The sequence below is a fragment of the Emydura macquarii genome, unplaced genomic scaffold (genome assembly GCF_026122565.2).
Source record: "Emydura macquarii macquarii isolate MOO-44397 ecotype Brisbane River unplaced genomic scaffold, CSIRO-AGI_Emac_v2 contig_2362, whole genome shotgun sequence".
Classification (NCBI taxonomy): Eukaryota; Metazoa; Chordata; order Testudines; family Chelidae; genus Emydura; species Emydura macquarii.
This window is the reverse complement of record NW_027132499.1, coordinates 2,297,253-2,441,431: the sequence shown is the minus strand read 5'-3', so window position 1 is coordinate 2,441,431 and position 144,179 is coordinate 2,297,253.

The following is a 144,179-nucleotide window of genomic DNA, read 5'->3' as shown; positions in this document are numbered from 1 at the left end:
TGTTGGCATCACAACTCTTTGGTAACATCTGGCTTTGTATGTAAATGGACAACCGTTGTGTTAGTTTACAATGCTTAATTTACATCCTTACAGGGAGATATATGCTTCTTACTTTGGAGGAAAACCTGTTTTTTACCTCTGTCTTCCTATGAGACTTTAAAACAATTTTTTTCGGTATCTATAAATAACTCATTACATAACATCTGTAAATACATTTCATAATGATATTAATGACCAGCGTGAACCCAGCTTTCATTTGGGAACTCACATGATCTTCTTTGTTGAACCAGACTGTACATACCAGAAGTAGGATATTCTTGCCAGTCAGAATTAAAGGATTCTTGGGTCACAGCATGACCCAAGACTTTTGGTTGGGCTTTTTGTTATACTTGCATGTCCACAAGTGAAATTGATTTAATTTGGCGAGAGTAATAACGGAGTAGCTTCAACCAAATGTCCAGAGAAATCTAGCAGTTCCAGTATTACTGAAAAATCAGGGCAAGCTTACAATGTTGTGGGAGCAACTATCTACTTAAAGAATGCATTGATATTACAAATCTAAAGACAAGTACTCTACATCCACATTGAATCCTAAGCAGTAGACTGTTTGCTCCCTTCGGGATGCTTTTAAAAAAAAAAAAAAAAAAAAGCAATGATATGAAAAGGTAAGTGCCAGGAGATTTATACCATGCATTTGAATCTCCAGGTAAAAGGAGATACATAGCATGCCAAGACTCTATAAGCATCTGTAACAGACCATGCAGGATCAGAATGAAAGCCCGTCAGAGAAGCAGACAGATAAGATTTTGTGAACTATGGAGATTGGCAACACTCAGTAGGACCTCATCCATATTGTCACTCATATTGCCCGTTTAATGTAACTATCATGCCTTCTAAGTAGAGCTGGGCAAATTTTTTTAGATAAAGCATTTTTACATCAAAAATACCCTTTCCTCTAAACCAGAATGTTTTGGGAAATGTATGTGTTTTGATGAATGTTTCATCAGAAAGGTTTATCAGGTCCAGGGTGGAGAAGGGTGTGGTGGGAAAGGAAGGGGAAGAGGAATACCAGCGTTCAGGATAGACAATGCCTGATGGTTAGGGCTCTTGCATTGGATGTGGAAGACCCATATTCAAGTAGCTGCTCTGAATCACTCGACTTGAATGACTGAGATATAGATTCACTCTCTCTCTCTCTCTGGCCTAGGAAATATTTAGTTATTTACACCAAATGGAACACTCCAAGAGAGTGAGTGTAGAGAGATCTCAGTGGTTAGGGAACAAACCTAGGACATGAAAGACACAGGTTCTAGTTCTGCTCTGAATCAAGCAGAGCAGAAACTTAAATTTGGATCTGCCACGTACCAGGAGAGCAACCAAACCAGTGAGTAGCTATTGGTTATTCTAGAGTGGATGTTTATAACCAACCCAGGTTTCCCAGACTCACATCTCAGATAACTATTGCTACCACCAAGCTTCATACTTGGAAACATTATCTTGTGTCACCCCTCTGTCTGCTTCCAATCTGACCAGTGGCTTACATAGTTTTCAGCCAGGTCACAGATTTAGATACCATTCCAGGATTGTGATCCCTGATCAGAACTACTTCCGGGAACCTCCCTTGGCTGTAGGAAGCCTTCAGAGCTCAGTTTTGCCACCCTTGTTTCTGCGCTGCCTTCAGAGCTCGGCTCCCAGTCAGCAGCCTAAGAGCTTCCTGCAGTCAAGGGGAGTTCCTGGAGGTGGGTCTGATCTGGCCTCAGGAGTGGCCCCTGCAGGGGAAGAGGAAGTCCTGTCCTTCCCCAGAACAGCTGGGACTAGCAGCTGGATCCTGGCACATGGTATCCCTACATATGGGTATATACTTTGATCATGTGACCTTCTATTATTGCCATCAGAATACCCATCTTTTCCTCTTCTAACACCCCCTTAGTGGCACGGATTTTTTCAGACAACTGGAAGAATGCTTCCATGTCCTTCATCTCAGTATGTTTAGAGTAATGCTTGGGTTCTCAGCATAAAATCTTCCTTCTACTTCCAGCCTCTGTGATAATTTTGTATAACTTTGATAACTCAAAATGATAACTTTGCCTTTTCAGGCTCATTATGCATCCCTTTCACGTCATACACTCTTTCTCCTCCTTATATTTCATTCTTGCTCGCTCCATCTTTCTCTCTCCTTCTCTTCTGCATCCATTTTGAGCTGGTGATCAGCAAACAGCAATTGCTTTCTCTCCAAATCCTTGGTCTGCCTCTTCTCTTCTAATTCCTCGTTCTGGAGTCTGCTCTGCTGGGCCCTCTTCACCCTGATGTGAGACTTCTGCATTATCCCCCTTTCCTATCTGTGTAACATTCCCTCCTAGAGGAGTCTTATTATGATACTTTTACCTCAAGGTTATTCAGTGTTATTTCCCTCTCTTATTCACAAATAGCAACCAAACATTTCATGTGGGTTTTTTCAGGGTGTGTGTGTGGTTTTTTGCATGTAACAATGTATTCTTTTTGTTTTTTGGCAGATGTATCCCATTCAACCATCAAATTGGCATGCTCCCAGGTTCCCAACTCATAGACTTTAAGGTCAGAAGGAACCAGCATGGTCATCCAGTCTGACCTCCAGCACATTGCAGGCAACAGAACTTCACTGATTCACTTCTGTAGTAGGCCCGTTATCTCTGGCTGAATTAATGAAGACCTCAAAACTTGATTTAAAGACTTCAAATTACAGACAATTTACCATTTACTCTAGTTCATCCCAGTAAAGGACCTGTACCACACAGTGGAAGGCAAAACAAACAAACAAAAACCCATGGTCTCTGCCAACCTCACCTGGGGAAAATTCCTTCCTGAACCCAAATATGATGATCAGTTATACCCTGAACATGTGGGTTAGATCCACCAGTCAGACACCTTGAAAAGAATTCTCTGTAGTAAATCAAAACCCTTCCCATCTAGTATCCCATCTCTGGCTCTTGCCATTCCATGGCAGCTCCTAGCAACCAAAATGGCCTCAGATGTTACATCAATGTCCCAGGTCCAAACATAGGTTTTACTTCCTATACAACCCCATACATAAAATAACATTAACTGAAGATAGTACACATTCTCCATAATGTGTCTCTCATTTTTTTTCACAAAAAATCTCATTTTCATTCCAATGCAGAATGAAAACAAATTTCAAAATCTCAAATTTTTTTGCAAAATTGAATTCAATTTTTGTTTTTCGGTCTGCCCTACTTATGAATTCTACTGGGTATTAATATGGTATGGCTAATGTAGCTGCCTTAGAAAAGCCTTAATTCATTTAGTACATCATAGTATAGTCCATGAAATATGTTAAAAATAGTTTCCCATAATTTGAAACACAAAAAGTACAGAACTATTTACTTTATATTAATATAGCAAGATCCTTTCCACACCCTGCCCATCATCATCACAACTGGCAGGAATCTGATTTGAAATTGGTTTAACTTTAGTCTTGTTTTTATGGCAATAGTCTGAGCATATCCCCAGAATTTTAATACATCTGCGTAAAATGACTCTCAAGATTGTGGAAATCATACAAACTACCTATAAGAACCTATTGTGTCTTATCAGGCACAACAAACTCAGTGTTTGCAGGCTGAGCAATGAAAAGATCTTTCTTTTGTTGTCTTTTGTATATAATTGTAAAAAAAAAACACCAAGGGAACACCAGGTTGGACTTCATAATGTGATTCTTTCCCCAGTGGTTTTATATGATGTTTTGGAAAGAAAAGACAAACAAAATATGGAAGGTCCAGAATTAAGATGATCATTTATCCCAAACTTTAGCAACTGTGTCTGTCTTCAACCCCATGCAGCATGGAGGGGCACAAAATCACAGAAAACACACTGAAAAGTAGCAGCAACCAAAAAATAGATTAAAGGGGAAATATTCTGCCCTGCTTTCCACTGGCAGCCCTTCCAGATGCGTGATATACAACAGGCGAGCCAAATAAAAGAAATCAGACAAAGCTGCGTAAACTTCTAATGAATCAATTCAAGATACTTTCCCAATGTATATTGACTAGTGTTTTGATAAATTGAACTTTATCAAACCTTATGTATTGTAGAAGTTGGAAGATGTATACCTCTTGTAGGTATGGGGAAAAGGGGCATCCTCTCCCTTAGCTGAGGGGGAAGGGGACAGTGGACCTGGGCCACAGGTAATTGTGGGGACAAAAAATGAAAAAACAAAACAGGAATTAGAGTGCAGTCAAAGGTAAATAATGAGTGATGCAGAGGGGGGACAACAAGCAGAGAACCCCAGACAGCACCCACTGCTCCTCAAAGGAATCTAGGGAGTCAAAGGATGATGCCCAGAGGAATGCTGCCCAAAAGTGTGACTGTATAATGGAACATGAATAGGCCCAGTCACAGAGAACCCCTTCGACCAGCTTCTTCCTCCTAGTATGGTGGATTGCCATTTTGGCCAGCACCAGGAGGCAGTTGATGAGGCAGTCCTGAGACTGGATTGTGCCAGGATCAGGAGGAGCAGCAAGAACCTCAGAAAGAGGCTCTAGAGGAGCTGGAAGAGGGGCTGCAGCCTGACACACTCTATGTAGATGTGTGCCAGGGTCTCCCTCTCACCACAAAATGGGAAGGTGTTGGATGGAGTCTGTGAACTGTGCCAGGTACATGCCCATGCTCATGGTTCTGTGAAGGAGTCACCAACTAATAACCTTGGCAGGCCATGAGACCAGAGTGGAGTACAGACTGTCCCATTGGGGTTCTTTGCCCTCCTCAGGTGGCAGCAAGTCCTACCACTTGGAGTCTGGGTGGGACACAAGGGCAAAGAAGTAGATGGTATGAAGCATGTGTGTACAGATGTTTCCTGAGAGTGCTTCAGAAGTGGACTGGCTGGATGGTGCTCAGGTGAAAGGCTGCAAGTTGGGGGCAGCTAGAGAGGCTCATGGGGTAGGGGCGCAATGACAAGGTCCAGAGAGCTAGGGGTGAGAGTTGGGCAGGGAGCACCCTCCCTCAGGACCGAGTCAAGGAAAGCAAGAGAAACAGGAGGCAAGGTGCCCTCACCTCCTGTAGAATATGATGGGGGACATGCGGTGTGGACAATCTATTGATCTGGCTAAGTGCTACAGGGTCCACCCAATCCCTCTGATCGTAGTCCAGGAGGTTTCTGACTTTGGTCATACCAGCCAGAACCACCCTCTGGTACACCAAGAGGGACTCCACCCCCAGCACATATAGATGAAAGTTGTGTAGCAGGGGCTCCATGAAGAGGTCCTCCCCCTCTGTGGCCTCTATGGATGTGGTTGCTTTCAGGTCCTGAGGAGGTCTGGGGGAAGGACTGGCAGTTCAGAGAGGTCTCTGGGAAGAACTTTTGGGTGGAGATAAAAGAGCTGCCAGTCATAACAGAGCCCTCAGAAGTGGCAGAGGAAGGAGTGTGCCAGCACACTCCATGTCAGAGTGCTTGCAGTGGAAGGTGTGTAGTGAATGAAGCAGGCGACTGAAGGATGAGAAAGGACTGCTTCATGAACAATCAAGTTGAATGCTGCTCTAGAGAACTGGATTCTATCTGTGCCTCTGATGCTGGGTTCCTGTGGTGCTGGGCAAGTCCTTTAACCAAATTTTTCACAGGTGGTCACTATTTGGGTCTTCCTCATTTTCTGAATGCCAGTCTTGAAACCCTGGGATCTGCTTTGCAGAAGTGCTGAGCACCCACAGCTTCAGCTGAAGTAAATGAGATCTTTGGTTTGAACACAAAGTGCTCTGTGAGGCTAAGTACTCTAAAAATCAGGTTCTAGGTGTCTCAAATTGGACACCCAAAATTAATAGATACTTTTGACCTTAATATTTCCATGCCTCATTTTCTCCTTCTGTAAAATGGGGATGATAATATCCTGCTCACCACACAGAGGAGGTGTGAAAATGAATTTGTTATTATTAGTGAAACAATCAGCTATTATATTGATGAGAAGCATAGAAAAGTCCATGAGGATATAAATAAAACTATTTTCAGAGTAAGGTTTGAAGAGTGTGCTCTATATAAGGACTTGAGGCACATATTGAACAATGAGGAGGAAAGAAAACATTGACTAGCTGCTCACTAAGTGAGCACCATCCAGCCTGTGCACTGAATGAGGCAGGAGTCCCATGGAAAAAAATAGCATGTGATCATGTATCACAATACATACATGTAAGGGGATCGAATTAAGGTTGCACAGGCTACCTTAATACTAGCCTTTCCTAACTTTGGAGTGCTCAACTTTGCAACCTTAATATTGTTCCTTTAACATAGACTTTTTTTTGTGAGTAATTATATTTATATCACAGTCATGTCCACAGGCTCCAGCCAGAATTAGGGCCCCATCATTCTAGTTGCTGTTCAAACTCATTTTAAATATGATCCTTGCCCCCAAAAGTTTATAGTGACACATGAAATGGTCAGGTGAGAGGGATACAACAAATGCATACAATTTTTCTTTTCCCCAGGATGTGTGTAGTTTTGGAGCTAGGTTTTCTGTGAATACCCAGCAACCAACCAACTTTCATTTTAGACACTAATTTTGCCTTTACCATGTGTCTTTGGCCTCACAGTTCAGAGGAATGATATGGCCAAACAACTGCATTAAATTACAGCATTTTCTTTCCCTCCGTACATGAATATGCATATGAGGAATGATAATTTGGTGGGCATAGTGATTTTGAATAACATGCCAAGAATTTCAAACAGTTATAGTAAATAGGAAAGTTAACTATTAACCCTAATAAAACCCATTACAATAAGAATCAGTAAAATATTATACTCTTCTGTTCTTGGCAGAAGGGGGATTTATTTATCTATATTTTAATTTGTTTCCATTTAATTTCTCTTTTTTTCTTTCCCAACTGAAATATTTATTTTCTCTTGTTTAATACTCATTTTACATTGCTTTCCCTTTCATTTCAGTTTATGCATCTAATTAACATTTCACATCTCATAATTTCTTTATTGGATTTGAGTAATTTAGTCCTATTAGCACTTCAAAAATCGGAGTGAGAATTCTGAGCAGATTGCTTAATTGCATAAGTAGTTAATTTACTATTACAGAGAAACTCATACATAATAAGGGGCTTTAACCTTTTAAAATTTCATATAAAGATTATAGTATAAAAGTATTAAAAATCTTTTTATACTAATTGTTCTTTGCATTCTTATGCGATGAATTAGAAGGAGTTAAAATAATTTGTTTTTGTACTTACTTTTCTTCAAAGGCTTGTGTATGACGAATACAGCACGGTTCCCCTAAGGCTGTATCTCTTTATCTAATACACTCTGAAATCATAGCTATCTATCACAGTTTTAGCTTGACAAAGAGAGATCCTTTAGAAGGATGTTCATAGTCAATTGAGAAGTGTGGCAGTATCTGTTTTATACCTCCTGGGAAGAGCCTTGTCAAATGTCTAACCTAAATCTGTATAACAAATTACAGATTGTGTTTTCTCTTCTTGGTTAGACTTTCTTCTTTTGTAGCTGACTGATTTTAATTTTACAAGGAGATTGTGATAAGAGCCTTGGCATCCAAATGTGAGCTCTCTATGCATCAGTCTTTCAATAGAGTAATGCATGAGCACAGCTACAAAAGTAAAAAGACTGGGGACTAACGTCATAAAAGGCCTTAGGCCCCAATCCCATAAATGAATCCACAAAGCCACCTGTGTGGAGTCTTGTAGCTTATGGGATCATGACCTTTGTCGTTTCATAGATTCTAGGATGTTGTAAATTGGCTTAGCTTCACTAAGGTCCAAATTTTAAATGTGTTTAGCCATTGCTCTGCTTAGCATTCCAAGATCTAATTGATTTATACAGATTCTTTAGATTGTCAAAGCGACTTAGGCCCAGACCCTTAAAGGTACTTAGGTGTTGCTCAGTTTAGTATTGCAGCACAGTACTTACCCATAGGAGACCTGACCCATAGTGGAACCTTCAACACTGAGCTAGGCATCCAGGCTCCCATACCATAGATGGGGAGAGTTAGGCACCTAAGAAAGGGATCTTCAGAAGCCAGCAACCTGAGTGGGGACTTGTCTAAGCTAGACAGGAGTGAAATGGCGGGGAGAATGGCGGGTGAGGAGAAGGGTTAAGGTGCTTAGGTGGCTGACCTGGAGTGCCTAGCTGATTGACAGGAGACAGGCACATCCCTGACTTGGATTCCTCAGCCACAAACCATCTCCTGAAGTTAGGCAACTAAATCATGTCAAATGCTTAGGCAGTCCATACTCTAGCAGATGAAGCTACTCTAGCAGATGAAGCCATGTATCTCTCTCTGATTTCTGCTTATGCTCAATACCTCTCTCACTCTGTTTCCTGTGCTCACGGTTGTCTTTTGTGTAAGTGCTGCACTGGGCTAAAAGTTATAAGGTGGGCATTACTACCCACCCCTACTTATTGGTGTTGACCATAAATGGCCAACCTGCCACAGGGTCTAACAGGTGTCAGGTCCTTGGCATGCTCAGGATTGGTCCCCCACTGGTGAGATAAGTATTCCTCTACATTGGCATAGGTGCCTAGGACCTACTTTTACGCTTCACTGTGATCCATAAAACTCACACTGAAACCTATAGATGCTTAAACTCATTCATGTCTAAATTTTCAGGGTAAAAGTTCACTCAATGTTTATGTTTGTGCCTTCGGGCATGAGCACTTCTGCTCTAGGTGTCTGGATTCCTATCTTCCACCTAAGTCCCAGATAGATCTATGAGCTGGAGGAAAATAAGCATTCATTTGCTTATCTTTCCTGTGAGGCCCAATCCAGTAGGCATAGTCAGAGGCTCCATTCTGGCCTGACAGAGGAGGTGGTGCCCCACTTAAAACTTGGAGCCCAGTGGTTAAAGCCCAGATTCAACTCCTCTTCTGACTATGTGGAAGAAAGCACCTTCTCATCTGAGTGAGGAGTGAGCAGGTACTGAACTCATTTGCTCATGAAGCACCTTAGATGCCTAAACCACCTGACTCCAGGAGAGGGGTTCCTGGTTGTGTATGGTTAGCAGAGATAGGCACCTCCCTGAAACTTGGACTTAGACACATATCTCTGTGAATAGCACACACCCCTCTCATCAGCATTACCTATTGGCCAGCTTAGGTAGTTCCCCATCTAATGTGCTGGCTTTTGTAGATCACAGTCTAAGGTGCTTGTCTTGCTAACCTAGTGAGGAGGTCTTTAAACTAAGTTCAGTAGGGCAGGTGACATAAGCTCACAAGTAAGCATAAAGAGATGACATTGATAGAGAGCTAGATGTCACAGAGGAAGGGGGGCATGGAAAATTACAATATGGTCATAGAAGCAACAAGGGGAAATCTGCTCAAAATCTTAGTTGTCAATACACAAATGCAAGGAATACGGGGAATAAACAGGAAGAACTAGAAATATTAGTACCAAAGCTGAATTATGACTTATTTGGCATCACAAATCTGATTTGGTGGGATAAGTCTCATGACTGGAATATTGATAGAGAAGGGTATAATTTGCTCAGACAGGATAAAAAGGGAGGAGGTATTGCATTACACATCAAGAATATATACACTTGCTCCAATGTCCAGAAGGAGGTGAGAGGTAAACCAGTTGAAAGTCTGTGGATAAAGTAAAAGGGATAAAAATAGGGATGATATCTTGGTAGTGGGATCTACTATAGACCACCAAATCAGGAAGATGAAGTGGATAAGGCATTTCTAGAATAACTGAAATATCCAGTACATAAGAACTGTTAGTAATGGGGGACTTTGGCCATATTACTTTTCCAACAGATGCATGGCTAGTTAAACACAAAATTTCCAATAAGTTCTTGTAATGTATTGGAGACAACTTCTTGTTTCAGACAATGGAGGAAGTAACCAGAGAGATGGCCAATCAGATTGGATTCTGATCAAAAGGGAAGAACTGGGAGCAAATCTGAAGGTGGAAAGCAATTTGGGTGAGAGTGAACATGAAAGCATAGGAGTTCAGGAGAGCTGTGAGTTTCCCAATGAGATAACATTCAAGTCACAACTGCAAACTCTCCCAATATGAAGGAAAAATAGGAAGAATAGTAAAAGACAAATATGGATCCATCAGGAGCTCTTTAATGACTTGAAAATCAAAAAGGAATCCTACAAAAAGTGGAAACATTGACTAATTGCTAAGAAGACATACAAAAGAATAGCATAGGCATGAAGGGACAAAATCAGAAAGGCTAAGACACAACATGATTTGCAAGTAGCAAAGGGCATAAAAGATTTGGTTCTTGAAATACATTAGGAGCAAGAGAAAGATGAAGGAAAGTGTTGGTCTTGTGCTTAGTGGGGAAGAAGAGTTAATAAATGATTACATCAAGAAGGCTGAAGTGTTTCATGCGTATTTTGCTTCAGTCTTCACTAAAAAGGTTAATGGCAACCAGATACTCATTAAAATTAATATTAACAACAAGGGGGAAGGAACACAAGCCAAAATTAACAACAAGGGGAAAGGACAAGTGAAATACTATTTAGATAAATTATAGGCTGTGATATGGTGCAGGCAGGAGGCAGTAGAAGAGTGGTGGATGAGAGGTATGTGAGTCCCAGAATGCTCTGGGCCTTATTCCCTGCTGACTAACTCAGAGCCACTGGGGGCAATAAGGAGCAGCTGAGGCTGATTAAGGTTCAGCCAGGTGCTCCATAAAAGGGCTCCGCCCCAAACACAAGGGGCATAAGCTGGAGGAAGTAGGAGTGCTGTGCTGTGCTGTGCTGTGCTGTGCTGTGGAGCAGAGCAGAGCAGAGCTCAGCTCAGCTCAGCTCAGCTCAGCTCAGCTCAGCTCGTCGAACAGTGAGGAGGAAGGTACCGGCTCAAGAGGCCAGAAAGACTGAAGGAGGGGGAGAATTAGCCCAGGGGAAGAGTGTGCCATCTGGAAAGCAGTACCAGCAGCACATAGCTGCTTCTCATAGGGCCCCTGGGCTGGGACCCAGAGAAGCGGGTGGGCCCGGGTCCCTGTCCCTAACACCCCCCCCGGGAAGACGGGTGACGGGCAACTTCCTGGCCCACTACAAGCAGGAAGGTGCGAGACCCACTGGAGGCAAGCCGGCCATCAGCCACAAGGCATTCAACTCAGCTGGGCCTGATGAAAATCATCCTAGGGCACTTCAGGGACTAGCTGAAGCATTCTCAGAATAGTTAACAATTATCATTGAGAATTCATGAAGGATGGGTGAGATCACAGAGGACGGGAGAAGGGCAAATATAATACCTATCTTTAAAAATAGGAGCAAAGAGGACCCAGGGAATTATAGACCAGTCAGCCTAACTTTGGTATCTGAAAAGATATTGGAACAAATTATTAAACAATTTAATTGTTACCTCCTAGAGGATAATAGAGTTACAAGGAGTAGCCAGCATGGATTTGTCAAGAACAAAAAATGACAAACCAACCTAATTTCCTTCTTTGATAGGGTTACTGGCCTATTGAATAGGAAAGAAGCATTAGACATGATATATCTTGCTTTTAGTAAGGCTTCTGACAGAGTCCCACATGACATTCTCATAAACAAATCAGAGAAATGTGATCCAGATGAATGTACTATAAAGTGGGTGTACAATTTAGGAAAGCTATGCATAAATTGGAGAGATTAAAGACTGCATTCAAAGTTCAGTTATTAATGGTTCCCTGTTGAAGTGGGATGGTGTATCTAGTGGGATCCCATAGGAGTCTGTCCTGGATTGGATAGTATTCAATATTTTCAGAAATGTATTGGATAATAGAGTGGAAAGTAAGCACGCTTATAAAATTTGCAAATGACACCAAACTGGGATGGATTACAAATACTTTGGAGGACAGGATTAGAGTTAAAAATGACCTTGACAAATTAGAGAATTGGTCTGAATTCAACAAGATGAAATTCAATAATGACAAGTGCAAAATACTTCCCTCAGTAATGAAAAATAAAATGCACAGTTACAAAATGGGGAATAACTGGCTAGCTGATAGTACTGCTGAAAAGGATCTGTCAGTTACAATGCCTCTCAAATTGGACATGTCAACAACATGATGCAGGTGAAGAAAAAAAAAGCTAATAGCATTCTGGGCTATATTTTCAGGAGTGTTAGATGTAGATCACAGGGAAGGTGACTGTCCCACTCTACTTGGCACTGGTGAGGCCCCAGCTGGAGTACAACTGTGTACAATTCTGGGCACCACACTTTAGGGAAGATATGCATAAATTGGGGACATTCTAGAGGAGAGCAACAAAAATGATAAAAGATTTAAAAACACTGACCTCTGTGGAAAAGTTTAAAGAACTAGGCACGTTTTGAGAAAAGAAGACTGAGGTGGAACTTTATAACAATTTTCAAACATGTTTAGTGCTGTTATAGAGAGGACTGTGGTCAGTTTTCCATGTCCACTGGAGATCGGAGATGAAGTAATGGGCTTACTCTGCAGCAAGGGAGATTTAGGTTAGATATTAAGAAAACCTTTCTAACTATAAGAACAGTTAAACTCTGGAATAGGCTTCCAAGGAAGGTTGTGGAATCCCTATCACTGGATGTTTTTAAGAACATGTTGGACAAACACTGGTCATAGATGGTCTAGGTTTACTTGGTCCTATTTCCACAAAGAGGGCTGGACCTGATGATTTCCTAAGTTCCCTTCCATCCCAACATTTCTGATATTCTATGATTATCTCTCTCTATTCAGTGTATAGGTAGCTTACATGCCTAACTCAGGCTTTGTGGATCACAGTGTTGTTCCTGTGATTTTTCTAGGCATCTAAAAATTATGTGTTATAACACTCAGGGCTAGTCTACACTGATGGAGCTGTGCCGCTGTAGCGCACCTAGTGAAGACACTTTATGCTGATGGGAGAGAGCTCTCCCGTCGTCATAATAAAACCACCTCCACCAGAGGCGGTAGCGATATTGGCAGGAGAAGTTGTCCTCCTGACATAGTGCTGTCTCCACCGGTGCTTAAAATGTTACTCATGGGGATGGCTTATTCATACCCTTGACTGACATAAATTATAATGACATATGTGGTAGTGTGTACAAGCTACTAGGGTCACACCACCCAACTCTCTTTGTGAACCTAGCCATAAGTACCTTTGAGAATCTGGGCCTCAGGAACCTAAATTCCATTGCCATTCAATGAGTCTTTCTCCCTGGTCCTGCCCCATTGAAGTCAATGGGTACAAGATCAATCCTTTATTCCTCATGCATTTACAAAATGCATGAGTCACACAGCAAGTATCCAGGGAAGTTAGAATGTCAGATAAAATTGATGTCCACAATGCTTTGTGGATAAATTCCTAGGAAGAGCCATAAAGGTATCCAAATTAGGCCTTGCCCTCTACTGAAACTAAAATAATCACTTAATGTTTCTAGATGTATCAGTTCCAGAAGGAAACTCAAAATTGATGCTAAACTCTAATTTCCCAGGAGGCAGTAATTTTAAATGTCTGCATATCCAGTCCAGAGGCTCTTTTTAAATAATCTCTAACACTTCTTAGCTATTTTTTTAAAAAAGTCAAGCGATCCCTTATACAGTACTTCTGTAAAATATTAAGTAACTATTGAGGATGATTGATTCACAAATAGAGAATATTTTAGGCATTTTGAGATAAATAAAACATAGAAAACAAATCAGAACTAACATTAATGTACTTTAGATGTACAATAGTCCTATGAAATATGCATACTTATACTGACGGTTGCCTGGAAAAAAAAATTAAACAGTGAAAATGGCATTGGAATTTCATCACATTTACTCATATATTTCAAAAATACATCCCTCCCTCCCTCCCTGGCGGAATGTGGACAGGTGAGGGGAACTTTGAAAATAAGAAAAGCTTAATTAAAAATGAACTACAACATACAGTGTAGGGCAATAGCTTTGCAGATCATATAATTTACGTTTTTTTTCCAATATAAAGGAATTGCAGTAAAGAAAACAGGAGATCAGGGTTATACATCTACTGAATGTTTTAGCAAAAATATGGTCTGCTTGCACAAGCTTTATTTTCCATGTTTCCCATATTTTAGAGAACCAACAGGGGAGGAAGACTTCTCTATAATGAGTATCTCTGTTCCTGTGGAGCTCTTTGCCTGACTCTGTTGGATAAAAAAAAGTAACAGTAACAGAGGAGCATTATTTTCAATGTTTAGAATTAATCCAGCTCAAAGCTGGATTTGTGGGTTTGCAGAATCTTTTGACAGACCACCAGAGCACAGTGAACAATGTATATAATGGAACTCTCTGAAATTATTTCTGGTCCAGATATATTCTCTTGTCTTTTCAAACTCACAAACTACAAAATAGAAGGCATGATGCCTGCTGGCAAGTTAGCAAGTCCTTTGCCAAAAGTCACAGATGCCAAATAACCAGGAAGTTACATGGACATCTTGCTTTTGCATGTAGAATTACCTGGTTTTGAGACTATTTATCCCTGCCAACTCTGTAAAATTGTCAGATCACATGCTGCTATAACTGAATATGCCCTTAACCCTTTTAAACAGGTCAAATACAAAGAACTAAATCACAAATAAATAAAATGGTCCAATGACAATTCTGCCCCATTTCTCTTTTTTCAGTCTTTTGAAGCCTGGCATTTTAGATTCCCTTTCCAAGATATTACTATTTGTACAGTGACACTTCACAAGTAAACTAGAAATGATGGGCCCATGCCATGAGGAACTTAAAGAAAATCTAAGTACTATATCTTCACGTCTGCATCCACATGTAGAGGAGACTAGGATTTAGTGAAAACCTGGCACAGAAGACCTGCAAACAAACAGAGTATCACCTGTGAACCATCCGTTCTCTCCTTCCCTCAATCCCACATAATCCTTCTGGGGGTTGCAGAGGTTTGCCATGGTTAGGGCTAGTGAGACAACTGCAGATTAAAATGTTTTATTAGGAAATGTTTAAGCACAAAACAATAAAGCGATAGTCAAGGTTCAGAAAGCACAGCAATACAGCATCCGGGGATGACACGCAGTGGGGGGGAATGGCGGGTGATCGAGGATGAGCTGTGGCCTGTGGGAGGGGCTGGAGGTGTGGGGCTTGAGGGTTGCAAGAGGGTATGGGGGGGGGGGGGAGCGTCTCTGGGAGGCATTGCCAGGGAAGGCGAGTGAGTCCATGAGTGGGGAGGGAGGTCTGGGGGGTACAGTGGCGTACGGAGGGATAGGGGGGTGGGGGGACGCTATCTATGGTGGAGGGGATCCCTGGCGGGTTGAGGAGGGAGCTATATCACATCCTTCTCTTTTATAAGTAAATGAATGCTATCAGTGTTAACCAACCTGTTTTTTTCTCTTGATAATTTGGAACCCTAAGGGGAGGGCTATGTGTGAAACCAACTTTTAAGATGCCCTTTATAGCAGGATTCCTGAAGGAGTCATGCTGACAAAGAGCCAGACAGGGCCAAAAAAGGGACCAATGCTAAAACACGGGACTTGTAGTACTGCTGATCCAACCTCTTCCCTCTGTGATGCATGGGTTACGGAAACCAACTTTAACCCTGCAAATAGAAGAATTCCAGTGAACCTCTGAAAGTCCAGTGCAGGAAACATGTCATAGTGCTTTTCATCGATTTACGCTCCCTTTGCCCAGATGTAAATAATGACACAAAGTGCAAGACAGTGAAGAACAGAATAGAATGGAATATTTTACTGATGTGGGTTACGGTTGGCAGCGAAATATCACGAGGTATGGTTATATATCTTGTTAGCTCCTCATTTTGAGGTGGTTGTTCCTATTCTTTTTAATTATAGAAATATTTTAGTGTCTCCCTAAAGAAGGTTGAAGCCAGATTCATATTCTAAAGCTTATTTTCTCTGCTTACTTCTCCATTCTTTATGTTCTATCTATCTATAAAAATAAAACATAATATATGTTTTCAAATTTTAGGTTAATTTCATGGACCTCTAGATTTTTTTTTAAAAATTTTGAATAAAGATTAAATGCTTAACAGTAGTTACTTTTAATAAACTTATTGCAGTACTTACTGTTTCTTTCTGTGCTTCTGTCCAGTGGTGTACCGTGGGTCTCTGGCACCCGGGGGCCAATGCTTCCATTTGCACCCCCTCCATCCCAGGCCATGGCAGCGGCGGTGCAGCTTCCTGGGCAAGGAGCTAGGGATGCTGACCAGGGCAGGCGGCAGCCTGCACAGAGCTTTTGCTTCCTCTTCTGCTGCTGTTTCCTCTTTCCACCCTCTCTTCTTTCAGGGGCTCCCCCACTCCAACTTCCTGCTTGGAGCTGCTGCTTCGCTTTCCGCCTAGCTCTGGCAGCCTCCACTCTTCTTCCTCTTCCCTCCTGGCTTTTTTCTTCCCTTTTCTTTCTTACTCCTCTCTTTGCCCCCGTCCCTTGTTTCCTCCATTTCTTCCTCTTCCCCTTCTCTTCCCTCTTCTCCTGTCTCTCTTTCACTGATTGGTGCTGCTTTCAAAGGAGATTTCCCTGTCAGGTTTAATCCCCCTTTCTGCCATGCCCCCTTCTCCCCTGGTCAGCCAGTTTGCAGCCCAAGGCCCATGGTTTCCCATCCAGAGCAGCAGCAGCAGTCCTGCTGCAAGAAGCAGAGACACTTGGAAGCTGCTTCTTGATTTACTTTTGTCCCCCCTCCCCCTTTAAGGAAAGTACTGAGTCCTTTCCCCACCCCCTCTCTCTCTTCTCCAAGACTGCAGGTCCCCACCCCCCCACCCCCATAGTGTCCTTTCAGGAGACTGACTGTGTGTGGGGGGAGGGAAGGCTGACCCATCCGTGCCTAGGATAGACCATCTGAAAATGCCAAGGTCAGGGCAGGCTGCAAAAGGAGAGCAGATTCTCCCAGCACTGGTAGATGACACTGAAGTCAAGGCTTCCCAAACAGCCCCAAACAATGCTTCTGATTCACCACACTGGTTATCAAGGAGCTAAAACAAAATATAGACAGCCCCATTTACTGCATTTCAGTCTCTGGCTCCCAATTAGCCACTAGGTCCAGTAAAGAGATAAGTTTTATTTAAAACTCTATGCTCTTTACAAAAAAGGTTCTCTTGGACCCCAAAGGTCCAGCCACCAGATCAATGTAAGTTTGGATCTTACCCAAAATACCACACTTCCAGCCAATCCTTTAGTAACTAACACTAATGGTTTATTATAAAAGGAAAGAAACAAAGTATAAGAAGTGTTAAATGATTAAAGCAATCATATACATACAAATGATTTGAAAGTCCATATATATCTCAGGTTTTCAGTAAAACTGTGGAATTTGCAGGCTTATATAGTCCCTCTGGTGTACATCCAGTACCTGGATGGGTCTCAGTCCTTTGTTTTACAGCTTCAGTTGTAGATGAGTTGATCTAGAGGTAGGCTGAAGACTGAAAACAAAATGGATGTGGTGCAGCTGCCTTCTATGTCCCTTGGCCTTTGCCATGCTGCTTGTGGAAATTTACAGGAATGAGATGGAGTCCAGGGTCACATGAGTAAGTCCTGGTTACTCAGCAGGTGTATCACATTGTACCTGTGAGTTTCCTTAATGGGCCATTAAGCCATTTATTGCTGCAGCCATCCTGTCTGGGTGTTACCCAGACACACAGCACAAGTTGAAATACGGATACATCAAACATATCCATAACTTCCAATACACGCACATAAACAACATCATCATCCTTAGCAAAAAACCTTTCTAATGGTACCTGACATGGCCTAGCTTCTATGAATTATTGTAATTATGACATATTAATGTTAAATATTATAAATGCTCCCCCTAATCCAGCCAGCATCACAGGAGGATTAGTCCAGGCCAGGCAGCTGGGTGCAGCAGCGATGCCTACCACTCCCTATGAGCCTGCCCTATGGGTGCCCCAGGATGGTGGGCAAAGTGGGGCTGCCTCGCCCCCACAGAGGGGGGAGGAGCAGGATGCTGCTGCTGGTAGGGCAGCACAAACTCTGAAGGGCCCGGCCGGCACCTCCTCCCAGGCTGGTGCCCGGGGGCCTGCCTTCCCCACTCCTCAGTACACCACTGCCTAATGAAATCACATTACCACAAACTATTTAAAACATAAATAGGTTTTCATATGGACTGGTGCACCAGATTGTTTGGAAGGGCAGAAATAGCAAAATGTTTAAGAATCCACCATTACAGCTAGATATCAGTGTCTGTGGTTGAAGCAGGCGGATGAAAAACAGTATGGCAACATATAATAATTTGGTCATTAAAGGTGATGTATTCACAGTGGTCTCTGCATTTCCATGTCTATTTTTTACTAGCACTGGAAGAGTCTCACAGCCTGAGGGGTGCTCAGGTGGTATATAGAAATCATAGTAGTTCCTGAGTTATCCTCCCACCCTTTGACAGAAGAGAGGGCATTATCAGGGAAAAGAGATCATGTCCAGGGCATTCTTGCAACCAGATGATTTCTAATTTATGTCAGGGACCAGAATAGTTCTTGGTGGCTTCAGGAACACAAAGATAAAAAAGTTGTTTAAAACTACCTTTGCAACTCCCGCACTAGACTTGCATTAAGGGCTCCTCAGTCAAGTGGAAGAATCTGGCCCTTTATATTGAAGTTCATTTTAATTTAGGAAAGTTCTGCCTGACAGCAGGTTTGATGAGAGAACCCTTTTTAAGATAATTCAGTATCGGACTTCAGCACAGGAAAAAAAAGAATAAGCACAAAATGGACCACATTTTCTCCATGCTACCACTCAGACAAAACCAAGTCTATGATAATTTGGCTGCTCTGCCTCCCAGTTGAACCTCTCTATGTAATGTTTCTCAGATGCTTTAAGACAATTCGTTTAACTGATTTAGCATCTCCAGACAAATCACTGAAAATGATGAAAATAATGGAATTCTATAATTACTGCAGGTCCAGCTAGTTTTCTTTGTTTGCCTTACACTCATAAACCACAAAATGCTGGAAAGTTAAGAAATCTTTGAGACAAAGATGCTAAATAATGAAAAAGATACTGACAATCTTTTTTATATGCAAGACAGTTCCTTTAGTCTTTTTGTCTCCTTTTCTTAGATACAGAATATGTATCTTTCTATGGTAATGTTTCCTGCATTTTAGCATCGTACTGATTATTATTCTCCAGGTGGATTGTACATTAGTGTCATTTTTTACTCACTCCCCTGGAAATCTAATGTTGTGGTTCCATTTCTCTTCTTGCTTTTTCTTGGCAGATTACTGAGACACATAAATCTGATAAATCAGTAGCATTGCTATGTTTTTCTAAGTCTGGAGTCTTTATTTGCCTGGAGATAGTTTGGAACTGTTCTGTTTCAGACATTACAACTACAAGCCTCAATACCATAGGTTCAGTAGTAGAACTCTCAACCGACTGTGGAGTGGCATTTTGAAATGTAAAGGCTGCATGGCACTGGGCTTGTGTCTTGTAGTAGATGATCTTAAAACAGCAATAAATGAGATAGTGGGGTTGTGAGTAAATTGCAATATCCCATTTATGTGGAGTTATATTGTTTTTACTTAGTGCTTAGCTAGCTAGTATTTCTCCTACAGTAGAAGCTAGACAGGATGGAACAACATTGAGCGATCCCAGATTCCCTTTAAAAAAAAATGAATTATTGGCCTAGATGCAAGCACACTTGAGCCCTCTACAATAATGTACGCAAAATAAATAAACTAAGCAAAAGCAAAACTGATCAAATTGAATGTTTTTTCTCATTGCTGCTGGAGAAGATTCCATGGAATCTAGTAGAAGAAGTAACGTATCTAGAAGAAAAAACCAGAAGTGTATTATTGGATCTGGTCCTCCTTCAGCCAAATTTCTTTCACATCAGTAGGCTCCACAGATACATGCTGGTTTTAGAAGACCTGGGACTTGAGAGTGATTCCATAGCTCAGTGGTTAGGGCACCTACCTAGGTGGTAAAAGTCACAGACTCTAGTCGTACTATGCTTTCATTATTTAGCCAAACTGGAACAGCTTCAACAAGAAAGACTGAGGACTACCCCCAGCAGAGTATTCCCGTACCATAATAGTTAAAGCTGGTAAGGTAGGAGGCCCCAGTTAAAATCTTTTCTTCCCCATCTACCTGAGCAGGGTACTGAACTTAGTAGTCTACCTGCTAGACAAGTGCTCTAACCACCGGGCTTAAAAGCATCCATCCTCCTCTGCCTCTGGCCTAACTTCCTTTGTGGATGTAGGCCAGCCCTAACTTCCCTAAGAACAAGTCAAAATTGACTTAAGATTTCATTAGTATATATCTGGTCTACAGAATATGGGTGTTAGCATAAAATGTAAGTAAAACCACAGACAAAATAGATATGAGGAATCTGAACCGTGTAACTCAATATTCCTCTGAATGGATGTCTAATTTTTTTAAAAATAAGGACAGTTTAGGGCCCTTATATAAATCACTGCAGAAAGCTCATTATTTAAGAGCTGCTTCACTGTGAGAAGGTAAAATGTGCATTCAATCAGAGTTCTCCCTACAAATTATACTAGTGGTTTTAAAGGTGATATCTAAGCCATATTAGGTACTATTGAAAACACTAAAGTTGAATTGATGGTATGACATGGTGTAACAAAACCATGCCGATAAACAATCAAGTAAAAGTTTCAAATAAAATGAAGTCTAGAAAATATTGTATAGAAACATGAAATGAAAAAGAATTAATGTATTTCTTACAAGGTACCTTCTTTTTATACACCTTCTTAGAAAAAATCAGCTACAGCTTATGCAGAATATGTTTGTATTAGTTACTTTGGCACGAAAGTATTAGATTGCTTCTTCAGCACATGCTGTAGTCAGTGGGCTAACCTCTGCTGTCATTTCAATGGTGAGAAGAATCTCACTATTTTGTTACTCTTCTCATGGGAAGCTGGGGTAAATGGCTTTTTGTGCTTGGGCTGGTGAACCATCATGACAATTTCAGAAGGCCACATAAACTGAATTAAAACCACTATACACAATCCAAGGGCCCAATTCTGCTCTTTTTTTTTTTTTTTTTTTTGTGGATGTAAGTTTAGAAGAGTCCAATGAGAATGAGGAGGACAGAACTAGAATTTGAAAATCAGTCTGGGAAATCAAAGAAGAGTGGGATACTATCAGGTTTTTTTGTTTAAAACAAAGAGGTTGGAAGATTCTGGGACAGTATCTCATCTCAGTGGACTTATCTACACTAGGAAAAATCTGCTTTCTTAACTCAATTTAGTTCATCTGAGCTAGCTGAATTTGATTGAAAACCCACTTACTAGTAAGGTAGACACAGTCTGACACCTCAATTTAAACAGGATATGTGGTGTCTTAGGATGGCTCTAACTTGATTTACTAAAATAGTTAGATGAAGCTGACTTGACTGAAACAACCCCCACACCTCTCTTTCTCCCCACCTCTCTAAGCTAGACAGGGCCACTCAAGGTGGCATAAAAATAAATATAAACCAGAAGCTGATGGGAGCTTCTGAGTGCTCAGCATTTTTAAAAAATCAGGCCACTGGTGTAAGTACCTAAATAGGGAATTAGAAGCCTAGCTCTGGGCAACTATGCTTTAAAAATCTTGGCTTTGCTGTCCTGCAAATACATCTTACCAAAAAAAAAAAAAAAAAAATACATTGAGTTGGCCCATTGTGGTAGATTATTTTATGTATTTAAAAAAGCAACACCTCAAGTTACTCTGTTAAAGACAAAAGAAACAAACAGAAACAAAAAACCTAGAAAGCAAGCAATAGATAAAACTTGAAACCAAATGTTGAAACATTTTTTAAATATATTTTCCTTATTATAATGGGGTACTGGCCCTTTTAGGTAGTCTGAGAGGTCAGTTACCTCATTTCAGAGCAGCAGTCACCAGGAGAGAGGAAGATGGGCTCAGGGTATAGTCAGTGTCTGAGAGGGGAAAGATCTGAGACCATTCCAGTTCATTGTTCCTTTAAGGATCTGGGACCAGGAGCCTTGTAGAGCATTCAGGGCGAGATTCCTGCATTTCTCAACCAGCGCAGCCAAGTGTTTGTGACTATTAAAGCCACCTAGAAAGGATTGGGGGCGTGTTCAGATGACTTCAATGGAAGCTTCAAAGCCAATTGGGGGGAGCTGCTGAAGCCAGTGGGTGTGGGAAGGAAATCAAGCAGCACGCATCACCTGGAAGAGGCTTTGCAACTCCTAGACCTGAATGGTGAGTTATGAGCCTGAAGGCTGGGACTGAAACCCACAATCCTAGGATGGAGGACTGTAAGACCCTAAACATGAGCAGTGATTAACAGGATGGGCTTGAAAGCAGAACATGCAGGCCCTAGGAAAGAGACCTGTGAAAACCTCTCAACTGAAGGGGTGGGAGAGTCTGTATGCCAGGGAGGATTAGGAACACAGATTCTGAAAAGGTGAGCTGTGTAACCTCCTGAAACTAGAAATGAAATTACGAAATATGAAAACAGACACCCACCCCAAGAGAAGGGAAATACTGTTTTAAAGACACTAGGAATGTGTGAATTATTTTTTGGACTTGGAGGAAAGCTGAGGAAGGGTGCTGATAGGATAACCTGAGGCTAGGAAGGGGCACTCTGGTGTGGCACTTGTCAACACTTAATATCCCAATGCAAAAAAGCTTTGCAAGTATTGCTAGAAGGCTAGTGAAAGGGGTGAATCTGTGTGTCTTTAAAACATATATGTATATTAACATAAGACCTAGAGAGCTACAACAAAGAAGCAGAAAAAGCAGACTGCTGTAAGGACCACCGTGCTGAAACAATTACTGTGCCCAAAGAAAGGGCTAATCACATGTGAAATTTAATCTATAAAGCCTGCAAGTATTAAAAAGGAACAAAAGAATACAATCAGAAAGCCAGTAAACAAAACAAATTATGCAATGGAGAGCAAGAATAAGAGCCTTAGAAAACTAAAAGTCTAAGCTCAGTATTAGAACAAAAAATGTACTGTACGGTCTCTTTTGTTGTTTGTTTGAGGTTATTTGGAAAAAAGGGAGGAAATCAAAACACTCAGTTTAACTGGTCCCCATCTGTGCTACAAGAAGCATAGCAAGAAAAAAAATAAACCACATAAAACTGAAACTCTTCCAGGTAGCTTGTGGAGACTCACTTTCTCGGGTAGCTTATGAAAAGCCTATGGTCAAAACAAAACCTTACTTTTTTTTTTTTTTTTTAAATATCTAGAGACAGATATGGTTCAATTTTGATTTGTTATGGAAATTTTGGATTATTTTCCATGCAAGTATTAGCAATAGAGGCTAAACTTGCCTGAAACTAGTCTAATGTTTGTATCTATCTCAATAGTACATCTTTTCTCTCCATGGAGAAGCATATTTCCCCCCACCCTCCCTAGTCATAGCTCTTCTATCCTCTTTCAGTATTTCCATTCTTTTGGGCTTGTGCCCCAAACCATGTTCCAGCTGACTTTGTGATAACCAAACAACCACTTATTCACATCTAAATTACTGGAGAGAGGTGCATGCTATAATCATTACATGCCACATATATTAAAAGATGTGTAACTAATTGAGGAATAAAGTCCGAAATATTTAGATTCATTTTCAGGACAGAATTTAAACATGTACTTAAATCCAATTGAAGCTGATCTTTACTGCAGGATGTAAGCTCCCTTCCTGAATAGGAATGCTTTCCTGAATTGGGGCCTTCTCTTGTGAAAAAGAAATTAAAACAAAACCCTCCTGCTTCATATGCTTGAATACAGTTTGTGCTTTCATCCATATTTGGGTCCCTATTCTTCGTCCTGACAGCGCATTTGCAAGATGGGAGAAGTTTACCCTGTGCGGAAGACCAGCACAAGGGCTATGCACCACTTTAATGCAACTTCTGCTCTATTTTGTGAACTTAAGTAATGAATGGACCTTGTGCTGACCCCTCTGTACAATGGATGAGTTTGACACAATATGGGTACCTCCCACTGATTTCAGGGAAAGTCACTTTCGGCAAGTCTACATGTGCATTGAGGAGCGAGCCTTCCAGACTCATGTTACACTTGTGCCCACACACTAAAGATACCTGTATAGACATGGCTTCAGAGCCTAAGCTCCAGCCCAAGCCTCAATATCAAAGCCAAGTCTACACAGATACCTTTAGAGTTCTAGCGCAAGTCTTTGGACCTACGCTGGGAGGCTCACTACTACATGCAGTGGAGACATGACTCCCATATCTTAAGAGAGATCAACAGAATTCCTGGATGACAGGAAGCTGCTTTGATATACAGGCAGTTACAATTTAGGGAGCAATTGGCCTAAGACTACTGAATCATGAGAGCATAATATATTGCTCACATTATGTTGTGCAGCTACTAAGGAAAATGAGAGAGCACCAAAAAAAGCAGGCTGATTGTTATAAACATATCTGCCACTGAGTCATGTCTCTTAATTTACTCACTATTTACATTTTAGTAATAAAATAGAACAGAAGTTGTCATCAATATTTAAGAACTTATCAAATGGACCAATCATTCATTATTAGTTTAAATAGGGCCATTTCCTAGACAAACTACAGCAGTACAATTTGTGGTGCTGTTTAATTAACCTCTCAGCCCTGATGAACTGAAAGGGTGAATTAGTGCTTCAAGAGGAACAACACATAATAAGCCCCTTTAAAACAACTTGAGTAGCACTAATGACATCCTGGTTTCAGTTATGCTAATGAATCTCTGACGGGACTGTACAGTTAGGAATCACAAAGAAATCCTGTAACAGTGCTGGTTATGTAATGTCCACTTGGAAATTCCTCAGAACCCCTTTAGACCACCATGATGCATCATCTTGTTTGAACAGTGGTGTACAGTTTGGCTCAAAGAAAGTAAGGGAACTTGGTCTGTTAACTGGAAAAAACCAACAAAATCACAATTAAAGTTTAGGGACTGTCTGACACTTTCTCAATCAATAGTCTTTCTCTAAACTATGCAGCATAAACAAAATACAAGATTATGTAGAATAATGTGTATGGTGTATTAAATTTGGAACAAAATCACTTATTTCTAAGGAATTACTCTTGGTATACACTGGGGTAATTGAGAACTGAGGGCCTGATTCTCCTTTCATTCTCAGCAGTGTAAGGTGAGAATCAGAGCCAGAATTTGACTCAGAATAGTTACTTCCTATTTTCTAAGGTAAATCAGCAACTATGGTGGGTTCCTTACTCAGACAAACTCAGTTATTAATAGGTGCCATGACTTGTTAAGATTTTTTTAAATTATTTTAGCAAGAATGACTCCCAATTTTTTTGTTTTTATTGCCTGACTGAAGTAGACAGCAAGTATAAAAGAGAGTTCTAGCAGTGGGGCAGATACAACGGTTGATCAAATAAAGAAACATTTGAAACACCCTTGTCTTTCTGTGCTTTATTATAGAGTTTCTGTTAAGAACCTTCCCCTTCTCTTTGGTTTACTATTACAGAGTATAAAAAAACAATACACAAATCATGGCAGGTTGTGGCTCATAGACAGGATACACAACCTTTTAAAAGTTTTAATCAAAAACAAGAAATTAGAAGGTTATATTCTGTCTGTATCAACATATGCCAGCAATAAAATCAGTCCACACACAGGAAAGAGGAAGAGAATTGTTTAAAAGGGCTTGTCTACATGGAGAATTAGGGTGCAGCAAACTCGGGTGTTAATCTACAGTGAGCTAACGTCCCACTCACTAATTTACCAGGCAGAGCAAGCTGCTAAACATTAAAATTTCTATAGTCAAAGTGCATTACCCTGCTTAGCTTCACACTGAGGCCTTGTGTACATAGTGCATTAGTCTGCACTAAAGGGGTGTGAATTTTAATATGCACTAGTATGTCGTGCATTAACTGGTCCATGGAGACCCTACTGGTACACACTAGAAGTTTCCTAGTGCATGTTAATATAGTAATGTTTGGAAAGGGGACAACATCAGTGCATGCTAGGGGCCTTCTAGTGCACATGAATAGGGTCTACATGGGCCAGTTAGCCCCATAGCATGCTAGTGCACACTAGAATTCACACCCCTCTGGTGCAGAATAATGCATCATGGAAACAAGCCCTAAGAGAGCTAAAATAGTTAAGTAGCTCTCAGTGATCTGCTGGCTGTTTAATGAAATTCTATTCTGTGCTTTTTAGTGCTTCTTTCCTTTCCTTCCCAGCATGTCACTTTTGATGGAGGATGAAAACTAATTACATCTCCACAGAATACATATTTCAGTCTGTACAATTAAGCCACTTGTTAAAATTATGCACTTTAATTACCGAAATATTTAGTTATGCCTAGGAAACTTTGGGTGAGGTCTTGGCCTCATTGAAGTCAATGGCAAAACTTCCAGGGAGTAAAAGGCGCCCAGATTTAATCCTTTTATTCTCGTGCTTTTCCAGATTCTACTGAAAAATGTTCCCACGCAGGAGGCTACTGCTTAGAGGTTCTGAAATTGCTAATGTCTTTCTGCTGCTAGTTGAAGCGGTTTTCTTAGCAAGAGTTTTTAAACAACCTACAATCTAAAAGGGTAGACAGATATAATATATTTAATAAAATAATTCCTGTTACTAGAGCAGGTTGGCAAAAAACATGGTTGACAAACTTGTTTATTAATATGCAAGCAAGTTATCCTTGATACAATCAAAGGGTATGTCTACACTGCAATCAGGAGGTGCAAGTGCAGCATGGGTAGATGTACACAAGCTAGCTTTGATTAGGCTAGCTTGCTAAAATAGCATGTCGCTTTGGTGACACAGATGGGCTTGCTGCCTGAGTACAAACCTGACTAGAACCTGGGGTACGTACTCAGTGGGTGGGGCCCGTGTCGCTGTCATTGCCCATGCTACTGTGGCTTTGCTTTTAATTTCAGTGAACTTTCTTAATCAAAGTAGCTCAGGTTTGCCTACCTTTGCTTCAATCCCACCTCCACAGACAACGGAGAATTTAAAAAGCAGGATAATAAAACATTGACATGAAGCAATTAAAACTTCAGATAAATGCAATGCACAAGTCCACTGCTCTTTCCCTGCCCCTATCCTCACTTTCATATGTAGCCCTTAACTTGTCATCATTCAGTAGTCAGGGAAATCAAGAGCATAGAAAGATTTTTTTTTTTCAACTTTCTAGCCTTTCTTTTTTGACTGGCATTGTAGATCATCAATTGCCCTTGGTGTAAGGAGCTATCAGGATTGCACATCTCTTAACAAAAACATCTTTTAGATGGAAATCCTCCATGGATCAATTATGGTAGCTCAGATAAATGGAAGGATTCTGCTTTGGATTTTTTTAAATAGCTTTTATCGCTAGTGTGTTGTTTTTTGGGTTTTTTTTTAAGAAAATACACAAGTTATTTTGTAAGGTACAGTCATAAAACAGTAAAAGTTTTGTGTATAAACTCAGAGGTATAATATTTAGTAAATGTTAGAAAAACAAAAGGATCCATTCTGATACTGTAACATTATTCCTAATGAAGTCAATGGAGTTAGGTGCTATTCAATGTAATGTTCTCAGAAACTGTTGCTAATCTATTTCTCTGTGTGTGTCTATAAAAGCACTGATTAAATTACTTGAACTGTACAAGACACAAATATCGAGAAAGGATAACTAAAAGCTATCCTACTCAAAGTTTCATACTTTATAGATACAGGAAGACATTTTTATAGCCTTGGATGTTTCTGCTTGAGTGACTTGGTGTATCTAAGTAGTCCCGTAATATTTATATACTTTTAATCATCTGCTATAGTTTAAAGGTATAATAGTATGGGAACTTTCTGAATGATAAAATATTCAATAATTGTAAAATTAAAAATCAGTCTTCTTAACAGTGTAATTTCATGAAAATCCTGGCCAGATCTTATGGCAATTATGCTCAATTTGTTTGATTTTTAAACTAAAAAAAATATTTTTCTGCTTTCCATGATTTTTATATTTTTAATTAATCCAAGTTGATTCTCAATATTGTCATTAAACTCATTTAATTTACCTCTGGAATTAAATGTTTGTAGTCGGATGGAGAAATACTGGCCCAATTGAAGTCAATGGGAGTTCTTCCATTGTAGAGCAAGGTTTGTCATCCTGAATGTTTTGAAGGGTGTTTCATCTGTGTGTGTGTGTGTTTTGGTTTTTTTTTGTATCTTAGAGACTATATGGGAATAGAGCTATGCTCATGCAAACAGGCCTTCATCTAACCAATCTGTATGCAGATTTACAGTATGTACTGTACAGTATTTACTATATTGCAGATCTGTATGCCAATTTACAGTAGCTGAGGATTTGAATATCATTCTCTGTGCTTTTTGTATGTTCAAACACTTTTATTCTTCTCTACCTATCTTTTCTGTGTGCAGAAAGTTAAATTAATTAATCTGTTGCTTCCTTTGGGAATTACTGCATGTTATTGTATGGAAATTTCAAGAGCCTTTAGCAGATGTTGAATCATACCATCATTCTTGAGCTAATTATGTCTGGTTCAGATCATAGCCATGTGGGGACCTTCCATCTTGTTCTCTTGCTGTATTGGCTAAATTGGTAGCCTTGGCAAGGGAATCTTCAACAGGCCAGTTAAACTAGCTTTCCTGGCCCCTTTGCTGTGATAAGAGTAACACAAATCAGGTGGAGGATACCAACAAATCTAGTGCCTTCTTTACAAAAACAACTGAGATGTGCTGATCTTCATTTGATCAACCACTCATTTCCATAATGGCAATTATTGTCTGTCTTCTGTTTCTGCTGGTTTCATGTTGATATGTTATGTATTTGTTGTCAGAGCTCAGCATGTAGTATGTGAGCATTGCTGGCTTTCCTCCTCCATCCACTTTCTTTTCCATTAGTTTATAAGTTTGAAAACTCTGTTTTTTGTTTGTATTTAGCACTGTAGCAAGGCATTGTGGCCTTCCTCGGAGCCTGGGCCCGAGGAAGGGTTGCGACGCCTCTGCTGTGCAGAACAGGGCCCTACAGGCCAAACTGCCTGGCAACGGAGAGGCAGAGCCAAGTCAGGAAGAGGAACTATAAAAGGCCAGCCTAGCAGCTCAGTAGGGGAGAAGCTGCCACTGGAGGCAGATGTGTCTTCCTGGAGACCCAGACCCACCAGCTGTTTGGAGCAACCGCCCCACTAAGCGGAGCATCCAAAATCTGCCCGGATTGCCAGGCCCTCGCGATTGAATGGGGATGCCGAGACTACTGGGTGGGAAAAACACCCTTAAGCCAGCCCTGATCTGGAGAAGCTGCCTGATGTCAAGGACCCCCTGGAGCGATCTGAACCCTGTGGACCGGAGGAACCCTTGTGATCTGGAGAGCTGCCCTCCGCTGATGACACAGAGGAGTTCCTGGAACTGCTGCCAGTTGATGGGGAGGGACTTGTGGGTCTGCCGCTTGCCGTGTACCCCAGCGACCCAGAGGGAGACTAATGCCTGCAGGTACCCAGGGACAGTGTGGGAGGAAGTGGCCCAGAGACAGCCGACTAGTAAGTGGCTGAGTCGGGCTAAACCCCATCAGCGTGTTGAGGCTGAAGCCCCACTGAATCAGTTGGAAACTGCCTTGCCGCTGACAGGGCCCTGGGCTGGGACGCAGTGGAGTCAGGTGGGCCTGCGTCCCCCTCCCTTCTTCCCTAGCCACTCCAGGAGTGCCTTAACACCCTCTGAATGTGGGAGATGGAGGATCCTGAGCTCTACCTGCCCCCCTGCCTGCAAGGCTGGGAGCTCCAGACTGCTTTACCAGTCCCGCCTGTGGGAAGGCTGGGGGCTATAGACTGCTCACTTGCCCCACTCTGCCTGAAGGCTGGGGGCACCAGATTGCTCACTAGCCCACCTGTGGGAAGGCCGGGACTACAGACCCCGCATCAGCCCTGCCCTACGGGAGGGCTGGAGGGCTACAGACTGGGAAGGAAGCCTGCCCTGCTGGGGACTGGAGCTAAAGACTTGTAAATGGGCACTGTTTATTCCCCCAAAGGAAGGCACTGTGGCCTTCCTTGGAGCCTGGGTCTGAGGAAGGGTTGTGATGCCCTAGCCTGACCATGCCACTGGCTTACAAGCGCTTTTTTTGTGCTTTTGTTTTGTTGATCCCTTAATTCATCTGTGCCTTCATTCTGCTGCTTTAGTTCACCAATAATTTAGCTTGTGCTGCTTGCCATGCAATGTATAAATAGTGTATTCCCATAACTTTTTTATTACACTAACCTTTCTGTGTGCTATGGTTTCTCACCTCCTTGTCCATATATTAGCTTTTTTTCTGTCCACATCTTTTATGTCTTCACTCTGGTCCTTTTGTTAGCAATTAAGTACACATAATAACGTTCCAGTCCTTTATTTTGTTCTCGTTTCCAGAGGTGAGTTTAATTTACTTTAAATCAGACTCAGGATTTAAAGTTCATCCCCTGCCCTATTTCCATTAATTCCATTACACATAATAACAATAAATAAATAAAATAACTATCCCCCAGTCTTGGTCAATACATCTATTTTTAATATCCTAATCCTTTTAGTTAACTCTGGTTGGTTTAAACTGTTATTACATATTTAACTGCATTACATATTTTTAAATGGAAACACAAAGATAACTGATTTATCAATGGTCATATTTTAATTCAGTGGTAGCACCATAAATAGAACTCAAGAGTCTTGATTCTCATCCAGCAACTTTCTTCAAGTGTCTTTTTAGTAACTAAGGCTCCCATCTTGCACTCAGTTCTCCTTCTCTCCCCGTGCAGATCCCCAGTGATTTTACTACCCTGGCATATGAGTTTATTTGAAATAAATTCCAAAGTGAAAAATCAAAGTAATTAAAAGTGAAATTATATAACACATGACTCACTAGACACTGTGCAGAAGCCTTCCAAGCCAAGATAAAGCTTGTGATTACATACTATAGATTTTTACAGGATTCAAAGCATTGTATTTTATCAGGGCTTGTATGGTTCTGTTTGAATCATGTCTTTTCCTCCCAACATAGGTCTGTCTCTGGAAGTAACACACTCTTTCTAGCCCTTTGATCTTTGTTTATATAGTTCTTGGGATTTGGGACACAATTTGCAAAGCTAGATGACTAAATTTAGGCATTTGAATGCATATTCAGAAACCTGAAAAAAAACCAGGCCATTTTTATTTAAATGTGATGTACATAGGAGATGCTGAATGCTCAGCATTTGAGAAAATCCACTAGACAAAACTTGTTTAGATGCCCACATATGGACTTAAAAGCCGAACTTGACATCTATTTCTGAAAATCTTGGTCATAGAGATTTGACACTCAGTGTTTAATAGCCATGACTGTTTGCTTGGAAATCAATTCACAAACCATGGTTGTACATTTTATGCTGTGTCAACAAGCAGTGCAACATGATCCACTTTCTCCTCTCTATTGATTTCCTTTAAGGATAAACACAAATCCAAGCTTACTACTTAAAATTAATAAGACAATATAAAATGGTTTCATTAGATACCTACCTTATACTTTCTAAGTGTACTTTCCTTTCATTCCATCCATCAGTAAATTGGTAGTCTCTGCCACTCATATTACAATATGTCTGATACAGAGGTGAAATAAATCTTAACTAGTGGGAAAGAAGGGTGAGCAGTTTAGCTGTCTTGGACAAGCTAAATTAAATAGCTCTCCCTCAAAGTTCAAAATGACCTTCTCTTTGGGGTGGGTTGTGTGTGCATTCATCTGTGGACTTGGATTAACAGGCCGGAGATCAAATCTAATCTTGGACTACATTAAGAGTATTTGTGTGTGTCTCAAAAGTATTACCCATTTATAAGATCTGGCTTAGTTTGTAAAGACCATGCACCCAGATGCACTCTGTATTACCCATCTCCGTTTGGTAGGGATAGAGGCTAGAATAAATGGCATGCCAGGCAAGGAGCATCTTCCCCTTCTCCCTCCCCATTTCTTGAACTTTTTAATACCTTATTTTGTATTGTTTGTAACCCATTTAGTGACTTTGATGCATGATTTGCATGCATGATTTATCCCTGTCATCTAAGCTGATAAATTTGCATGCTAGAATCTGTAAATCTGTATTTATTCATGCCATCTATAAGCAAATAAAAAAATGTATTTCCTCTAAGCTTATAGAAACTTTTTAATTTTAAGAATAACTGAAATGTACTGACATCAAGAAATTGAACTGTGCACCAACATTGGGTGGACCAGTATTAAATATTGTTACAGTAAGTGATGGCATTGTAAACCTCATTCACTTGGTACATTACTTACATTGTCAATGCAGATCTTCTAGCTAGTGACAATTAGTGGCTTCACAGTCAGATTTGTAATATTGTCCATGAAGATCTTCCACCTGATAGCTGATGCTGAAAACAGGACATGTGTCCTTTGCAGTACTCCGAAGAGAGATACTGAATCTAAGGAAGATGCTGCTGCATCTGACATAACCAGTCTGAGAGAATGACAGCTACAAGGCATGAAGAAAGCTCTTGAATTCAGACCAAGGATCCTTACCTGGATGCCACTGTTTCTTCCCTTCATGTTCACACCATTTTCATAGCCTTGGCCGTGGCAGTCCTGAAGCTTTATTTTAGTCTCATTCAGAACATTCATAAACGGTCTGTTAGGCCTTTTCCATTAGAGTTGTCCATAAACTGGAAACAGATGAAGTCTTCTTTTACTTGGACACAGCCATCCTTGTCAACAAATCTTGCCGTAAATGACATTGTTTCACTGGGATTAATGTTGGGAGTACAGTCTATTATTATGGCATAGTACTTCACTTTGCTGAGCTTTATCAGTATGTTGTCAAGAATCTTCCTTGCCATAAAATCAATCACTTTGTTTTGAATTGTTTTGCTGCAGTAATGGTCCATAGCTCCTTTATGAACTACTTGACGTAGGTGCTCATGCACGACAGTGTCATATTTCCCGAAGCTCTACCAAACTGAGGAAATTACTATTATGTTCAGTGAAATACTTATCTGATGAGCTCCAGAAACTCAAATTATTCATTGCATGGAAGAGGGTAAATGACATCAGATGCTCAAACACGATCCTCCAATGCTGGGTTTCTACATTATTAATGTGCTGATTTTTCTGCCTCTATCCATTTATTCAGCTTGAACCTGGACTCAACCACCATCCATTTGAAGTAGACCATAAAATGACCATGTGACTTTTCATGTTATGCTAGTAATTGTAAAATATTTTGCAACAAAAACAGAACACCTTTGTCAGTGGATTTTGAGTAAACTTGCTAACACCAATTCAGTTTCTCACTATTCTCAAGCACTCTTTCACTGTGTGACTTTGAGATGTCGCTTTTGCTCATTTACTAGAAATATCATATCCTTAATTTTGCCCAGCCCATTCTGCTGATATTGATCATGTAATTTTGAGTTTAGGAATGCCAGCCATAAAGCAGGATCTGAAGTATCCATTTGTGGTGTGCAATTTTTCCACTGTTTCTGTCATCTTGTGAGGCAGTCGTCTTTATCGTTTCTCTCCTTCTTTATCATCTCTCTCCTTTATGCCACCATGAAAACTTCATCACTTTCCTAATCACTTTCCTCATCACTTCTTTTCCCTGCTCTTCTGAGTGACTTCCCAGATTCCCATCCTTTCTGGCTTTTCCCAGGAGCTGTCCTACAATAATGTCTGTGTCCCTTCATCAGAAATTTCACAGAGTAGAAATTAATACCATAGAAGCAGCATTAAGTTCTAGGAGATGGGGGGACAGCTGAAATACAATTAGACTGCCAGGGGATCATTGACACATGCATATAAGAATCACAATAGAAGATCAGACCAGTGGTCCATCAGGACCAATATCCTGTCTCTCACAGTGGTCAGCATCATGGTCCCGGGCAGGCTGCCCCTTCTGTGACCCTTTTCCAGTCCCTCAAGTGTACCCCTTTCAAGAAGCAACTTATGCCTTCTCTTTTCTTCAGGGTGGGATCCCACTCTCCAACCACTCTGACCAGATCTCCAGATTATATCTCCCTGGATACCAGCAGTGTTACCTAGCAGATACAACTGGGCTCAGCCCCTGCCAAAGTTCTTGTTTGGAGGCCTGTGGTCAGTTAGAGTATGCAGTGACATAGAAGCATTTTCTCCAAAACAAACTATGATTTATTTACCAAAATGGTGCACAGAACTTAGAGAGGTAGACTTAAAAATGAAAGACCTATATACATGTTTACCTACCCTTGGCATTCCCCTCAAGCACCTAGGAAGATGTGACTTATCCTTGGTGTCCCCCATTCTCCCTGGGTATGATGTTACTACTTACTTGCTGAAAACCCTAAATCTCAAGTGTGACCTCGTCTGTGCTTTAGCAGTATGTAGAATATATATAGTTATGTGCCTCAGTGAAAGGCTCCAGTGCCTCCCTGCTGCCAGAGTCTTTCACTACATGATCTGTGTCATTGTTTTACCCTTCCTGGGTTCCTTAACATCTCCCCATTTACAACCTTCTTTGATTTGACATTCAGGAAGGTGAGAATACCAAATTGAACAGGGAAACAGGGTCATGAATAATACAGGTATTTTCCTGATTTGTCACAGTCAGCACTGGATGCATCTGAGAAAATACGACAAACCCATACTATGGAATAATCTGTCCATAAGGGCAATTTCTTCCTAACCTCCTTCAGTTAAAAGTTACTTCATGCCCTGAAGCATGAGTCTCTTCTGTGTTTTTTAAAAAAAAAAAAAAAAAAAAAGACATAGGTTCCTTTTATTAGTTAAAATATGATGCCTTTCAAATGTATTGAATGCCCTCTTGTTTTCATATTTGAGATAGGACAAATAGGACCACCTGATTTATTCATTATTTTGTATACCTCTATTATAATCCCCTCATTAATTTCCTCTACAAATGTAGAAGTCCCATTCTTTTCAGTCTCTTTTGATGTGCAAGCTTTTCCAAGTATATAATCATTTTTGTCACAGAATATTCTTTTCCTGTGCAGGAAGCCCATATTTATAAATTGAGACTTGGATGAATACAGATTTCACTGTGTGATCCTTTCCACTGAGAAATTTTACCTCATTAGATTATACGGAATCGTTAAAGTATAATATTATCCTGTCCTCCCCCCAGTTCCACCTCTGTGACTACATCCGTCCTTCCTGTGTCATTTGCCAGTACTGTGGTATCTAATTTGTCATTCCACCGTGTTTCAAAAATGTCTTTTGTGTCATGGTCTCTTTCATTGCTAGTTCATCTAGATATCAATTGCACAACTCTTACTCCCATTGAACAGTACCATATTACCCATACAGTCTCACCGATTTCTGCTCACTAGGAGTAAGGGTGGCACATTTGGACCCTTGGCCTTTTTAAAGCTTCTCACACTGGTATATAGATATTTATAACTTCTATTTTTGGCTGTCTGCCTAACCCCACTGACCTCCCTAATGTGACACCCTGTTACCTTTCCAGACTTTACCTTTGGGATGTCAACCTGCCCCTCCTCCAATTCACTGATTTCTCTCACATTCTTCATGGATCAGAAAATACCTGTGTTACTAACCCTAACACATATCTTTGTCTGATCTCAGTGCTCCTCTGCATCTGTTAACAGTTTCTATTTAACTAATTCCACCAAATCCTGTTAATGTTTTGGGCTAGTAGAGGGGTTCCACGTTATCTAAGGGTGTGTGTGTGTGTGGTGTGATGTGATGTTTTTTAAATCCCTCCTGTTAAGGCTATCTCATTCACACATATTCACTATGATAGAGCACACAGTGTTCATGTTGAAGGGTTTCCATGGAATTTGAGGGAGAGAAAGCATTCTCCTTTGACTCCACTTGCCCAAGGAATCTAATTAATCTATAAAGTGGATTCCCGGTACGAGTATCTAGTTCACTGAACTGCGGACATACAACCTTTGGAGTGGATTGAAAATTCACTTGACTGGTGTCATGTATTACAATAAGAAGCCCACCTTGAACAGCTACTATAATCTTTTCTGTCTGAAATACTTCCCCCGCTTTTAAAATGAAATGAGTTCTTTTCATCTCCATTTTCACCTGACCTTTTACTTTAGGAAGTAGAAACAAAACCTGAAATCACACACAACCACCTCCCAAATACAGTATAATATGCATGAAGGATCCTGAATTCTCATTCTGTGAAATGAAGGCAGTGTTGTTTATCCAGCACGCTATGTGTAGAACAGGTTTGTTTTAGGGTATTTATGTAATAAAATTCCAGAAGTGTCATGCTGTGTGTAACTCTGAAGCCTAAAATGTCTGGAGTCCGTGTAAAGAGATGGAAAAAGCTACAAACATGGTTGAGGATTCTTTTTGTTCAGAATGTCACCTAGATGAATCACCACTGGTCTCTGGTAGTGTTGCAGTCCAATTTTTGAGTTCTCAGCCATTTTTATTTTACGAATTACACCTGTGCAGTGTACAGCTACAATAAAGTATATATCTATGTCATGCCAAGAGTTCTTGACCATTGTGGCTGGCTGGTTCTTGCTTACATGCTCAGGGTCTATATGTAGATTTGGGAAGGAATTTTCCACCCGATCAGGTTGACTTTTTTTTTTTTTTTCCCCTTCCTCTGCTGCGTGTGGATGTGGGTCACTTTTCCCTGGGTATATTTCACTTAATCATTTCCCAGCCATTGCAGGGGCTTCAGTCACTGGTGCACCTCAGTCCATCCTATTATGTGCCACAGGGAAAGAACAGTCTTGTCTCCTGTGAGCTATAATACTTTGGTCTAATTCCGGTGGTTGGGCTTAGTGTGTAGGTGCTGCATGGTGTTGGTGTCCTGTGATGTGTTCTAGGTCAGACTAGATGAGCTGGTGGTCCCTTTTGGCCTTAACTCTATGACTCTATGTAACATCAGAGGTAATTCAACCAATGGCCACCCTTACTCTACAGCTAATTTTCATGTAACAATTTCATTGGATGTGTGAGGGGTCCTGCGCAGTTGGTGGATTACGTGGACCAACCGCTGTCCCTATGCACACAACTGCCACCCACGGAAATCAACACACAACTCCCAGCACACACTAAACACTTAACTAACTAACACTAAACACACACTGCCCCTCACTGAAGCCTGGAATCTCTGAGTCCATGTGAAACAGCTACAAGCATGATTAAGAGCTCTTGTTAGTGAAGACTATCACCAAGCTCTGTCATCACTGGGACACACTGTCTGTTGCCATCCAGCTTTTACATTCTCAGGCATTTTTGCTTTTTAACACCCACACACAATTTGAGAATTACACCCACGAGACAGCATGGGCTTTCAATGAGTTGTTGACTGGTACATTTTATCTTTCATTAATAGGATTTTTCTTTATCTTGATACTTAATATTACCCTTTGCTTTTTGCCACACTGACAAGATGAGAGCAACCAGATTATTAGCAGTTATAGTTGACGCAGTTAAGTTAATTAACCCACTATATTCATGAGGTGACTTGATCATTGCTCTTTTTTTAAATATCCATGTAACTTAAAGCTGTGTAAGAAACATGCAGTAGTGTAAATAACTATAAATGTCATACAGTCACTTTTAAAAATAAATTAGAAACACATACATACTTAAGGTGAAATGCTGGCCCCATTGATGTCAGTGGCAATACTGCCATTGACTGCAGTGGAGCCAGGATATCACCCCAAATATTTGATGAAAGAGAAAGCGATATAGACATTAATAAAGGCTGACCTTCATGTAAAGCTGCAAAGCAGGATAAAAGAGATTAAGGAAACAACCATTATTTGATTTAGCCCCTTGGGGCTTAAGAATGTGAATCTCTAAGGGTGCTGTGCTCTGAAGCTTGGAACTGAATTTTCTAAAGAGAACAGGTGCTGTAGATGTGGGCCTCAGTCTTGAAAGGTGCACAAATTCATATATTCCAAGGCCAGAGAGACAATTGTGATAATCTAGTCTGACCTCCTCTATAACACAGGCCATAGAACATCTCCAAAACAATTCCTAGAGCAGAACTGGAAAAATATCCAGCTTTGATTTTAAAATCAATAGAGAATCCACCATGACCCTTGGTAAATTGTTTCAGTGGTTAATTACCTATAATGTTAAACATTTATCTCTTATTTCTAGTCTGAATTTGTCTAGCTTCAACTTCCAGCTATTGAATTGTATTTATATTATCTCCTAGACTGAAGAGCCCATTATGAAATATGTTTCTCCTGTACATACTTACAGACCGTGATTAAGTCACCTTTTAACCTTCTCTCTGGTAAGCTAAATTGAGCTCCTTCAGTCTATCATTATAAGGCAGGTTTTCTAATCTTCTAATTGTTTTTGTGGCTTTTCTCTGAACCCTATCAATTTATCAGCGTCCTTCTTGAATTGTCAGCTCCAGAGCTGGATAAAATATTCCAGCAGTGGTTGCACCAATCCCTAATACGGAGGTAAAATAACTTTTCTGTTCCTTCTCAGAGTTCTGTTTATGCATCCAAGGGTCGCATTAGCCCTTTTAGCCACAGTGTCAAATTGGGAGCTCATGGTCATCATCCCAAGCTTTTTTTCCAGAGTCACTACTTCCAGGGTAGGGCCCCTGTCATGTAAGTATGGCCTACATTCTTTGTTCCCAGATGTACACGTTTACATTTAGCCATATTAAAATGCATATTGTTTGCTTGTGCCCAGCTAAATTCCCAGTGGATGTGCTGAGTTCCTTTATCTCTTCCTGACAATGGGAGTGAAAGGAATCCAGCACCTACCCAGACACAGCACTGGAGATTAGTGGTGTACATGTCTGGTGACTGCAACTCTTGTATTGCTTGTAAAAGGCTTTCAACAGTATATTTTATGTGAACTAATTGACTTGTAGTGGATAGAAACCTAGGATCATCTTATTACCTACCACATACTTTCAAAAATAGCATCTTTTTTGTGTGTTGATTTTGTGGTCTGTTCACCCCCCTTCCCCCCATTCTTCCACTTGTAATAGTGTCTGTCAGGGAAATACTGGACTTGAGTAGTGAGAAGGGGAGTTCATCCATAACTCTGGCCCAGGTTGTTACAGCAGACTCAGTGCAATTCAGAAGTTAACAATAAATAGTTTTGCTTGATTGATTAACTACTTGAAATAAAAAAAAAATCTCTCTCAAACAGCACTTTTCTTTTTATTGGGTTCAATCAGACTATGACAGAGCGTGAGCATTGCAACTGTTCGGTGGATTTCTTAGCTGAACTTTTCTACATCCATTAATTAGAAACAATGTCTCGTGTGTCCCTGCTCTAATACAATAAATAAATTAATTAAAACATGGAAGAAACAATATTCAGTTGACCTAAGTGAGTGGTTGGCCTCTAGGTCGGACTGAGCTTTGCTGTCTGCATTATTTGCTTTTGTATTCCATTGTTTGTTTGCCTTCTGCAGTGTCTCCACCATCATAATCTGTTTTTATTGTAGCAATTCTTTCTCCCGATTCGACATCCTGCTCTCCTAACTTAATTTGTCTTAAAATCATTCCACTTGACACCTGTCATTTTTTTGAAGAACTCTTATTTCTGCTGCCTCCAGCCTTCTGATGTCTTTCACTTAATGCAGCTGATTCCAGACCTTACCATAATACTGTCGGTACACTGCTATGATAAAAAAGTCCATAATTTCATAAATTTATTTTGAGCACTTTGTCTAAGGCACATCTCCTTTTAACCTCATTCTTGATGGAACCATCAGCACTGATCAAACATCCTAGGTACACGTAATAGTCTACTTGTTCTGTGACTTGATTTATTGTCCCTTTTCCAAGATGCACCAACTTCATCTTGGTCTTTTTCTGTAGGTCCAAATTAACTACACCAATTTTCCAACATTGCCAACACTATTGTAACTAATTCAAATGTCTGCAACTTTTATGTATCCTGAAATCCAGCAATAATTTGAAATGTATCTTAATTATAATTGTCTTTTTATTTTTTTTTTTTAACTATTTTATCAGATGTTTGTCTAACAGCAACATATATTGATTTTTAACTTCAGTTACTTTGCCTTCATAAAAATGTAGGTTTGGGCCCTTATTAAAATAAATCAACTGAAAATTAAATGGTACTAGTAGTTTTAACATTCTAGTAGCAAAATTGTTGCCAGTTCAATTTATTTCAATCACAACAATATATTAAGAGAAGAGAACTGTAGGGAGTACAGATAGAGATGACTAAAATACAAGACAGAAAAAGTAATATTACCCAGATTTTTGTTTCAATTCTATAACACATAGCAAGTGCTTATATTTAACATCAGACTGAGCTACAGTAAGAATCTTTTGGCAGCTGAGTTGTCATTTTTGTCAATGAGCTCTAATAATACAGGAGAAATAAGACAAACAAAATCAATTCATTAGAACAACTGAGCATCACCAGCACCATGGAGTTATAGGAGTGTGAGCGCAATCCATGCTTCCAGATCCAAATACGCTGAACTTTGTCACAAGGAGCTGAACTTGGATCTGAATTTAGCAAATAACTCCTGTGTCCTTCTAATGGACTGACCTGAAACCTCGGTTCTGAATGCTGAAGGCAATTTCAAGATGGAATATTTGAAATGTGGATCCAAGTCTGAATTTCAGGCACTTAAGCCTGTGTCTGAAATGTACACTTCTGAATTTTTTTCATGGTAACCAAGCCCTGTACCCATTTACAGTGCCAAGTGTCACATTCTGTGTTATACACAATTAGATACTTTCAGGAATCAATTAACATTGACCAGCTATTAAGCAAAAATAGAAGGCAAGTGGTATATATATATATATATATATATATATATATATATTTTTTTTTTTTTTTTAAAGAGGCCTTTCTGATGTTCCTAAATCTTTTTAAAGGACAGCCCCTACTAACTTTATTTTTTTTTTTTTATGTTTTCCCCAAGATTCTTTAACAATTCTCCATGCTAAAAATGTAAAACTAATTCAATCAGGCTTGCATTTCTGTAATCAAGCAATTTTTTGGTGAAAGCATACAAGTTTCACAGCAAATGGAAAAGTTTGCTAAGACAAAAGCTTCTTGTAATTACTTTTTCATGTGATTAATTCCAAAGCAGCACAGCCATGTTCTTTGATGAAATAGAGGCACGCCGGGAAGCCACAGCAAAAAATAGAACTGTTGTTCATCTTGCACATTGGATCAAAGGAATGGGTGAGTGGAAGGTTCAGCCTGTAAACATTCTCAACTCCAGGTGTCAATCAGCATTCATGAGGTGACGAGCATTGCCAGTGTCAAGGCTAACAAAAATCAGAAGATCTGAAGCCCAGTAGCTCTTAGAGTAAATAGTGAAATAGAGTTCCTTGATGCAGAAATGAATAATGAAGTGCTGCCAAGATGACAGTCACATGCTTTCTTTTCTTTTTTTTTTAAATAAGAACGTCTAGTCTGTGGAGTTGGTATTTTGTTCTTTTTCTCTATGGAAAACTACAGCTGGTAGGAAGTTTTAAATTTTTACATTGTAAAGTTCTGCAAGGGAAGAGTCAAGCAGATGATGCTCTTTAGAAATAGGACACCATGGGCTAAATCCACAAAGGGATTTAGGTGCTGGCTAAGTCGGAAGTTTAGGTAACCAAAAGCTCTGCCCAGCTGTTGCCTAAGACTGTAGGCACCTAAATTCCTCGAGTGCCTAAATTTCCATCAATAAAATCTCCTAGGTGCCCCTACTGAGCATGCATGCAGCTGTTTTATTCCTGATGCCCAGCACCTGACTCATGCCTAACCCCTAGTGGGATGCTTAAACTAGGTGTGCCTCGACTTATCTATCTGTGCAGCCCAATCCACTAAGTATACTTGGAGGCCCTCTGAGAGTGCCCAACAAAACACAGCCAACAAGGTTCAATTCCCCTATCTAGCTGAAAGGACCAAAGACTTAAACCCAGGTCTTCTACTTCCCGTTTTGTTCCCTGACCAATAGACTATAGAGTATCCTGAGGTAAGTCTCTCAATCGTGTTGAAGCTGTTCCACATTGTATTAAAGTACTTTAATATTAATTTGGGTAGGGAATTAAACCTGAAGCTCCCACATCCCAGGTGAGTGCCATAACCACTAGGCTATTAGCAGGTGGGGGATAAGAGGAACACCTGCATCTTGTCACAGACCAGGATTTAGATGATCATGCAGCAGAGGTCAGGAGTCAGGAACCAGAAAGCAGAGCTGTAGACAGAATTAGGCATCAAACCAAGGCAGAGTTGGAGTCGATATCCAGGGGTGGGATGTCTATAAGCAGGGATCTAGAACAAGGCAAGATCCAATGTAGCAGCCAGCCAAAGGTTCATCTAGTTGCTGGGACAATTTCCTGGGCCTCCTTCTGACATAAATAGTGAGTTTGAGGCAATCAGAGAAGCGTGATGTTTCCTCCAATTGGGAACTTTGTAGGTAGTACCTAGGGTGAGCTATTGTCCACCAACCCACATACCAGCAAGCTGCCAGGTGCTGGCTATGACATGAACAATACTGAAGGACCCACAGAGCTGGATTCAAGACCTGTGATCCCTCACACATATCCTCCTTTTATTTATTTATTTTTTACAAGAAAGGGCTGACCTGCTTAGGTGCCTAACGATCTACCTTGGTGGTGTGTAGGACCCACCCCTCTCTTTAGCATTGCCTGTTGGCTAGCTTAGGCAGCTACCCATGCATTTGGTGTGTTTTGTGGATACTACGTATAATATAGGGAGCCTGGTCTCCTTTCTTGGGGCGGTGGATTCCACTAAGTAAAAGGGTACCTAAAGGTAGGCTTAGTTTTGTGTGCCTAAGTCCCCTTTGTGGATTTAGCCCTATGTTGTAAGTGATAGCAAGTGTTTCAAAGGTCTCAAAAACAATGAAAAGCATTGCAAGCAAAGCTGAAAGGTGTGTTACACTCTAGTATTTACACAATAAAATCAATACAGATAATAGTTAATTCTGGCTTCTTGAAATTGGCAAGTCAATGTGGTGTTGGATTTCTATTAATATCTAAGAAGCACTCTTGAAATAGGACTTCAAAACAGCTATTGATAGACACTTAATTATGTAAGCCAATCACACACCTTACCTAAATAAAATGATCTGAAGGAAAAACACTTGCTTAGGTTTAAGGGGAATTTAGGAAACAGAGCAAGTTGTCATGCAATTATTTAGGATCTAATGAGAGAGGTCAGATTCAATAAAACCATGTTTGGCTTCAATGTGGTATGAACAGCATGGGCAAATGTAGCCATGTGACTTATCAGAGAGTGGCTGCACAAGTCTGAACAATTGGCACAGCAAGAATTTATACAGTTTAAAAAAAGGTTTACTTGGTGAAGAAATATTCTAAGCAGAGAATAGTCTGGTGGCACCAAAATATAGGGTTAAATCCTCTGCATAAAAGTGATGGAGTAGTACAAAGAAACCTAAAAGTCCTGGTTCTGGCTGGCATGGAATCTCCCAAGAAGAGATACTAAGAGAGACAGCCATAAAGCTGCCCCTAGACATTTCAAGTCTCAGCACTGGGGGCATTCTGGGACAAGACTGAGGGCAGGACAGGTATATCAGAGTCAGGACCACAGTGTGCAATGATACAGCTTATAGGGGAACCTAAGGATGTTGCTTTAACTTACACAGGGCCCTAGGTCTGTGTAAATTATGCTGGGGGGTCTGGAGCAGTCCACAATCAGGAGGGCCCTAAAAGACTTAAAGCAACCAGAGCCCTCCATTCCTATGAAATGTGAGTTTTGTACTGCATCTTGTAATGGCACAGCATCAAATCTCACACACAAATCTTAAATCTATTTCCACCAAAACAATGAGCTAGTTTCTACCAGCCTTAATCATGGTGAGCAGTACCTTACTCTGATTTCACTGGGAGTACTTGTGGAATAAGCTTCTACCGCTGTTTGTAAAGGTTGGAGAATATGGCCCTTGACTACTGTGTTTTAAATTACAGTGAAATATATTGCCAGTGCCACCTGCAGGCAGTGCCAGTGAAACTCCCAATATCATTTATCGTTTAAAGACCTCTAACCACACCTCTATAAAACTTGTAAGCTGCAGAAAAAAAGTAACTCATATTAACCAACACTGTTTCTCAGTTGCCTTCACTCTTTGTTTCTCCCATATGTGGCCCAGTGCTCTTCCACCTGGGAAAGTCTCCTTCCCAAAGCTGCAAGCTTCACCTAGTATACCTCCCTTGGAACATCTAGCTCACCCATGGTTTCCTCAGATCCACAGACATTAGTAAGGTCCCACACCATGTGTGTAAATTAGTACTTGTCTGTAACCTTTTTATTTCCCTTGACCATCCATCCTCAGAGTTTGTGACTCAGTGTCAAAGACACCCATGACTCTCTTGCTAGGAGATGACGGCACCAGAACCACCCCATGCACACGCTCTTAGTCACTAGCAACAGTTCAATTTCTGTCTGTGCCTGCTGGCCTCAGATGCAATACAGAGGGGAAAACTTGCTACTTTTAAAATTATTACTCTTTTTTTTTTTCTTGAAATTTATTCTTTTTGAAAAATTTTAGCCACTGTATATGTAGCACAAACAAAAAACTAAATTTTTATGATTTTTTTTTTTTTTGAGGAAAGTTTCACAAATGTTGGCAAAATGTTGAAAATTTTTAACAAGTGCTGTTGCTGACACCTACTTCCAAACCTCAAAGATGTTGTCAGGGCAATGTGAAAGCTGCAAGCAGCTTTGAGCTTGTATATTTAATACATATCGGTCAATTTAAAAAAAAAATCAATTTTAATTAACTTAATCTTTTTTAAATGAAAAATGTCTTTACTCAAAATGAAAATGTTCTTGGAAGCTTTTAATTTTGATTTGAAATTTTGTTTCCTTTGTCAGAAAAAAAAAATTGAATTTTTGGTTGTGTTCTGTTTTTGGTTTTCCAAAATAGATATTTTAAAATTGATTTTACTGAAAACGGTATTTTCGGTTTCCACTTTGGGACTTTTTTTCCCCTCAGGGCCTATAATTTCACCAAATTTGGGTAGCTTCTCACAGGGATGGCAAAAAGAACCTTCCTTAAACAGGGACAACACCTCTGCCAATTGCAAGTCCCTGCTCCACAGCCTGGAAGTGCAAGAGCTTCTCAAAGTAAAGGTTGTCAGATTGTCAGATTACCATGGGCAAAACAATGTATTTTCCCCTTGCTTCATTCTCAGAAACAGGTGAACTGTTTTGGCTGAAAATTTTACAAAAACTTTCTGTCTGAGGCAGACCTAGGGTGTGGGATTCACAAAGGCATTAAACCCTATTTGACTTCAGTACTATTTGAGAACCAGAATGTGGGCAGGCATGTGCCTGCCCACAGCTAAAAACCCCTACCCCAGCCTAAGGGCAGGAGCTGCTGGACTTGGACTCAACTAATTACGGGGGACAATGAGTGAAAAAACAGGGACGGGTGTGGAGATCAAGGGGCTAAATGGAGGGAACCTAGAAGGACACCGAGCAGAGAACCCCGGATGGCGCCCACTGTTCCTCAAAGGTAACCAAGGAGTCAGTGACCGTGGTCCAGAGGAACTCTGCTTATCCATGATTGGATGGAGAGACAGAAGGAAGCGCCAGAGTCACAGAGCACCTCCTCAGCCAACCTCCTTTCCCTGGTGTTGTAGATGGCTTCCTTGGCCAAGGCAAGGAGGAGGTTGACGAGGAGGTCCCACGACTTTGTGGATGGGGTGCGCATAGATGAGGAGGTGCGGGGAGAAGTGCAGCCAGAACCTCAGGAGGAGGGGGCTGTAACCTGGCACATTCCAGTTATATGTGCGCCAGGGTGTCCCTCACACCGCAAAAGGCACAGACTTCGGGACAGGGGATGAACCACGCCAAGTACAGGCCCATGCTCATGGCTCTGTGAAGAAGCCACCAGCCAATATCCCTGGAGGGCTGTGGAACCAAGGAGGAATACAGGCAGGCCCACGGGGGTCTCTTTCCCTCTACAGGTGGCAAGAAGTCCTGCCACTTGGTGTCAGCGTGGGACACGAGGGTGAGAAAATGAAGAGTGTGGAGCACAAGCGTGTGGAGGTGTGCCCATGGAGCAGTTCGGAAGTGCACCGGGTACAAATCCTGCAGCTGGTTCAGGATGTTGGGAGGAGGCAGTCAGGGGAGCTCGCGGGGCAGGGGTCTGATGAAGAGGGCTCGGGATGAGGGGCAGGCAGGGACCACCCTCCCTCAGGACCCGCTCGAGGTAGGCTTGAGCAGTGGGGGGGCAAGGCTTCCCTCACCTCCTAGAGTACGCGGCGGGGGGTTCGAAGGGTGGAGAGCCCCATGTGTCAACCCAGCGCTGGGGGATCCACCCAGTCCCCCTGGTTCTTTGACTTCACTGGGAGTTAGGCACGTAAATCCTTTTGTGATTCCCACTCTGGGCTTGTAAAATTTCATCTCAGTTAAAGTGCAACAAAATTTTATGCAACAGAATATATGGTCTTATGGTTTGAAGTGTCAGACAACCTATAATAGGTATTATTATTTAACTCTTACGTGGCATTTTTCATCTGTAAGTCTCAAAGTCCTTTGCAATGGTCTGTATCTTCATTCCTAATTTACAGATAGGGAAACAGAGACAAAGGGATGGGAAATGACTTGTTCCAGTTCACCCAACAAACCATTAACAGATTCAGCAATTGAGGTATCCTGAGCCCCAGTCCAGTGTTCTATGCACTAGGCTCATCTGCTCATCCAAATTTGAGAAGCAGGGGATGCTACAGCCCTTCCCTTCTTGCGCGCGTGTGTGTACACACAACATCCATGGCATTCAGCTATACAGGAGTTGCCTGAGTTTCTAGTGAATGTGCCTGCCAGTTATTGCTCTTATTAATTAAACTGTATGGCTCTCTTATGGTAAATGGTTTGTCCACAGCAAGCACATTTATCCCTAATGTTCTATAGTCTTATTGAAACTATTGCTGAAGTACCTTTATGAGCCTTTTTACTTAATTTTGTATACTCTGTAACATGATAATTCTATGCAATAAAATAAAGAATTTTGAACCTTTCTTGCCTACTAAGTGCTCCATTTCGATATATAGTCACAAAGCTTTGTACAGTTCTAGTCTCCTGCACTTACACCATGCACATGAAGGGTCAGATTGATCCTGGCCCTGGGATGGGAGCAAGGAGTATTACTCTCCTAGTGCACCTTGCATAAGGGTTGCAGATATATACGTACAAGAGAAAAGAGAGAGTGCTTCCTTCATATGCTTAATGCTCCAAAAAGGGTGGGAGGATTGCACAGTAGTGCCCCCTCTCTGCGTTTATAATGGCCCACAGGTCAGGGCATGAATGCTTATAAAGGCAGGCTGCATCATCTCATACTCCGCACCCTTGAGCTTGAGATGAGGCACTATCTATTCCTGAGCCCCTCCTGGGAGAGTACAGCGCTGCCCCAGCGCACAGTTACACCTTAATCCTATGAGTGTATTATCTGTATATCATATACAGTATATGCTATTTATTTGGCTTCGTCCTGTAAACACAGTTTAGGAAGGGCTTTTTCTTCCTTTTATTGTTTTTAATTTAATATAGGTCAGTTTGCCTTTCCTTTCTCTTGCCGTTTCCACACACGTGTCTCTTTGTGTTGGATAGAAGAGATGCTCTGTGAATACTGTGATCCTGTCTGCATGCTACTCCAAAGCAATGCAAGGTACATTTTGTATTCCTATCCCTGTTCCGCACTGCCACAATAGGGCTCTGAGTGGAGGCACACAGGTGGCGTATGGTACACTACAGAACTAACTTGAATGAAGACAACAAACTAGTGGCAGAATGTTCTATGAGGACCCCTTGACTCTTCAATCCACTTTTCAACGCAGTCTGAAATAGCCCCAAACTCACTGTATTTAATGAAGATAATGAGAGTTTGAGGTACTGAATGCTTCTCCAAAAGTGCTGAGCATCAGGCCCTAAACTCGTAAATAGATGATGTCTCAACACCACTACCACAGGCTCAGAGTAAAACAGCTAAGTTATGTCTTTGCAACGGCCATCTGTGCTAGCTGTAGTCTCCTTTCGTTTTCCCGGTAGAGCAGATGCTCACTACATGTGAGCAGGCGTAGATTTTGGATTAGAGCCCAGTGAGCAAATGGGATGGCCTACCATGGCGTCAAGTGGAATGGCAGCTGTAGTGGGCTGTAAAATGCAGATTGAACTTTGCTTCTGTTTCCCCTCAACATGCACACTCTCCCACCCCTCCAGGAAAAGAACTGCCCATTGTTGCTTAGCTTCCTTCCTTCCAAGCCAGGGAGACTTTGGCTTTCTCTCAAGTAAAGTAAAGGGAGGATAGTGAGGAAGCTGTTGCATGTGGAGCCTGTAGGCAGGCAGGCAGGCTGGGAGGGAGGGATATGGGCCTGGAGCAGAACAAGGGGTAAAATTGGGCTGGCAGAAGGGAACAACTCAAAATGAACATAGGAAGAGGAGCTTAGCTGAGCTTTCAACCAATGGCTGGAGTGCTCCAGGAGCACTCCCAGCTCTTTCTTTATATTACGGCAGAAGGACGAGTCAGTAAAATACCAGCTATGCCACCTCTTAAATGTGTCACTGTAAGTGAGATAACATTGCTTCTCAAGAGAGGCTTCCAGCACTTAAGATGCAAGTATGACAGGTCCCTGTTCTTTTCTCTGCTTCCTTTCCCTGATCAGTGTCACAAAGTCGGTTGTGGAGAACCCTGCGGGAGTATGTCGGAGAAGGTGAAATATATGATAAAGAAGAGCTGCTTCTTAGGGAGTCCCTTATGAAAAAGTCCTAAGGACCTTAATAAAGAATTATATGATTTCTGTAGAATATGTAGAATTCTGTAGCTTTCTCTTTCTGTGCACACGTGGGTGTATATTTACATATATAATAGAGAGCTATTAATGAATTGAATAAGTTAAACATTCTATAAATAAGATAGACATCTCAATCATATTCTATAGGTTTTGTAGTGATTCTTATTCAATTTCTATAGAGCCACATTGGTTTCAAACCTATTAAACCGAATAGAACTTTTTCCACAGAGTCATTTCTAGGTCTTGGGATCCTTAATGTACCAGATTTTGCTATTCAATGGGGACAGTGTCCTGTATTTTCTATTCTTCAGTTTTCTCTTCTTTCTCTCTAATATTCTAATATTGTATAGGCATTTATTCCATGCTACTGAATAGTTATTTTTGAGTGGGTGTTTAGAGCGTGTTCCAAGTGGTGGTATTCCATCTGTAGATCCTTTTTTCTATACAAACAGCAGATTGCATTGCTGCTGTTCTTTGGGGGTGAAAAAAATCCTACACTAATGGCATTGTTTGTCTTCACAAATTCTTCAACATTGTGTTCTTCTGCCTGTTTCCACCCACAACCAGGTCCATCGATATCTAACTTATCCAAGATTCATCATTAGTGATTTATACTTTCTAAAGTAGGTAGAATTTCTACTGATTTTTTTAAAAAAGAAAAAGTTTTACTAACAGATACCGGTTTTCCTTGCAAGAACTTTAAAGTATGACTCTGACAGATGTTATTCATTAATATTCCAACAGACTCTGGCTAAGTATGTACATTTCTTTTTTTAATTGAGTAAATGATTAGAATAATTATAATTAAAGTGTGTGAAGTATTCCAAAATAACTTGAATAATCAACTAATTGTAGTTTTCAGTGGTCCATGAAATATATGAATAATTCAATCTTCACAGCACATCTAAACTCAGATTTAGAAAAGATATCTGCTTTCCAAATGCATGTGATCAACTCATCTGAAACAGAAGTACAGTCTACTTTAGATGAGTGGGGATCATGTTATGTGGCTTGAATCCTTATTTCACTGCAAGATAGTAAGACATATCATATGATGCAAATGCTGAAATATAATGGGGAGTGTCATTTTTCTGTCTCATTTCAGATATTGAAGCAGATAACCAAACTGTTATTCTGGTGGGGAATTTGAAAATCTCCTGTGTAGAAAATGATGAATGCTTGCATATTTCTCTTCAACCTACAAAACATAGAGTCTCTGTGTTGAGTGTCAGAGTATTTCCAGTCTGTTGTTTCTGTCATTAAGTACAGTAAGTCCTCACTTCAGCAAAGCATTTAGGCCCTAGACCCCAGGGTTAGACACCTAAATTGCACTGTGATCCACAGAACACTTGCTGAACCTGGTAGGTGCCTAAACTCACTCAGTGCCTATGTTTTCAGGATAAAAGTTCCCTAAACACCTGTATTTCTATCTCTGAGAATGCTCACTGATGCCTCCCTCTAGATATCTGGATACTTATGTTCCACCTAAGTCCCAGAGTGATTCACATACTAAGGGAAGATAAGTGTTCAGCCTCCTAAATCAGGTGTGTGACCTGAGCTGGTAGATGGTCTCTAAGCACCCATACCAGTTTGGGTCCCATTCAAAATCCCACTGGAGGAGGAGGAGGTGACCGCCTTATAACTTTTAGCCCAGTAGTGAGAGCACATCCAGATTCAAATCTCCCCTATCTGCCAGATGGCAAACAGTATTTGAACAAGGTTATCCCACCTTTGAGTTCTGAAATCACTGGGCTTTGGCATTTTCTGATCTGAGCAGAACGTCTGGTCCCTTGGTTTTCTTCCTCCCATGTAGGTGATGTAACCACTAGACCACTGAGTCATTTTTAGGCACCTAACTCCAGAAGAAGTTTCACAGCTGTGAATTTCAAGCAGATTCAGCACCCAAACACCTTTGAGGGGCTTGTCTTAGGACTCCTGTCCTTAGCATTTCTTACTGACTTATGTGATGCAGCTCCCCTGCTCAGCTTGTTGGTTTATGTGAATCCCAGTCTTAGGCACCTAACTCTTCATTTGCTTGTATAGGGAGCATGGGTGCCTAAGCTGGGGCTATGGATTCTGCTTGGCAACAGACTTCCTAAATTTCAGCCATTCTGAAGCTGAGCCTAAGTCCCCTTTGTGGACCGAAACCTTTCAGTTTAAACTTCTGAACGGGTAGACATTTGACCTGAAGTTTTGTCAAGTGCTCAGCATTCCTGAATTTCACAAATACGTGCCAATTGTCTGGGTATTCAACTAGTATTATCCGACTACAAAAATCATGGTGAGCTAAACTTGGTGCTTTGCATGAAAATTATTCGTTTTTAACTGTTCTCAGGCTTATCTACAGTTAACTTGTTGTGTCAATGATACCATACCAAATAGTTGCTTTTTCTTTTTCTTTCTTTTTTCCTCCAGTGAGGGAAGAGTAAAAGTAGAATGTCTTTCAAAAACAGAAACAAAGAAAGTTTTGCTTGTTATACTGTATTGTCTTTTGTTGATGATCTAGCCCCTGAACCAGCAAAGAACTTACATACAGTTAAGCATGTTTAGGTGTATTGCCCCATTGAAGTCAATAGGATATAAATTGTCTCAGTGAAATCAATGGAATGATTCACTTACTTAAACTTAAGGATGTGCTTAAGGGTGGGATCCGTGAAGGTTCTTAGGCATTGCAAAGCTGAGTGTTGTGGTACCTAACTTTTAGATGCCTAGGAAATCACAAGAACAAAACTGCAATCCACAAAGCAGAGTTTGGTTTACACTGCAATGGTGTATGTCTACACCGCAATAAAGCACTTGTGGCTTGCCAGTGTCAGCTGACTGTTTAATTGTAGTGTAGATATTCAAGCTCAGGCTAGAGCCTGGGTTCAGGAACCATCCCCTATCTCAGGGTCCAAGCTTCAGCCCAAGACCACAAGTCTGAGCCCCACACACCCGAGTCAGCTGAAATGGGGGCAGCCATAGGTATTTAATTACAGTGTAGACAGCCCTTAGGCTCCTAATACAATAAATGGGGAGAGATTGATTGCTTAACAATGGGTTCCATAAAACACAGCATTCTATATGGGGAGCAACCTAAGCTAGCCAATGGGAGATGCTGACGACAGGCGGGTGCTAAAGCCTGTCCCTCTTTCTCTCTGGCCCAATGACTGTTCCACTGTGGGTAGATAGTCATAAGATTTGCCATTGGTAAGACTGTTGATCCAACAAGAACAATAAAAGTAAGAGTTAAAGACCTGTTAAGTGATCTAGCTCTAGCTCATCTCCCTGCAAAATGCCAGATTTTTACCTACAGTCCACTTTCCAGGAGTTTGTTCAGTTTACAATAGTTTTAAAAGCTACATAGGAACAGGCATCCACCATTTCCTTCAAGGGATAATTGGATTGTCTAATATAGTGTTGTTCTGAAGAGTCTCCTGATATTTAATTTACTCATCGTACTGTATCCATTTATTTCTATTAATGCCCCCTTGCATTCTCAAAAATAATAATCCTCTCTCCTTGATATTTATACTCTTCAGATAATTGTAGATTCATGGTCCCGCATGATCACTGCTTCCTCAAAGTAGCTTTGCCATTAAAAAAATGGACATTTCATGACAGTTGCCAGAAAGACCAAATGAGATGCAAAAGACCCCTGAAGGCAAATAACTAGTCTCAAACAGCTAATACAGAATCAGGACTAGTAGGGAGATGGATAGATGCACAAGTAAGTACTGTCACATTTATTGTACCAGAAAGGTAATAAAGAAAACATTAGTAGGTCATGAGAGGAAGGTTGCAAGATGAGAGATGAATGCCAGCACACACAGCTGTTCTGTATCTTTGACAGAGTGATTAATTCCTGATATGATAGTATTATTTTACAGTTGGCTAGAGGGGACACAAGGAGCCCAGCTATTAATCAAAAGGAGCAAGGGATCACAGACTGTAGGCACATATTTAAGTGGTTGAACATTGGTGGAATGTTTTTGAAACCTTTCTATAGTCATATGCAGATCACCCAAATTCAAGGGGCAGGCAGAGGAGGATTGGAAATGAGATCAGAGAGGCAGAGATGTGCAGGGAGTGGGGATGTTGATGGGAAGATTGTGCTCAGTTTAATGCTTAATACAAAAAAGAATCAAAAGAGAGCATAAACTTTGGGATTGGTTTTGCAACAGTGAAAACAGGGAGATCAGTTGCAAAGGCTAGTTTAAGACAACTGCAAGAGGAAATGGAGATAATTATGAGATATAAGGAGGAAGTAAGAGAATTCATGAAATGCATATCCAGTGCTCTCGGAAATACAGTGTATCGATGGCTATGTTTACATTTATGATGGTGTGTTGAGAAGAGGCACTGAATGTATAGCTACACGTAGCAGTGAAAGGGCTTGGCAGTAGCAGGGAAGGCTCCAGCAATGAGTAGCTGACAGAACTTCTTACATGGTGTCAGAGATAAGCTCTGGCATGGTGGAGACAGCAAAGAAAATCTCCAGCAGATCTCTGGGAGCTACTGGAGCCTTTCCCCCATTATTGGAGATGTTCCCCTGCGTGAACCTCAGGATATATAACTTACATGTCTCTCTACATGACCAAGCAGTGCCTCGCACTATTTTTCAGCAATATAATCAATGCTTAATTTGTGCCAGGGCTTGTCAGCACTGAGCCCCGGTACCTCTAGGCTTGGCAGTTCATTGCCCCAGCACCTCTGGGCTTGCTGCATCACTAACGAATGTAAAAAAATTGCTTGAGCCCCAGCACATTTTTCATTACAAATTAAGCACTCAGTGTAGTGTCCCATTGCCTCCCTGCTGCCGGAGGTTTTCTCTGCCACATTGAAAGTCTCTAGCAGCAGGGAGCTGCCACAACCTTTCACTACAGTGAAGAAAGGCTCCAGCAGCCAGGGAAGGCTCTGGCAGCTCCATGACTTTCAGATGATGCAATATTGGTCTGGTTTTTTTTAATCAAAGAGATGAGGTTGTGATCAATAAAGGGAAGCTTTTGTCTTAATCGTCCTCAATCTCTTATACATTAATATACAACATTTCCCCTTCCTCTTCATTCTGCATATGTTTTTTCAGTGTATGGTAAATCTGGAATTAAATAATTTCACTACGCCTTAAAACACCTTAGAGTAGTAGGTGGGTTATGCTCCCATCATAAGAGAATATGAACATTTCTATTTAAAAGTTGTGCAAGTGCTATATTGGTCATTTAAGAGATGAAGTCATTGTCCCTACAGCATTGTTTTGCCACTACCATTTATAGCATCCCATGACTGAACATGCCCTTCTGCATAATGGAACAAAAGGCATGGGTAGAGCCCATCGAAAAAGAGGAAAAAATGTCACCAAAACCCTTCTTTTATGATTGAGGTATTACAGGATTTTTGGCCGTCTGATAAAGCGTTCTTAGTTATTCACATTGAGAGGAAAAATAAATTTAAAAAAAATCAATTTCTTTTCAGTTTTGAGAAATTGGCCCTTTTAAAACTCCAAGTAATTAATTATACAATAATAAAAATTAATATAAAATGTTAGTGGTAAGGCCTATTCTTTCTTTGTGTGCAACAAATGTAATTACATCATGATCACTTGCACCTAGGCGACCACTAATTTTTCATTAGGTGAGGTGATCAATTCATCTTTATCTATTATGAGGGAAGATCTCATCATTGTGGATGGGGAGAAGGGGCAGAAGAACTTTGCAGGATGCCCTGAAAGTAATCAGACTTGGAGTCTTTTGGACCACGGTGGAAGGTTCCAAAGTAGTGGAGCACTTATAGAGAAGGCCCTGCTAACAATCCCTTCTTGTTAACACCAGTATATATAGCCTGTGTTCCCCCAGTTAAAAAGGTGAAGATTAAATTTTCAAAAGGGGCTAGGTGACTCAAGATCCTAAATCCCATTGACTTTCAATAAGATTTAGGCTCCTAAAGGCTAGATCCACAAAGGGGATTTAGACTCAGCATTTCAATGCCTAACCTTTAGGTCTTCAGCTGCTTTGTGGAATCTACAGCTCTGAACTAAGCACCTAGGGAATTTACGCACTTTGAAGAGTAGGCAGCAGATGAGTGGGGGATTTAAGGATTTAAATTTTGGATTTGAGCATCTAAATTGGTAGTTAGACACCTAATCTCTTTGTGGACCTAGCCATAAATGCCTATGTTTTTGAAAATGGGCATTTGGCTCCTAAATCACTTGGGTGCTTTTGAAAAATTTCAGATCGCCTAATCTCCACTCATTGAGCATGCCCATTACCCCAAGACTGCATTAACCTGCTCCTGAGAGCAGCTCTTTTGTTGCAAAGGCTCCTCATGACCTCTCTCCCCACTAGAACACCATTAGGTCCTTAAATGAGACCAATATGCATGCAACATATCAATAGGGTCTTGATGATTTTATATATATATATAATGTGTATGTGTGACTGCTAGTGCTCAGAGATTTTATTCCTATGACTGGGTGTGACTGAACTGGGTAGGGATCAGAGAGAGATATTCTTGGTTCAGTTTCCCCAAATGACAACCAGACTTGGCTTTTGACACTGTGTGCTACTAAGGATTTGTCTGCCCTAGGCTCCTGTTTTAGGTGCTTTAACAGTCATCTCTGGACTTTCAAATAATGGCTATGCCATGAAAGAAATTGACCACATCCTCATCAGAAATCACTCCACAGTGAAATCTCACTGGGTCTTCGGCAGTGCAGAAGCACCAGCAAACTCACACCATAGCCTAGTTGTCACTGAGCTCTCACTACATTTTCCAACTCCCTGCAAGCCAGACGTCCACCAAAAGTACAATATGCAGTGTCGGAGGATCCTGTTGAAACCATGAAATACACAGAGGCTATCAAGGATCACATACATAACTTCAAAAACAACGAGAGTCCTGTAGCACTTTAAAGACTAACAAATTTCTGCAGACATAAGCTTTCGTGGGCTGCAACCCACTTTGTCAGATGCAGTCGGGTGCAGCCCACAAAAGCTTATGCCTGCAGAAATTTGTTAGTCTTTAAAGTGCTACAGAACTCTCATTGTTTTTGCTATATACAGACTAACACGGCTACCCCTCTGGAACTTCATACATAACTTCAGTACTCAACCAGACAACGTGGAGATCAACTGGAGTAGTATATGTAACTAACACTGTATCTCTTGCTGCCTCTGAAGCAATAAGCTTCAGATGATTGCACAAGAAACCTTGGCTTTCTGAAGAGGCCTCTGATGTATTAACAAAAAATGCAGAAGCATAGATACAGGGAGATGTCCATGAACATAAGCTGTTGAAAGGCGTTATCCAGGTCACAGCAAAACATGGGCCATAAGACTTACATCAACTCCCTGGCAAATGAAGTAGAGGACTGCTTAAAACACAACAACCTGTGACCTGCCCATGGAGATCTCACATATCTGTCTGGCAGCTGTAAAGAGCTTTCTAATATCATCATCATCATGAAACCAGATGTCTCTCCCTACCCCTCGATGGATGAGGTCCTGGACGTATGCTGAACCATATACCTGATGATGATCAGATCTGTGTGACCTGGCAAACCACAAGCTGTAGACCTAGTGATGAACAGTATTCCTCTGTCACACAAGGAAATACAAAAGGCCATCCATAAATTATGAGATTAGTATACTGCTGGACCTGGTGGTATTCAAGGAAACTTTGAGCAGTTTGGGTTGAACCAGTGAGCACAGGCCTGTATTAACTGTTCTTAAAAGTGTGGGCACAGGAAAAGTCCTAGCAGATTGGAAAGATGGCATCATAGTGTCTTGTACAAGGGCAAAGGATCTCACACTGAGGGTGGCAACTACTAGCAATCTCTTTATTATTGGTTCCTGGAAAGATCTTCACTCATGTTCTGCTTGGTAAGATGCAGCTGCTCCTTAACAAACATTGTCATTCATAGCAGTCAGGCTTCACTGCTGGGTGGTCAGCAATGGATATTCTCCTAACCTCCTGGGCTGAGCTGCGACTTGAATTTAACTGCCTGCTTCACATGGCATATATCAACATCAAAGTCGCTTTTCATTCAGTTGACAGGTCAGCTGTTTGGCTCACGCTGAAAAGAGCTGGAGTTCCAGATGCACAAGATTTAGCAGAACATGATGTTCACACAGGTAATGGTGTGAGAGTGCTCATTGGTCCAAGGCTTTAACTGTGTTTCTACACTACCAAGTTTGCAGCAGGACTGCAGTCTTGCCCTAGAGCTATACTGTTGAGCTATCAACTGGATATTAGGACTTGCCATTCTATGAGTTGGAACTGAATTTAGTCAAGAAATGTTCACTGACCAAGACTACACCAACAATGCTGCCTTGCTTGTGGAAATGTCAGAATTTCAGTCTCAGCCTTCAAGGTTTCCAAGACACCACCCACTTTATGGGGTTGCACATCTCATGACTGAAGACCAAAACCTTGGAGCTGAGCCATCACAACCCTTGGTGTGGGTGGGGTTGAATATCATGGAGAGTGTTGATGATTTAATCTACCAAGTCCGCAAGCAGAGTTTAAGCAGTCACGGGAAATGGGACATCCTTTGACAATAGGTCTTGCTGCCTCCGGAATGAAGCTCATGTCTCACTTATGGATACAAAAATGTCTCTGCACTGAGACAAAATTCACCATCGATCAAACTTGTGAACTGCCTGTATCGCTAATATGGGTCAGAAATCTGGAGCCTCTGACAGGCAGACTTGGAGTGACTAGAAGCATTCCATATGTGCTGCTGACACCAAATTCTGAACATACAATGATACAATTTCATGTGCAATGCCATAATCTCATAGAAATCTAGCCTTCCTCTGGTTGCTCATTACATTCAAAACTGTCATTACATTCAGCCATATCACGAGAATGGACAAATACCCCACCCTCCATGTTCTCAAATTCTCCAATGGTGTGTAAAAAAAAAATACAGACCTCAGCACTGCCTGTGGAGCCACCCCAGAGATTCATGGGTTTGCAGGGTTGAGCCAGATCTGATAACTTCACTTTATATTGCCTGGTGGGGTGCCATCATTGGTGATCACTTTGGCTGGTGCAATGGTCCTCAAAATGCTGTGTGTTTGATATGTGTGTTTATGTAATATATTATTGTTTTAATTTAAAAATGATTTGCTTAACTGTGTTCACTGGTAGTGTGAGAGATTCTGGTATTATAAACTAGAATTTTTCCCCCTAAAAGGAATGCAAAGATCAACCTTTCTGAGTAGCTAGAAAGCTTTTACCATGCTTGAGTTATGCCTTTGCTGAAGAGAATGAAAATGGTTGCACTACTGTTCCTTTAAAAAATAATTGTGTCAACCAAGTGACATTCATTTCAACAGGATGGTATGTCATTGAATTTGAAGGGCAGGACTTTGGGAAACAGGCTACATCATAACACTCCAATAATGAATTAGATATATTTAGCCATATAATTGTTACTCTTGCACTTAAGTTTTAAATAGATTCTTGCATTTAGAGGCAGAGCATTTTACTATTTTCAGTGTTTTGTTTTGTTTTGTTTTTTCTTTTGCGTAAATGTCAATATACCATAGTGTCATCAAATATTCTGTGCCTATTTTCTACTAGGGTACCCATGGACACTATTGGAAGCCATTCAGGAATTCACTGAAATGTGCTTTACAAATACAGTTCATTGTACCCTATTGAGAGGGGTCATGCACAGTAATGAAGGCTATCACTCTCTGCACATCAGTTTAAACTGTTTTTTCCATTCATACATAATAATGGGCTTTTAAATAGTAATAATGTCTCAGGTGAAAGTCTAAGCATCACCGTGGTAGTTCATTGAAGAGGTCTGCTGGATGGGACATAAAGGGGCGTGTAGGAAGCCACCGTGGCCTCCCATGGAGCCAGAGCCTGGGGAAGGACCCAAGAGCTCTGATTGGCCCAACGCACACCCTGCCCCAGAGTCTGCCCGGCAACAGGAGACCCGAGCAGTGATAGGGCCACCCGGCCAGGCCAATTGGCAGCCGCGGGGCGGAGCCCCAACAGGAAGGGGAAGGATAAAAGCCTGGCCCCTGAGCTCAGAAGGGCCCAGACTACTGCTGGAGGCAGACGTGCTGCCCCGCCAGCAGAGGCCTAGGCCAGAGCCTAACCGCCGCAGACAAACCCCGGCCCCATCTGGGCCCGGGGATTGGATAGGGCCCTCAAGGAGCTGGACTAGGCAACCCGGCCAGGACGACTGGGCCGAGTTACCCCGACCTCGAGCCCGGGGCCGTACTCGGGAACTGCCAGACTGGGCCGAGACCCCAGAGCCGCCCGAGTGGCGGACACCCCCGGAGGCCGGACCAGATTTGGAGGAACTGCCGGCCGCCGAGCCCCTCCCCGCAGCGGGGCAGGACTTGGAGGAGCTGCCCGAGGCTGAGCCGCTTGCTCCAACCTACAACGACCTGGAGGAGCTGCCCCCTGAAGAGGAGTTTCCTGCCTTACCCCCGGTCGACGAGGAAGGACTAGCAGCGCTAACAAAGGTGGACTATCCTTGGGACACGGAGGCAACAGGTACTAGGGTCAGTGGGGAGGAAGTAGCCCAGGGACAGCCACGACCTGTGGCTGAAGCCGCCGTATTGCCGGTGTGTTGCGGCGGGAGCCCCGCCGGCACAGTGGCAGCCGCTTCTGCCACTGCTAGGGCCCTGGGCTGGGACGCAGTGGAGACGGGTGGGCCTGCGTCCCCCTCCCCTTCCCCCGTTCCCTAGCCACCCCAGGAGAATTGCTCTCCTGACCCCGCCTGAGCGATCCGCCTGCTCACCCTGCCTAGGGGTTGGAGCAATAGACTCCTGGTTCGCTCGCCCTGCCTGAGGGCCTGAGCGATCCGCCTGCTCACCCTGCCTAGGGGTTGGAGCAATAGACTCCGGTTCGCCCGCCCTGCCTGAGGGCCTGAGCGATCCGCCTGCTCACCCTGCCTAGGGGTTGGAGCAATAGACTCCTGGTTCGCTCGCCCTGCCTGAGGGCCTGAGCGATCCGCCTGCTCACCCTGCCTAGGGGTTGGAGCAATAGACTCCGGTTCGCCCGCCCTGCCTGAGGGCCTGAGCGATCTGCCTGCTCACCCTGCCTAGGGGTTGGAGCAATAGACTCCTGGTTCGCTCGCTCTGCCTGAGGGCCTGAGCGATCCGCCTGCTCACCCTGCCTAGGGGTTGGAGCAATAGACTCCTGCTCGCTCATCCTGTCTGAGGGCCTGAGCGATCTGCCTGCTCACCCTGCTAGGGGTTGGAGCACTAGACTCTTGCTCACTCGCCCGGCCTGAGGGCAAATTACCAAGACTGATCTCTCGCCAAGAGCGAGCTATTCCCCATGTAGGAAGCCACCGTGGCCTCCCACGGAACCCGAATCGCCTACAGGGCGGTTGAAAAAGTGATGCTGTGTTAGGATGGGGATAAGCAATATACTTATGAGAAGTAGTGAAATGGGGCTGGATTACTTGATTTAGGTGATTTTTTGGAAGAGATAAGGAAGAGAAAATGTGATAATGTAAAAACAAAGTAAGATTAGTGGAACTGTGTGATCAGTTGCATAAAGTCTCTTTACTCAATGCCCATATTATAGTCCTTTATCTGAGGTCAAACATAATTCAATTAGTATTGTGTTGCTCCCTGTTTGGGAAGGAAAGGAAGCCTGAGTGTGGAGGGAATGGATATGAGACGTGTGTGTCTGGCAATAGGGAATGAGGGGGAGTTTGTCTCATTCTGAGTCCTGTAACCAAGATTGTTACATTTAAGTAAAACAAACAAACAAATAAAAATAACTTTGATAAGAATCAGTTCACCTTCCTTTATAATTCTTACAACAGGAATATAAAAAATGATGGATCCCATTGAGGAGGTCCTTCATAAATTCAATGTAGCATTCCCCATAATACAAGATCAAGGGAACACTTGATAACATTAAGAAGCATCACTTTTTATATGGTTACAAGGAAATACTTTTTACACTTACAATGAATCCATGGAACTCAGTATTGCAAGATATTGAGGCAGGGTTCAGGAAAGATGCAGCACCTGTGATCAAGTCCTGGCCTGGACCACCATTATTGAAACCAATATTGTTTTCAACAATATATAAAGATTGGTACAGTCTTCTTGAATTTGATCGCCGCATGAGACACAGTTTGGCTCAGAGGCCTTTTGTTTAAACTGTCTTGAGTTGCCCCACATTAGGTGGTCGAAGAAGTAAAGCTTTTTCTCCAAAACAGGTGGTTTAGAATACATGTGGGCAACTGCTGTAGCTCTTGGAAATGTCAGTTCAACGGCCTTCCTCGAGGCTCAGTTCTTTCACCGTTACTGTTCAATATGTACATTAACAACCTCCCAGCTACACTCTCATGCAAGTTTATCTATGCCAATGACATCTGTTGCAACTACCAAGCTCAGTCCTTCTCAGAAATTGCCAAGGTCTTGAATGATGATATGAAGCTCATGGTAGACTATTGTAGTCAATAGCGCCTGCAGCTGAGATTTTCCAAGATGGTTTCTAGTATATTTCATCTGCATAATGCAAGTGCAAGCCATGAGTTAAATGTTTTAAATGTTTTCCTCAATGGCCAATGCCTGCAGCATGATCCAAACCCGATTTACCTTGAGGAGACATTGGATAAGTCATTAACGTATTGCAACCACTTGAGGAAGACGGTAGCCAAAATCAGCATTTGGAACAACCTGCTCATAAAACTGGCTGGTTCAAACGAGGGTCCAAGCACCCGTTCGCTTAGAACATCAGCCCTTGCCCTCTGCTATTCTGTTTGGTGTTGCTCATCTCACCTGAGGCTGGACAATGTAGAGCTTAACAAAGGTATTAATATTGTTACAAGAGATTTTCGGGCAACTCCATTGCCATGGCTACCAATACTTAGTAACATAACACCACCCCATATTCACTGTGAGACTGCCTCTGCCATGCTTGTGGCCAATATGTGTGAGAATAGAGTCTTGCCTTTGCATGCAGACTTCTTCAACCACCCGCCAGCTCACCTGTCTGCTAGACGCCCTTTATGATCATTTATGCCACCACAGGAGATGACAGTAGGATCTGCCTGCAGCAAAGAAAGGTCAGCGATGACTGTCATTAATCACTCTCTCATCACTGACCCAACCATCTGTCCATCAGGTTTTGAACTGCCAAGGCACCTGTGGTCATCTCTGAACTGGTTTCAAACAGGATGGGGCAACTGTGCAGCCAATCTTTTTAAATAAGGTTTTTCTAATGACCCGCAATGCAGCTGCAGTCAACTTCAAACTATGTCATATATTCTTGATGCGTGCCCCCTGACTTATTTTGCCAGTGGGCTACTGGCTCTCCACCTGGCTGATGATGATGCCATCAAATGGCTAGGCACATTGTGCATAGGCTGATATATTGACGCATAAGACTCAAATTGATTAGATGTTTTTATGAACAATAATATCTTCATGTGAAACATACCAAATGTTTGAAATTATTATAAAGCATCTCTTACAATATATGAAGTTGATGCTTTTACCTGTTTGTGCTTAAATATAAGAAACCACCAGTGTTACAGTCAGAAAAAATGTGCTAGTCCTTTAATTAAAAAATAACAGCATTTACCTAACTGTAGAGGTCATTATATCAACTTAATTACCTTAATTCTCTGTAGGTGTATGTGCCTCCTGCATTGAAATAACATGCTTTGCAGTAGGACTAAGCGATAGTAGCTGTTGCAAGTGAACTATGAAATAGGTTTAAGGTTACAGTACATTAGTTCTTCTGTAACAGCATAGTGGTTTACCTGTCCATGGGGAGCTGCTCCAAAACATTTTCTTTTGGTGTAAGCCATTGCCGCCAGGCTTCCTATTACACAGCAGAACACAGGCACACTATTAAGAGTAAATAAAGATGTTCTTTCACATCAACACTCTTCTGATGCTGAAGAGTAGTCACAGAGTGTTGCAGTCATTGTGGCCTGATGTGGAAAATTCATTCAGTAGATATAAAATTTGGAAACTCACAGGGCAGAAGAAAATAGCCCTGCTGCATTTGGCGAGGAGTGGATTTCAGGCTCTCAAAGTGATATAATTCTTCAAGCTATAGTCTTGGTGGGTCACAAGATATTCAGCCTGTTCCTGGTATAGGACTGAATATTCTCCATTTTAGGCCTCAGGCCTTTTCAACTTATTTTGTGATTCTACTTTCAAAGGGAAAGAAGAGAACTTTTATGTTTTTTTCTGGGCATTTTTTCCAATGGTAGTGGTTGCTGAGAGATTCGGATTTGGTAGTTGTCCCAGAAAGATGATTCAGGGGGCAGAGTGCAAATGAGTGCAAATGATTTTCCAACATGTCAAAGATATCTCCTGCCATATATGTTTTTTGCATGTGTGTGTCTGTGCTTGACTCACATGTATAATGTGCAGTGGTTCCTATTAAAATCTAAACATTTTGCAAATAAAAGTTACTTCTCTATTCAGTGGATTCCCTATAATTAATACTGAGATACTACAGTAACATTTATTAATGTGAAATAGCAATTTTAAAGTTTTTAATATGACTGATATGTATGTGGTGTGAGAAATTTCTGTATACAATGATTATTAAGCAATAGATTTCTTGTTTGGAGTCTGACTTTTTAGGCTACTAAAGCCTACTAAATATATTATAGGCATTACAGCTGGTTGAAAGTTTTTGACTGACAACCTTTACCACTTTCCTGTCAGAAATAGGCATAGGTGGGGTGAGGTGAAGGTCAGAGGGCAATCCTTTTTGGAGGTAGCAGGATTGATATTTCAACAGTGGAACTGAACATCTAAAAGGCTTTTCTAATCCTTATTTATACATTTGGACAGAAGAAATGTCCTTTCTGGACTTATATTGGTCCAGAGCCTCAGCTGGAATAAATTGATAGAACTCCATTGACTGAGAACTTAGCCCATGAAATCTTAACGTGGTGTTTAGGGGTGTCTATAGGAATGTACACTGGGTTGGATAATAATCTAGACTGTGCACTGATGTTAATGTTAATACATCCCTTTGAATATGAAATAAGTGATTTCAAAGATTTTAAGGCCAGAAGAGAACATTACACTTATCTAGTTTGACCCCCTGCCTAACAAAGGCCATAGAATTTCATCCAGTAATTCCAGTCTTAAGCCTATATCTTGGTAAGTGTTAAGTATTATTACTAGACTGTAGGAAATCTCAAATAGAATGTCTATGCTAATCCAGCATAGCAACTAAGTCAGTTTATTATCATATATAGTAGTCAGAGTGAACAAAGATAAGTATTTGTTCTATAACATTCTATACATTAAACTGGTCCCTTTCTGCCCTAGTGGTTTGCACAATGGATCTTTATAATTTGGAAAAAGTTATATGTGTGAGAGGTTCGAAGCAGCCTCCACATTAAACTGTTGATCTGACAGAATTCTGAAATCCTACCAACTGTGCAGATCTTCAGATTCATGTCTTCTGCATTTGTGATTGCAGATTTCAAAGAAAAGAAGTATCTGAATGAGTTGTAATAAGACAGGAGGAGCCAATTTCTTGAACATTTCTCATTCTTGATGGTTGCTGGAATAAATGTAGCTCTTGAGCTCTTTTGAGTAAGCAAACTTTAATAAATCTTCCAGCAAAAATGTAAATTCTAGCTCTCAGCGACTTCATCTGAATTTGTGACACACTCTAAAGATTTAGGTCCATAAATCAACTATACATTGCACTTATCCATGCATGCTTTTTCCTTCTGTGTCAGATATAATACCAATATTAATTGGATTAATGCAAGTATAATTTAGCAGAAGTTACTAACAAACTAAAATATATATTCTATTTGGCAACAGAGCGTTGTTTTCTTCTTGTGAACATTTTACATTTTGACTTTGAGAGTGTGAGCTAAATCCTTCCTTTGTGTAATCATGTTCTGTTCCATTGACTTCACTGCATTTGCACCTGCTTATATCCAAGGTGAATTTAGTCCTTTAGTTTTAACATCCACTGTGGAATAGATGCTGCGTGACAGATGCTTTCTAGCTGCCCTTTGTTTTTTCATATATACTTTTCCAGTATTCCCCAGCTATTTTCCCCAGCTGATGCCATTACCAGAATGTTGAATCTGCATAAAAATACTCGTTAAGCATATTTAAGTTATGTATGGTGCAATCTAAACAGCATTGCACAGTACCACTACATGCTGCATCTGGGTTTATAATATGTTTCCATATCTTGTGTTGGACATAAAGTGGAGAACTAGCTTTTCCCATTTGTACAAATAGTTACAAGATATTTACAGTTTGCATATTTACTATCTAAAGAATTTCTATTATTGTTCATACTGGAAATACCTCAGGCAATGCTGCTTGTTTGGCTTTCTTCTCTTTTGTACGGGATTATCCCTAGATATTAGGTGTATATACTTTCTTCACTTCTTGGATGCATATAATTCATACTGATGGAAGCAGGATGTGGTTAAAGCAGAATCCTGAGAATCAAGAGAGCTGAGATGTGTTAGTTCACTGCCTAGCATAATGGAATCTGGTCTATGTTTAGGGTCCCTAGGCACTACCACCATACAAATAAATAATTATGCATGCTGTGTAGCTGGTAGATGCCTACTGGTCTATACCAACTGGTTGGTATAGCATTTCAAAGATTCCGGGGGGGCTTCTCTTTTACTTCAGGGTATGGTTTTCCCTTGGATTGACCTAGGACCACATTTGCTAACTTTGCAGGTACATTGCAAAGCCTTCCCTCATCAAGTTTTCAAGGAGGGGTTGGGTGGGTATTTATATATATTTAATAAATTATACATTTATTTATAATGTATTTATTTATAATAATATTTATTTATAATTTATAAATTCCATAAATTCATGTACATTCCATAAATATGTATATTCCATTGTGTATTACAATTTATGGGATAGACATCCAAAGTATAGGAAGAGATTTTGGTACAGTTAAATATTCTCTCCCAAGATCCCCTTACATGTGTGAGGTTCCACAATGCCACTGTCAATGCAAATTGCATTTCACATCAGCATAAAATGTATATCTCAAAGTTCCCTATCAAAGTAAGCTTCAAAAATAAAGGGTCCATTCCAAGTCAGGTATTAGTCCAATGTTTTCATTAATTACTTGGATTATGGGTGGAGAGTATATTCATAAAATTTGCAGATGACACCAAGATGGGAAGGGTTGCAGGAACTCTGGAGGATAGGATTAGAATTAAAAATGACCATGATAAATTGAATAACTGGTCTGAAATAAAAAAGATGAAAATTAATAAAGACAAGTGTAAAGTACTGCACTTAGGAAGGAAAAATCAAATGCAAAACTATAAAATGGGGTATAAATGAGTTAGGTGTTAGGACTGCAGAAAAGGATCTGGGGGTGTAGTGGATCACAAACTGAACATATGTCAATAATGTGATGCTGTTGTGAAAAAGGAAAACGTAATTCTGGAATGTATTAACAGGCATATCATATGTAAGACCCAGGAGGTAACTGCCCCACTCTACCCTGTACTGGTGAGATCTCAGGTGGAGTACTGTGTCCACTGTGGGGTGCCACAGAAAGATGTGGACAGATATGAGAGAGGAAAGCAACAAATATGAAAAAGGGATTAGAAAACCTGACCTATGCAGAACAGTTAAAAAAAACTGGATGTGTTCAGTCTTGAGAAAAGAAGACTGAGGGAGGACTTGATACATTTTCAGATATGTTAAGGACTCTTAAACAAAACAGTGATTTATTGTTCTTCACATCCAGTGAAGGTAGGGCTTAATTTGCAGCAAGGGAGGTTTAGGTTAGATATTAGTGAAAACTTGCTAACTCTAAGGGTAGCTAAGTTGTGGAATCTGTATCTTTGGAGGTTTTAAGAACGGGTTAGAAAAACATCTGTCAGCAGTGGTCTTGTTATATTTGGTCCTGCCTCAGCACAGGGGGCTGAACTAGAGGACCTCATAAAGTTCCCTTCTAACTCTACATTTCTGTGATTTTATGATTTTGACTTTGTCCTTTTCCCTCGAAAGAGACCTAAGCTTTCCTGGAAGTCACACCTCCATGTCTTAAGCTCTACCCAGAGGAAAAGCAACAGTCTAGTCTAGTTCTTGTAGTAAGTTCTGAGTTGTAAATTTTATACCCACATAAGATGCAACTGGTCTAGCACTTCTTAACTGGATAATTGTAGTAATGTGAGAGGTTGGGATATCTCAGTGAAGATATTGGGAAGGTGTACTAAAGCCTATCTATTTATAGATTGGGAAAGAGGATTTTATCCCTCCCTTGCTTAACTCATGCATTAGTTTGCTTCACAAAGACAATACCATGGCTTTGTGAAACCACAGTTAAGTTTTCAGACCCCAATCTGCTAAAAGGATTGTGTGATTGGATCCTGCGCTTGCCAAGAAGCCTGTGTAGTAGCATCAATGGGACTCTGCACTAGTGCAAGTGCTAATCCACATGGAACTTACTGAAGGATTCGGACACAAGTGTACATCAAGGAGGGGTACTCCAGGGTGGTAGAGTCTAGATCCTAGATCATGTGCTGGAGAAAATCTCCTTTGCTCTTGACTAAGCATCACACCTCCCTTGGAGAGACAGGAGTCAACCCCTAAACTGTACACTGCTCTCAACAATAAAGCCATACTTCTATCTGAATAAGTGCCCTCAAGAAGTATCAAGGTTGATTTCCAGAAAGAGACCCTTTTCGGGAATTACACATACACATTCCCTAGCTGTAGTACAATGTATCCAGTCCCCAACACCTAAACATTAATTCTCTTTGGCCTGTTAAGGGTCCGAACATCCCCAGACCAACCTCTCCATCCTATGCAGGGTACTAATCAACTCTTTGCTGTAGTCACTGATGCTGGAGCGGGATGTGAGTTTGAAGTGCTGACTTCTGATTCATGCCACCTCCACTGTCCATTTCTATCATTGTTGGGTGGGGCTGAACTTCCTGTCTGGGTCCGGCTGCTCCTTGGATGAAACCCTTCAGCCACAGCTCTCAGATGTCTTACTTGCTTTCTGTCCTTCAGCACAAAGTGAAACCACCAACAGCTGCTGCTGTGTTGTTGCCAGAGGCAACCAGGTGGTCTCCAGGCAATTTCCTGTCATTGTTCCAAAGTGACATCCCTCTCCTCCAGTGGAAATCAGCCCCCAATCCCTTGTCTTTGTTTTGGAGTTACTCTCCTTCCCTCCAACTGTAGCCAATCTGCTACTCCCAGCCTGCTCCCATAATGGCAGATGTCAGGGAGATGGTGCATTCCTTGCCCCTACACACACAGAGCTTTTCTGAGGCGGGGAAGACTCTACACAACTCCAAACATATTAAAAAAAAAAGAGATATTAGAAATCACATTTAAGAAGAATCACACAAGAAGATAAAAAAGATATACTTCATCTCTTCCAATAGAGGTTTATTTGTTAAAGTACATTTTCTAGTGTTTGTCCATACTGGTTTTAAAACTACTTAGAAACTGGGCTTCTGCAACCAATTAAAAAAAAAAAAAAAAAAAAAAAGATAATATATATATATTTAATAGAATCAACAAAGTGGAGGCTTTGTGGGATATTCTCTCCCCAAGGAAACCTGCATCTTTATCCCCGAGTACCTTGGCCAACAATCCTCCTATACTGAAAAGAGTAATAAGCAAAGAACTAATCAGACCAACTCTGTGAAATGAAAATTCTCCATGAAATCAACTGTAAGCATTGACTGACAGAACAGATAGCCCTGGTATACTTTAATGAAGATTCCCAAAGCTCAAATATTTGTACCAAAAAATCCCCATTTAAGTTGTCAAATGGATGTGTGTATGACTAGTGAGAAATGGGAAGGACAGTTTAGTTGAATGAGAAAAATATGTCTTGTAAAATAATGTCCATGTATCATCAGTTGAATTTTAACTAAAATTAATCCTACATGAGTCAAAGTAAACATCTAGGGAATCATAGCTCAGTGTCTGTGTTAATAACCTTATCCAAATAGTTTTGTGTACATGTTTTATGGGAAAAAAAGTATATTCTGCTGTCTAATGAGGCCATACACAGTTCTTAAAGTGATAAATTGAGAAGGTACTGAGGGTATCATTTGTAGAAAAGGCATCTGCTATTAGGTAATTTTGAAAGATAAATTTTAACTTGAGAGTCATTGTGCCAAGGGGAATTCTCATGCTACATAGTTAAGATATTTCTTTGATGCTGATGAGGGCAAACATTTCCCTGAACAAAATTTACAAATTACTCAGTCTTCCTCAGAAGCAGCATGATCTGAAGAACATCCGTTAATAATGAAGGATTTGTAACTATTTCAGAAATATCCCAAGGTTACCTGAAGCTAATTCTTTTGGTCTCCTGTGTTAGGTTTGATCCCCAAGGGTTTTGGCCTTCACTCTTGTTGGGTTACGGTAAAGTTCACTCTTGTGGAGTGAGCCAGTACAAAGCCTATGCTCCACTTAAATTCCACGTGTGCCTTAAATGAATCATACGTCTTGTGCTAGCCTTCTGCACAGGGGCGGATTTCACCATGAGAGAACTAATCCAGTTGCTATATACAATAAATCCTTGTGTTTTTTGTTTTTTAAAAAAAGGGGGAAAAAATGCTGATTTTTCTGTTTTGTATCTCTACAATAAAGCTAGTCTTTCTCTTGTGTTTTCATCCTATTAAAATAGCTTTAATCTAATCCACCTACCCAGCTTTTTTTCAAGACTCTGTGTTTGCTTCCAAACAAGTGCAGGTGTAAAGCAGACTGGCTGAGACTTTCAAAGACTCTTTAAAATGGTTGGATACAGAAAACACCTATGGATATATTTATATTTCCCCATCACACAGTCAGGAAATAGCTTTCTGTAGACTGAAAGGCTATATTGTTACTGCTCTTCTTCATCTGATGGGCAAAAAGTTTATCTCTAGTAGACAACAAGTAAGAAGCCAGTGTGTAACTCATGTACAACCTTTCAGGATAGAGGGAAAAATAGAAAGATCAAGGTGTGATTTTTATCATTAACAATGCAAAGTAAAAAAAATGTAAGAACTAGCAAAGATCTCCAGTTTGCTGTAAAATCTAATAGGATAAAGGAAAACCCCTTTTCTGTGGATCAGATTTGAGCCAGATATAGAACTGCCTTTCGCAACAATGGGAGAGGCCCAGACTTTCCTGAATGCAATGTTCCTTCTATAGTGGCTGTCACTTTAAAGGGGTGACTGGCCCCTCTAAGAGGGAGCAGGGCTAGTGCACCAGTGACCAGTCAATTGACTCCAATCAAGTTTAAAAGAGAGCATCTGGGATGAAAGCGGGGGGAGACTTGCTGAGTCAGAAAAGCCATGAGAAGCAGGAGTAGCCAGAGTTCCCTGGGAGGGGAGCCATTGGAACCTGCTGGGGAAAAAGAGCCTCCAAAAAGAGATGTAACCAAGGTTGGACTGAAGAACTGATTTTGTTAATTTGGCCTATGCTGGGAAAATAAAACTTCCTGGAAAGAGACTCTGGCAGTGGCACTGTGTCCTGTGTAAGTTGGGGAGACTGCTAAAATACTGAGATGCAAAATTCAATTGAAAAATGTTCTTACACAAATTACTGAAATTTAATTTGTATGAAAAAAAATCTGCATTCAAGAACACTGGAAGAAAATTATTCTCTTGAGAATTAACAGAGTACATCTTAATATTAGTATTGTTGCCCCTTGGCCCAAGTGATTATCCAGTACTTGGAGGTCTTGCTAAATTGTTTGTTAGGATGAGAAACTGATAATACGAGTTGGGTATTTCTTTTGTGGAACCTGCTTATTTATAAAGAATGTATGCAAAGACTTTCTTCTCTGAATGCAGAAAGAACAAACAACAGAAGCAGCTTACTTGTTTAGAAATCCATGCATGCTTTCCAGCCAGTACCATGCCCCAAAGAGTTCTGTCTTTGGTCCCTCTCAGGACCATGGTTCCAGTGCTTCTTTGATTTTCTTCTGGCTTTCTGTTGCCTTTCTGGTTGCTTTCTGCTTCTGACACACACATGCAGCTCCAAACAATTGATGCCCAAGCCCCTGTGTTAGCAATCCATCCCAGGGAACCTTTGCTTATTTTCCCTGAGTTAGTTCCTCTTCAGGCCTTCCGATGTGTCCCAGCGCCATTGGTGATGGCTTCTGTTGTTTCATCTATCTTACTCCACAAAGGAACTTTGCTTCTTCCATTTAGCCTGAATGACGAGTGGCTAGCATGCTGATCAGCTTTAATGGGATCGGTGTTTGCCTATAGTCCAAAGACACGCTTGCTGGAAGCCTTTTGACATCTTCCAGCATAACAGTATAAACAAAGCCTCCTGCCCTCCACAAAACCTCAACCATTCTAAATGTGCCCTTGGGGGCCAACCCCTTGGAATGACAGGGAACTATGCAGAAGAATGGCCATCAGCTTTGTGCTTAAAATTGTGAACATCAGAAAAGACTTGTCCCAGCCATCAGACTAATGTATCTGGAAATTGATTTCAGAGAGCATCGTTTGGATGTGATGTCTCTTTAAATATATTTGGATTTAAATAGGTTGTTAATTCTGAAGAAAAATAATATTAATTTTAGACATTTGGCCTGTCAATATAAAACACATATCTCTAGGTGCCTCCTCTTCTGTCCTTCCACATAGATTATATCCCATAATGTATGATATTCTACTGTCATTTATGGATTTACTTATAAAGACCCTTACTTATAAAGATTCAGGAAAACACTGAAGCTTGGGAAGTAGTCCATTGAAGAATTCTTCTGGGAGCCTCTTTTTTTCCTCCCTTCCCTTTATTTATTTTTTAACTATCTCTCACACCATCATTAGTCCACCATTCTGGTGATCACTCTGTGACACCCTGTACTCCATGTTCACCACTTTTATATGATATATTTTGTACAAAGTATGCATTGTGAGGTATCACTTGAACACTCATGATCTGCCGAATATTATTATCCTGTTGAAATGTGTGCAACATCACTGCATGTAAAAAATTATGAGATTTTGCTATATATTTCATCACTGAAATATGTTGTAGTTCTGGGTAACAGCTACAAACCATTTTCTCAGAGATAAAAGGCACACTAGCATGCCAGCAAGGTGCTAACGGGCTATTACCTACTTAATTGGCCAGTCACCAGCAGAGGAGAAGGTATAAACAAGAAATTTACATTTCATCCCAGAGTTGGTTCAAATCTCATGTACACAGAGAACTGTTTGTCTACACCATGGCAGGGGAAAAGGGGAATCCTCAAAGAGAAGAAAAGGATATATACATAAGAGACAGTGACCTTCACATTGAAAACTTGTTGGTGATGTCTGTGCACTTGTCTGGATGCCAATGTGGCCAATGTGTTTTGCATAGGCATGGCATGGCATGTTGTGCCCTTCACATACATTGTGAAGGAAAAGGGAAATACTTCCATATAGAGTGGGCACAGGACAGAACAGGTTTGCAAAGTTTGAACAGAAAGCCAGATCCCACCCATGTGGTTCCCAGAAGGCAAGAGAAATCCAGGATGCTCACACAAATTTGAGCAGCACAGAGCAAGAATGTAACTTTTGTGACTTGCCAAGGTACATCACTGACTCTTACTTGTGTGCCCACATAGCTTTAGGTTTTGATCCCTGAAGCTAACGTTTACACTTATTAGCTTCAGACAGTTACATGAGGGTGCCCCCTCAAAGTTAATGCCTTTGGCTGTGGGTTTGGGCATGGATGGTTCCCTTGCGTTCCCATTGCCATCATTGTGCAATGTTTCTGTTTCATGTTAACATCTCTGTTCGAGAGTGCCTTATGGAGACTTTTAAACTTTTAAACAACTGAAAAAACAGTTATGGAAGCGATTGGGAAGGGCTTCAGACCTTCTTTCTCTACACTGGTCTCTCACAGTGTTGATTATAGCATTTATTGGCTATTTAGCAATGCTGCACCCAAGGCTGAAAGTAGTGATTTGAAAGATACTGAAAGTAATTTGGTGGGGGCAGAGGGCCATTTAAGCATTGTTCATTGTTTCATGTCTTCACTGTTAATTTAATTTTGTTTCCTTTCTCTGTGCAGTCAGTTAATATACTACCAAAGCCAGCAAGACATTTATATAAAATTTTGTTGTCTTTTTAATTCGGCTGCTTGTGACAGGAGAATTTTTTTTCTAAGCACTGTTCATTGTCCTTATTCCCTCTGCTGCTTTTATGACATTAAGATATTTAAGGACTGGAAAGGGCAGTGGGTTGAGTGAGCATGGAAGGGTCGGAGAATTCTTTGTAGTGTTCTATTACCAGATAATAACAGAAATCAAATTCATGCGCACTGAGCCTTGGGGATCTACCCTAAACCTAGAATAAATATCCTGTGAGGAAGGAAGGGCTACACACAAGTACATTGAACAGTAAACATTTAGTGAAAGTGACACATGCAACATAACAACAATAAAAAATGAAAGCACAATGGGCAGACTCCGTGAGTAGCATATACACAGTATTGTCTGTGAATCCCACTCTTTCCCCTTCCTCTCCTCATCCCCTTGACAAGAGGTGCATAGCTGCAAAAAATTAGCCAGGGGGACAAACAGGGACCTCTCCTGTACTAGATATATGCTGGGCTTCAAAGGCTGATGGGGCTCATTGTTGTACTCCTGCCTGCTCAGGAGGGTTCCCCTTGGAAGAGTTTCAAGTGCTGGCAGCGGGTGTTGTGCATGTTTCTCCCTATCACTCAGGGGTGGGTTGAATCCTCTGTCTCAGCATCACCCTGGGTAGCAACTGGAGGAAGAGGAAGAGCAATGGGAGAAGTGGGTAGTGCCCATTCCCAGAAAGGAGCAGTGACCAAGGCAGTAGGCAGGCCCCATATGTGTTCTGCCACCAGCTGAATGACTGACTGCATCAGAGCATAATCCTATTCCCTTTGGGCAATCTCCCGTTCCCTGTGGTGTGCATCCTGCTCCAGGAAGCAGATCATCATTGCCTTCTTCTGCCTAAAAGTCCAAACCTACCATGCCCTGAGGAACTAAAACTGCTCTTGGTTCCTTCTGTCCATGCCAATAAGCAGGTCATCCATCTGCCTCTGCTGTCTCTGAGGTGCTGATCCAGGTGGAATGATTTCTCTATCATCAGTAGATGATCCTGGCACTTCTAACCAGGGGTTCCATTATATTTCTTTTTTTTTTTTCTTTTGAAGGAAACTAAGAAATCCCCTCACATAACATAGTTGTGCTGCCAAAGGACACAATATTGGTACTTATTAGCGTTTCAGGAATATGACCGTTTTACTGTCCTTCCTTCTCACACAACTTTTGCAGCCTCCAAGGAAGGAGCAGAGACTGATAAAAGTAAAATACTTGTAGTAACTTAAAAAAAAATTATAATACTTGCAATGTATCAAGGGGGGAATTGGGGTGGGAATTAGTTATTTTCAGGGGCTACATTACCAGTTACCAATTTCTTCTTTAAAGGTTGGCCAATATTTGGAGAACATAGTATTTTCAAGGTACCAGAATGGAAAAAAGAGAGCTAGCTCTCCAGGAGGCCTAGGGAGGAGTTCCAGCAATCTGTGTTAGAGTGAGATTTCTGCTAATGGTCACTCTGCTACATATTATTGAATGGAAGGGTTTAGTCACCTATAAAGGTGGACCAAACACATTTGCACTGTCGTTGAACCTGAAGAACCTACTTGAATTTCTGCTACACCAAAAATTTGCTGAAATATGCTTACAGGAGTGGGAGGCAATCTGAGAGGCAATACTATCTGTCTTCTAAACTAGCAGATGGAGATGCTATGGAAGAGGAAAAGCAAACCACTAAGAATGCCCACCCATCCCCTAACCTCCGATTACATCTCCAGAAAATCTAGGCCTTGTATCCAGCAAATAAAGGTGAAAGGACAGACAAAGAGAGAGGCACATTGCAACTTTATTTTGTCCCTTGAACTTTCCACTGCCCACTGCAAGACAGTTAACCAACTGGTCCCCCTCTTTCTGCATGGCTTCCATTTTTAAAGGGACAAGTAGATGAGGGGTGGGAAGGAGAGGGGTTGGATCTTTGCACAACCATAAACTGTTCAATAACTGTTGTATCCCCAACTGGGCCCTTTCCAAACCCACTCACCTCCTACCTCTCCTGTGGTCCATGTGGCCCTGAACCTAACACTGCTTCATCTATTTCCAGCACTGGAACAGAATCCAGTAAATGCCTGGCTCCTCCAGTCTCTGTGAAATCTCCCAGTATAGGTGAATGTTCCTGCTGAGCTGGGCAAAGTTGTGAAGGACAGGGTACTTTGATGTCACATTGATTAGCACTCAGATGTGCTTGGTGGACCAGGGAGCTCATCTGGGAATCCATGTTAACCTTTACTGACCAAAGGGTAACAGAAAATATTCTGTAGTGGTCAGCTTAGTTCACTACTGCCACTGACAACAATGGGCTGGGGTACCTTTACACTCTGGGTATGGGTCAGGGAAGAAAGGGTTCAGTGCACTGTGGGAATAGGCCTGGCAGACTATTGAAACGTCAGATCTGGTACATGTCCCTTGCCTTTGTTCACACTGCACTGTAGCACAAGTACAGGACATGCTAAAATCATGTCGACTATGTACCCATATCCCTCGTGTGCTAGTTTTCTTGCTGTGCACGCTTCTTCACTCACATGCTTCAGGGGTTCAGATGTGGACAACAGGGGGGTTATGGCACAACAATGCACATGTATGCATGTACTGTTGCTAGTGTAGATGGCAAGGGTTTTTAGAAGGAAATCTTCCCATATTTGACAGTCTTTTAGATGGTAATAACTGTCTGTTTTTGGGGAAAGAGAAAAAGTTAATTGTGCTGAGTTGGACTTGGAACTGTTGTTGTTGCTGTTAAAGTCAGATCCTGACTCCTAGAAAACAAAACAAGACAAACACACACAAATGAGGAGAGAAAAGAACAGCACAGATAGAAAATGCAGTGTCTGTCTCTGATGTTGACATCTCTGGGTTGACTTTTACTTGCAATGTCAATCGTGGAAAAACACAGACATGGCACTTGGGCTTACTAACCATTCAGAGAACTGGCAGACTTGTACCAGCATCGTGTTATTCAGGACACTGTGTTTAGTTGCTTCTTTAGTCACAACTTACAGTTGTGTTGCAAAATATGCATCATAGCAGGCTAAACCAGACTTTTGTTAGATAAGAAGGAAAAAAAAGAGCAGGATAGGAAAGAGATGAAATAATGTTGGGAAGGAAAAGGACACACAAGCGTAGGATGTGTGTTTGCCTGTCTCTCTCTCACACACATTCTCTCGCTCACGAACACACTATTACATCCCAGATGGTGTATGGGATTCAGCAAGAGCCAGTAAAGATGGTGATGTCATCTGGATCCCTCTCTCTCTGGCCCAGTCTGGGCAGAACATCTCTCAGGATTAGGATGACAAAGGCCCAATGATGTTACAGTAGATTCTGGGGTTCCCAGGAACAGTGGGGGTGGCAACCATGAGGTGGAAGTGTGCTCATTCCCCTTTTTTTAGTCAGCAATTGTCCTCATTTTCTTAGCTTTCACTCATTTCTTTTTTCTTGTTAAAAACCCTAAAAGGGAGGAGTGGAGGGAATAGCCCCTTCCTTCATTTCATCCACCAATTAATCCTAATTTCCAATACACCAATTTTGGTTCATTGATTTTCAGTCCCACACTTGTCTTGTTTAGTAGGCTTGAACATAACACAGTCCTTGAATTATATCTATAGGGTTTCTGGTTTGGATGAACTCAGTCTTCCTGTCTTTTTGAACCTTCTCCCATCATTTTTTTTACAGATTATTGTGATACTTTATGAACTTTCACTCACTTTTCACAGTTGATCTTACAATTAGGATATATTTGTGGGCTCAATTATTACAACAGTGTGCACTCTTAAGATTAATTTCTTCATCTAGAGGACACCATCCTGTTGATCTGGATAGCAAGTTGGGGCTCAAAATTCTCATATGCTGTGCAGAAAGATATCATGATGATGCTGGATTTCTGAGTTGAACTTGGACAAATATTTGAGTGGCTTGGCAACAAGCATCCTGTTGAATTTAGAGCATAACATTCCAATGGATATGAGGAGTATTCTAATCCAGTTTTGGACTTCCTCAATTTCACAGAACTGCTTTTCATTCCTCTCAAAGAGAATGCTTTCTTCTCACTAGATGTGCTTTTTCACTTGGTGTTAACAAACTTTGTGCTTCCTGCTTCACTGTAAGGAGCTTCTGGGATTACAGTGTGTCACCATTCACTCAGCTAGAGAATGACAGCTAGTTGCTCAAGAAGACATTATTATGTCTGAGATTTTGTTTGCTTGGTGAAGAGTCTACTTATTTTCTTGGAAGAAACAAAGCTGCTTTGCAATGGGACATTAAATAAATGAATGCTGCACAAAGTTATACACTTCATAAAAGTTATTTATTATTATATATGTTCATGACCAAATTTTTCTATAAGCAGCATATCTCATTTCCTGGTATTGTATATGCAGAAATCTTTATTTTTTCCCAGCAATTATAAGACTACAAAAAGAAAATTAGGATAAGTAGAAGTATGTGATATATTCATATTGAAATGCTAAATTATTTTAAAATCAACCTTTTTTTCTGTTCCTATGAATTAAAATTAGATGTATTTTCATGAAAAAATTGCTAAGGATTGCAATTGTTTTTTAGTCAGAATGGGTGAATGAATGTCTTTTCTGGGCAAGCATGGAGTTTACGTCAGGATCATGTAAAAAATCATGGTTTTGTAATGGACAAAGAGGTATCTTACTGAAATTGTGATCAGACAATAATTTTTTGAAGGGAGGAAGGATATTTTTTTTAAACTACCCATTAAGATATGGTAAAATTTATCAAGCAAACTTCTATAAAACAATGTTGTAAATTTTGTCCAGTCCTGAAGATAATGTCAGACCGAGTGAGAGATTTTAGAAAATCATACTTCTATTGTAACCTATGCTTCTGCTAGTATTATTGCTACTACCTCTGCTTTTATTTCCCAATTTGTTGCCTCTGTCTCTTTCAGATGAATGATCTGCTTTAGACATTTCAGAAGTCCCTCTCACAAGTATTTTGCTGGAATCTGACCACAGGAATCCATTGAAGGTCACACTGGCTCACTGTGCTCTTAGAAATATAGAGAATGGATGACAGATATTCTGCCTTCCTAATTACATTTGAAAGTCAAGTCTGAAGTGAATAAGTTCTATGGAATAGGTGTGCAGTGCATTGAAGGAGGGGGAAATCATTTAAGATATTGGTAATCTGATTCAAAACCTAACATAAGAAAATAGACTGCAACACTAACTGAAACTGCTGTGTAGGATTTGTCAGTCATGGGACACTACATCATGTTAGAATATATATCAACTAACTCAATATAAAATGCTCAGGGACAAATTTTCTAATCAGATCTGGTCCCTTTGCATCACTCAGGAGAATCAAAGGAGTCAGAAACTGGCTGCAAATAGCCAACGGAGGATTTATGTGCCAGGTATAGGCCCTGCAAGATAATTTTCCATTCTGCTATGCCTATCTTCCACAGGTGTAGGGTCCATTAAAGAATGGGGCACAAGTGGTGGATTAGAGCATCTGTGAGGGTGGGGTTCTAAGCGGCTGTGACCTTGGGACCCCAGGGTACCAAATGACAGAGGACACAGGGTCAGTAGGATTTTATAAGGGTCCCATGGATCAGGTATGTCCATAATAGTTCACCTAAGGGTAGCATGTGAGTTTTCTGCTGAGAGCCACTTGTCTATTTGTCATCATAATCATTGTGAAATATATGTATGGATAATATTTAAGGAGTTATGTATCTATTCTAAAAATTATGTTCTTAAGGTCTTAGCGTTTACTGTTTCTTTGGAAACAGTGGATCGATAAATATTGCTAGTGTCCAAAAAACCAAGGGTTGAATGCTCCAGGGGGACAGTCAGAGGACTTGAGGGTTGGAGTGTGCCTGTCATTAACCTGTAGAGTGACAGAAAGGGCTGTGAGAACTAGAGGGCAGTGCTTGTGTTGCCTATGGCCAGTGATGTAGGGGAGCTGACCCAAGCCAGGCACAGACAAGACTTCCTCATGCTAGTGGAGGGCGGTAGCAAGGTGCCTCTGGGAAGCATCACAGTGGCATCCCAAAGAATCAGGGGAGAATTGGTTCCCTGATGCCTTTCAACCATGCTGAGCAAAGCTTGGGTGCACGAGGGAACCTGAGCAGCAGTGTATGCAAGGGCATGATGTGTTTAAAAATATGTCAGCTGGTTGTGGTTGTGAACATAATGTTAAAATGATGTCATGGGGGCAGGAAGTAAATGTATCTCTAAAAATCAACGCAATTTAATCTGGGATCACAAATGCTAGCATTCATAATTATAATGATGTAGTTATTGTGTGACATCATACAGGGGAAATTAAGGTTGACTGAGTACCTTAACTGTTCATTTCTTACTTTAACATGGTTGGATTTAAGTCTAATATTATCTTTGATGTTTTCCAGTATTTGTAATGTGTAGTTTGAGTGTAACTACAACATGCCTGTAATATTTCTTTTTTTAGTGTTACATTATCAATACAAAGTCTCAGCATTAACATAGTTCTTGTCTGGGAATGTTAAGGTGAAGTATTCTATTCTGCACACTTTGCTGGACTCCTCTTTTCTTTAACCGTATTCCATTTATTTATTGATTATTTAAGAGTTGTAAAATATATTTAAGATCCTTTGTGGCTTCCTAAGATTTAGCTTTAGAATTCATCTTTAGTAATTATAAAATAATCCCATGTACTGTAGATTAATACAGAATATTACAGATTTTTTGGGAGATTAGCATTTTTAACATGGTGCTAGATGTAGATGTATAGTTCTGGAGGCTGAAGTCCTGTATATAAGTACAGAAAACAAGGAGCCTGTACCACGGTTCCTGAAGAGCAAGCTTTCCCACAATGCTCTGCCAGTATGTCTTCTCCAAATCAGGAGTGAGCCACTAGGATTGAGAAGGTAATTTTGCTGCCACCTTGGACAATCATTTTGGTGGTGGCTTTGAGTGTAGTTATTTAGTTTTTATAGTCTCCTGATTGTAATTGAATGAAATGTTATGCACATATTTCAGTAAAACAAAAATAAACTTGTTGTTATTACAGATGAACAGCAGTATTGGTCTAGCCTATCAAAGAAACAATCTGAAACTCTATACTTAATGCCCTAAAATTTCTACAAGTTCCCAAAAGACCATAGTATGTAGGAAATAATCATTCAAATAGGCCTTGTTTGATTCCAGCTGTTGCTTTTGTGCTGTTTTTTTTTTTAATCCTTTGATAATATCAGATTCAACTGCCTGTGATTTCTATTTGTTAATCTTATTGGGAGCTGCCTCTGAGACCAAATGAGTGTCAAAAAAGGAAAGAACAGATAGCAGCTTTCTTTCTGTTTTCCACCTCTTCAAAGCTGTCCTCTTTGGTAAGTTTATACTGAGGAAAGCTTCATTTCTTTTGGGGTGTGTACATCAGATAAAATGCAGTCTCTCGTAATAATGCCTGTTGCTTTTCTCTAAAGCTTTGAAAAATATCTTCCAATTATCTGAACTAACAGTGTTTTCATTGTTTTTGCTGTTAAATGTGATATCTTGACTATACATGAAAAGAGTGTTCCCAAAGCACAGAGCTTTTTCCCCCTTTCTTTAGTATTTCAGTGAAACAAAGCAAAATGAGTCATGAGACACTAGTGATATGAGTAGCATTCAGGCTGATTTTCCCCTTCCGATCTGTATCACGTCAGAATAAAGGTTAAGCTTTTCATCCCTTCCTGAGCTGTTTATGTTATTTTTAAAAGATCCAAACTGATATATTTCTTCCATATTTCATTCAGAATCAGATTTCTTTTTGTGAATGTTTGAATTGGGTTTTTTTTTTTTCTGAAATGGATTTTCTTTTGAATATCCTTTTTATCTCTTATTTCATATCTTACATGGAAAATCCCTTAATCTTTTTTCAAGGGCATCCTAGGACGGCAACAATGATCAGTGAAAAATGAGTTTCTAAGAAGCCTACTGTCTTTTTTTGTGTGCTATATAGATACTCATACACACACAAACATAAATATACAATGTATTTATATATGTAAGGTTTATGTAAATTAATGCATGTGTATTATATGTATTGAGTAATATTTGTAAATAAAACAACCACATTTTCTGCTTATAATTATTCTTTTATATATTATGTATAAATTCACATAAACATACAGACAGACATAAAGATACATACATGAACAAATAATTCCAAACATAAACAGAGGTTGTTTTATTTACAAATTATTAGGCACAATGCATAATAACCACAGCAGTGTATGTGTTTGTCACATATTTTGTTCCTTCTATTCAGATTTATGTAACCATTTTAGGTTATAATTATATTTCCAATATTTCAGACAAAATACAATTGCTTAGACTTGTGCCCTGTTGATGCTTCAGTTAAATTGACTGATGTCGTCTGAATCACACTTTAATTTAAGACAGTCAAGTTTATAGAGCAAAAGTGACTTTTATTTAGATGACAGCTCATCCTGTTATTAAATATTAAGAGAAAAGATGATGACACATGCCATTAATTCAAGAGAAAAGGATGCATCATGGACAGGCAATGCTGGAGATTAGATATGTGCTGAAATCCATTCAAGTAACAATGGAAGAGGTTACATACTAATAAACTACAGAAAGTCATGTACAGCTTGGAAGAAGACTTCAGACCAATCCAACCAATTATATGAGCACCAAAAACCTTCTGTTTCAGCTTCCTGACACACATTCCTGTACAGAATTTGAGATAATAGTTCACAGGCTCTATCCTACCTATTATTGAAAGGAAGACATCTCTTCTTCTAGTACAGAGTCTGTAGGTGGGCATTACTTTAATAACAAAAAATCAAAAGTAACAGGGCTGAGGAAGTACATAAAATGTTGATCATTTTTTCCTGCTTTGTTTTCCATTGAAGACTTCAGGAATATCTTATCCAAATACAAAAACACTTTGTATCACGTTACTTCTGTTTTTACTATTAACTTCTTTTCCCCTCATCTCTGTAGAATGCAGTTCCTTCTCTAACAGTCTATCTACATGGGCACCTGCTGATGCTGATGTAGGGCAGGGGAGATTGTGCAGTAGGGAGATGATGTCAATCCCTATCATTAATGTCACAGAGCTGTGTAGTGTGGCTAATGCAAGTGGTAAGGTGCAATACAACCTACAGCCACTGGTGGAATCCTAATGGGACTGCAGCTACTCAAAACCTGGAGCCTGTAGTTGCAGCACATAAATTGCTGGCAGCAGGAGGAAGAGTTACTGACAATACATGGTTGTTTGCACATCTAAAATGTAATCTCCAGCCCCTGCTTTTCCTCATAAGCCTATGTTACCTTTTCTATGCCTACTATCTCTGCTGTCTATAGTTCATTACCAAAAAAATAATAAACTACTTGGTCCACACAACAGCATTTTCCTGCAGTAGCTAAGATGCTCTCCTATTATCCACAATATTCTCAAACAGACCAGAGTGGAGTGGAGCAAGGTATCCTTTTGGCCAGTGATAACCTAGATACAGTTGTACTGTAGAAAAGAAGGAAAGGGAGAAAGAAGAGTAGAAGAGGAATGAATGGAGTGAGAGATTGTTTGTTTGTAGGCAGAGATTTTCAAAGACACAAATGGTAGTTAGGCATCTACCTCCCATTGAAAGTCAATGTTTCCATTAGGTGCCTTTTGTGGTTTGAAATCTATCCATGGATCCTTATAGTTAGACATAATTATTTCCACAAAGAAATCAATGGGACTTTGTACACTTCGGAATAACCTTTGCAAAGTTGCACCATGAGAGGGGAAATATAAATTGAATAGAAATCAACACTTGGGGGGTGAGAAAAAAGAGTGGCATAGAAGAATACAGGAAATATAAGTGTGAAGGAAGAAAGTGAAAGAACAAAAGACCAAAGGATAACAAGAAATCAAGTTACTATAACTATCTCCTAGCTGTGTTGTCTTAGTCCTTTCATGGATCCCATCCCATCACTCTATCTATGATCCACTAAGACTGCTATGCTCAGTAGGAATGCTTTGGCTAACAGAGTAACCAGTGAAATACATGGGAATGAGTTGGGGACTGTATATGGGCATTTCATCTGAACTAAGACTTGCTTACTAAGGCAACCGGTTTTATATAACAAGAAGCAGCCATGTTTTCTTCATCTTTTCTCAGTCAGTGTGATGGACCTGGCATCTCTCAAAAGGTATGCTTTTATTCCCCAGCAACATACATAATTCTTATCAACTATTTTCTGCCTGTGGAGCAAACAAGGCTGTCACCTCTGACTCATACTCTCTTCATGTGGAGAAGGAATTTTCTGTAATAGTAAGTGCTTGCTGTTTTAGTCTGGAAACACTGGACTGCAATATTGTTTTCATACCCTGCTTTGTATTAGCCGGACCATCTCTTTATGTTACATTACAGGGACTTGGTTCTGTGGTAAGAGTCTGGAGAGTTCCTCTGCCCAATGTGCTGCTACTCGGAGGCAGTTAGCACAGCCTTGGACTTTACAGTTTTATAGCCTGTGAGTATACACTCCTATAGTTTCATTTTCAGTCTTGTACATTACATTGCTGTGACAACCTTTGGGGTGTTACTGTATACAACTTAATATTTTGTGATGTCCTTTTATAGAGCAAGCTGGGAAAACTGAGTGGACTATACCATGTTGTTGTCAATGTTAAGGTTAATATTCAGGCACCTGCTGATTGAGTATGGCAAGCTGTTGGGAAGGCCTTTCTTCTGTGCCTTACCACAATGTTCCTTTGCTGACTGTGAGATCTGTCTGGCACCAGTAAATGTAAAGTCCTGTCCCAGTCTGATCGTCCTGCCTGACCCTCATACCCCTTTCATGGGGCTGCTACAGGGACTCTAGTGCAATGGAGGAGACAATGTACACAGGCCTGTTAACATACAGCAAAGTTCTTGAAGCCTTGTCTACACTATGAAAATTTTACAAAGATATCCCATAGCTGCTAACATTATTAGCATTCCTGGGAGTCTTAAAGGAGATTGGTCATGAGCTGCTTCTGGCATTTTAAGCAGCCTGTTATCTAGCCCTGTTCAAAGCATATTTAACTAGCATAGTGCTTAAAACACTGATGGCCCATATGTCCTGGGGCACCCAATGCTAGTCCTGGAGGAACTGAACCAGTATTTGTGTTGGTGGCCGTTTCATGTTGACTGTTACTACTTGTATTCATAAACCATTGCTCATTGTACTTATTAACCTTCACTCCGCTATTGCCCTTATTATTTATGATTGTTTCACACCCCTATTGTTTTCTTTGTCCCCTTTGGGATCTGAATTGTTGGGGCTGGGCTGAGCACTTGTAGGAAAAGCTGCCATAGTACATCACAGCAGCAGGGGTGCTGGAACAGTTTTTATAGCAGTGGCGATGAGAGCCATTGAACCAAACTGTAAGACCTGTATATAAATGGAATCCACTTCAAGCCAGGGGGTGCAGCAGTACTCCTAGTTCCAGCACCTATGCACACCAGTGTGGCTAAAGAGAGGGGCTCAGATGGTATGGTACTGGGGATTTATATATATCCAAGATAGATATGGATTAAGCACATGAGTAGTCCCATAGACAAAAATGTGATTACTTACCTGGTCAAAGATAATCAAATGTTTAAGTGCTTTTATTCTATTTCTGTTAGAATTACTAATAGATAAACTAAGTATCTAAACAAAACTCATTGACTTACATTGAAATAAACAACACAAATGTGACCATTTTGTGACACTAATTTGGCAATCTTAAAGGATGGGTAAGGGAGGAGAAAGGGTGAATGCCATCTAGGAGTTTTTTAGATGGCAGAGGAATTATTTTAAACACAAAAAAAGTGTGGAAAAACCAGAGGTTGACAGAAACCACATTCTCTGTGAGGTAGGTGGAAGGCCTATGTAATAATGAGTAAGGAAGAACATTATAAAATAAGTAAGAACATACAAGACAAGGTTCCTTGTCTGCTAAATATTTCTCAGTTTACTCCTTGGTGGTAGATGTAAGAATCTAATATTTTCAGAATATCTGGGTACAAAAAGATTTTAAATATCTCTGATGTAGCCTCCTTCAAGTTTCACTGAACATCCTTTTAACCATACTGGAAAAATTGCCCCAGAAAAACAGAATTTTATGATCTAAAAAATTCAGGTTATTTCATTTCCATAAGGTCATCAGGAACACATATTTATCTGTAATAATGGAGATGATACCTGGCCTGACCTTAGGATCTGCTGAACAATGAGTCCTATCTGCAATAAGATGCCAGAGGGGATGACTAGGATGAGTGACTATGGAACCCACTTTTCCTGGAATTTCATAGTATCATGTTGTTGGTATTCTTTGGAACCCTGATCATCTGCAGATCGTCTCTTAGGAAACTAACATCTTTACATAGGTCATGTAGCTGTTTGTTCAGATAAGATAATTCCTACTCCATCAACTTGTTCCATCCCATAGTCATCCTGGCTTGTGAATAAGTGGTTGAATTAATTACATGGCATGACTGGGGCCATTCCACCAATGGGCAGACCATATTGCTTGTGTGTGCTTATTTGTCATTTATACTTGAGGCTCCTTCCTTCTGTGACTTCATTTTGGTGTCTTTCCTTTTTCTCTCACCTAAAATTCTTCTAAAGACATTTCCGGATGCTTCTATCATTACATTAATTCTTCTTCAGTATTTGAAATATTGAAATGTATTTATAGAAAGTAGAGAGACAAGAGTCAGATTCCTGCATTTTGGTGCCGTCTCCCTGCCATGCATATATAATCTTTCCCCATTCTCAGTTGTCCTGATGGCCAATGTGAACTATTTAAAATTTAACATATTCCTTGAACTACCAAGAACATTTGGCCCAATTCCCTTTTTCTCCATCGTCAACCACAAAACAATCTGTCATAGTATGTTGTTTTTTTTATCTCTCTCAGTTTATCATAATCAAAGAAGGGAACATAATGTGATGCTAGAATAAAGTCACAGTTCTAGTAGAATAAAACACCAAATAATTGGCAGTGTTATGCTGTGAAAATGTGGAAGATCCAGTGAGACATCTCTGGCCATCAGTTTGCACCAACTGTTGATGATTAGTATGGCATTTTGAAACCTACCCCTCTGAGTTATAACATCATGATGGCATTCACCTACCAGTTTGGTCTGCATAATATGATCTTGAATGCTTATAGAATATTAGCAGAAAATAGTCTAGTTGCTCAGTATACATAATTTACTTTTGCTTTGATATGTTGAATGAGGGAATGGGTGTTTTGGAGCATGACACATTTTAATTCTTTTGAAGAGTGCATTTTATAGGTACAATACTATAGCTGTTTTATTTAAAACAAGCCAACAAGAAAGACTGTGGAAACTGAATTTTAAAGATGGGTTCTCACTTTTGCATATTTTTGATTTGTTGCAATGTTTATTTCCACAACCCCCCCAACAAAAAATATATATATATTTTTGGCCCAATAAGTGTTCTTCTAGATTTTTTACAGTCAGCAGAGATTTTATACTGTCACTGCAAAAGGATGCAATATGCTCAGTACTAGCAAATACTATAAACCAGGATGCTTGGAGAATTGTATGTATAATAGAGACAATAATAAAAGGCAGGGTTTAACTTGCACATGATTATTTTTTTCCCACTAGATTTCAGTACACATAATTTGGTCCATTATATTTTGGTTCAGCTGAATAGGGCCAATGTGTACCATTTTACAGTTTAGTTGTCTTCAGCTGTAGGCACACCACAGATCAAGTCCCACTTTGTTTTTAATGTCTTTTTTAGCCACCCATGTCATCATTAACAAATGTTTGAAGGAATGACTACAAAGGTTCCTTCACTATCTACTGTATATCCTGTAAACTACCTCCTGTAAACTTAGAGAAACAAGGTGGGGGTAATGTCTCTTATTGGACTAACTTCTGTGATGAGAGGGAGAAGCTTTCGAGTTAAACAGATCACCTTGTCTCTCTAATATCCTGGGATCAACATACCTACAACAACACTGCATACAATCCTGTAAACTTGTCAGAAGTAATTTACCAGGACATAGCAGCATTAGAACAGCAACCTATTTCTGATACACTTCACTATAGGTGAAATTCACCCCTGCACAGAGGACTAACACAAGGTTAATGCAGCACTTAAGTTCCATGTTAGCCCTGCTGAGAGGGTTTAATGAATTACGGGTGACTTTCATCCTATAAAGGTAGCTCTAAACAGTTGATTTTCAATTAAGACAATAGATTTGTTTACCACAGTTCTGCTTCTATTATTCCAACAAAATATCCTGATCTGTAGTTAGAAATGCTCATCAAAAGAGACATCTCCATGAGAAGAGAAGTGTTCTGTGAATATTAAATATGAAAGGAATTATTGTTTACATTTTTTACAGCTTTTAGTCACATTTAAATATGACTTCTTATCTCAAATTCTGAACATACGATTTTCTGCTTTCAACTTTTCCTTACATGGAGTCATTCATTTGAATATTTAAATATCATGACCCCTGACTGACAATGTAGTTTGTGTGTCTGTGAGATATGAAAGAAGATGTCAGAGTCAGAAAAAGGCATGGAAAGACTTCTTTAGCTATTGGTATATTAGACATTATTCTTTATATGAGCTAAAAAATCAATAACTGTGGTGCCAATGAGGCTGTAGACATCTGAGCACTTTTCAGCAATTTGGTATACATGAAAAAAAAAAAAGTTCAAGTGCATTAAATGGCCAAACTAATCAAATGGATCACAGGTAAATATTTTTGGTTTTACTTTTCTGATGATTAATTGGCACTCTTGTTTGCAAATGTCAAAATAGAGAAGTGGTTTAATATCTTTAATGATCAAATACTGTATGGAGAATGTTTTAAGGATATATAATTAAAAGGATGAGAATGTCAGCACTGCAAAGAATTATGAAACATTTAGAGCTGGGCAAATGGCTGATATTTTGGTATGCTCCAGTCCTGCAAGATTTTTTTTAAAAGCCAGTTTGATGAAAACAGAAAAATTCTAAACATCTTCAGCAAATTGAAAAAGTAGACCAAAATTTCATTTTGCAAGGAGCCCCGTTCTGCATCCCTTTTGACATTTAATCCAGTGGTAAGGGCACTCCATGGGAGGTGAGATGCCCAACTTCAAGAACCTGTTCCAATGTTGATTTAATATATGTATTGAATTTATCTATTTATTAATATTTAAATTCTATGCTTTGCAATGCTAATGTTCTCATGCTTCTACTTATGTATCACCAAAAATGTATTATACACAGTGGAACAGCTTCAGCAGGAGAGACTGAGGAAAACCTGTCCTAGAATACCCGACAGCCTGGTGGGCAGGGTACTTTCATGCAGCATGGGACATCAGAGATAGAATTCTTTTCTCTCCCTTCATCAGAGAGGGAATTGAATATGGGTCTTCCTCATCCCTGATGGGTGTCCTAACCACTGGGCTAAAGGTAACATTGAACAGGTGCAATATTAAAAGTTCTTCAATATTTTTAAAGATAGTTACAAATTTAATATTTCCAGAAAAATACAATTCTGGAATTCTACATAGATCTGCATATGGAAAGATTGTTTCCCAATGTGGGACTTAAGGCATATATCCAAACTTTTTATTTTGGCATTTATATCTTTTGAGTGCCAATTCACCGGCTGAAGTGCAGTATAAGGATGTTTGAAAGGGGAGCGGACCCAATGCTATCAGTGTAAAAATTCACTCCAGTGAGGAGAGATCTACTTCAAAAAGACACTGGAACAAATGTCCCTAGCGGTATCTCTTAGGTCTCCACTGAGAATCCAAGGAAGTAGTGCACCCGGAACTACTTAGTGAACTATTATATCATTCATAGATGTAGCAGGTGAAGTTGTAGTCCCACTGAAATCCAACAGGATTTTTGTTAACTTCAGAGGGAAGAGGATATATTTCTGTGTCCTCAGATCAGAACTGTGGTACGTTGGTGAGGCAGTGTAGGGCCCTGCTACTGCCCAAGTGAGCTCTGCCTGCTTTGTAGATACAAAATTTCAGTCTCTAGGAAGTGTAAATATGGCAGCTTTCAGAAGTAGTACATACAAATGAACCATATTAGAAATGAAAAAGATAAATTCTATCACTGGAAGAATTCATTTTCTTTATTTATAGAACTTGCTTTTATATTTTAATGAATAAGCATAAGATTTCTCCAAACGCATTTGAAAAAATATCTCCTTGCTATCCTTGAATGTATCCTTAAATGTCCACCAGACAGAGAACAGAGGTTAAAAGAACTTATAGAAGAAGAGCACCTCTTGTGATAAAATGCACACAGTATGTCAATGAGACAAAGGCCAGATTTCTATGTATGAACCAGTAACCTTTTAATATAACCAAGTCACTGTTGAATTATCTACCCTATAGGTCTTGGGATTTCATTTGAATCTTATAAAATGCTTTGACTCTGACCTTTTCATGCAAGATAAGTCAAATGTGGTGACATTATCACATTCTATATTTTATTATTTCTATATTCATCACACCTCTTCATTGTATGAAACATCATGTCTATCTTTTTAATTTTCAGTTGCAATAAAGCATTAAGTGAGACTTTGCAAGCATTTATTAGGACTCTACAAGGCATATTTCTGCAGGATGGAGGTAGTTTTTATTTTCTAAAGGCCTATCTTTATACTTCTAGCTACAGACCTGATCGAATACCCACTGAAATCACTGGGAGTCTTTTACCTGAATTCAATGGATAAAATCCTGGCTCCATTGAAGCCACTGGCAAAACGTCACACTGACTACAATGAAGTCAGGATTTCTCTCCTTGAGTATTGGATCAGACGTGGATTTTTCAGTTGAATTCAAGGGATGCTGGATTAGGCCCTTTGTTTGTGAGTCTTGTGAAAATTTTGTTTGAGTGCTTGGGCTTCCAAAGGTGGTAGTTTTGAGGTGTAGGAATCATAGATGTAAGAAAAAGGAAGAAAAAAGAGGTCCTGGGCCATTTTCAGTGTGCCAGGTGATAAGTGGAGTCATCAGTGAAACCAAAAACACTGAAGCAATACTAGGAGACTTAAGGTAAGCATTGGTGAGTTATGGATGGAATAATGTCCAATGAGATTTCCTTTTAATTTAATGACAATGAGCAATAAAATACAAAAAAAAAAAATATATATATATATATATATCAAGAGGCATCCCCACTCCATGTCAAGACCAGAGTCCTTCAGCATCCTCATATACAAATAAATTGGACTTTTGTACCCTATTGAAACACATATACTCCCTCACTTACTGGAAATAAGTCAAAAAGTATTCAGAGTCTTATTTCATAGAAATTGAATGAAGATGGAAGAAAATCCTTTTGACTACTCTATAGGTCAATATCCCTATAGAACTGTGTCCCCCCTCTCCTCAATTTATATAACTAAAGACCAGAAAGAGGGATAAGAAGCCTTCATGAAGAATTCTTTGCTCTCTAATAACAAGATCAGATTGCTTAACATATTGTAATCAACTCTCAACTACCAAGTCAATAATCACAGTGAGTAAAAAAATGATTGAACTATCTTTGGAATGTTTTAGAGAAATTATATTGCAGTATCATTTTCGTTGCTATGTCAGTAAGTTGTAATTTAATGAAATAGTGGCTAGCGAGATTGGACAAATGGAATATTCTTAGTAAGTGATGCAAAAATATACAAATATTTCCTTTCATTCATTTATCTTATCATCTAGTATATATTTAGACAGAAAACAATGGTTATACCAAAGTATATGTTAAGCTAATAGATAACATATTTTCCTTCCTCTCAGAAATGTGTGCTATTTTTACAAGTGAAGTATACAAACATGCACTATGTGTCTTTTATATTTTTTTAAAATAATTCTTAGACTATTTTTGAGATAACCTTTTCAGGATAATTGTCTCTTTTATATAATGTCTAAAATATTATTTTAGAATTAATAAAGGGTTTATACCTGTTGTGGATTAAAAGACATAGTTTTGTGGAAAAGTAACAATTTTGATTTGATTTAATCTCTTTTTCCATGGAGGACTTTTCTGTGAATGGTTGGAAAGTAATTTTGTTATTTGAAAATGTTTGTGAGATTTTTTCAAGCCTCGATCCACAAAGGTGGTTATATATATATACATATATAAATATGTTATACATATATAAATATGTAGCATGGTGATGTTCAGCATAGCAATGCCTAACTTTTTGACACCTAGAAAATTACTGGAATTCACAAAGGGTTATGTTGTAAATCCCACCTTTCTCTGCGATTTGCGAACCTAAATCTGGACTGTAAGAAAATGCCTCGCTGTGCTTGGTATCCACAAGCACAAACCTTTTCCTGGAATTAGATGCCTAAATTGTTTTTTTCTGTTCTCTTTATCTCTACTGTTGAAGCTGTTCCACTCTACATAAATACTTAAATAGTCCCTGGGGGAAGAGATGTGGGAGAGGGAGAAAATGAATTAATGAATATGACTTTATAGCCTGATGACTGGGATTGTCACCTTGAAGGGAGGAGATCCAGGGTCCAGTCTTCCTCCTCCAATGACCATTTAATTATTTATCCATAGTGTCACAACTTCAACAGGAGAGACTGCGGGTGCCCCACATCCAAATATCTTATAGCTCAATGTTTAGGGCTCTCATCTAAGTGGTAGGACACCACTGTCCAAATCTTTTCTCCCCATCCTAGGTGAGTGCTCTAACAACTGGGATAAAGATTATAAGAAATGCTCCTCCTCTGTATGGATTTTAAATAGGCCTTGATCCAGTAGTCATGCTCTGCACATGTCTACTAGATCATGCCCCTCGGGCAAGCTAGGCATTTCTCCACCTGTCTTCACCTGGTCCGAAGAACCTTTTGGGGCTTAGGTATCCAGATTCCTAGAGTCCAGTGTTGTATACATGCTTAGTAGTAGAAGTGTAAGGGACTTCTACAGTGAACATTTTGCCAAATGTGTTTAGGCTCCGACAGGATTAAGCAGCAACTGAGTGTGTGTGTGCGTGTGTGGGGGGAGGGATTGCAGTAGTGCCTGAATCTGGGTAACAAAGTCCTTTTGTGGATCTGGTTCTCAGTGCCTAATTCTGATGTTCATTCAACAAATTTATTCAGATCTGTAATTTCAAATTTGTGCATACTGACTAGTTGCCCTAAGTTGTGCTGTTATTTAAGATGACTATTAGATGACTCATGTACCTAAACAGCATTGTTAATTTTGAATTGCATAACACAGGAGGAAATTCAAAATTTCAGATATTGAAATATGCTCTGGTATTGGCTGATTATGTACCTTGTAAATCACCTTGATATGTACTTGAGCCAAAAAATCATTTACATTTTTTTTCTAATAAATGATGAATGTTCAAATGTTTAAAGAAAGCACACACAAAGATGCCCTGGATATAGTCAAATCAAAATTCACCTTTGGAGTGTGTGATGGGGTATATCAACTCTGTACTGGAGACGTCAGGGTTAACTGGGCAACACTTGCACCAGAGAGGGCGACTCCATGGACTCTGGGCAGTAGGCGCTACTGTCACCGGAGAGGGCGGCTCCTTGGACTCTCACTAATTTCTCCCATCTGAGGAAGCAGCCTTTTAGACTCCTGGCGCTAAGCCCCTTTGCCCTAAAGCACAGCAGCATTTGGGACCCCCACTGACCCCTTGACAGAGTATTATTTTATTACCCAGTTCTATATATTTCTTGCTCTTGCCAATACTAAAGCTTGCCAATCACAGTGACAGCTGGCATTTTTATATTTATCTTGTAGGCCTATTAATTGCGTGGATGCTGAGTTTCTGCTTTGTGGACATTAGCATTTTCAGTTTCCTTAGTGACTTTCCTGCTCCATGAAAGTCATGTCTACATCTCAATTATGTCAGTTTACTCATCTCTCCAAATTCGTGACAGAAAGTAATGTGTACTATAAAAAATTAATAGACATTTGGAGGCCTGCTTTTCTATTGTTCTTGTTGAAGAATGCAACAAAAATATAAATATGTAGCAATTTATGGTATTTTCTTATTTATAAGGCATACGGTACAGCTGCCGCTTCTGTGCATAAATTGACATGACCGAGCATTAAGGAAGCCACATAACGGCCTTTGGGATTTTGTATTGCTTTTTGAGGTCATCAAGAATATGATGTTTAGATATTATCTGAACAACGAAGCTTATACATTTTTGATTAGATATTTGTTATTGGCTACCTGTATGCAGGTCTCTTGTGAATGCACTATTCTTTGTTCATGGTTCTGGAAATCTACACTGCACATTATACACATGTTTAGAAATGCACAGAGTGGAGCAGTGTCAAACAAAGTGTAATTTCTAGCAGCCCAAACTCTCAGAACTCAGCAGTTTGCTTTATTATGGGGGTTGATTCTGCTACTATACACTCAATAACTCATCCTTGACACTTGGCTCTCCTTTCTACCTTGTGTGAGAGGCAGTGTCTCCTCTTGATGACTCATAAAACTATATTCTTTAACTTTGTAAATGTTTATTTCTAAAGATAATATGTATTGTAGAGAGGTGTGGAGATTAAAACTCATCATCTCTGATTATGGTGAAATAAAGTGTTAGGTGTTATCTCCGACTCCCACACACCACTCCCCACTACCTTGAAATTTCCATTTTGGGTGCCTAAATGAGTTACCCAGCACAGACTATGGTGGAGTTGAAATCAGAAACAGAAAACAAGGTATTAAATCTCATCTGGCATTCTTATCAGAGAGTACTTACCTGTTTCTAAAGGGTTTGCTGAGCCCTGGGCAGTGTGAGATTCACCCGCAGGAAAGAGTAGGTTGTGTTTTATACTGCTGTCCTCTGGGGAAGGTACTGTTATAGGAAAGGTACTTTAATCTGTTGCTAGGTCGAGGAGCTCTACTTGCTGGGAGAATTAGCTGTGAATTAGCACAGCCTACAGGTGTTTGACCATTCACCTTTTCAGTTAGCCCCACCCACTTTGTTGGCTGGCTGCTGGCACCTTTGAAGAAACAGGGCCTCTGGGACTCTTGCATTGGTACCTATTTTTTCTAGGCAGGTCTTCTACTACAGGGCTTTCCACCACACCATCATAAACCAGTCACACAAGTCGCAGAAACCATAATCCAAAATTCTCTTTACAACTGACACTCTGTACTGAGGTGGAGTGGCACCCCTCTGAGCCAAATGGGAGGGGCAACCTTCCCTACCCAGGTAGGCGGAGCTAGAACACCTTCACCTCTCCTACTGGATAGGCGGGACAGGAAATATTAGAAGCAGGACCTCTGGCTCAGTTTGGGCCAAGACAGTGAGGGAGATGGATTCCTCCTGTTTGCTCGGAGCTGCTGCCTCTGTCATTGAGCCAAGAAGCCCACTGCCCATTCAGGAGCCTCTGCCTATTGGAGAACTGCTAGGACTGCTGCTAGCCAACTATGCTGCAGAAACTCAACATGGCCCATGGAGCCAGGTACCCCCAAAGAAAAGGGTAGGAACTCCAGTTGGTTTGCAGTGCTGCATGAGGCACAGTCAGCACATTTTGTCCAGAGCCCTTCTGACCCAGGGACCTGGGCTGGGATGAGCTGGAGTCGGGAGGGCCCGAGTCCCCCTACCCTTTGACAGCCCACTTCTGGGGGAGCAGTCACTCTTTACTGGAGCCATAGTCTGCTGGTGGTCCACTACTTACCTGATCCCTAGACTGTCGGTGAACCACTCCTTGTCTGCCCCATCCTGCCTGAAGGCCGGGGCCGATAGACTGTCTGCTGATCCCCCACCCCAGAGCCAGAGACTGCTGGTCACTCAGGCCCTGCCTAAAGATCCAGAGGTGAGACCAGTAGTTGCTTGGCCCTTGCCTAGGGGCCGATGCCTACAGACCCCTTGGAGGGCATAGTACCACCTATGGGCCAGAGCTGATAGACTATTTGGGGGTTCTGCTCCATTGGACTGGTTGAGATATGGACACCCTAGTCAGCTAGTTCCCCTAGGACCTGGCCATGACTCTGACAACACAGTGAGGTGGTTTGTCTTCCCCCTGACCCAGAATGGGAGTGCTCACTTGATCAGACATGGTGGAGAATGCAGGTACTCTGATCCGACTCCTGGGAGATGGGATTCTGAACGTGTCATCTCCAACTGTCCTGTTGCAACTATGGACATGGACTGAATGATTAAGTTCCTGGCTGAGAGCCAGCAGCAGCAGGCAGCCCAATTCTGACAGCCGGTGCAACAGCTGGGGACCCAGCAGCAGCAATTAATCCCAGAGTTGGGGGCCCAAAATCCTGAGCAACAGCAACAACTGGCCTGGGAACTGGGGGCACAGCTATGCCAAGGTATCAGACCCAGCAGAGCACTGCCTTGCTACCCTGTAACCCCACGCATGCCACCAGAGATGCGGCGATCCAGTCATCCCCCAGGTCAAGGAGAGACCTGGTGTCAGATCCACTGGAGCCCCCTCAGTTCCCCTAAACCTCGGGGGACCCTTCAGAGACCAGAGCCAGTTTTGCAGACAACCCATTTGGAATACTCCAATGCTAGTTCCCTCTGCCAGTATCTGCCAGTATCTGCCAGGTCTGCACTGAGGAGTCCTGGGCCTGCTGTCTGGCCGCTGTTATGTTTGGATATTCAGAAGTTACTTGCACTCAGAGAGAAACCAGGAGACAGGAACACAGAGAGATGTAAATACACACAGACTCTTTATTCAAGTACTCTAAGACCAGCCAGAACTGGCTGGGCTATCCCATAATATCCTAAATCTGTTGCTATAGCAAAAAGCTAGGCCCTGTTGCTATAGTAACAAGCTAGGCAGGACACACAATACAAGCTGACACAAAATACACAACATATTCCTCCTCCCTTAATGAAAATACCCATTTAATAGAGCGATCACTAAACTAGGGAATGAGGGTAGATTGCCTCATTTCCCGGCTAAACCCCGGGGATTATTCTGCCCCATAAAGTTTGCCCTAGCTAAAGATTCAACTGTTGAGGAGGCTTTCTCTCTCTAGGTGGATTATGGCGGTTCTGGTGTTCTTGCACTGGAAGGTGTTATTGGTGCGGGTCTAACAATGGACTCAGGACTCATAGCTCAAATAGGTGAGGATGTTGTATCTGCTTGAACAGGGGAGGAGGCTCTATCTGCTGCAGAGGTGGATGGAGGAGGGGAGTCAGGAATGGGTGACTCTTGAGTTAAGGATATCTCACCTGCAATGGTGAAGGCAGGCAGTTAAACTGAAGATATTTAGTTGGCAATTGTATGACCTGGCAACAACTGATCTACATGCCACCACTAGGTGAGATCGTTTGCAGTCTGGACAGTGTAGGAAACAGGTCCTATCTGGGTGATGACCGTATCAGGAACCCATTTAGCTCCAGAAGCATAGTTTCGAGCTAGAACAGGCTGTCCAGAACTAAACATTTGGTCTTTTGTGCTTTGTGCACGTCTGATGACTTGGTTGTGCTGTTGATGTTGCACAACTTGTCGTGCTTTGGAGGGTTTCAGCAGGTCAAAGCAAGTGCACAGCTGTCGTCCCATCTTTAGAAAGGCCGGAAACACTTTGGTCGTAGCATGAGGTGTGTTTCTGTAGGATAGTAAGAAGGTGTCCAGATAGTTTTGAATGGATAAATGTCTCCGTGCAGATTTTAAAGCTTGCTTCATTGTCTGCACAAACCTTTTTGCTAATCCATTGGTGGATGGATGATACGCTGCTGAAGTGATGTGATGTATCTCATTTGTTTTCATAAAATTTTCAAACTCCTGAGAGATGGAATGCGGTCTGTTGTCGCTCACCAGTTGTTCCGGTAGACTGAAACGACTAAATATTTCACGCAGTTTCTAGATAGTACTTTCAGTAGTAGTGGACGGCATTATCAAAATCTCTGGCCATTTGGAATGAGCATCAACAACAACCAGGAACATGCTTCCTTCAAATGGGCCAGCAAAATCAACATGAATATGCCACCATGGATTTTCAGGCCAGTCCTATGAGTGTAGGGGTGCCAACTGAGGTGTGTTTCTCACACTCTGACATGAAGTACAAGCTCTTGCCTTCTCTTCAATGGCACTGTTCAGGCCAGGCCACCAAAAATAGCTTTGTCAATTTCTTTCATGCACACTATTCCACAGTGACCTGAATATAGTTGTCCTAACAATTGTGAACTCAGTAGTGGTGGAATAATGACGCATATCCCCCACAACAAGCAACCAGAATGGATTGATAACTCCATCCTCCTGGACACGTAGGGATGAAGGTCGGGTGAGACCTGAGAGTCCTGTAGAGATGTTCCATGAATCACTTCGTCCATAACTTGTGTGGTAAAGTCAGGCCAGATGGCCACAAAAAGGTATACCAGGGCTGGGGTGTGAGCCCAAGAATGCCAAAAGCCCTTTTTCCTGCAAGCAGAGAAGAGATTGCTACAGGGCAATTAGAGACACCTGGACCCAATGAAGGGCTACTCCAGGTGTACTTAAACCCTGCCTTCCCTAAAGGGATGGGGGGGGGAGGGGAGGGTAGCAAAGGAGGAGGAAGCTGCCAGAAGGTTTGTGGCAGCTGGAGGAGACCGTGCTTCTCTGCAGCCAGAGGAACAGAGAAGGGGAGAACCCTTGGCCCCAGCCGGCAGGAGGGAGCCACAGCAAGGTACCTCCCTGGGGAGACAGGGTAGCCGGTGACTTCCTGGCCCACTATAAGGGGCAGAAGCATGAGACCCACTAGGGTGGAGCTGGCTGTTTGCCACACTCAGGACAGTACTGGGTCAATGTGAGTTCTCCTCCTTACTTGAGAAACAGTGATGCATGTGTTCTCTACCTGTTCAAAGAAGAAGATTTATTTATGGCCAATATCTTGATGTTTAATTGGTAAAGGCAGTCTTGAGAGACCATCTGCAATGCAGTGCAGAATGGATCTCTGATATTTGATCTCAAATATGTGTGCAGAAAGCAACAATGCCCATTGTTGCATGACTAGCAGCCAATGGTGGAATGCCTGTGCGTGGTCCAAAAATGGATATTAGAGGTCGATGGTTGGTGAGAAGTGTAAACTTCCATCCAAACAGGTACTGGTAAAATTTCTGAATCCCGAAAACAATTCCCAGTGCTTCACATTCGATTTGGGCATAGTTAGTTTCTGCCTTGCTTAAGGTGTGTGATGCAAAAGCAATGGGTATCTCCTCTCCAGAAGGTATAACGTGTGACTCGACTGCTCCCACACCATAAGGAGAGGCATTGCGGCCCAAATGTAGCGGTAAGGACGGATTAAAATGTGTCAAAACCTCTGAATTTAGCAATGCATGTTTAGCTTTGTGAAATGCAACATCACAGGCTGCAGTCCACTTCCAGACCTTGTTCTGGCAAAGGAGTTCATGCAGTGGTTTTAGTAGTGTTGCTAACTGTGGAATAAATTTTCCTTAGTAGTTCAATAGCCCTAAAAAAGAGCAAAGTTGGCTTATGTTTTGAGGAGGTGGAGCTTCCACAATAGCTTTGACTTTTTCATAAGCCTTATGAAGGCCAGTAGTATCTATGATATGTCCCAAATTTTCAAAAGAGGGCTGGAAGTATTCACATTTGTCTTTGCGGACTCGTAGGCTGTACTCTTCCAGTCTTTGTAAGGCAGCATCCAAGTTCTTAAGGTGATCCTCCCAAGTCCTCTCCAAAAACAGCAGCAGGAAAATACAGCTGTCAGACCTTCTTTAGCCATCCTGTGCACTTCTGCCCAGTTCAGCTGGATCTTCCTAAACCATGACCTTCCAATTAAGGCTGGGTAATCCTTCCACTACAAACAGTGGTAATTGAGCAGTCTGTCCACTGAGCTCCACTTTAACATCAGTAGTGTCCAACATGGGTACAGCTTCTCCAGTGTATGTCTTCAGAACAATTTTTGTCGGCTTAAGCAGAAGATGCTTTAGCTTCTTATGCACAGTGTCTAAGACTGGGGAAACTGCTGCACCTGTGTCAAGTTCCATGCGTACAGGTTTATCTTCCAACAGTGGGGTGACACAGTATTCATGTGAGCCAACTGCCATGGATAAGATGTGGAGTAGCACTTCTTCTTCTGACTGTGTGTCACTTTGATCATCCTGAGCCTGCTCTACTGCATGCAGATTTTCCTTTTTGGTCCACCAGACAGTAAGCTTCTTTTTCTTCTGCTTGCCTGTTCTGTTTGACTCTTCTTTCTTATGTTTGCAGACACACTCAAAGTGTCTCTTTTTGCCACATTGTCAACATCCCAGGTCTTTACACCAGCATTCCAATGCATGGTGACCAGGCTTTCCACAGCAGTAACATTCCTGGCTTCCTACTATCTTGTTGATAGGTTCTTGTGACACCTTATGTACTCTGTTTGATGCATTTAGTTGTTGTGTTTCCTTTGCTGCCAGTTCCATAGAAACTGCAATTTCAATGGCCTTCTTCAAAGTGAGCTTGGCCTCTGTCAATAGGAGCTTCTGTATTGCTTCACTGCACAGACCACACACTAACCTATCACACAAGGTGTCATTTAACACATCATTAAATTCACAGTGCTCAGCAAGCTTCTTAAGAGCTGCTACAAAGTGTGCTATTGTTTCACCTTCTTCTTGATTCCTTTTGTGGAACCTAAATCTCTACAATTACCAGTGTTTTTTGGGGAAAAATGTGCCTCCAGGATTTTCACAATGTCACTCTAAGATTTCGTGCTTATCTTCTCAGGATGCACTAAGCTATGCATTAAGCTAAATGTTTTAGCTTCCACAATACTTAAGAAAGTTGCCACCTTCTTATCATCTGCAATTTCATTTGCAACAACAAAAAACTCAAAACACTCAGTATATGAGGTACATTGCTCCACAGTTTCATCAGAATATCCCAGGGGCCCAGTGAGTGTAGCCATTGTTTCCTTTTTTTTAAATTTTTTTTTTAGTGTTTTTATTCATGTGTGTTGGGGGTCATTCATACACAATTACAAGTAATTTCCTTTCACTAGAAGTGTTTCAGCTTCTTCTGCTTTCTCCCCTTTCCCAACCTGTCTGTTTCACTTTCGATTTCCACCGGCAGCACAAACAGCTAGCCAACCAGAACAGCAAAAGTTTTGTCTTACATTATACTGTTGCTTCTTGTTGGTGGCAGTAGCAGCACAGGTTCATTGTTCTTCATTGCCACTTTTTTATGTTTGGATATTTGGAAGTTACTTGCACTGACAGAGAAACAGCAGACAGGAACACACAGAGATGTAAACACACACGGACTCTTTATTCAGGTAATCTAAGACCAGCTAGAACTGGCTGAGCTATCCCATAATATTCTAAGTCTGTTGCTATGACAACAAGCTAGGCTCTATTGCTACAGCAACAAGTTAGGCAGAATATAAGCTGACACTAAGTACACAATAACTGCCAAGAAGCTCACAATCCCCATGGAGCTGGGACACATACAGGTCACAGGCCTGATCGACTCAGTATGCAGACAGACCCTTGTCCATTGGGGGCTCATCCCGAGCCCTGAGCTGGTGCTCGGAAAAATACGACTCCAGTGCATCCACAGGGATGTGAAACCCTACCCCATCACCCACATCTCTCTAACCATGAATGGAGTGACCCACACAATGATGGTGGGACTAGGACTTCAGCTGGTCTACCAGTGGTCCTGGGATATGACTGGTCGGACTTCACAGAGGTCTTGGACACGCAAACTTGGAGAAACCCCCTTCTCCTGATGGCCCTGAGGCGGAAAACCTGGAAGGTGGGCCAGACCCCAACACCGGCTGTTATGAGGATGAGGCTAGCAATCCCCTGCCTGGCAAGCCTTGTGGGGGACTCTAGCTTGACCTCCAACTTTAGCCAGGACCAGAGGCTGGATCCTATGCTTAGCAGAGTGTATGAGCATCTGGCCAGGGTCATTGGAGAAATACTGGATCCTCAACGGGCCAACCAGCGGCCGCACTTCACATTAACCAACGAGTACCTCTATCCTGTCGACCAAGACCCCCAGACGAAGGAACCATAGACCCAGCTGGTTGTGCCCAAGATGTCATCGTCAGGCCGTGATGAAGTTGTCCCATGATGTGCCTACCGTGGGCCACCTGGGGCATGAGAAGACCCTAGCACAGAACCTGACACAATTCTATTTGGCATGGAGTACCCCAGGAGGTCCGGAGTTATTTTAACTCCTGGCCAAAGTCCCAATTGGGAGCCCTGCAATGGGTACCCAAGGCCCTTCTGATTCCCTTGCCTGTGATGGAGGTCCCCTTCAAGCAGGTTGCTATGGACCTCATGGGACCCCTCCCAAAAAGTACCACTGGGTTCCAGTACATCTTTGTGATTGTGGACTGTGCTACCAGGTTCCTCAAAGCCATCCTGTTGAGAAGCATTACGGTCCAGTCTTCACTCAGGTTGGCCTTCCATGAGAGACACTGGCCAGGACACCAACTTCATATCCTGTCTGCTCCTGCAGGTATATGGACTCCTGGGAATTAAACAGCTGTGCACATCAGTCTACCACCCCCAGACTGACAGTCTTGTTGAATGGTTTAACAAGACTCTGAAGGGGTTCCTGCGCAAGTTCACCCTAGGGGAGTTACAGCAATGGGATCAGCTAATCCTGCCCCTGTTGCTGGCGATCAGGGATGTTCCGCATTTTCAATGAAGTTTTCCCTGTTTGAACTACTGTACAGATGTCAGCTGCAAGGGCAACTGGACCTGATGCGGGAAACCTGGAACACTTGCTCTCCCCAGATCAGGGACTCCTATAGTAAATCCTCCAGCTACAGGAGTGATTGACCCAGGCTGGAACCCTGGAGCAGGAGAACCTGAGGGCCGTGCAGGGGGCTCAAGACTGGCTTTATAACCAGGAAGCCTAGTCCTGAACTTTAAAACCAGGCAACTGGGTCCTGCTTCTGTTGCCCTCGATGGAGTCTAAGCTAATGGCTTGCTGGGAGGGGCTGTACGAGATCATCCAAAGCGTGGGTTTGGTGATGTATGAGGTTCTGCAGCCCAGCCATCAGAAGAAAATGCAACAGTCCCACATCAACTTCCTGAATCCCTGCTGAGAGCGGGAGTGACTACTGCAGTGGAGAAGTGTGACAAAGCTTGCACTTTTCAGACTCATTTTGTACCCATTTTGTTACAAGAGGTTCTGTCTCTAAGGATCATATACAGTATTTGAGTGTTTTATTGATAACTGAACAATAAGTCACTAAACTCCTGATTTAGCAATCTCTTTTCTCCAGTCACTCCATTATTTTATGCAAGTTTATCAATAATGGGTTTTTTTCTTTCCTGCTCTTTCACTGATTTGCATTTCAAATGGAGAAATTTCGTTTTGAGTGGAAAAGACAGGGAACCAGAATGATTTTAGGTTACTCACTATACAACTGATGGTAAAGCATTTGACATCCTTCTGCCACACATAATCTTCTAGCACAACTGTAAAACTGGCAGGACCTCTGCTGTATCTGAGCTAAGTAGAACTTTCTTCAGTAAATAAATATGAATGAAAGAATTGAGGCTCTTCTGGGTACTTTCATTGGATGAATAAAGTTCTACAGTCTCTCACAAATACAGTAAATAAATACTAAAAGGTTGATATTGGGTAAATATATACAACACAATTATCTTAAGCAATATGTCCTGATCTTTTAGACTCAGTAGAAAAGTCTATGGACATTTCTAATGACACCAAGGACAAAGTACTGCTTCCAGCTGTCTCAGCCACAATCTCCAATTTTCAGCCCATCAGCCATGTTTTAATTTCTGTTTCTTTTCTCTATGTTAATGGCTTTGACCATTTAACAGAATTCACTAGCTGGGAACCTGGATGGTCACACAGAGTCCCATAAAGTTAGTGAAACTCAGTAAGGATCCATCTTCATGGATATCTCTGCAAGATTGGTATCAAAGTGATAATTTTACTTTCTCTTTCTCTCTTATACAATCACATATTTGGTAGATCACTCAAGAATAAAGTTACCACAAATTTAACTGGGGTTTCCTTCTTGCTGTATCTGGCTAAATATTGACTCTACCAAAAACAGCCCATAATGTAGACACAAGTCTTAAATATTAATCTCTTGTGATGGATAAAATGTCCTTGTTTTGCAGAGAAAGGTTCCTTTCTTCCTATCAACTTCTGAATTAGATTATAAGATCTCTATGTATTTTCTTAAATACAAACTTTCTCTGCCTCATATTTGTTTTATTCATTTTTAATTTGTGTACATTGAGACTCAGGCCCATTTTACCCTAAAGCCCCTTTACACAGCTGTATCAATGTAAAGGGGTCATAATGTGGGAGGGCATGTGATTTATTTGTAACTTATTGGCATGAAGTTGTTCACATGAGAATCAGGCACTGTCATTGCCTAAGTAACTCATTTAATCAGATTGTTAGCTGATTTACTGGTAATTCAATTAACAAGATATAGAAAACATAGGTTACAGATCTGACATCGCTTCACAGTTAAATCCTCCATCTTTTCACCTCCATACCTCTAGCTCCCCCCCCAAAATATCCTAACAAGAGTTATCCATCTATAAATTCAATGTGCCCAATAATTAAGGTGTAAATATTGTTGCTGAAGGTCACATAATTAATAAAGCAGGCTAAAAATAATTATTATGTATATGATTATGTTTAAAAAAGATATACACACAGAAAATTGGAAATTTCTCAAGTAATGCACCATGTTGTGAGTACCAAATTTGGAATTTTACCTTTAAAATCACTTGGACAGCTCCTGGGATTTTTTCCCCTACAGATATGCAACCAGCAGCACACATTCCATTTGACATAATAGATATAGTGCACTGAATTATTGGCACTATTAGTTCCATCATTTAACCATAATAGGTCCAGTGGCATTGTAAGTACCGTGTGAACTAGATTTCAGATTCTGTCTGTACTAAACTACAAATTAACAACGGCATATTTTCCAGGAATGAGAACATCGGATAACATTTTACTACTGAAGAAATCTTTTCACAAATAAAGAACTTCGCTTTCCTTTACTATTTTACCAGTACAACATTAATGTTTCACTTTTATATGCTGAAGAGAAAACAGAAAAGCTCTCTTCTTACTAAGATAAATTAATTTGAGATGACTGGAAAATGTTTCCCCTCCCAGCCCACGGGAAAATTTTGACTTTTGATCTAAAAACTGAAAACATTTTCCATTTTCAACAATCAAGCAATCAGTAGTGATTGGCCATGTGATGGGAGATTACGTCAATGCCCTATGCTGTGGTTGCTATCCATGGGCTCAGCCAGCTATAAACAAGACAATTTTTCAGTGCCCAATGATTTTCTGCCATTAACGTGTATAACTCTTAGGACAGATGTGAACGTTAAAAGTATTGTTGGGGTTTTTTAAGGAGGGAGGAGAAAGGTGCTGAATTATTATCTCTTGCCTGCTCTTTGAGGCTCTGGGAGAGCAAGAGCAATTGACTGGATGGGCACTTCTCACAGAAAGATAGAAATGTTTTTCAGTTAAGGCCTCATCCATCTTAGAATTCTTGGGAGTATAGCTTTTTGTAAACGCCTTATCAAAAAATGGCATGTACCAACTATCTTCTAAGATCAAATACATTTTGATCCATATCAAAATGTCTGTTACCCTTTGTAACTAATTGAATTTCCCTGAATTGTTAGTATCATTATAAATGATAAATCAGATGTGGAAATGAGTGCTTTTTGCCACTAAAAATATGGGAATTATTTCCTTGCCAGGGCGAATCATGGGATAATAGACCTCCGTATTAGATAATCTGATTACCATCTTGCTTTTTCTCCTTCTCCCCATCCAATTCTTTTGTGACATGATCTTAATGACAGCTCCCTTAAAAACAGGAAGGCTAGAAATCAATGTTTTTTGCCACACAAAAGCTTAAAAATCCCATTTTTTTCAAATCACGTGGAGGATTAGTCTCCAGCTCCAATAACTATAATGTTCTAGATTGTCTAATTGCAACTGAAGCGTGAAAAAAATAGTATTTCTGAATATGTAAGAAATACATTCATGACTAATAATTGCTGTAGTTTGGACCTCTTACAGCCCCTTCCACCTTATAATCTTACTTAGGTATAATGTAGTTACAACTTTTTCTATATATCGAGTTATTCAAACTCAAAGTGTAAAGCATATATAGTAATGACACTAGCAGACAAGGACTGTGATAATTCAAAACTGTAATCCCTACTGAACACAAGCAGAAATTTCCTTCTCTCATTTTATTTTTATTTTTTATATTCCTGCTAGGAATATGTTTTCTGTGGTTACTTCTCTGCTGGTAGCAATATTTCCAGCAATTCCACTATGTCTGATGATCTTTATTGGCTTCATGCAAATATCTACGTGGGCTGTTCTTGAAAGCCAAGCTACTTAACAAAGTGATCTTTTATCAAAGCATTAAGCTGCTAATAAATGAAGAATGTTTATCCACAGAAGAGCTTCAAAGAGTGTTTTGATGAAGATGAGCCTTCTTTCTCTTTTGCAGCTGTCCTTGCTTGTGGAGGGGAACTGGCAGGCCAGGTCGGGACTGTTGCCAGAGGAAAATAAGTAGGAGGAGGTGGGCAAGGTTTCAGTGCAGGTGCTCCTTTAGAGTTTGCTGTTTGATTACATCCTAAACTGTATCTACAAAAATGAGGCTGCTTTCTTCTTTTGTATGTTCCTGTGTTTTTTTTAAACCTGATGAAAAACATTTGCACTTTTTTAATATATTTAGTTAGAAAGCAAAAAATAAAGCAGCCAAAGATATTGACCAGCAAAAATCTATGAGAATGTGTTCCTATAAATCAGGAGTGGCCAAACTTACTGATCCCCAACCCTCCAAGACCCTTCTCCCCATTGAGCAGAATCCTCTAGCCCCACCACCCTGCCGCAGAAAGGGAGGGGGCCCAGGGGGCTATGCGAGCTGCACTTTCATTGTAAAAGAGCTGCATGGAGCTCATGAGCCACAGTTTGTCCATCCCTGCTATAAATCATAGACTAGCCCATAAGCAAAATGCCATGCACTAGGAATTGTTTCACATTTAGGTTTCACCTCATTTTCCACCTTCTCAGTCACTCTAGTGAGGAAGGGGCAGATTCTGTAGTTTAGTCATCATAACATATTACTGAATGCTGAGATTCAAATGTAAATTTATTCTAATAAATACAGATTGAAAGGCTTATCAGTTTATAGAGAACCTTGTCCTAGCAAGGTGACGATCCCCGAAGAGGAGAAACATTATACCTACCAGCTACAGATGCCTGCTTAAAAATTATCCCTAATAAACTGAACTATCAACAAAACTTGATTATTTGACATGTAAACCAGTTATTATATACAAAGCTCTCATAAAATACTGAAATGTTTGGAGCACTGGACAATTTAAGTTATAACAATAAAAGGATTGCAGTTTGGCTGAAGGGGCAAATTCTCTGTCCCCTTTCTGCTCCTTAGCACTGCTCAAGGAAGCAGAGACTGGCCATTTCTATGTATCTGGGGATCGCCCTGGCATGGTTCAAGGGCTACATTGTGGGTCGGGAATAGGAGTGGTGGGGAGATGATAGACCCAAGGTACGCTCAGCTAGTGTCTGCTACTGCAAATTAAAGGAACCCCAGGCTGCTCTAATTTGCACCAGAGCTCTGCAGGGAATCAGGGAACATAACTGGCTGCCTGGTGGCTCCAGCCCTCTCTTTCACTGCATGTAATCTCAACAAACCAGAGAATCTGTCCCTCATTGTGCAAATTGTAGCTTGCATATTTCCCTTATTCACTGAGAGGAGAAAGCCAAGTCTTCTATGTCAAAAAAACAGTTTTAAAAAATAAAATAAAATAAAATAAAATGTGGATTAGTTTTACTTTAAAAAGGTGCGCAAGAACTCTCATTTTGCTTTTTATAAGACCTTTCAGAAGCCCAGTTTTATTAGAAAGCACTAATCTAAACTAACTTGTCTAAACATGTATACTAGTTGTCAAGGTCCTTTTTTCCATTTCCCTTTGGCTACAGCCAATCAACTCTTTTAATCTTTTCATGTTGGATTTCTCCCCCTGCCCCCATATTCTCTCCTCTTCTGCCATTTTTGGCATGTTTTTGTTATTTGTATATTTTTGCTTGTTTAACTATGAAAACAATTTGCCACATTAGCCTCTTTGGGTGAAGAGTCAGACAGACCCCACCAGCTCCAGCTGCCCACGAACAATCAGAGACAACAAAGAAAAACTATAACTAAGCTACCAGATTACCAGCAAATTGCCAAAATATTAATATTCCCATTTGCCTCAACAGGAAGCTGCAATGATGCATTTAATTGGGTGGGGGTGCAAGAATAAGGTGTGTTATTAAGTGGAATGAGTTCTAAAGATTACAAAATGAGATCAGAGAATAGCAATGATTAAATGATAGGGAAAATATTCCTCACAGGGATGGACTCAAGTAGTTCAATCTGTTTAGTTTAACAAAGAAAAGGTGAAGTGGTGATTTGATCATCATCTATAAATATCTACTGGGGAACAGAAATTTGATAATAGAGGGCTGTCCAGTCTAGCAGACAAAGGTATAACAAGATCCAAAGCTAGAAGTTGAAGCTAGACAAATTCAGGCTAGAAATAAGGTGCAATTTCTTCTAACAGTGAGGGTAATTAACCATTGGAACAACTTACTAAAGGTTGTGGTGGAGTCTCTCTCACTGGAAATGTTTACATCAAGATTGAATGTTTTTTTAAAAGGTATGTTCAACTTCAAAAAGAAATTAATTCAGGGAAGTTCTATGGTTGGTGTTATACAGAAGGTGTGACTAGATGATCACACTGATCACTTCTGGCTTTGTAATCTATGAATGAGAGAGAAGGAAGACATTTGTAATAAACATGGTGCATAATCACAAGAACTGGTCAATTATTTGTTGTTTTTATCCAAAAAAAAAAAAAATTGACAACTTTTTCCCGACCAGCTCTAATAACAAATGTTGTCTTGTGCTTATGCAGTTTGGGCTCTTTATTGCCTTTACTTCTTTTAGTTATACTGTAAAACATAACTTTGTTGCAAAAGATAAGATACAAAATTCACATTATTGTTAAAATTGCTAGGAAGAATAGGCTGAACTTCAATGGAATGAAGTAGCACAAGAGGGAAGAGAGTTTATAGTACAGAATATCTGCTGACTACCAAAATGTTTGCACTGGGACAGAAATAAATTGATTTTGAGAGGTGGGTGCTAGATGAGATACATGTGCAATCAAACAAGATGCCTCTGACTCATTAAAATCTACAAGGCTTGCTTGTATTTTATGTATACTGGGAAAGGAAAAAGTGGATTGTATGAAATTCCCAGCTTCCTTCTCACACATGGCATGTAAAAACTGCCATTTATATTTTAGTGACTGATCATTTTGGTAGTGTACAATCTGTGTACTGACCCAAAAGAGACCATCCTTTGTTTAAGCATCACGCTATTCTTTTAAAGCCAAGGGATGAATGACAGCTTAGTTACACTTCTTATTTCTGTCTCTAGCCAATTAAAGTGCCCAGCGGGTAGCTTATTAGGGAGTCTTTAAGCATGAAAGTGATGTGTCACAAGGAAGAGACCGCAGGGGGTGTACCGTGGTTCAGAGGTGATGAAGCGGAACAGCAGTTGCAGCAGAATGGCTGATTGTTCCTTTAATAATAGGGCTTGTCTAAAAACTTAAATCCAAATGTTATATGTTAAATTCATGTTTTACCTCTAGCTTTTCTGATAGTGCCTGTTTAGGTACTGTTTTTCCTTTTGTTTTGTAAACTATGATGAAAAATGAAAGGATGATGATACATAGAGTATCATGATATAAAGAATACATGATAACTTGTAGTCAAACTGTGGGACCAGGCTGTGTGGTCACATAAAAAAATGAGTGTGATTAAGTCACCGCTTTCTTCTCCTCCTCCCACCCCATGCATACTTACACCTTCAAGGTCTTTCCATATTTGGGATCTTGGTATGCAGGGCTAACTAAGCACTGAACACCTACTATTCCCTCAGGCTGGTGAATATGGCAGCTTTGACTCCATCCTCCAACGTGCCAGTCAAACAGCTGAATCCACATGAAGGTACCCCACTGGGGCAAAGGAGCTCTTTAAAGCACAGTACCTTCTCTGTGCTGCTGTTGGGGTAACAGCTACAGGCCTCCCCTTACATAGGATAGATTGCAATTGCACTGTCTAGCCTTGATTTTGTTTATAGCTTTAACCAATATCATAAAACAAGTAACATAACACAGACAAAACATATTTATATTATACAGGCCATATTCCCATATGAACAAAACTCTAAGGTTAATAGACATGATATAAACCAAAGCACAAATGCTACAGTACAGAACTGAATCCCATCTGAAGGAATTATAGTACAGGAATATAAAGACCTACTCTATGATAGATATAAATCATGATCCCCTCATGACATTTCCCAGAATGATTAATTTCCAAAATAAATTCTTAGAATATAAATGAAATAACATACATGATAATGGCTGCTATAGATACCATAGTGACTCTATTACAAATTCTGGACCCTTGGCCAGGCCTACACTATTAAGTTTTATTGGCATAGCTATCAGGTATGAAAAATCCACACCTCCTAGCTGACATAGCTATGCTAGGAAAAAAGTTTTTTTTATGTGAGTACAGCTAATGTTGTTCAGGAAGGTGGTATTACTATACGAACAGAAAATCACCCTTTTGTCTGCATATGCTGCATCTCTATTAGGGTGCACTGCTGGAATAGCTATATCGGGATTGCTGTATCAGCAGACCCTGTATAATGTAGACTGGCCCTTGGATTGTTCTATTTCACTTCTATACACATCAGCAAAGTGAGCAAATACTGTAGCAGCAAGATGCAGAGCTGGATGATCAGTGGCCAACAGTCAGTCATAGTCTGCTAATCTTGAAATAATTAATTAGCAGGATAAACCTCTTATTACTAAATTCACCATGGGTGAAATTCTCCTCCCCACCCCATGCAGCGGGACTGCATAAAGTCTATGCATCTCTTAAGTACCACTTAAACCTGCTCAGACTTTATGCAGACTCACTGTGGGGGAGAGGAGGAGATTTCTTCCTATATGAAGTCAAGTAGTGCACAATATTCTATTGTTTCATGGAGAGATGGGAGTAGGTGGAAGAGTGGGTTATATACTTGTTGTTCTCTGTGAGTCATGAATAGAGTTGGACAATGTAATCATAATAAACAATGGATAAATTTCACCTTTTCTCTGTGTTAATTGTTGAAGGTTAAACTTTGATGTTTTGCAAGTTTTTTCATTCAGGATTATTCAGTGAATGCTCATGTGAAAAAAATATCAGTCTATGTGTTGCTACTACTAGATATTCATTATTGCTACTGGGTGATTGTTCGCCTTAGTCACCTGATACTGTTTCTGTTCTGTGATTGGATTCAGGTATGGGAAGTCATTTTATCACTGAAACTTTGACTGCCTTTTCCAGAAATCTTCCACTGAAGGTGAGAACAAAAGTGAAATTATCATTCACTTCCTTATCAATAATAATTGGGGAAGAAAAAAAGAGGAAGATTGGCACCCAAAATTATCATTTGGTGTCTGCCATTTTAATGTACTTGCTATGAGAGAATGGAACAAAAGAGAAAGTGACTAGGAGAAAGAGTTCATTCATTTGATTGCCAGACATCAGCACTGCAATCTGCTTGGTGAGAGAGATTATATAAAGTGATTCTTGTATTAATTCAGGAGGTTATCAATATGCCAAGTGAGTGTAAGGTTACTGTATACTTCTAGGAAATCTTTAAAAATAATCATTTTGGTGCACTGTGCTGGTTTTCTCACAGTGCCTTCTGTTTAAAAAATAATAAGCTACTCTGCTGTGCTTCCAGGCTAGTTTTCCAAAGGAAAAGGAGAGACTTGCCTTTCCCCTATTATTGTAATATAATTTTAAGTCTAAATATACAGTGTGCTTAGCTACCAAATTATCTGAACAAATCATCTGATCTATATTGCTTTGATTTGTTCACTTAAATTCTTGATATCTGATTTTTTAAAACAGAGAAAACATGAAAATATTGACTGTGTTCTTATGCTATGAATGATCCTATTTGATCAAAACGCCACATTTCCAAAAAAAAACCAACCCCCCCCACCCTTAATAATTTGGCGTGTTGCCAACAAAATTTTTTCTTGACACGTAAAACAATTGAGTATATTTGGGAGAGTGCCAGAGCTCTCTACTCAAAAAGCAATCTTATAGTAGAGTGCACCATACTTTTGGGCTTGGCTTATGCTTTAAATATAAATGTACTTGCTTGCTAACTCTCCAAGTAGGAATGCTGTTGTTAAAGCAGGCTATGGCAAGCCAGGGAAACTTTAATTTGAGTCTCTGAAGCCAGAACTGGCATTTCTGAAAGATATCCATACTAGGTAGTTGTCTTTCATGTTTCTGAAGCTGTCTAATGAAGGTGCTGTGCATTCACCAAGATTACCCAGCAGGAGATAAATGACCTCCCACCGCATTTTAAGTGTCCAGAATTATGTTACTATGATGTTCTTCAGAATGTCCCCCATAATATCTTTTCTCTCTTCCTCATTTTTTCTGGTGCGTGGGGGTTGTAGGGAACCAGATTTGTTTTGTTTAACTATAGAAACATATACAAACATTGAGACAAAACTGTGGAGCAAGTCTACACAAATATAAGGTGGGGAAATAAGCAATAGGAACCTAGTGGATAAATACAATATAATCAAGAATGATACGGTTGTAGGTGTTGTACAGATTCTTGAGACTCTGATACTCAAATAATAATGATTATATTCCTGTAGCTACATGTTTTCCTGTATTCAAGCCTGTGTGAATAGGGAATCATCAACTAGGATATCTAAAGTGCTGCAGATATTGCAATTCATAGAATTTTGAATTGATTGAAAATGTGAGTCTTTATAAAGTCACAGCCATAAGGGCTAGAAATATTTTTAAAGTGAAAACTTAGATTTTTGAGTTCAGTTCTGCAGCAAGGGATGAATTTTGTAGCAACAGAAATGCAGACTATATGTACTGTTGCCACCTTATTAATTTATCATGAGTCTTAATTTATTCAGTTTATTTTTAAAGCCTCAGCTACTGGAATATTACTTTTAAAAAAAATTAATAATCTTTCTAAACCGTCTGTTTGTGGAGAAAAGCTTAAAAACCTAACCTGAGTGCATCTAAAAGGCTGAAAACCAAAGAGACATACAGTTAATCACACACATCCACACAAACATGCCCATCACTCATTATTTTAAGCCAATTTTATTTTGTAGGGCCTGCCTCATGATTTTTCAACACCTCATGTTGGCAGAGCTAGGATATTTTTGTAAAGTCCTTTCAATATCTACATCACTACTATATTTTCAGAGTTTCTACAATTAAAAGTATCAACAACAAAATACTTGATCTTGTGTGGCTAAATTTAGGCATCTAGAAAAGTGACCTGACTATTCAGAGGTGCTTACGACATAGATATAAATGGGAACTGCTCTGTAACTCTAAGAACTAGGTCACTTTTTTATGTGGCTAACTTTAGCCACAAGTGTTTCTTTTCATCTCTATAGTATGTAATACATCAGTGACTCTACACTTCAGCTATTCATTTTTTTCTTACTCAACTGTCTTAATATATTCTACATTTTACCTAATTTGTGGAACAGTTGTAGTGAATGAAGACAGAGCAGAGGATCAGAGTTCAGGATGTTGTTAGAATGTGTACTATGAATTTTGACATGTCAGTATTGTTAATCAAATGCATAAACTATAAGAAAAATAACATATTTGTGTAAATTGCCTGACATGCATTTTTGTACTTTTTAATGCTTACTTTTTAAATTTCAATATTTATATATAACATGTATAAGGGTTCTATTATATCAGCCTTAATTATAAGAACTACATTTTAGTAGGATATTATAGGTTCTGGAATGTAGCGTTAGCCAAGGGCTTGTTTACATGGGGACATTCAGGAAAATTAATCTGAATGAACTAAAGGGGTGTGTTTGAAGTGGATTAGTTAAACTGCATTAAATCTCTGTGTGGATGTTGTTATTCAGAATTAAAGTGGCCTTAATTTGGTTTAGACTAATTCACTTTGGAAGCAAACTAAACAAAATCAAATTAAATTCTGGGGGTGGGTGTCCACACAGGTGTTTAATGCTGTCTAACTTATTCAGTTCAAATTCACACTGTTCGTCAATTGAAATTAATTCTCCCCTGAATGGACAAGCTCTAAAAGGTCATATGTGTTCAAAATGCACTCTGAATATCTTCCCACTGCACTGAAATATATTTTTTAAAAAATCTGACCTTTGACAATATTGTTTTAAAGCATTCTGAATTACTTTATCATGTAACTATTTCCTACAGAAGGATATATGTTCATAATTGTCTTCTTTCCAAGATATATAGGCCTTATCTACTTCCATTAAAGCTAAAGCAACTTTTGTCACTAATTGCAATGGCCCTATAACTATATCTTAAAATATTGCACAGTAACCATATAAATATGGTAAACAATTAAAGGACCTTACCACACATAATGTGTGTGACTTGAAAATTAAACTGAAACAAAACTTTCTGAAATAATTTTTTTGTTGAAGAATCCAAATCTTTTTCTCAATTCTCCTTCTTTCAGTTATTGCAATGCTGAAAACTATAAGATAATAATGCTCAAATTCCTCATGGCATGGTGCAATCAGAAAACTGTACTTTTTCCATTTTCAGTTTTAAATTATTAATTTTGAGCATTCTGGAATTTTTAATTAATACATGAAGTGGCTTGTTAAAGATGCTGACCCGCATATTGTGTTTAATAGAAACAAAAAATCACAATAAAACTTACTAAACTAGATCCTTTCTAAGTGCTAAAGTTCAGCTGATCCTCTTTTAAGTGTTCATTGAAAACCTTTAAAATCCCGTTATTTTATTTCCTTAGGGCAACATCATTACAACTTGCTCAGAAACTAAGTAAATTGCAGTTGTAAAACAAAATGATTAACCATTTATTCCTTTCTTTTGTATAAGAATATCTATTATGCCCACAGCACTACATAAAAATTAAAGAGTCTAATTCTTAACTCATTACAGTGGACTTATTTCCCTTTCTAGAGCAGTAGTTAACCACTTACTTAAATAGTTTGCATAACTGTGTAAAAATGAAAGATTCAGAAGTGACACTGAAAATAACAAGTGTGAGCTTTTGTATATAAAATAAATGATAGTTATGAGCTTGATCCTACAGTTCTTATATGGGTACAAGTTCTATCTTTTTTAGGCCTTGTCTACACCTAAAACAAAGGTCGACCTAATTATGTCACGCAGGGCCTAAGACATGTAGTTAAGTCAACCTAACCCTAGAGACAGCTAGGCTGACAGAATAATTCTTCTGTCAACCTAGCTACTGCCTCTTGAGGGGGTGGATTAACTACAGTGATGGAAAACGCCCTTCCTTTGTTGTAGCAAGTATCTACAGCAGTGTTTCTCAATTATATTTCATCGCGGCACCCTTGTGCGGCCATGCCATACCCGCCGCCGACAAGTCTAGGAAATCTTCCCAGCGGCGCGGTGTAGGCTGGTTTCGGCGGTGCACTTTCTAAGCGGTTTTCTGCGGCGCGATCAGCTGTTCAGCAGCGCGATCACAGCTATTCCGCGGCGCGATCAGCTGTTCAGCAGCGCGATCACAGCTATTCCGCGGCGCCATCAGCTGTTCGGCGGCGCACTTGCGGCTGTTCGGCAGCGCGCAATTTCTGTTAATTTCGGTGGTGTGGTTCCGCTTTTTCGCAGAACCCTTCAACTCAGCCCTTCAGCTCAACACTATTTGAGAAACACTGATCTACAGCATAATAATACAGAGGCACAGCTGTAGTTGTGTGGCTGTAGTGTGGATACATCCTTAGATATTTGTATAGGCACCCATCATCCATTTGTATAGGCAATCCATCACAATCTTTAATGTATTTATCATCACATCACCCCTGTGAGGGGGAAAGTACCATAATCTCCTATTTACAGATAGGGAACACTGAGTATAAGGCCCAAATCCTCAAAGTTATTTAGGTTCCTAACTTCCACTGAAATTAATGGCAGTTAGGAGCCTTAATACATCTTGGTATCTGGGCATAAAAGCCAAAAATTTAAAGGTACTGATGCACCTAAAGATGCTGATGAATATCCTGTGAAGCACCGATCTGCATCTTTAGGTGCCTAAATACCTTTGTAAACCTGGCCTTAAGTAACTTGCCCACAGTGACAGACCCCCACAGGTCTAGAACCCAGAGCTGCCGAGCTGCCAACAGCTCCATGTTGTCACCTACCAGCACCTGTAATTAGCTTGTGCTCCATGACCTCACAACCTGCTATGGACACAGACCATGGGAAGTTCCGCCTCAAGGTCTGACAGGTACCAGCCTCATGACTCCTGATTGGTTCCCTGCCTTATATAAACCCAAGGAACACTCCAGGGCAACAGTGTGGATCTTCTGTGGCTGCTAGGGTCATTTCTGCTCCCTGCTCCTGAACTCCTGGCTTTGACCTTGGTTTGCCTCCTGACCCAGACCCTGAAACCTGACTTCAATTTTAACCTTTGGTATTGACGCTGTCCTGGAACCTGACTACAAACTCCTCTGTTACTCCCAGCCTCAGGTTTGCCCCTGCTCTGACCTTTGGTCTTGACTTCCTTTGTTGGGATCCTGACATACAGGAAGTAGCAGAGCATGGAATGGAATCCAGGTCTCCCCTGACCCTATCAAAAAACTTAACCACTGGATCATCCTTCCTTTACTGCCATACTCCAAATTATACTGAAGACAATGGCATTTATCCATGAAGAATTATAGTATCAGAACCAAAAATAAAAATAACTTGCATTTCCATAATATTTTCACCCTGAATGATTCTAAATTGATTGATGTACCATGGACCTGATTTTGCTTTAAAAGACCCTCCTCTAATCAGTATTCATTTTTGCAACAAATTTTTCATACATTCCACACTAGCCCCTGGAGTTGGCTGGGCAGCAAAAAGGGAGTATGCTGCAGCATCCATTAGGATGATGCAAAATGAACACTTCTATTGTTGACTGGGATTTTTAGAGAGACATAGGTACTCAACTCCCATGAAAGTTGATGGGAGCTGGGTGCCTAAATCTTTTAGGCTTCTTAGAAAATTCTAGCTGTTATTTTTATTTGACCTGAAAGTTACTGTACTTCTCCAAAAAACCTCCAAAAACAGACTTCAAAGAGAAACTGCTGAGTTAGAAATTATCTGCAAACTTGACACATTCAAACTGGGTTTAAACAGGGATTTGGAATGGCTCTCTCATTACAAGTAAATTGCTTTGCTCACCCATTCTTACCTCCTACTCAATGGTTGTAATTAGACCTCAAATACCCGGCTTTTATCCACCTACCCCATTGTTCTCTATGCACTTGTATATGTAGATGATAACTCCTATATATGTTACCTATTTGCTGTATCATTTCTACCTACTGCATGTAAGGAAGTGAGCTGAGGCTCACGAAAGCTTATGCCTGCTGAAATTAAATTTATTAGTCTTTAAAGTGCCATAGAACTCTCATTGTTTTTGCTGTATACAGACTAACACGGCTACCCCTCTGGAATTTTTATTTGTGTTACACTGTGGCTCTATTCATGAATTGTGGCCCTCATTTTACTTGGTTCTGGACAAAATTCCTCCCAGAATTCAGCCTGGGGTAGTGTGGTTTGTACAACCCTCAACATAGGGTAGTGGCTACAATATGGCCTCTGATTTTGTTAATACAACAGTCAACTATTTTCACTTTGAAAGAAAGGGTGTGTCATGCAACATTAGGCAACAGTTCAATCTATATTTGAAACGGTTCAAAATATTTCCTCGTAAGAACTAAATGCAAAAATACTGGCTATGGATGAAACAAAATATCAGTGGTCTCTGCATGCCTCACTGTTGTGGTCATATAGATATAGCAATCATTAACACTTATTTCTTCAAACCTCCTGCTCTTAGAATTATTGAAGATCATTACCCATTTACAAGCTGAGGCTTCTTAACAATCAATTAAGGCTCAATTTATCATTTTTTTTCCTACTGAAGTGCCTTAATAGTATGAGTTTGGGATCATTATCTTATATTCACATAACTTCTCTACTGTTTCTCATTATGCGTGGGTAACAGCTTTTTGTAACCTTTTTTATGTTAAATAGCACTCATAGTCAAGTAGGGTTTGCTGGTTTTAAACCTCGCCAATTGAGGAGGCTCTTCTCATGTTGTTTCATGATTTCCAATTGACACAAATGAAAATGCAAGCACCTCATAATGAAAGACTGTACCCTTATGCAATGTAGCTGGAAATCAGGAAGATACTCTTTTTTCTAAATGCATGAAAAATCAAATGTAGAGTTCATATATTTGCAAAGATAATTTCAGATTGTGTAAATTAACAGTACAGTTTGTAGATGCAGTATTCTAGGGTACATCTCACAGTTGGTGGTTGTCAATGTTTGTCTAGACATCTAATACATTTGTCTTTTCATAGGATCTTTCAAAGAGAAAGATAAAAAAGTATTTCTTAAAGAGACTATAACATAACATTTAAGAAAATATTCTGTTTAAAAATAATTCTGCCTGGCATATTCTGTTTTATTTTTCTTCCCTTATTTCAGCATGAAATGACTGCATGACTCATGAAAAGCAGAAAGAAAAGACTGCAGATGGGCTTTTTGCATTTTTCATAATGCTCTGTTTGTTACATATTTGGCCAAGATTTTTCCAAAACAAGATCCTAAAATTAGGTTTTTCAGTGTATAATCAGGCTGAAAATTTTTAAATGTGCCTAAGGGAGTTAGGTACTTAGTGGTCTCATTTTTAAAAGTGATGAGCATCCAACAGCTCCAATTGACTTCACTGAGATCTGTTGGGTGCTCAGTACTTTGGAAAATTGGCCCACTTATTTAGGAGCTTTTATATTATGAGTTTGGCTTGTTTAGCCTAACCAAAAGAAGGTTTAGGGGAGATATGATTGTTTTCTATAAATACATAAGAAGGATAAATAACAGGGAAGGAGAGGAATTATTTAAGTTCAGTGCCAATGGGGTGGGTTCTGAGTTATTACAGAGAATTCTTTCTTGGGTGTTTGGCTGGTGAGTCTTGCCCACGTGCTCAGGGTTTAACTGATCGCCATATTTGGGGTCAGGAAGGAATTTTCCCCCAGGGCAGGTTGGCAAAGGCTCTGGGGGTTTTTCGCCTTCCTCTGTAACATGGGGCACAGCTCACTTGCTGGTGGATTCTCTGTACCTTAAAGTCTTTAAACCATGATTTGAGGACTTAAATAACTCAGTCATAGGTCAGGGGTCTATTACAGGAGTGGATGGGTGAGGTTCAATGGCCTGCGTTGTGCAGGAGGTCAGACTAGAGATCATATTGGTCCCTTCTGACCTTAGAGTCTATGAGGACACTAAATATAGCATAGAATCCTAAATTTAGTTTCCTATCAGTTAGAGCACTCCCTCAGGGCATAGAAAACCCAGGTTAAAATTTCTTCTCCTCCTGATATGGAGCAGGGATTTGAATCCACATCTCTAATCTTTCAGGATGGTGCTCTCACCACTGAGCTATGGGGTATTCTAGGGTAGAGTTCTTTGTTTGTCCCTTTTGAATCTGCTCCCTCTATATAACTAATTAATAATTAGGTGACTTTGTAGTCAAGTGGTTTGAATACTTACTTGGTCGGTAGGAGATGCAAGGTCAAGTCCCTGTTCCAATGGCTATTTAATTATTTATGCTGAGTGGAACAGTTTCAGCAAGAGTACTCCATCTCGGAATATCTCATAGCCCGATGGTTGGGGGGGGGCTGTCCTGGAAAATGAAAGAGCTGAGTTCAATTCCTCCACCACCTCCAGAAACCCAGGTCTCCCACATCCCAGGTGAGTGTTCTAATCACTGGGCTAAAGGTTATAAGGGGGAGGAATAATTCTCCTCCTCCAGTTGTGTTTTGTATAGAGCCCACTCTGTTAGGCATCTTCTGAGAATGTCTACTGGACTGGCAGGAAGGATGTCTATTTTGATTATTTCTTTGGGACTTATGTTTGGGGCCTACATCATGCTTCAGACATTAGGCAACCATGTTCTTGCTCACTAGCAGAGGTTTTTGGTCCATAAATCATTATAAAGATTAAGGGCTTGACATGACCATCCTGGTTTTTATTAATGGCTGTAGAAAATAAGACATCTCTACCTTACCTATAGATGCATTAGGGCATATTGCAAAAATCATGTCAGTCTGTGATATGCATGTAGGAAACTAATTTTTATTCCCTACAGACTGATTTCAGGCTGCAAAATTTGGTCCATTATATCTGAAACTTTGCATGAATTTTTAACATGTTTGGCAAAATAGTATACCTTGAAATTTTACTAGCTTAACTCATTATGATTGTTGGCTACCTTGTCACATTGAATTATCCCAAAATTAAATAACGACAATTCACAAAGATGTGAGAACCTGAGGGGAGAAGCAGTGTTAAGTAGAAACAATTCCAGCTGACTGACTAATTTTATTCACCTGAATATCTAAAGGTAACATGAAAACACACTGGATTTAAATGGACACAGTAGTACCACTTGCAAGCTCAATGCCTTGAGTTATTTCTACACTAGATAACATGCCTCATTTGTTAACAATTTACCTTTTGGAGGAGGAGAAGAGAGAAGATGATTCCACTCATTTGATATTATTAAACACTGTTTTTGCTAATATTTGGCAATATGGGGAAAATCATGCTATAATGAATATTCTAAAATGCATATATTCAAATAGATAATTAATACATGGTGCTCAAGAATGTGGCATAGTTAATAGGTTTTGTAGGACCAATAAAACTTATATTACTGTTCTGCACCGCAAATGGCTTCCTCTGTATAGATGTTTACAAGGTGCTCTTATCACATGCCCTTGTTACTCATAGGTTTTTAAGATAGTGGAGAGGAGAGGTTGGCAGTCTTGTAGTAAATCTTGGACCCATTCTAATTCTATTCTATGCTGCTTTTTCTACTGTGCTTATCACCATAGTATCTAAATACCTTCCAATAATTCATTAAACAACACGACTAAACATCTGCCACATATTTGTTCTCTCATCCTTTCTCCAGAGGGAGCAGCATGTGATGTGGATTGTCTTGTTTTGCTAGGGTGCCTTTTTAAAAAAATCTAAATATACCTGTTGCTATATATCTATAGAGGGAAAGGAAGGGAAAATCAGAAAAATGCACCTTGTACTTGAAATGGAAAGTATTGAAGTTTGCAGTGGTCCTTAGTTCCTTGTGAAGTTCATTCCATAGTTTCAGAACAGCCCCCAGAGAAGGTTCTGTCTTCCACACAGATGAGCTTTACTCCTATTTTTGAGTTCCATTGTGACAGAGGAGTGTAGTTGTCAACCACAGAGTACATTCCAGAGCTTCAGCCTATCTTTTAGATATCCTGGGCCCAGATCATGAAGCGCTTTGAAACTAAGGGCTCAGACCTTGAACTTGAGTCAAAACTCTGAGAAGCCATGGGAGAGAACAGAGGACAAGTTTGATATGTTTATGGTAGCTTCTGTTTCTGAGGAGCTGTGTTCTGAATTAGTTGGAGTTTCCTAAGTGCTGAAGGCTTCACGCACTGGTATATTGCATTGCTGTAATCCGGTGACAAAGGCATGAATAACGGAGGCCATTTCTCCATCTGTCAGAATGGGACAGAGATTCCTAGCCAAGAGGGGACAGTAGAAAGTGTCACTTGTGGATGTTGCTGTGTGACAGCTCAGCATCAGTGAGGAACCCAAGAGTTCTCCTAGACAGTGAACTGAATTGAGTAATTGTGGGTGTATCCCTTTACCCAACTGTGACTGCACCAAGGCTGCAAACTCTTCAAAGTACTTTCCTCTGTCCTCCAACATCACCTCCGTCTTGCTTTGGTTCAGCTTCAGAAAGCTGTTCATCCATGAGCTGATCTCATTCAAACACTGGGGCATCTTGGTGATAATGGTGTGCTCTGATGTGGTGAAAGACAGATTAGGATATCTCAGGGGAACTGAGGGATGTGGATGGGAACATGCTCGGTAGCACACGTTTCTGTTGCTCGGTAATGAAGTACCATATGCCACCTCTAGCAAATATTAATAAACAAGTAAACAAATAGTGAGCCAAGAAACTACTACCCCATGCCAGCACCCCCACAGGGTCATTGAGCATTGGCTGTTGTGTCTGCCAGACTTTCTATGTCTCTTTAGCTCCCAGACGTACTGGAGGAGTATCCTTCCCTAGTGTGTCAAGAAGTCCAAGTTTGGAGGGTTGCAGAGAATGCTTCTTGAGTCCATATGCAGGGCACCCACAGGATTTGTCTCATATCTTTCTGTCTTACAGTCAGTGCCTTGTCTCTCTAATTTGAATGATATTTGTTAAAGAAACTTCAGTGATTTTAATGTTTTACCTAAAAATACTATGCTATCTGATAAACTTTGCCAGGAAACTGAATTCAGTGCTGGTGGTGCTGCTTAAAAGGGATGTTTACCCAGACACATTCAGAGAGGGTGACATGTGGGGGGAAATCCTTTGGAAAATATCCGTTAATTAGTTAATAAGCATCTAATGCTTGCATCTCTGACCATTTTCGCTAATAGCCATTGATGGGCCTATTTTCCATAAAATATCTATTTTTTTTTTAAATCAAGTTATAGTTTTGGTCTTTGCAACATCTCCTGGCAACAAGTGCTACTGGTTGATTGTGCATTGAATGAAGAGGTGCTTCCTTTTGTGTGTTTTACCTGCTGCCTATTAATTTAATTGGGTGACCTCTGGTTTTTGTGTTATGTCAAAGAATAAATAACACTTCCTCATCCACTTTCTCCACACCATTCATTATTTTATAGACCTCTGTCATATCCTCCCTTAGTTGTCTCTTATCCAAGCTGAACAGTCCCAGTCTTTTTAATCTCTCCCCATATGGAAGCTGTTCCATACCCTTAATAATTGTTGCTGCTCTTCTCTGTACCTTTTCCATTTCTAATATATCTCTTTTGAGATGGGGTGACCAGATTTGCATGCAATATTCAAGGTGTGGGCTTACCATGGATTTATATAGTTGCATTATCATATTTTCTGTCTTATTATCTATCCTTTTCCTAATGATTCTTAACATTCTGTTAGCTTTTTTGACTGCCGCTGCACATTGAGTGGATCTTTTTCAGAAGACTATCCACAATGACTCCAAACTCTTTCTTGAGAGGTAACAGCTAATTTAGACTCCATCATTTTGTATGTATAATTGGTATTATGTCTTCCAATGTGCATTACTTTGCATTTGTCACCATTGAATTTCATCTACCATTTTGTTGCCCAGTCACCCAGTTTTGTGGGATCTCTTTGTAACTCTTAGCAGTCAGCTTTTGAACTTAACCATCTTGAGTAATTTTGTAACATCTGCAAACATATTATGTTTTCTAAAATATGTCCCAGCAGCTCAGCCATGAGATCCTGTGAAGCAATACAGGAGAGTGCTGAGCTAGGTGGAGAGAGGATTATACGTTATAATTCTCCCACCTGCTTAGCAATGGGACAAGTGGCCCCTACTGGCAGGAGGAAGCCCTGACTGTATTTAAATAGCAAGTGCTGGTCAGAGCTTGAAGTTTGAGGGAGATCAGAGACAATGTTGTCCCCCAGCTGCAAATTGTTAGGGAAAATTTGTCTTTCTCACCTCCCTCAGTAATGTCCATAGACTTGGGCCTCAAGCAATATCAGCAGGTTTCATTGAGGAACCGGAAGACTTGCAGAGCTTAGGAAAGCAGAGTGCATATCTGCATCTGACTTTCTAATTTTGTTATTCCAATATGTTTGTTTCGTTAGGCTGAATTTGAGATGGAGCTTCTCTTATTTGCATCATACTGTTTTCAGGGGAGTGGAGGAAATCAAATGCCATTAAAATCTGGAACAGGAACAAACAAAAGAACATAAAAATGTAGAAAATTGAAATTAAGCAAGCTGCTGAGGTACAGTAACTTGTCGTTGAAGCATTAATGGCAGAATTATGTAATTAAGAGTCTTTGGCAAGTTTCCCTCAATTTGAGAATATTTTCACCAAAAACTTCAGGTGCTAGGAATTGTGCCACAGCAGAAGTTTTTCTTATTGGGCATTTTGGTCATTCTGCTTAGTATCTTTACTCAGACCTACTTCAATTGTTCTTATACAAATAGACCTTGTGCTATCTTCCCAGGTATTCCAAATAAAAGTACCATGACCTCAGTCTGAATATTTCCTTGCAACTTTGTTGGTCCCTGTCCTTAAGGAAGTTTGAATTCTCTCTTTTCAATGGCTTGGACTTGGTGTCATGTTTTTCAGATAGTGGATATTTGATGAAAATGAAAGAAATGCTTAAGGAATGAATGGCAGTGAGCTCTTAAGGTTCGAGGGACTATTAAAGCTTGAAACTCTGTGGATTGCTGACTATAGCTCTATTGTATGTTCAGCTATTGTGGACAGCTTGGTTTCTTTTTAATATACACTTATTCCATTCAATAGAGTCTTAAAGAGAGATACCATGCTTCGTGAACCACAGATAAACTCTGATTTTTAGCAAGAACACTAGCAGATGACCCATTGTATATTTCCAGACCTGCCTGCCTTACAAAAGATTCTGCTCTAGGGAAGCCTGGAGGTCCCTTACCTTTCAGAATAGATGCAGAGTTGGGTAAACTATAGAAATAAAATGAATGAACTGATGTGGAAAAACTGAGAGGAAATTATGTCAAAGTAACTTTGCTTCAAATGCATAAATCCTTTTTTTTTAAACTGTTCCTTTTATCTCAGGGACATGGTACCCATACTATTTAAGAACACCAAAAGCATAATCTTTAGTTACTTTATGGTCTTCTAAAAATAAATTAAACTGGTTTTAGCTAAGTACACATACAGAAAGGTATATATGTATATTTTATTTTACAATCCATATAATTCATTGAATGAAGGCATTCTTACTTATTTTAACAGATTGTATGTCATCTTAAGGACAGCGAGACACTTGCAAAACAGTTGTAAAAAAATGTTTTCAACACCAAGAAAACACAATATAGGACAAGACTTTTCCCATTCATGAGTAAATTCTGATTATCTAAACTTCAGTTATCTGAAATTTGGATTGTCTGAAGTTCAGAAATATTATTGTAGCCAACCATTTCATTATTATTAATTTATTATGATGTTATGATTAACTAACATTTTGTGTTATATATAATCATTGTATGCTAAATAGAGTTAAACTGTAGGATTATAGAAGTATAGGATTGATAAGTATTTAGAATTGATAATTATATATTAGGTATCTAAGTAAGTAGTGCTTAAATGCAAGGCCTATAGGCTGAGGCCTGTAAGATTTTAGCTTAGCTATTTTAGGCCTTAGAGTCAAGAAATACTGGCATAGGTAAGTGACCGAAGAATAACCTGATGCCATAAGATTATGCAAAAAAAATGTGCCAAGGGGTAACATTGTGAAAAATTAGCCAGAAGATTAATTTTAAATCACAAAAATGCTCTAGAGACACATTTTTGTCTAACACGTGCCTTTACCATAGGGTACAGGTTGTGTGTCAATGCTAATGAGAATAAAAGGAACTATACACAACCTATAGGAAATAGGGTTCATCAAGAATTTTGGGAGACACCAGACCTATAAGGAAAAAGAGGCTTGACACTTTCGTGCACATGCACAGAGAGGAGGCATAGTCAAAATCACGTTATAAATTTAAAAAAGGGTGCTCAGATTGGGAAAATTGAGCTTCCTACAGGAAAACTCCAGCAGGAACCATCCCTCTTCTGATGATCACTCCATGAGAGACCCATCAGACACTAACATTACCTAGGAAGATGTGAGTATGACTGTAGCTATAATTTTTGCATGGATATATTTAAGATTTGGATATGCTGTGATAGTCAGAACTGTGCTGGTAACTTTAAGAAAATTGATAAAAGATATTAGACCTTGTTCTTTTGACTGTTTGTGATACTTTCTTTGGTCTTCATGTGTTCCTATGAGCTCTAGATCTGAAACAAGTGGCAGAAGTAAATCTGAACTCGAAACTATAGCCACCAGAGCTGATCCCACAGTGGTATAATATGACATCACTAAAATTGCTTTAAATAAAAATAAAAGGCTACATTATTAATTTTTGTATAAAATAAATCTTCTAGTATTGCCTCAAGGAATCAGGCAGAATCAGGGTACCATTCTGCAAGACACTATACAAATCATCCATGCCTCATACAGCTTACAGTTCAAATAAACCAGATTGACATTTTGTTAGACATGTTGCCTAAAGTACAGATTTAGTTATTTCCCCACACCACCCATCAAGATATGTCTGCTGAAATACTCTGTCATCTTGACCCTATTTACTTTCCTTCTGCCCTCATTAACTGGTAAATTATTTTTCTTAAAACCTTTATTACCATCTCTTTTCATTATAGTCTGCATTGTCTCGCTCTTTATCTGCATTTCCCACTCCAGACAGTTGTCTGTAATCAAACGAATACAAGATAAGAATTTATCTTTTTTGAAATTCCAATGTACTGATGGATTTTGTACATGGTCTTTGAGCCATATGGATAATGGGGGCTAGGTGTTGTAAATTGGCACAGAACCATTGAGATCAGCAAAGCTAGACTGATTTAGACTAGTTGAGGGTATGCCTCTAAGGGTTTAGAAAAAGTCTTTTCCCATAAAGACAATATTTTTTTCAGTAACTAGCTTGTCATTTTTACTAGAATCAGTGCTTATCCTTTTGTCTGGATATGGGTTAGGTGACCAGTGAGCACCAGGGAAGGGTGAATCTGAAAAAAAAATTTGCAACTTTGGTTCAAGAACGCTTACAAGTTGGAATGTTTTAACCCCTCCCCCGCCCACTACACACACATACACATCCTGAGAGACTTCTCCAGTCACAGCAACCCATTTTTCTCTTCCATAGCCTCTCCTACCTCCTGCTACCCTCAATAGCCTCTCACTCTGAAGGCTTGCAATATTACCCAGTCTTGTACTACTTATTTGTTGATGTCATCACAGGTCCTAGCAGATCACCATTCTTTCTGCTGTATCAAAGGCTAGTTTCTCCTCTCCTTGTTCACATACTGTGGTAATTTACTTATGAATGGGCTGGTCTATACTTACCTGGAGATTCAGTGGCAGTCGAAGGGAGTTACGCAAACTACGCAGAGTAGCTTGCGTAACTCATGTCGATTGCTCTGCTTCCCTTCTGTGCACTGTCTACACTGCGCTGTGCCAACAGGAACAGCATTCCCATTGATGCAGCGCTACGCTACTTGAGGGAGTGGTTTACCAGTGTTGACTTCCTGATTGATTGAGTGGGGCTACACTGACCGCTCAATCAATCCAGAAAGATCAATCTGGCGGCAGCGAATTTGCCGCCGTCAGTATAGACTCAGCCAATGGGTCTTCTCTCTCTTTCTCTCTCTCTAAAATAAAGAATTACTATCCCCTTACCTTTTACAGCAATGAAAGAGGATGACTAGGAGATACTTTGAAGTTAACCCTCTTACTTGTTTTGACCATAATAAATTAGATGTCTCTATTGTTCTATTGTTCTAAATTGTCACCAGAGTTAGATGCAAGTTGCTTTCCTGGCCACTACATAGCATTCACTTCAGCATAATGCTCATATTTCTCATTTGCCCGTTGTAACAAGTAAACATTGTTTCCTAACCAGAAATGACATCTTGTTCTTTCTTAGACAATATGAGAGAGAAATTCTGCCACCCCTATATGACTATTTTCTAAAATTATATATCGTCCTAGTCCAAGATAAGTGCCTGTGATCATTATACACAGAAGAAAAGCTGGGGAAATATTGCTATTATGCAAAAATGTTGCATACTATTCAATGATTAAATTCAATTCCATATATATACAAGATAAATATTTCAAGATTTAATGGAAAGGGGTATGGGAAGAATTTACAGGAAAACATCTTTGCTAAATTGTCAAGCAAATGTCCTAGCTGGGACTAAGACTCTGATGTTTCAAAGACTCCAAGGCATCAGAATCCTTTAGGTATGTCTGAAAATCACTGCCTAAATCTACTTGACCAGTCTCTACATGATGATGAAGGCCATGAAATCTGATAACTGTGGAATCCTGGCCTGCATTCTCCAGTCCTTCCATGTCCATATCCACCCTCAGTCTCTTTATGCTGGCAATTTCCACTTTACATGTAAACAGGCCCTTGTCTACCTTCATTGGCTCCCTATTCTATCATGTATCAAATATAATATCCATATGCCTGTCTGCCAGGCCCTCCAATGCCTAATTCATTCCAACTTCTTAGATTGCATCTTCTTTTACAAGACAATAGACAAGTACAATTTTTGGAAGGCTACCTATACGTGTGTTTCCCAGGCTTTCTTGCTAAAGCTACAATGATCTACTCACACTGGGTGCCTCCTTTCTATGGGGAGAAGTAGTAGTAAAAAACTACAAAATCAAAGTCTTTGAACTGGGCAAAAGTGCTGAACAATTGTGCCAGTACAACCAAAGCAGAGTATTTGCAACTTATTCCCACAAAAAAGTAGGGTATAATAATTGGAGAGAAATGACTGTTAAATATTATGGCACTCTTAAAAGGCAGCTAAGAAAGATAGGAAAAGCATAGCAAATTAAGGTTGCCGTAAGTAGCATTGACATTGGCTGTGCAATATAAATTACAAAATGGATGAGGAAAGCATGCTAATTAACCATTTCCAAATTAATACTCATTTAGAATACATGCTATCTAAGATAAGGGTTCTGGGGGCTGAAGGTTATGAAGTCTGAGGAAATTAGTAAGTTTCACTGCTTTTGTATAAATTTTGATTTCTTTTTAAACTGTGGGAGTTCCAAACACTTTTTACATGTGCTGGCTGCTTGGATACCTCACTGTTTATGACATCTACATTTTGCATTTGCATTACATCCTGCGTTTGACACATGGGTTTGATAGCACAATGAAGGTCAAATCATGTCACCCTTTTGCATCATTTTTTTGTGAATTTTCATGTGAAGACATAATACAGGCATCAGCAACTAGAAGGAACTCCCAGATACTATCAATAATTAAAGGCCAAATTCTGCAGTCCATATTCAGGAAAACTCTCTTTGGCTTCCATGGGGGTTCTGTATGCTTAAGGAGGGAAGAGAATTAAATATCTTTTACTCAGTTCATTGGGAGTTTGAATGCGACAGGAGTGAAAATGTAGAATTCACCATTTAAATCAATTAAATCTTCCTAACTATTACTTTAAGTACCTCTCCATTTATCCCTTTTATTTTCTCAATGTAGTTACCACAGCGGATGCAACCTGTTTGTTGTAAAGTCTGACAGACTCACAAGCATCCTTGTCTCTTTTCCCTTCCTCTCTGATGTCATGAAAAACAACACTCTGGGTATGTCTTCACTGCATTTAAAATCTTGTGGCTGGTCCACGCCAGCTGGCTTGAGCTTACAGGAGTCAGGCTAAGAGGCTATTTAATTGCAGTGTAGACATTTGGACATGGGCTGGGGCCTGGGCTGTAGGACCCTGTGTGGTGGGAGGGTCCCAGAGTTCAGGCTGCAGTCTGAGCCTGAACATCTACATCACAATTAAACAGCTCCGGGTGTCTAATTGCAGTATAGATATACCCTTTGAGTCCTGAACTCATGCTGCCTTTTCTTATTTCTTAATGATGCTCAGGACTTGGTCCACATATATTCCCTCCCCAAAATCATGCTTGGAACAAAAATAGACATAGTACATTTGCTTCTAAATAGTATCTCAGTTGCTTGGTTGGCTACTGTTCTTAGAACAGTTAGACATTCACAGATGGCTTAGCCATCACATTCAGTTCTGGCTCGCAGATACTTGAGAGCAGCTTCCACTCAGTAGGAGTTGCTCGTGAGCACCTGAGGGCAGAATCCATCCCACTGTTTGTTTCATTGTTTGCTCTTTCATTTGTTCTTTTTATATTGGCTAAATTAGTGTAAATGGCACTGAGCTTCTGCACTTGGATGGACTTCATTCTGTAACAGTTATTGTCAGTTCCAGAATTGTTATTAGATGTCTGATGATGCAGCAGGCCACAGCATTATTTCTGCATATTTTTTGAATGAGTATATGGTTACTGGGGGCTCTTATGTTTGGAATTGCATCAGGCTGTTTTTAGAGTTTTAATGCTGGGGACTATGAGGGCCCGATCCAAAGACTACTGAAGACCATGGTCAAGACCCTTAGTAGTAAATATTTCATGGGTTCCATTCTTTAGGCAGATGAGTGAGTAATGAGAATGCTCGTTGGTTTGTCTGTCTTTTCTTACAAAGCAGATTGCCTTCCTTGGGGCACCTAAGGTCTCCACTCTGCACCTCCCTTCCAGTATAGAATAACACCGGTTTGATGAGACTAGATAGTTCTATTGTTACATCATAAGAATGCTTTGGAATTTTGTAGACGTGTTAATGAGGAAAATTAACCACATGATTAGTTTTTAGAAGGGTAATTTATAGTAATACACTACCTACAGTCGTTGGAGTCTACTAACTGATGTTTTATTTGAATTTAAAAAAAGGGAGGATGGAGGATATATTAGTACAAAAAACAAGAATAAGCAACATGAATGGAAGTAAAACTATGCTATCAGTGATACTTTGTCTACCTCGATTAATATCAGTTATGTGGTATCAGAAAACACCAAAGGAAATCAAGCTGAGAGCTTATATTTGGTGGAGTGCCTAAACCAAGTGGCTGCTGCAGATCTTATTGTCTTTCATGCAGACTGTTCTGAGCACACTGTAATTCCCAGGTCTGTTTCTCCTTGGAAAATTCTGCAAACTTTGTACAGTTGAGATTACCTAACACTGAGTTCCTATCTAACCTTTTCCAACATTTCAGCACAGGTTGGGAAATGAGCCCAGAATTGTATAGTAAGGGTAGCTTGCAGCTCCCTGGAGACCAATGGTCAAGTTAGCTATAGGATCTATCCCATTAGCATGTCTTCTAAGAGCTGGGTTTGTAACAGTCCTCCTGCCCAGAACAAAATAATAATAGCTGCTGTCCTGCCTCCATTTCACTGTTGGTGTATGTTGCAGGGACAAGTCTTTAATACAGTGCTACAATAATTTCCTCTAATTTATGTTACTAGAATATAATCTTTTATAGGCACTCTCTTTTCTCCTCTCTTCCCCTCTTTTGGCCTGCTGAAAAGCTCCATGCTGAAATCCCTCCTCTATCCCCAAATTCTTTTTGTTTTGAAGCATATAACTTTTGACTGAAGATATGTTCCTTCATGTGTGTGTGTGTGTGTGTTTTTTTTAATTATTGTTAAGTGTTAAAAATTAAATTAATTAAATTTTTTAAATTAGTTAAATTAATTTAAAAAGTGTTATTAACTGCGATTTTAGGAACTAGCAAAGCAACAAAGAAGCCATCAACTGAAAGCTCGAGCACTTGCTTATTTAAGCCATTACCTACTGGTTCCTGCTTCTCTTTCTGTTTCCTTGGAAACAGAAATTGGATAAGCAAAAAAGAAGTAAGGGTTTTAAAATACTGACTTTAAAACCTGCTGCTTATTTTATTTTCCTTGATGTGACTCTTGTTTCCTCAGCAGTAAGGATGGAAATGTTTTGCAGATTTACATGGTATTGTTGCTAATCTATGTAACTGCTGCAAATGTGGGTGTCAGACATTTGGTGCCTCCCTGTGTTCTGTTTGCACAAATCTTTTCAAAATAAAAATGTATGATTAAAGAGAGCTAGAGAGAGAAAAGGGATGAGAGAGCAGACAAAGCCAACAAGAGGAAGCAACACCTCTCTGTCACATTCAGCTGCTGTGTTGGCGGTAAAATTGCCAGCTTGGAAGAATCACCTACAGAAATTTTAATGTTTAATATGAGATATAAAACCCAACATTTTTAATTGTCCTTGCACTCAAATTTAAAACAAATAGAATTAAAATGTATTTTAATAAAAGATGATATATGTCAAGTAATGTAGTTATACCAAAGAGATATGCTTCTTTCAGAGTTGAGGTTATTGATAAGTGATCAAAGATTTGGTACTTGGTGTCAGTTTATAAAAGCATCTAAGCATGTGGATGCTCATCTGAAGTTTGTCTGAACTTTTTGATTCAACAACATTTGTTGCAGATCTTGCAAGAACAGAATTTCTTAGGATTTCTGCTTCAATTTTCCCTCTTCAATACTGAGACTTACATTTTTGGTAGCATGTCCGACATGGGCCAAAAACCAAAAGTACAGTTGTGCAAAAATGGAGAAAAATCTCATTTGAATATTTCAGTATTTGAAAAATGTTTATACTCTAAAAATAGGCATGAGTTTGGGGCTCAAAGGACTCACAGGTGGGCCTAGTGTTAGATGTACATGTATCCACTACATGAGAGAGACTGCTTAAGTAACTTGGGGTTATATATTTCATTAGCAGACTATGGCTTGTTGGTGCTTTCCAGCAAAGGAGATTGTAATCTCCTATCGCCATGATTTGCCAATGAAGCACTGCCATCTTCATTTAAACTCTTCTAGGGGCACGTGCAAACCCTACTGTTTATTGTTGCTTACATACAGTACAAATGCTCTCTATATAAATGTACTTGGGTGGTTTCACAGTTCTAAGATAATTCCATCTTTTATGCAATAGCTTAATGGGCTTTCAGACACTATAATTTAATAATCATCTTTCCTTCCATGATTATGGTTTTCTTTGCTACTTCTTTTCACTTCCTTGGAGTATGTTTAATTTTAGATAATACTAAAAAAATAGTGAAACCATATGGGGTTCATTAAAACCTACTGATGGAAAAATATTGATATTCAGATATTGTTCGTGTAGGACTTTTAAGTTCCAGAGGGCAGTCCTCATACTTGAGACAACAAGAAAAAGGATATTTCTGCAAAAAAACTCTCCTCTGTCCCCAACCCCACCCGTTGGCCCCTATCTTGAATCTGGATACTACTGTTCTTGACTCTTACTCCAGTAGCTGTGTTTCCTGAATGGTTGCTAGGCAACTCTTTTTTTCACTGCCCAATCATAATGCAGCCTGCTCTCTTGCCAGCATCTCTCACCTGGGCCAACTTTTGTCTTGTGGAATTTTTCTGTATGATTCCTCCCTAGATATGGTCTCCCTAGGTTCTTTCCTCCTTTACAATAACTTCATAGGGAGGAAAGTCTTGTGACGGTAATCCTGGAGAAAGAGTAGTTCCAGACCAAACAAACTTATTCTCAATCCATTTAAGGATGACCAGCTTTTGGGAGAAGTCTAACCTTAAACTCTACCTGATGAGACAGCCAAAGAAATCTACCTCCTTCCCATCTTACCACCAGTCTCCCTACAGATCCTATTATAAGTCTTTGTTCTAGAGATCTCACCAGAAAAGGACACCCTGAAACAGAAATAAGCCTCCAAAGTCTTATATCCCAGCCAATGGGAGATTTTGACATTGGGGATCAGGGCATGTTCTTCCAGCAGCAATGAGGGCAGATCATGGATGATCCCTGTGCACTCTTCATGATCTGATCAGGATACTACTATAGTCTTTGAGACATTCTTTCAGGTGGACAATCATCCTATCCCCAACCAGAAATGATAACCATTGCCTCTATCTCCTTGGGCATTCAAGCATCAACAAGGGTCCCAGGTCAGGAGTGCTTTGCAGAAATCTGCTCTCTGAAATGCCAAAGATTACATGGTATCTTCACCTACTGTTAGATCTCAAATGGCTCAACTTTTTGTTGTCTACAGGAAATTTAAGAGAATCTACTTGAATGGTCATTGCAATTCTGGAGCAAAAAGGTCTATCACATCAATAAATCTGAAAGGCGCTGCACCCTCCCATTGCATACTCACATATAAAATACCTGCATTTCACCTGGGCCAAGAGCATTTTCAATATACTGTTTTGCCCTTTGATCTTATCTTGATTTCCAGTGTCTTTACAAAGATAAAGATAGTGGCAGCAGCAGCTCTCTGTCACTATGTTTCAAAACTTTACCTTGATGATTGATGACAATGTCTATAGGAGCACATACTCGGGTGTATACCTCCAACATTCTATTATTTGTGTGGACCCTCCTGATGCACACTAAAAGTTCTGTAGTGTGCTTTGACATACTACCGTTTCAATCCACAGTACCTCAATGTTCAGGAGGGAACTTTTAGTGCATAGCAGCAGTGTTCAGACAGACACTTAGTGTGTAACATGCTGGTGCGCCATAAATTTACACCCCAGCTTGACACAGAGTACGAACTTATATATGCCCAGGATCATAAAAGACACAAGTTTCTGGAGGTTGAGAGAAACCCAGAAGTCTTTATCCCTTCTTCACTGGTGGTTTGTTGTAAATTTCAAGAATAGCATAAGTTTCTTCTCAACTATTGACCCACTTCATAACTGTCTTGGAGGAAAATAAAACAGGTCCTGGGATACACCTCTCAGGAAAGAATAGGCCAGGCCATTTTCTTTACAGGAAATTAGACTGCCCACCACATTGTGAAAATACTGTGTATGATGTCCCCTTTTCACAGAGCTGGCCCATTGGGTCAGGAAACACATTAGCCAACTTTCTAGCCCAGTGGAATACACACAGGGAGACCTATTTTTTTTTAGTTTCCTATACCGTACCCATCACTGTAGTGTCTGAGCTTGATCTATAGATCAGGCTTGTCCTGCACCCAGCACCCAGTCACACTTATAATGGGAGGTTCCAGTTGAACTTCTCAGAGGGATGCCCCAAAATCAACAGCTTTTGCAGAGACCTGTCATCACTATTGATAAGAATTTCTTGGGGTGGAGAATCTCTGTGGGGAGGGGAGAGCAGTGCTCTTTCATCACACAGCATATGGTCCTCTTGGAAGCCAGTTCTACGTGTCAATTTCTCTGAGTTTCAGGCAGTGAGTCTGGCCTTCCTGGTGTTCTACAGGCAGTGTCAAAGAGCACAGATAATATGGCAAAGTGTCTTATGTCAAAATCAGTGACTGTACCAAGAGCAAGAGATAGGACAGAAAGTTATGTTCCTGACTGACAGGACAGAATGCCATCTAGCTTCCCTGAGAGCAATGGGACGTTCAATAATCAGACCTGCTGTCTAAACTGAAGAGGCCTTCTCCCAAGTGAATGGAGGTTCCCTGCAGAAAGTCCATGAAGAATGCTATACTCTCCAGCACTTTTAGATCCTGGAAGATCAATACATTTCATATTCCTCGCTTTCTGACATATGCCTTTATTCTTAGAGTCTTCATGTTCAAACTTCCTGAAAGACTCCAATCTTGCTAGCCATGAACTGGCCTCATCAGTTATGGCTGACCTAATCAGCTGAAGACCACCTTTTCTCTGCTTGTTAGCCATCAGATTCACAGTACAAAGCATCACAGATTCCTTCAAAACTTAGTTTGAGTCTACCTCTTAAAAGGGAACTCCTAAGTCGCAGGGTCTATAATAGACAGAAATATTCACTATGCTAAAATATATGAAGGTTTTAGCTAACAACCTATGGTTACACTTTGGAAAAGCTCCACTTTGGGGGCAAGAGGAAAGATAGAGAGCTTGTTCCTGCTTTATAATTAGAATTCCTCCAAGAGGTTAGAGAAAGGGGTGGCCCCCAAGATCCTGAGAGGGCAGATATCTGCATTAGGAGCAATCATGCCTCTTAAGGGATTTCCATTGTGTCTCATACAATAATCTCCAGATTTATGAGAAAAGCCAAAACATTTCTACCTGGCTAAGCCCAGTCATGGAGTCTCTGGAGGCTAAACTTGGTTCCTGTGGAGATTTAGCTTCCCTCCCTTTTAGCCTAAAGCCTCACTTTCTCTGTTCTTATTATTGAAATAACATTTATACTGGCTATTATTTGCACAGGAAGGTGGAAGATTTAGTAGCACTCTCTCTTTCCTGAATTTTCACAATAAGGTGTCAGTCCCTGTGTGTGATCCCTGGCTTCACTGAACCTGAGTTTTAATTCCCCTTCTCAGTCCATTCCACTTTAGTCTGTGTTGTGTACTGCTAAGCATAGCCTCTATTCTAGACTGGAGGATCCTTGTAGAAAGAGGATTTTGTTCCTATCTTTCATTTCCCTTTCTACAGAGGAGAGCCTCAGTCTGGAAGTTGCAATAATTCTGTTTGTCAGTTTGTTCCATTGTTTCATTGGCATCTCTGATTATGGAAGCTTTCAAGTAGGAATGCGTGGAGAGGGTGGGAACACTGCAACAGAAAAAAAAAATAGATAGCACTAAAGGTTGACACTGCATGACACTGCATGAGTCTGACAGAAGAGGAGCAAACAATGGGGGTTTCCTTGCAAAAAGTGAATTTACAACGTAAGATCAAAATCCTCTGCTTCTATGATCTGCCTGGATGTAAAAACATTAATCAAGTGTGTGATTGCTATAGGCACAACCACTGTGTTAATGTTCTGCCTGAGACCTCAGACCTCTATTGATAGTGCAGTCACTGCAGAGCTGGGCATGTTTAACTGAACCAGAATTAACTTGAAAAGTAAAGGATGATTGATTAAACAGCACCAAGGCATAATAGCTTAAAGTACACTTGTCATATTCAAAGCAAATTCTGGAAACAATAAATAGATACTTGTCAAAACTTGTCATTTGTATGCTACCGCATGATGACAAAATGTGAGGTGTTTCAGGTGTCAACAGGATATAATTAATTGTTGCTACATTAAGGTAGGATGTTTGCTGAGGAGATCAACAGCTCCCTCTCTCTCTGCAGGGAGTGTGTTTGTTCACAAAGGTTTTTTGCCTTCCTGAGATTTTGTCATCAGGTTCTCCCTGGGGGTTTCAAGGCAATCACCCCCTTCTCCAAGGAACCGATAACAAAATATAATCAAAAGCAAAACAGAAAAATAATACCCAGTAAATGATGTTTGGGTTTCAATCTCTCAAATGGGTCGAAATGTTCTGTAACCCATAGTTAACTTCCCAGGCTTTGTTTATAAATTATAACTCTGTCGACTACACTGAAGCAGTATAATTAATCTTAGATGGAACATAACAGCTAATTAGGTGAAATTTAACAATTTGGAGCAAATGCATTTTCTTTGCTCTGTGTAATCCTGATAACATGGTTAATGTATCATAAAATACTTCATATACCACTCTACAGAGCATGCTAATGATCATTAATACATTTCTAAAATAAATCTGCAATCTAGATTTGAACTTCAGTGATTTTTTCCATTTGCCAGATCCAGGTTTAGTGCAAGTGAATGCAGCCCTATCAAAGATATTGCTTTGATTAGCGTTAAATTTGGGCTTATGTGTTTAGTTTATCTCATTCTTAAACTCAAAGAGACAGATTTTCTAGTGTACTCAATACCCAACAGCTCCCACTGTTCTCAGCTGGGGCTTTGGGGAATGAACACTCTTCACAGAATCCTAGAAAATTAGGGTTGGAAGGGACCTCAGGAGGTCATCTAATCCAACACTCTGCACAAAAGCAGGACCAATCCCAACTAAGGCCTGGTCTACGCTGGCGACAGAGGTCGACGTAATGTCACTTACGTCGATCTCTGAAAGCCTGTGTCTACACTGGTATGGCAGGTCCGTCAACTTAAACCGCTGAAAAAATCGACATAATAAAACAACCTCTGCAAGTGGCGTAGCACCTCAATCGATTTTATTGGGCCGATTTTGCATCAGTGTAGACAGAATGTGACATAATTCGACGTTAATGGCCTCCGAGAGGTATCCCACAATGCCCCGTTGTGACCGCTCTGGACATTCGCGCTCTGCTGTTACATGCTCATGCTACCCAGAAATGGCCCCTCCCTTCATGCCCCAGGAAAATTTGAGTTTTCATTTCCTGTGCAGACAGCATGGGGAGAGCTTTGTCGCTGTACGCCTCATGGCTACTGCAAGGCCTAAACGCGCTACAGCATGGAGTCGACCAAAGGTCTTAGATCTCATCAGTCTTTGGGGTGAGGAGTCCATTATGGCTCAGCTCAGAGCCATCAAAAGGAGTTTGGACATTTACGGGAAGATATCCCAGGGCATGCTGGAGAAGGGACACAACAGGGATGCACAGCGGTGCCGCGTGAACATCAAGGAGCTGCGGCAGTCATATCAGAAAGCCAGGGAAGCTAACAGCTGTTCTGGCTCCTCACCAAAAACATGCAGCTTCTATGAGGAGATGCATGCAAATCTAGGCGGCGAGCCCACCACGGTGCTATCCTGCAACATCGATATCTCCGCTCCATCCCACTCCAGGGACAATGATGAGGACTCCTGGACGAGGAGGAGGCTGAGGAGAGCAGAGTGCAGGAGAGTGGGGTGTCCATTCTCCCAAACAGTCAGGACCTATTCCTGACCCCAGAGCAGTGCAGCAGCACACAGGACAGCAATAATGATCCTTGGGAAAGCACATCTGGTAAGGTTTTTTTCTTCTTTTCAATTCTGTCATTTTAAAAGGGGCCAGGAAGGGGATTTCAGGTGTTTAGCGGACTTTACTGGGGGATTACCCCCAGGACAGATTATTTATGTGCAGAGATATGCTCCAAGAATCATCAGTTGATACCTCAAGGAAGCTTTCATGTAGTTAATCTGTTATCCTTTGCACAAAGTTTCGGGGGAGAGCAGCCTTGTTCCTTCCTCCTGGGTAGGATACTTTGCCACACCATGCTGCAATCAATGGAGCTGGCATCATGGCAGAACACAACACAGTGGTATAAGGGCCAGGCTGGTACCCCGCTGCATTCAGCAAATCTTTCCTTTCCTCGTGTGTTACCCTCAGGAGACTGATATTGCTCATGGTCACCTAGGGAAGATGGCGCATGTTTAAAATACCCGAGCTGTACAGCACATACCCTGTACCTCTGTATTCCCCATTGTAGTATCCGACCAAGTCACCTTAATTATTTTGATTTGGTTTCAGAAGAGACTGTTAACACCCCCACGCTGTGCTCAGATCCCCTGTGGCCGCCTCCTGACAAAACGTTCATCCAAATTAAACCATGTTGCCCTGGCACCCCTCTAATATAGAGCATTTGAAATTAGCTTTAAAGTTCATTAATCCTCTCTATAGCACAGTAAAGTGCCTCTGACTTACCATTTCTGTAACGGCACAGCGAGCCGACCCTTCTGGGATGTTAGGAACAGAATGAGGGTCTGGGTTTGCCTTGTGCACTGCAAGGGGAGTATATTATACATTGTTGCAGTTGTTCCATTTTCTAACAATGGCAACCTTGTGCGTTTCCTTTCGTTCTGTAGACACCTCGGCCTTGGCCCAACCCTTTAGAAATGCTGTGGAAAGACTATTGCAGATTGGAAAGAGGAAAAAAAAGCAAGAGACGACATGTTTGCTGAGCTCATGAACACCTCCGCGGTCACAGAGACAGAGCTCAGAGCGTGGCGGCTGACCTTGTCCCAGAAAATGGACATGGACGGGGAGAGTCGCAGAGAAATGCAGGAGCGTGATCGCAGTACCATGCAGGAGATGCTGCGAATCATGCACGACCAGGCAGACATGCTCTGGAGGCTTGTGGAGCTTCAGGAGGAGCGGAGGCCAGACAGAGTCCCACTGCAGTCCCTCCATAATGCTCCTCCGCCTATGGCTTTGCTGCCCTCTCTCTCCCCCACCCCCAAAAGGTCTTGGAGGAGAATGGCCAGGCTGCAGTACGTGATGCACTCCACCCCGGTGGAGGCGAGCAGAAAGCAGCGGCAGCCTCGCTGACAGCTGGCCTACAAGAAACCACGCTACCACTTGAGACTGTGAATGAACACTCCCCCACTCCCATGACTTGAATGTTCATAAATAAAAGTTTGGATAATTTAAACACGTGTTTCTTTATTAAATCATATGTTTTATGGGAGGGATTTAGAGGGTACTGATATTGATGGTGGGCGGGGGATGTTGAGCTATGGCAAATAACAGACAGGAACAGAAATCAGTCCTGCATCTCATTGCAGAACCTAGTTTTCAATGCTTCCCTAATGCAAAGTGCTCCGCGGTTAGCACTCAGGATATTGCTGGCATTGGGCTGCTCATAATTGGCGGCCAGTCTTTCTGCCTCCACAGCCTAACCCTGGGGGAACCTCTCCCTCTTCACTTCACACAGATTATGAAGAACACAGCATGCAGATATCACTGACAGGAGGGTCTTTTCATTCATGTCCAGCCTAGTGAGCAGACTCCTCCATCTGGCCTTTAAACACCCAAACGCACATTCAACATCCATTCTGCAAGTGCTTAACCTGTTATTAAAACGCTCCTTGTTGCTGTCAAGGTGCCTGGTGTACGGCTTCATAAACCAAAACAGCAAGGGATAAGCAGGATCCCCCAGGATCACTATTGACATTTCCACACCCCCAATGTGAATTTTTTGGTCAGAGAAGAAAGTGCCTGCCTGCATGTTAGTGAACAGCCCCGAATTCTGAAATAAGCGTGTGTCATGCACCTTCAGACCACCCCACATAGATGTCGGTGAAATGACCCATGTGATCCACAAGGTCCTGCAGGACCATGGAAAAGTACCCCTTGTGGTTTATGTACTCGGTTGCTAGATGGGCAGGAGCTAAGATAGGGATGTGCGTCCCATCAATGGCCCCCCGCAGTTTGGGAAGCCCATCACGGCAAACCTGTCCTCTATGTCCTGCACATTTCCCAAAGTCACTAGCCTTTGTAACAGAAGTCTATTGATGGCCCTGCACATTTGAATCATGGCAGCGTCCACTGAAGATTTACTGACTCCGAATGGATTCCCAACCGAGTGGTAACAGTCGGGGGTTGCAAGCTTCCACAGAGCTACGGCTACTCTCTTCTCCACCATCAAAGCTTGTCTCACGCAAGTATTCATGCACTTCAATGATGGGACCAGCTCCGAGCAAAGTTCAAGGAAAGTGGCGTTTCGCATACGAAAGTTTTGCAGCCACTGGGCATCATCCCAAAGCTGCATAACAATGCAGCCCCACCAGTCTGTGCTTGTTTCCCAGGACTGGAACCAGCGTTACGGCCTGCAGCAATCGGGAATTGTTCCGCTCGATGGCTTATAGCAGGGCAGCCTCAGTGGCATCGCAGTTGCCTGTGCTTCGGCTTCTTGCTCTACTTTGAAAATACTCAATGATAAGCTGCGATGTATTTGTGACGCTCACAATAATAGTGGAGAGTTGAGCTGGCTCCGTGGCTCCATATCAATGGTGAGTGCACGGTGCAAAAATCGGTTTCCTGTTTGGGGAAAGAAGGGAGCGGGAAGGAGCGTTGCATCATGGGACGATGAAACTAGTCCCAACTGCCAGTGCAGCTAGTTGCACTGTGGGATAGTAACCCACAGTATACTGCTTTCCATGTCGACACAAGTGTGGTGAGTGTGGACGCATGAGCCTGGCGCAAAGGTCGTGATGTGTACACGCTCCAGCGACTTCTAAAAATCAGCAGGTGAAAGTCGACTTTAAGTAAGTCAACTTCACTCTGCAGTGTAGACATACCCTCAATCATCCCAGCCAGGGCTTTGTCAAGCTGCAGTTTAAAAACCTCTAAGGATGGAGATTCCACCACTTTCCTAGGTAACCTATTCCAGTGCTTCACCACTCTCCTAGTGAATTTTTTTTCTAATATCCAACCTAGTCCTCCCCCACTGAAACTTGAGACCATTGCTCCTTCTTCTGTCATTAGCCATCACTGAGAACAGCCTTGCTCCATCATCCTTCGAACCCCCTTGAGGTAGTTGAAGACTGCTATCAAATCCCCTCTCACTCTTCTCTTCAGCAGACAAATAAGTGCAGTTCCCTCAGTCTCTCCTCATAAACCATGTGTCCCAGCCTCCTAATAATTTTCGTTGCCCTCCGTTGGAATCACTCCAATTTGACCACATTCTTTCTGAAGTGGGGAGGCCAAAACTGGAGACAAAACACCATATGTGGCCTCACTACTGCCAAATAGATGGGAATAATCACTTCCCTCAATCTGCTGGCAATTCTCCTACTAATAAAGCACAATATGCCATTGGCCTTATTGGAAACAAGGGTACACTGTTGACTCCTATCCAGCTTTTTGTCCAGTGTAACCCCTAGGTCCTTTTCTTCAGAACTGCTGCTTAGCCTGTGGTCCCCAGTCTGTAGCAGTGCATGGGCTTCTTCTGTCTTAAGTGCAGGACTCTGCACTTGTCCTTGTTGGCCCAATCCTCCAATTTGTCTAGGTCATTCTATAACCTACCTTACTCTCCAGAGTATCTACTACTCCCCCCAGCATAGTGTCATCTGCAAACTTGCTGAGGATGCAATTTACCGCATCATCCAGATCATTAATGAAGATGTTGAACAAAACCAGCTTCAGGACCAACCCCTGGGGCACTCTGCTTGATACCTGCTACCACCTAGACATTGAGCCATTGATCACTACCCATTAAGCTTGATGATCTAGCCAGCTTTCTCTCTATACACATTATAGTCTCTTCATCCAACCCATACTTCTTTAACTTGCTGGCAAAAATACTGTAGGAGACCATATAAAAAACCCCATTAGAAACCCACATTTTGCTAAAGTCAAGGTAAATCACATCCACCATTTTCTCCACATCCACTGAACCAGTCATCTCATCATAGAAGGCAATCAATTTGGTCAGGCATGATTTGCCCCTGGTGAATCCATGCTGACTGTTCCTGTTCACCTTCCTCTCCTCCAAGTGCTTCAAAATGGATTTCTTGAGGACCTGCTCCATGATTTTTCTGGGGACTGAGGTGAGACTGACTGGTCTATAGTTCCCCCAATCCTTCTACTTTCCTTTTTTAAAGATGGGCTCTAGATTTGCCTTTTTCCAACCATCCAGGACCTCTCCCGATTGCTACAAGTTTTAACAGATAATGGCCAATGGCTCTGTATTTACATCAGCCAACTCTCTCAGCACCCTCAGATGCATTGCATCTGGCCTTATGGACTGGTGCTTGTCTAGCCTTTCTAAATGGTTGTGAACCTGTTCTTTCAGCCCTGTGGGCTGCTCACCTCATCCCCATACTGTGCTGCCCAGTTCAATAGTCTGGGAGTTGACTTTGTCTGTGAAGACAGAGGCAGAAAAACTGTTGTCCAATCCTCCTTTTGTTACTGAGGCAAAATTCCCATTGAATTCATTACACATTTTCTCTGAATGAAAAAGTAATTCCCAAATTTTTTATCATATTGAATTTGAATTGAAATGAAACACAAGAAAGAATATTATACTTTTAAAACATATTTTGTAATTGTGGATTAGAAACTGTTAAATGAAACTTAATGCATTCAAATTTGTGAAACCACATTTGGATTGTAATATGATCTCCATTGAATTAGTGCTCTGCGAAAGCTTTTATTCAGTTATTTAGTAACATTATTTTGCCTAATTATGCTAGGCTTTCACTTTTTGATTACACCACATACCAGTTATTTATTGTTTTTATTAAATGTTGGATGAAAGTTAGAATCCCACATTTCTATACTCTCGAAAAAGAATTGCTTGGGATATTTTCCTAAGAGACTGCATGTGAATGCAACAATCCTTTGTCCTCATACCTTCTGAGCATCATCGAAAGAACACATTGTGACTATGATCATGTTATGTGTAAGTAGGTTATTGTCAAGGTAATAGAAGTGTAATTTTTCACTGATCAGGAATGTGCCATAGCTATTTCTGTGATCCTTCTGGGACTATAATAGCATTCTCTGAAGAAACACTATGTGACTAATTGATACTGTGCTAGTAGCAATTGGTCACAGCAAAAATTCAAGCCTAACTATTCAGTTTACACTAAAAAAAATAATATTGGGACTATCTATCATCACTCCAGTTTTAATTTCCACCCTACACATCTATCTATTTGAATGCCAAACAAATGCTAAAGTGTTTTATAACTTTCAATTTGTAACCTCTTTAAATTTTTGCCCTGAGGGGGGGGCGTGCTGATTGTTCCAGGAAGAGGAAGTGCTAGTGTTTGGGACGTAGAGTGGAAAGGGAGGAAGAGCAACAGGGTCTGTGTTTCTGATGCTTCAGACAGAAGGGCTACAGCGAGCAGGCCCATGCATAATGAAGCAGCCAAGAACCTGCCCGAAGCCTGGGAGGGACGGAGCAGCCGACGGGGGATGCCCCAGGTCAGGAGCCAAGAGGAGCACTGTGCCAGGGAGGAATCACCCGAGAAGGACAAACTGGAACTGGACCTACTATCACTGTCACCCACAGCTGTATGGGGCCATGAAAACTGGGGCTTTGCATTGGGAATAAGGAAGGAGGCTATAGCTAATTAAGTGGGGAGGGTGTCATGCTGTGTGGGTTTGCAGAGAGCGGTAGAGGAGGGCACTGGAGGGGTTTGTTGGGGAAAGTTTGCTGGCACCGAAGCCGAGCAGGAGCACCTAAGGCTCACCAACAGACTGGGACTGTGCTCAGGATTCCTAAACTCTTGAGTGCAGAACACATTGCTCGATGTCTTCCCTTTCAGTCTGTGGTACCACAGGGCCTGTGCGGCCTTGTGTTAAATGTAACCCTGTTTACCATGCCTCCTATCATTCCCCCTGTTATTTTATTTCCATTCATCCTCTGTAAATAAATATTTCTCTTACCTATATTCATTGCACTCTTCCGGTGTGTGTGTTCACTTTGGGGCGGGGGTTGGAACAGGTGTCCTGGGCAAAGCTGCCTGTAGAGCATACTCCATCTTAGCCACAAGGGTGCTAAAGTCACAAATTATTTTGCTATGGTTGCTTAAGTTTTATACGAATGATATCTGCTACAGTGCTGCTAAATTAATACTTACATTAACACTATTTTGTTAACATTTAGTATACATATTGGGAAATGAGAGAATTAGCCAGTTAAATAATGTTACTAAGTGCTTCTATAGTTTTAATGGAAATCATTAGAGGAGCATGTTTTTCATTTCCCCTCCCTCTGCTTCCACCCCCCATTAATTCAGAGTGGCAGTGATAAAAGCAGTGTTGGGAATGAATTATGCCATTTTCTTAATGGCATCTCATGCATCGGCTCTTTGCAGTACAAAGCCCCCACTTTCCTTTGAGCATCACACCAATCTACTGTTGTCTGCTCTTACAAATGAGACAGATCCAGAAGATGATTATAGGACAGAACTACGTCACAGAAGGGCAAGAAAGATTGGCTTAAATATGTCAGTTTAGCTCACAATTTATGTCTACAAGTTTATTAATTTAGGATCAGCAGGAGTACCTTGATCATCTTTTGTAAAATACTGGGATGTTATATCTGCACTGAGATTAACATTTTAATTCTTGATAAATTTTGCTTTTGTAAAATGTTTTATTTTTTCCCTAATTGATATCTGTTATGCAAAAGTGAACATTCCCTGTTGTTCTTTTGGTAGAACAAAAGAGTGACTCGTCAAAGTTAAAGAGTATTACAATAGAAGGTTCTACAGTGACTGATGAAACTATCATATTCCATACATGTGCATATGACCTGTTTTTCTTTTCACTTAGCACATGTCTAGCTTTAATCCTTTGAGAGGTCCCATGGAATCTTTATTTATATATATGTCTCTAGAGATGACATGGGGAATTACAGACCGGTGACCATTATATACGATCAGTCAGTTGAAATAATATTTAAAATAGAAAAATAAAACATTTGAGACTCTTAAAGATTTTCAGATTGGTGCCTTACATTTTCTACATTTTTAAATAAATGGGA